At 46.3% G+C, this 118,261-nt stretch overlaps 1 protein-coding gene and 2 long non-coding RNA genes across 7 annotated transcripts; 1 reads left to right on the top strand and 2 right to left on the bottom strand.

Moving 5' to 3' along the window:
* Positions 1–7,708: 7,708 nt before the first annotated feature.
* Positions 7,709–14,010, bottom strand: LOC114864851 (uncharacterized). 2 transcript variants are annotated; one of them, XR_005898259.2, is made up of 4 exons: positions 10,680–14,010; positions 9,745–10,385; positions 9,141–9,264; positions 7,709–8,940 (listed from the first exon to the last, which is right to left on the bottom strand). It is a non-coding gene; the product is annotated as an uncharacterized LOC114864851 (long non-coding RNA). The 2 variants fall into 2 exon arrangements; XR_008695953.1 differs by having other exon boundaries at positions 9,745–14,010.
* Positions 14,011–44,171: 30,161 nt separating this feature from the next.
* Positions 44,172–80,841, bottom strand: LOC129604753 (uncharacterized). The gene is made up of 3 exons (XR_008695935.1): positions 80,554–80,841; positions 80,358–80,443; positions 44,172–44,646 (listed from the first exon to the last, which is right to left on the bottom strand). It is a non-coding gene; the product is annotated as an uncharacterized LOC129604753 (long non-coding RNA).
* pitx2 (paired-like homeodomain 2) lies at positions 76,217–117,185 on the top strand. 4 transcript variants are annotated; one of them, XM_055512509.1, is made up of 4 exons: positions 76,217–76,522; positions 110,685–110,748; positions 114,625–114,824; positions 115,627–117,185. In XM_055512509.1, the coding sequence occupies exons 2-4, from the start codon at positions 110,703–110,705 to the stop codon at positions 116,182–116,184; spliced, it is 804 nt and encodes a 267-aa protein (XP_055368484.1). In that variant the 5' UTR covers positions 76,217–76,522; positions 110,685–110,702; the 3' UTR covers positions 116,185–117,185. The 4 variants fall into 4 exon arrangements, with proteins under 4 accessions (XP_055368484.1, XP_029021596.1, XP_029021597.1 ...); XM_029165763.3 differs by lacking the exon at positions 76,217–76,522 and adding an exon at positions 102,973–103,693; XM_029165764.3 differs by lacking the exon at positions 76,217–76,522 and adding an exon at positions 108,072–108,501.
* The last annotated feature ends 1,076 nt before the right edge of the window (positions 117,186–118,261 follow it).

The raw sequence follows: 118,261 nt of genomic DNA on the forward strand, positions 1-118,261 counted from the left end.
CAATACTTCAAGGACCTCAATGCTGTTTGCAGTCGACTTAGGTTTTCTGTGCCACATGGTTGATAACTGGGAGTTTTTTTTCCAGATTTATTTTCTTAATATGCACAAGAACTGAAATGTTTCATGACTGACTTGTTGGTTTTCCACAAATGGAACAAACAGCAGAGCGCCCGGGTCACTGGTCTTGGTTGTCCGGCCTTGAGCTTATTGTGCGTGCAGTGGCGCGTTTTCCCCGCTAGAGGGAGCAGTGGCGCACAAAATCGCGCGTCACTGTTTGAGTTTCACAGACAAAGAATCCGGGAAAAGCTGAAAAGTCAACATAGGAGCATTTTCACTACTGACGTTCAAAATAATGTGCAAAGACGGACTTCATATTGATATTTACAGCATTTTAATATTAACTATAAATCTTTTTTGCTACACATTATTTTTATAATATATAATTAACAATACTAAGATTAGACCATATTATGAATACAGTCATATCCAGGAGCTATAATGTTTAATAATAAAGCAGTCAGTTAAACAACGATGGATAATCATCAATCAATGATTGTTATTGAAAATTATGTCAAGCTTGTGAATTGTAAAAAATGTAAAAGTTATGTGCAACACCAACAAAGGTCATGTTGTGTCACAGCATTTTTAAAATTATTATTAATATAATAAAGAAAATACAAACAAATGGTCCTTTGTTGTTCCATGCGGGTGTGCAGTGAGCAGAATAGAACATGACTGCTTACGTACAGTAGACTGGCAGGATGCTGTTCCATTAGTCTTCCTCTTATCTGTAACCACATTAATCATGTGGCTGCTTCAGGCTTTTATATTTTATCATGTTCACGTTTTCTTTTGCGCCCAGATAAGAAACCAAAATTTAAATAGCATAAAAAGGCGCCTGTTCAATTTGCAGTAGACACTATTTGTCTCGATCAGCCCACGGAGATGGTTGGCTCCTCTGTAATGTTATATCTGTGTGTGTGTGTGTGTGTGTGTGTGTGTGTGTGTGTGTGTGTTTCCAGGACTCACTGCATGCGCATAAACACTGTCGATGAATTATTTCAGCTGCCTGCGTGTGAACTTTGTTTTGTTCTTACCATGTGTGAAATAGATTCCTCTCTTCCCTTTTACTTCATTTACACTTTGTTTGTTTTGATTGGAATCCCTAAATCCCCCTTCACTCTGCTTAGAGTAAAACAACTTATTAACTTAAAAACAATAATTTCCCATGAGCCTCTCTTGCTGGTGCTTTTTGCCAAGATTCTCTCTTCTGTGCAATATTTCCTTAATTAACAGAAAGAGGATTTAGTGTCCTCCAATCGGCTCAGTCAGAGGGCAACTTTCAGTCCTTACAGTTCTGCAGATCCAAATGACAACGAGTGACTTTAAACTGGGAGCCAAAACCTATTAGCTTAACTAGAGCAGCATCGCTGCCAACACGCTTTGTAACATTTCTGCACACTGCTTGTGTGTGGGAGTGCTCTTCTTTTCTAGGGTTTCATTCTGATGTTATAATAAAGATTACTGCATGATGTTATGCTGCAGTTTGTCCAGTACTTGTAGTGAACCTGATCATGAGAGAACGCTTTACCAGTGACAATGAAATTGTGTCCTTCAGATATTTTGCCAGATTGGAATTTATTAGAATTTATAAGAACTCTCTATTGAAGCTGGAGAACTTTAGCCATGATGGTTTAACGCTGAGATATCTCAAGGTCACGTCTTATTATATGCAAAAAGGCAGAAGGATAAAAATCAGAAAGTAAAGTAAAATCTGTAGTTTTTCGTGTTTTAAAAAACAAAAAGAAAACACGTTTAAATTAAATTGGCCTTGTTTATTTGAATGGCCACAAACCAAATCCAAATCCCCAGAAAGGTAATTTTCCCTTTCATAGTAATTAAACCAATAGAAACTCGTCTGCACCGCATAAACAGTTTGCTCTGTAGAGTCATTATAATTACATTTTTCCTGATAAACTGAATAACAGTATTTTCTCATTTTATTGGCATTAAATTCTGCCGAAGCCAAAAGAAGAGCAGTCGAGTCCAGCTCTAGTCTCAGCTGGAAGCAGGTTGACGTCTGCTGTCAGGTGAAGATGTGCTTAAAGTACTTGTGGAAAACACATAGTAACATTTTACAACATCGAGCTACGAGGGCAACGCACGCGCCGTAAATCACGGAAGTTCCACCGTGAGTGGAAACACTTAAAAACGGGGTTTTGTTTGTGTTAAACAGTAAATTTACCGATTGTGCTGCGCGTTGTTCTCCGTCGACCTCCCACTGCAGCTTAATGTGTTTTGGAAGAACGTCATAAAAATCGGAAAAATAAAAATAACTGTTTTGTTTTATTGCTGCTTCAGCGATGAAGAAGCAGATGGTTTTAAGAGAGTGTGTTTCAACTTTATTTCCGCTAAACCCCGGGAGATTAGCTCGTCGTCTCTCTCGTGCGCGTGAGGCCCAAGTGAAAATCACTTAAGCGCAGAGCTGAAAGTCCTGAACAGACGCAAGTGAACGGAGTGGACCTGGTTAATACGGCGATGAATTGAGGCCAGTGCGTGGAAAGTGCAGACGCTCCCTCGGTTCCAGGGAGTTTCCAGTCGCTCCTCCCGCCGTTCTGCTGCGTGTGTCTGCAGGTAAGCGAGGAGGAACCTTCAAAGCGGCCGCCCATTGTTGAGCCTCATTAAGCTAATGTGTGGCTTTACCGCCACAAACGAGCCCTTTGAGCGTTGTGTTGTCATATGGAGGTGGCGTCTTGAGTCAACACGCGGCTCCACGTCCAGCTAATGCTGCAGTAATGAAAGTCTGGAACTTTATTTGGCCCATAATTCACCGAAACCAGTCGCAGGTCTGAGCGTTAGCGATGCTAATAGCAGAGACATGCGGCGCGTATTTACTGCGGTGGGCGCTTTGCTTTGGGACATTCCGCCTCATATTCAGCGTTACTGACTCGGCCTCTCGCACTTAACAGCCTCTTAGCGGCTCCAGTTGGCCGTTCGGCGACTTGTGACATTGTTAAAGCGCCTCCCGTGTGTCCGCGAAGGCCTCGCCGCTGCCTCAACGCGGCGGCTCCCTGATTAACTCAACACTCACTCGCTCACTTGGTCGCTGCTATTTTGGCACGCGGGCGCGCGCGACGGCAGCGGCCGCTCAGCTGTTGATTGAGGGGTTCGCTAGAGAAACGGGGACGGTGCCAGTGCCGAAAGGGGCCGAGGCGGAGACGAGTAGCCGCCAATACGCATGCGTGCCACCTAGCGAGGAGCCTTCGATTACCGGCGCGTGACCGCGAAAGACCCGCTCGGCGGAGGGGCGAGGGGCAACGGGCACAGCTGACACGAGCCGTCAGACAACTCCCAGGGTGCACCGCGGCAGCACCGAAATCCCTGCTATGCTGAGAAGCAAAACATGCGTGGCTATAATTAAGTCACGTCGGGAAAATATTAATGACTATCGCTATGTTCATCAGACTGTAAGCAATGGCAGTCAGGACGGTTGGGAAGCGCTCTGTCATCACGTGAGTCCAACCCAGAAAGTGTCCAGTCATAAAGAGAGTAAGACTTTGGTTTCATTTACATTCTGTGGAATTAGTCTCAAATTCACCACACAGCTTCTATTGTTACGCTTTGCTCTGATGAGGAGAAAAACTCTGCCTTTGTAAGAAAAGAATGTAGGTTAATTATATACAACTTTTTAGTAGGAAATCACACCAAGACGCGTCACGATAGGAGAAGTAGCCAGAACCTAATAAAGCACCATAAACCGCTTGGCATTTCATTCACAGACTGTTCAGTCTGGCTCCTCATCTTCCTCCTGAGCTCAGATCCTGAACGGCGGCTCCTTTAATTGTTACAGCTCTCACATTCACCGCGGCTACAGTTGGACCATGCAGGCTCTGCTGGTACCGGGCTCTGCTGGTTCCAGTCTGTGCTGGTTCTGGGCTCTGCCGGTTCCTCTGCAGGTACAAAGACCCGTGAATGTTCCGTCTGAAATGGCTGATGTAATGATGTGCACAGCGGATAATGAGCTCTGGCACTGGACCAAGCAGCGTTGTTCTGGACATTTTAGTATTTGTTTGGCAACTGTTCCACTCTCTCAACAGGGCACTTAATCAAGCGCAGATCCCTCTGAGGAACAATAGCATTGTTGAGCTAACTCTCTCTTTCCGCTGGGACCGGCGTCGGCATTCGTTTTGGACTTCAGTGACCCTGACGGCACGATGACAGAATATATGACATGTCTTTCACAGCCACTTGTTAGAAACATTTGTCACGTGTTTCATTGTAACTGATCTGTTACATAAACACTATTTCTGCATAATACAAATTAAAATAAAAAGTGCAACATTTTTCATTTCATTTAGTTTTAAAACATGTCACTATTGTATCTGGACAATTTCCACAGACAGTTCAGAGGTCGGAGGTCGGGTACATCCAGGCCCCAGTGGATCCACGAGGGAGTCAGTGTCTGGGAACCCTTCAGGTGAGAAACAATAGTCTGTATGCGTATATTCTGATGTACCATGTACCTTAATGCTGCAGGAGAGCTTCTATTTGTGGCAGGTCTGTCAAACGAAAACATTGCTTTGCTAAATCAAATGTTTATCTTCAACGTGTTACACAGAAATGTGTCTCGCATTATTCTCTCAGTTTTTCCAGAGCGGTTGGAAGAATTTGCAAAGGGATTTAATAAAAGTCTGCTGTCTATAAACTCAAAGAGAAAAACGTGTGTGTGTGTGTGTGTGTGTGTGTGTGTGTGTGTGTGTGTGTGTGTGTGTGCGTGCATCCACCTATGCACTCGTCATACATGGCATCATGTGCATTTACTAACATAGGACACATACGTATGTAGGTGCATTGTACATGTAACGTGACTTTGACCCGACCAGTTCATATTTTATTTCCTGTGCCCTCATTTCATCTCTTCTCTTCAGCTGGAACCGAATCAGTTGGTGAGATAACATTGTTAAACCGCATCGTGGCTCCCTTCATAACAGTCATAAGAGGCTAAGTGTCAATCCAGTGTAAACATGGTAGGCAGGTGTACCAAGAGCCAAAGATCCATCATCATATATGCAGTGACTGTGTGCTGCTGCTGAAACCTCCAACCACCGTAAATAACACCACAATAAAAGCACAGGGAAGAACTGTCTTTGGTGCAAGTCTGTTACATTCAAATGTAGTTATGTAAATGTTATTCATTTGTTTTGAAAATGTCCCTGAAATGTCCTTGAGTCACAGTTGTTGTGTAAAATAATATATTACGAATATTATCATTATTCTTCTTATTTTAATAATAGAATGCCAGATTTGTGCTACAGACGTAAAACTGGAGGTGCAGTAATAAACGGTGAAGCGTTTGCGACGTATTTGTCAGTTTAAGTGAACCAATCACTTTGCCAGTGCCAAACACACAACTATGGAAATATTTGGCTCCTGCTTTGTGAAACAAAATGGCTTCTCCTTTTCCTCACAGTAAATACAGAAAAGAAACCTCAAAACAAAACAGTCGAGAGGATAACCATTGATCCCCATCTAAGCCACGCTCAATCACACTTAAACGGGGCGGCTCTTCCTACCAGAGGAACCAGCACAAACCTTTAAGTCGACAGCTAATGCCCGGTTTAGTCCTCTCTGTCTCTCTTTCTCTCCTCAAAACTGCCGTACATACTACAACTTAATACCAGACGAGCTCACGCCGGGAGGCTGGGAGACGCCACCGAGGCCCGGCTCCACACATTCACATTCAGCCTTTTGCTGCTGCTTTCCATTTCCTTGGCGACTCTCCCCTTTGTCTCGCGCCCTCCAATTTCTATTTTGCGGGTCACCAAACCCTGGGACAAAGTGTGTCTGCTCCACCTCCTGATCCCCGGTCGCCAGCGCCGGGACCACCGCACCTCACACAACTCTGGAGGATGACATTTCCGCGCCCCGGGCCCCCCCGCCCCTCACCTCCACTAATCCAATCAGCAAGGCCCGAGTTTTTCTAATATACTGGTGGTCTCATACTCTGACTTTATCCCTGCAGCTGTGCTGGACCGCTCATTGGCAAGATTAGGGCCTCTGCAGCGCCTCTGATCATGTATTTCAATATGAATGGGACCAATAAGGGGTGGATTATGGCTTAGTTACTTTGGAAATCCAAGGCCCCCCTTTGATGCCCCCGGGTTTGAACGGCAGTGGCAGAACCCCGCCTGGTCGGCATGGCGTGGCGGCACCGCCACCTGGCAGTCGAATGTTTGCTCATATGCGCTCATTAAACAGCACCACTCTGGCACTGTGGGTACTGACTCCGGGCCCGATGGCGAGCCTGTGCCGCGACCAGATGGCGCCGGCGCCAGGATGCCAGGTGGGGTTCGTCGCTGCCACTCGTGAGATGCCTCGTGGACGGAGGATGGGGGGGGTGGAGGGGAGCGCGGACGGGGGACAAATAAAGGCACATTTCACTGGCTTCGCTGTTGCAGACGGCTGTTTTCTCTCTCTCTCCGGTCACGCGTCCTTCTGTACGTCTAATATGTGCAACTGAATTTCCCTCCATTCTGGGAGCTCCACCACTAAATGGCCTGTGTGGGGGCTTTTCATTAGTTGCTGAGGCCTGTGTCTTCCTCTGTGCCAGCCCTCCTGCCCTGCATCCAGGGACCCTTTGTGTGTGAAGTGCGAGAGGTGATTAATATTTGTTTTGCCTCCTCTGTGGGAGATGAAGACCCAGCTGATCCACTGTGACCCCTCCTTAATCCCCAGCGGGTCGACCCCGTCTCCACATTTCCTTCCCTCCTCTTTTTTTTTAACCTCAGATACCGACAGACGCACAAAATTACACTTGTAAGCTTTGTTGTTGGGGCAGTTGATCTTTAGTCCAACGGTACATTTTATATAAACCGCAAATGAAGACGGCTAAAATAGTTCTGCATCAAAACGCTCCAAAAAGCTTGATACAGCAGGGCTTTTATTTTGAAAGTATAAATGAATAAATGTGTGGTCAGGTTTGAGTTGGTGTGGAGGTGAAGGAAGCGTCCTCCCTGCTGATCACAGGAGCACATCCTGGATGAACTGGGCCGAGGTGTCCAGGTTGAGGGGTTTGGGGGCTTTGTTGAGGCTGATGGAGGGGGTGTCTTGAAGGATTGAGTGGCTCACGGGGTCTATTGAGGACTTGATCCTGTTGACGGATCCGCTGCTCCCTTTGTGGCCACATGGCTGTGATGGAAATGGCAGGTGCTGTGCGCGGAGCCGCTGGAGAAAAAAACCCCTTTCTAGCGTTGTGTTTCAGCGGTTGTAAAAACACAGCTGTCTTCAGCTTTCTGAACGGGCCGTGCGCTCCGTTTCCAATTCTCTCCAGCTCCTTGTTGCCTTGTTGGCGTCGTCACTGAACTCGCAAACACAGTCTTATGGTCTTAGCTCTTTATAAGAGCTTTAGTTAGGAAAAATGGACAGATCAGTATTAACGATGGACGCTGCCGGACCAGAACTCCTGGCAACCGGCTCAAAACCTGTTTGGGGGTAACTTATAGTAATGGGAAACTGCTTGAGTCAAACACACACACACACACACACACACACACACACACACACACACACACACACACACACACACACACACACACAATGGAAAAGCAAAGATGGCAAAATAATGACACAATGATCATAAAAAATGTACAAAGTAGCACTTGTTTTTTTATTTATTACAATATAAACATAAACTTAAAAGTTGCATGAATATTTTATACATACATACATACATAAAAAATATAAATGATCAATAAAACAAAGTTCAAGGTAAGAGGGATTCTAACAGGAAAATAATCAGATTCTAGAAAACAGTCTTTGAATTTAATAATTGTAATTATGAGAAAACTGACAACATAAATGCCCTATTTTATTTATTTATATTATATTATTATTACTGATATTCTCACAGCAAGTAGCATCATGTCACTTCATAATGAAACTGAGGTAAGACCTTGTGCCTCAGGTTGTTTGTCTGGGAAGTTGCAGGATTTCATTCTCTTCAGTCCATTATTGTTTTTACAGTGTGATTTCACGGATGCGTTTGAACACTGTGTCGCCGGCCGCCTGATCTTTATTTCACCACGCGCTGCCTGGTCCAGTGCTCTCTGTGTGGGAGTGCGTTCAGTGGAGAAGCTAATAAGCGGCGCCGGGTGTCACAACTCCTCCACAGAAGACTCCTCTTTACTGAAAGGCTTTTTTTTACCACTCGGACAAGTGGCCGCACGACACTGGACGGCTCATGAACACGTCTGACAATAAATAAACGTATTTAAATAGAGCGTCTTCCTGCACAGAACCAACGTCCACCGTCGCGTTCCACCTCCTGCGTCGTACCTGCTCCGGGGTTTCACTGATGAATGAGGCTGTAGCGTGGTGCGCCTCACCACGTGGCCATTTGTGGGGAGATAAGAGAGACTTCCTGGATTAAGGAGGTAGTCGAGGTACATCTCCAGAGAGCCTGTTTGTTTGGGTAAGACAGCTCCTTCATTACTGCAAAACTGTGGGAGGCTGGGAAGCCAACCTGTCTGCGAGATAGCACGGGAGTGCTGCCAAAGACTAAAAACACAACCTACCCACGCTAATATATTACCATAAATAAGCATCGGGCCAAAGACATGCTATAAGACATTAATATTTACCAGATGCTCAACTACTGATGGAAATATGTATCTCATCTCTCAGGGTGTGAAACAACACGCTCTCCTATAAGTAGTTTTGCTTTGTGGGTGGCCCAGCATGACCCGGCAAGTAAATGAGCCTCGGCATTAAAATGAATGAGCTTCTGATGCCGGTGTCACTTTGAAAAACACAAGCTGACCATCATGTTCTTATCCAGGCGTGCAGGATTAGAGCGGGAGAACAGGAGGAAAATACAAGCGCCAGCAGAGGCCGGAGCGCGGAGCTCTGACGCCTTCAGCCTCGATTCTTAGCAGACGCGCGCTGTTGAGACACAATTAGTCACATTTTATCATTCAATTTGTGGGCTACATTTTAGCATCCATAGAACAGATATTTTTCAAATTGGTTCACATATTAAATGCTGTCATGAATTAAGCATCTATATGTTAATGTGCAAACTGTTGGGACACAAACAGGTTAAAAGTGAATATCTACTTTATGTCTGAGCCTAATTCAAATACTTCGGTGCTGCAGTGCTGCGTGGGGCCTCTTGTTGCCCCAGTGGCAGTGAAGGGGGAATTAGATGTAGTGTCGTCTGAGTCCCTGTTAATCCTCAGCTGATTAGTGGAATTCTCATCAGGGCTCCTTGAGAGAAAGAGAGAGAGAGAGAAAGGGAAAAGAAAAATAAGAGAATGGGTAAAAGAAGAAGAAGAAAGCAGAACCGAGGAGACGCCCCCTCCCTCGCTCCCCCCCCTCGGCCGCCCGCTGCCGTGGACGGCAGGCCCGCGCCTCCTTCGGCCAATCAGAGCGCGGGCCCTCGGGTCACCTGGCTCACCACACTAATCCTGAATCTGCCTTGTAGATTAGCACTTCCTCACTCGCAGCCACTCCAGCCCAAGCCTCGGCAAATCCCGAGGTAAATGTCGGAGCTTCCGGTAAGTGGATGAGCATAGTGTTGTGCAGTGGATTAAGGAGAATAGGATAATATTTACAAGCCCATTGCCAGTAGTTATAAGGCTGAGGATAAACACTATTGGTCTGCTTTCAGCCTTTCCTCTTCTTTTCCTATCTTAAAATGCTTACATTTCGCTGAGCAACGTCTGCCGTAAACGAGCTCTGACTTACTTGATTCCATTCTCCTTCTGGAATCTGCTTTTGGGAATTCTCCTCTGGGCCTGAGCGTGCGGCCCGACCTCAGTGAGAGGTGCTGTCCGGCTCCTTGGACTGGAACTCTCCAGCCCATCCAAGCGCATGGCGGAGTATTCCTCTCTACTGTAGATGGCACTGTTAACCTTGACTAGCGCTCAGGGGGCTGAAACAGCTGATTGTTCTGAGCACCGAGGAGAATTTAATGAAAGCATAGAATAATAATAAAACTAATAATAATAATAAAGGTTATCTTGGTAATCACATCCAGACTAACAGGAGTAAAGGAGGCCGACATAAATATTCTCCAGCTTTTATCTCACTAGGGCTGCCTCACGTTCCCCGTGTTGGTGTTAGCGTGGTGGAGGGAGGAGGGCTCTGGGACGGGGGAGGCTTGAGGTTTGCACCAGAATGAAAGGCAAGCGTGTTATTGTAGCAGAGCCTGTGAGGGAGTCAGCAGAAGGGCAGTGTGCCGATCGCGCGATAGGCCGCGCGATGAACCCGCCGGACTCCGGCTGCTGGAATCCCCATCGTCACCTGGCTTTATGGGCCTAACGTCTCCTCACGTCACACCTCACGCGGGCCGTTTTCATCCATCTGGCCTCAATTGGCCCCGTAACCTGTGGACGTCAGACATGAGCTTGGTAATAACTGTTGCTTTTTTACTCCGAGGGAAGACAAAACATTGGTGTAACCACTGAACCCGACAACAGCTGGAAAAGAGAACTTTCCCCCCACGCTCTCCTGAAAGGTGTCAGCGCATGTGACATTATGTAATGAAGTCTCAGGTTCTGTCTGTGGCCATCTCACCCTGTTACCTTATCTGAACTGATGAACCCCGAGACAAAATGACCCAGCCTTGTCTCGTGACCTTCCCTCGAACCCCTGTTGCCTGTAAAAAGCAGACGACTGACCTCACGCTCTGCTGGCTCTTCACCAGGACGCAGCCTCCGTTGCATTGCCTCCGCTGCATTGCCGGTCACCAAAGGCTAATGAACGACAGGTGGTGAAAGACAGAAAGACCCGCTGCGGAATTAAAAAGACTCGAAAGATGGTCAGAAATCACATGCGATTCCTTTAAGCTTCCTCCAACATCTGAAATCAGAAAAATCCATTGACTATTAGAGGCTGGAAGATTGAAATGATATTGGTTTCTGCTGCTCATCAATAGTTAATCCAATCGAATAGTAATGCAAGCTGGCAAATTTGCCCAGGATATGAATTCCTGATAATTGTAAAAGATAAATGTTCTTTGTCCTCTTCACTTCCTCACAATCCAATTAGGATCCAATGCCTAGAAAATCAGATGACTGTATGCTCTGGAGCAAGATAACGTTAGCTTAGCTGCTCATTAGCCATTTCCTTGAGCCCTCTTGTAATATTGTCTTACCAAAGTTAGCTTTGGTCTGAATTACTAATCAAGCGCACACATCCGGTGTTTGATGAAATTTCTACCTATTCCCAAAGCATTTCCTCTCCCCACAAAAATTCATTAGTTTCAGCTAGAAAAGAAAAACGAGGGAGTCATGCACATATTGAACCGAGTTATTCTGTTGCTCATTCCTCCAATTTGATAACATCTGTTGTTTTTTTGGTGCTTCGCGTGCTCTCCTCTCCCCTGTGATCTGTGGGCATCCTCTGGTTTCTGGACCTCCCCTGTGAGAACAGGAAGGTGGGAGGAAGCAGACATGTACCTACGTCAATTGACCCAGTGTTGAAGCTTCAGTTCGTAATGTTTCCAATAATGTTTTCAGCAGAAATAGGCTCCAACAATTATCATACTGTGTAGATGTCTGGTTCACGATGCGAAGGGCAAAAATATTTGCCTCTAAGGCTTTTTGATTGTGTGCTGTTATTACTTTTATCCTACAAAGCTGGATGTGTTTGGCAGAAGGCAATGTTGAGAGCAGTCCTATATTTGAGTATTTAACTGAATCCATTCAAAGGGGTCACAGCCCCGGAGGTTGAAGTTTGCCCATTAAAACCTAATATGACGATGGAGTTTATTTAGAGAGACATTCAAGCGTCCAACGCTACCGTTCAGCCTCTCGCCCCCAGACAGATAGCAGATAACGCCGTCTGGGAATCAAAGAGAAAGTAGAAACTCCACGTTTCCTGCGAGTGAAGTCACCGCGGGTCAACAGTTGTGTGCGAGGAGCTGATTTATTTGTTTGCAGTGGGGACTCGAGACCAGCGAGGAGTACGTCGAGCCTTCAAAATGCTTTATGAGATTCTGGAAACTCTTCTCGTTTCGGGGTTTTAAACTCGCGCATGGGTTGTTGCTGTTCTCTTTGGAATGAAGCCATTAAGTGCCTGTCGCTTCCTTTAATGACGTTTATCGCAGCTCCGGTCATGATGACTGCGCCTTTGCCCAGATAAACCCGTCAACATGAACACTCCCATGATGCCCGGCCGGGTGAGACGCCTGCGGACCCGCTATCTGGAGTATTTAGACCCGATAGCAGATTTGCTCTGTCTAATTGTCCTGTCAGTAAATCAGAAGCTTTGGTTCCTCCCTGCATTCACTCTTTATGCCTGTTCTTGAGGGGAGCGAGCTGTTTGTGAGCTAACAGTGACAGAACCGTCTGAGAGGATCCTGAGAAGCGATTTTGCCCTGATTGTGTTTGATTTTGTTGCATTTTCTAGGCCACAGCCTTCATTACCTCATGTTGACCTAACTGTTATACACACGCCCTCCCCCACTCAGCATCAATCAGGTGAGTGGGAGACGTTGTGGTAATTTGTTAACCTTTATCCAGTGACCCCTGCTGACCTGTGGCTCGCCCTCAGTGCGACTGGAAACACTGCAGTAGATCTGTTCTGGGAAGGAGCCAGAAATTAAATAAATGTGACAAATATATTTGCTCACCAGTTTAATTTGCTTTTATTAACATACCAGTACATGTATTTTCTTTCTAAGACATAGTGATATTACACTTACATACAGTCTAAGTGTAAGTAGATTAAAATATGTAAATATGCAAACATAAAATTTCTTTTTATCATATAAGCAAACATCGCCGCATACACTTCCCTCAGTCAGAGCAGATTTTAACATTCAGAATTAGTTTTGCTCGTGAATTGTAAAAAAAAAAAAAAAAAAGTGCCGTTATTATCTTTTTCAATTACAAGTCGAAGGCAAAGAAAAATCTGTTCGTTTCTCCGGCGGATTATTATTCAAGGCACAGCGCTGGCTCGCTGCTAACTCTGAGAGCAAATGCTCTATGGCGATGCATATTCATATGTTTAACATACAGACATGCATTCCTAATGATGAAGGACAGGACAGAATGCAGTAAAGCTCATTAATACATTTTACCATGCCAGTCAGTCCTCGACAGCAGAGCTGCTGCACGGACACAGATTGGGCCAATTCACTCCTGAAATAAAAGAAACCTGTTCCTCCAAACCTTTGGCCTTTACTCATCAAAAAGACACTCTAATAATTAAAAATGTAATTATTTATATTTATTTTACTTATTGTTATATTTTTTAAATAATAAAAAAAATTAATTTATATTAACGCATCCTTAACACAGTTCTGCATCCTTAAGGACATCAGTAAAGTACCAGCGTCTAGTTGCAGCATCTCACTTCAGCCTGGATTTATAAAAGCTGTGATCTAAAAGCATGAAATAAAAACACGGATGCAGAATCACCTCCAAGCTTTTTTGCCATGAATGCATCACTATGGGTGGGTTGGACTGGGCTTTGTTCACTGGCCTCTCTGGCTCTAATCAAACTACCCAAGTCATTTCCATGGCTTCAGTGAAGGCTCATTCTAAAGTGGCACGCGACCAAAATGAGTTGCTTCTTCAGGAAAACCAGTCAAAATGCACATGTGGAGGTTGGTGCCTGCTCCTTTCTCAGGCTCTTATCAGACAAAGGGACGCCAGCTTCTGCCCATTTTCTGAGCTCTCTGGTAAAACCTCCCTCATCTCTGTACGCGCTCTGCCACTCTTGGTTCCAAGTTTTACCACGAAGCGGCGCGTGACGTTAGGGGTCAGACGAGCAGACGCGTCGACCAGCCCGCGCGGGCAGATGTCGCTAATGGCCGTGGACTTTGTTTATAAATTATTAATGATTTTCTCCTCTCGCTGTCATCTTGGACAGGCTGCGAGGCGAGCCGATGCCTCTCCTGTTTGCGTGGCAGTGGGCTCCTCAAACAGATTGCAATTTATTCCTCTGCAGTTTGTCCGTCAAGGCTAACTCTGACAACATAATCCCGAGCTAATCCGCCGTGTTCAGTTTTTCTTGTTGGCTCTCATGCAAAGTGCTCTGCCAAATCCCGCTACCTGTCAGCCTGGCCTTGCACTGGGGAGCCCAGACAGGCTGCCAGCCCTGCTGCAGATGGGGGGGTGAGACAGTAGGGTTGGGGGGGGGACACGGTGCCTGGGTAGACTTAACCCCTGCCTCCCTCCCTGTAATCCACTGTAAACAGCCAGAGCCTTAGAAGGGCTAACTGCACTAATCAAGCCCCAAGCTCACCCAGTCGCTATCATACACAGTACCCTAAGAACTAGAGATTTGAGCAGCTTTTGCAGTGTGTGTGCAGGGTATGAGTGTGAGTGTGTGGAGCAGAGGGGCCCACTGACAGCTCCTAATCCCCAGGGGAAGAGAAAAAGTGCCAAAACCGGGAAGAGATGGGTCATTTAGAGCCGCGGGATGAGTTTTCCATACACACAAACCACAACACTGCACCACAGAAAACATGTCTAATGCTGGAATATGAAATAGATATAAATCAAGATAAAGATGAGAAAGAACAGATTTACATGAATCATGAAATAAATGTGCATATGCACATCGATACTCACATAAAGCATCAAAGGCTGCATTGAAGTCCAATAATTAGGGCACAAACTCAGCATTGCCCCTAAAGAAACCCAGCTACTCAAGATTCTCTCCCAGCTTTTGGGGAGCTGCATTTACATTTCCCTCACACACTCCCAGTCTCTCTGACAGTGACCCAAAATCCACAAGAACAACATAAAAGGCCTCACAGTCGTCAAAGTGAAAGGGAGGCGAACTAAGCCCACTCCCCCCATCAACACAAAGTGAAGTTTCAGGCACCTGGGAGGGAGCATGACAACACCAGCAATAAAACTTCACCCGGTTGGTTTTTCCTCTCTTTCATTGTCCCCAGTAATGAGCAGAATCAGTGGGGTGCCTGTGGTGGGTGTGGGCTTCAAGCCGTCACTGTCAGCAGAGAAAAAAGTCAACGTCTATCAAGCCTGTGTCGGTGGATTTTAAATGATTCCTTGGGTTCCTAGTTTCAGTTCATTCACTTTACATTTTCACTTTGATGGATGAATGTTTATTATTAGAGAATCTAAATAACTCTAGGAAGCTGACCTCAACACTGGCTTCGTTTGCTCTCCATCTCCAGAGACTGTGGGAAAACTCTGGACAAATATGTTGGTCACTTTACTGCTGCAGATAAACGCAGCCGTCGAGGGTGCAGCTGAAGCGGGCGTGGAGATGAGCGTGCGAGAGGCTGGAGGAACTGAGGGGGGAGAATGCGAACATGACATGCAGCTGATAAGAGTCGTCCAGCGGGTTAACACCGCGGCTCGTAGCGGGGATTGCCCTGAGAAGCGCTCTTAGTGCAGGAAGCCGCGGCATCTCGTGCACACGGCAGGTCTGGAGCCAGAACAAAGCACTGGCTATTATCTTAAGTGCAGCAGATAATACACATTAGCATAGCAGCTCCTGCAGAGGTGATGTGGACATGCTAGCTTGTTTCAGTTTCTTGAACTATCCCGGCTACATGTTTACAGACATTAGCCGTGTTACAGTGTGAGGCCACTCTCATCCCTGACATGCACGTACCTGTGGACTTGCTGTGGTGATGTCCCATGTCCAGGCGCTGCCCCCAATACATCACCGACAAATGCCACAAGGCCACCAGGGGTAAGAAAAAGCAATAAAGAGTGAGTGATGGCCATTGATATTTCAGGCTGAAGAAATCCGACGTCAGGAGACACCGCTTGGCTTTACATAAACAGGGCAATAAATAGATCGATCACACATAGCAAGGGGGATTCGTGTCACGTTAAGTGACAGGACGTTGAACATGGGCCCAGATGTATGTCTCATTACTCAGAGGACGTTTCCAGGGGGCGGCTCGTGAGCGTGTACTTAGAGGGATGTCAGCTCACATGAGGCGAACGCTGGAAACCACATCTGGGTTTCACTTTCTTTAAAAAAGGAGTTGGTGACAGCGGTGAAAGACATTTTAAAGCTCAAGTCACTGGGATCACCACGTCCTACACAACTCTCCATTTGAGGATCACCCATCCAAACCGAAAGGTCGTGGGGTGCTGGAACCAGTCCCAGCAGTCATTGGACGAGAGGCAGGGATCTCTGTGGCCAAGGACGTCTAAAAATATTTTTAAAATGCTTTGACATAGATTTTGAAAGCCAGCATTAATTATTAAACCCAGTATTAAACCAAACCACCAATTGGTTGATTTCCTCAAATTTATTATCAAACCTCTTTTTGCCCAAGGGTTCTTCCACACCATGTAACAAGCACCCAGTTTACCCACTGCCTATGACCTTTATGGCCTTCTTGGACCTCCAGTGGTCTATTGCGGCAGTGGGGATTTCCCCTGTGTCACTGTCCAGCGCTGTAAGGTAGATAGCGATTTGATTTCCAGTCAAGTGTGGAAAGGCTGGTGTCGCTGGTGGGATTCTGCCATAAGCCATCAATAGACGTGCCCCGAGGTGCGCCAGATAGAGTTTACAAGTTCTGAGAAGGGCTCCAGGGCATAAAAGGTTGCGCATGCAGGTGACATTTCCAGCCCGCTCTCATTTAGTCCCGCTCCGCTGGTCTCTTGAGAGCAGTGGTGGCAATCCAAGCATCCTGGTGGGCATTATCGGCTCGTCAGCCGCGGCCACGCCTGCCTCATAAATCACAATCTCCAATGATCTAAGAGGTGTTGCATAGTTGTCTTGCGGGAGATCCTTATCAATGCAGGCGATGCTTTCTGAGACAGGGTTAAGGACGCTTATTTTTAGCTGTAGCTTGATACAACGCCGTCACTCAGTGGCGTGCGCTATTTTTTCCATCCCGCCTCAATCAGAAACCTCTGCATCGATAGTTGGTCAGTTATATAAAGCAGGCGATGCGGGGTTAAAATTAATTTTATGGCGAGTTGTCCAACAAGTTAAAAATGAAAGTGACCATCGAGCACAATTGGTGGAGGGCTTTCGCATCCACATTTAGACCCCGGGTAACTTCTCACTAACAGCTGCTGTAAAACACAAATTCATCAGGTAATCCCTCCAAAGCCCGGCGGTCAAGCCGAGGCATTCGGGGTCTCAAGCGCTCTCATAAATGAAATACCACCTGCGGCAGCAATTTCAAACCTGCAAAAGAGTAAAGTTATATTTAGGGAGGAACATGAAGGACCTTGATCCCTTAACAAAATAAAAGCTTGACAGCTAATCTCCTCAACAGAAGTCAATATTGTTGAAGTGCAATGATGTAGAGCGCAGGGGGCAGGGGGCTATGGCTAAGACAAGCCACTGACAGTTGTACTTTTCAAAGACCTGACGGAGGAGGGATCAGTCCGTCACCACGCGTGATGCGGCTTTGACAGCGCTGCCGTAACACTTGTCTGTTGGGTGTGATTTAGTCGCATTCGAAGCACATTCAGGCTGCAGGCCTCGCATCACGCCGCTGAATTATTACACAGAACAAGCTTTTATTGATTGCGCCGCGTGCGCTCTTCAAGCATCGCCTCGAAGTGGTCCTCGCCGCGGCCTTTGCATCGACTCAAGTGAGGAACGGCTCGGCCAGAGCCCGTGCAGACGAGCTACCGGAGAGACGCTCCTCCGTCCTCATAGAGAGATTACGGTCAAGTACAGTCAAGCCACTTAGCACTTCATCTTCCTCCGCCCTCCGTTCACGCTGCACCGCCTCCTCCTCGCGCCGCCAGCACTCACTCCCCTCGGGCTCTGCACTTCCTCAAGCCGTGACCTCCGGCAGACTCTGACCAGACTCCCCTGTACTTTAAACAAGCCTCCCATTACAGCCCGCGAGTACAGTAACAGGTTTCCACAGTTTGCCCCGGGGCACACGTGCGTTTCAACGCGCCCGCAGAGGAGAAGGCCGCGTGTACGCTCGCCTTCGCCCCCGTGAATAAATCACTTGACCCAGACTCGCTGCTGACCGTGGATTTATGCCGGCGCGAGAGGCTCCCAGTGACAATGTATCTGCCTCAGCCATAATAGATGGTACACAGAGCACACTGTCATCCGGCAAATATGCTCTCCGAATGGATCTCAAGTGGGGCGGCGCTCGGCGGAGGGGCGGCGGGCGACAGGAAGGGGGAAGAGATGGATGGTGCTCAGCCCAGGGTGGAGCCATCAGCCGCAGACGCTCCCCCACAGCTTTGTGGAAACTCAAACTATGGCTTGAATTAGACCAGCCGTCAGCGCCGCGGCCGGGCCGGCCGGTGCCCACCGCACGCTAAGCCCAGCGGCAGCTTTGTGAAGAAACCAGAGGGAAACTCAATGCCCCGTGTTATTATATGTGAAAATGATAAATGTGCTCACATGTGGCGAGGACAAAGAGATGCCAGCGAGCGGAGCGGCCGAGGTGCCAGAATGTGAGGCTAAATCCAACCGGCGGCCGCGCTCTCGGTCGGACACCGCTGCTTTCGCCCGGTGCTGCTTTGACCGCGTGTAGAATAATAGCATTAGCAGAAATCAGCGCGAGGGACGCGTCGAAACCGCATGTGGCTGAAGCTACATGCGCTGCAAAGGAGCCGGGCTGAACACATAAGCTCTTCCAGACCATCTGAAGCTGCCAGCAGGGGGTGGGTGTGTGTGTGTGTGTGTGTGGGGGGGGGTCTTCCTCAAACCACCGCGGTGACGTCTCCCATCGCCAGGTCGTCTCCAGAAACCTACGACCCGCTCCACTTCCACACAGCCGTGAACCAGGCCAGGCCTCAGTGCGTTGGGCTTTTATCATGGCTGAATGTGATCGAGCAGCAGACGAGGACACACACTTGGTTCCTGGCTGAGCAGAGCTGCTTGTTGCCATCTTTAAGTCTTCAGACCACCTGAGAATCATGGAGCTGAGTCTGTGGAGAAATAACTCAAGAACAGTAGATTATGTCAGGTTTCTGTGCAGCTTCTTTAAAAGCTTTGCTGGCGCACAAACAACGGCTGCGATGGAATATATCTGCAAATCATCACAAGTTAGTTACGCAGACTTGTCATCTGCTTGTCACACGATTTGCATGCGTCGCCGGGTCCAGACGGCGCGTAGCGCAGGGCGCGGCCTCTCGGACGTCGTGGTCGTCGGGCACGAGGCCAGACTTGTAAATCCTCAGCCGAGAATTCGTTTCATGTGCACGTGGATAAACTGTGATGAAAACGAAATGACAGAAGTGACTCAGGTCACGCTGCTTTAGGTCCGACTGACCCGACCGCGCAAACAGGGAAGGGCCCTCATCATTCTGTCACAATATATGGTCTGTAAAGTAGGTGAGGATCCCAACACACACACACACACACACACACACACACACACACACACACACACACACACACACACACACACACACACACACACACACACACACACACACACACACACACTGTAATCCCCCCGCTGGCGACATCGCTCGTGAAGCACGGACGCTCGTAAATTCCCCGCCTTGATTTTGTTAACCTTTGCTGTGACCCAGCACTTCTCTGCCTGGTGTTCTAGCACCCACTCAGTCACAGACGAGGCGCTGCTCGACTCGGCCGAGTCCGGACGAGGCGCTTCTGCAGCTCATCGCTCAGGCTCCCGCTGCAGCGGGACGGTGCCAACCCGCCCCGAAGACAAACACAGGGGCCGTTTAGACCCAATGATCCGCTTCATGTAGGAATTCATGCCTGTTTCTTTACGGTTCAGGGAAAGACAACACAAGGTGCTGCTGCTGCTAAACAGAAGCATCAGTGCTTCATTCGCTTTAATAGGTCTCAGCCAAAACAATGTGCTTTGTTGCAGCTACTCTGCAGAGACGTGGGCTTTTTGGCTGCGTGGTGACTGGGACATGGAGAGCGCCCACCCGAGCATTCTTTGCTCTAATTTATCTCTGTAATGGCCATTAGAGTGAAGGAGAATGTGTGTCTGCATGTGTAACATACACATCTCTCCACGTGTTTGGATGTTCTGTCTCCTGAGGTCAGCTAGGTGGCAATTTGTTTAGAGTCCCTGTGACGGGTCTGTTGTCTGCCGTAATTTGTTGTCTGTGTGAAAACAACACGGCATGAAATGTGAGCTGTTTACACAGAGACTCACATAAAGTGCTATTTATGTGTATACAGTTTGATTTCAGTCCTGTCTGCTTTAACATCTGTTATGTTTCTGTCCGAGACTCAGACAATGCACATAAAACTCACAGATATTCGTATAAAAAATACATAGGAATGAGAGTAAACGATCTGATTAAATAGTTTTGAGAAAACCTGGAAACGAAAAAACAAATGTCACAAAGGTTGTAAATTCAAAATACTGAATTAAGCTAAAAAGGAAAAGCAGACGCGTTAACACACACCCACAGCACTACAGGTTTTATAAGTGAAATGCTGGTGTTGAATCTGATGGATCCAAGCATGAATCTGACACATTGAGTCGTGTGTGAAACGATGAAAGGATGAAATGATGAAGTCTTGGCGAACGACCCGCGCCGGTCGTCCTGTGACCTTACAGGCTCCACATCCTGCGTCCGGCTCCTATTTGCGGCATGAAGACGTTTGTTATGGATTTCATCAAGTGATCACACACACTGCTTTATTCCACTGACTTTATATACGGTCTATATATACGCCTGCTCTCTGTGAGCCGGGGGATTTACTTTTGATTTGTCAGCCCCTCACCGCCACAGAGACGGGGTCATGACCCCCCGAGCCCATGCTCCCATGCAGCCCTGCTGGTCGGCTCTGTGTGCAGGGACCTCCTCCACCGCGGCCGGCCGTAATAAGCTTCCTATGGAGATGCGGCGCCCCCTCGCCCGGGTCAGAACCCAGCCGTGTTGGCCCTTGTGCCTATTTGCTGCAGCGCTAATCCCTTCAGCACTCGCTTCCCGTTGAGCAACAAGTCTGTGACTTAGTGACTCGGGTGTTTGTGGGAAGGGCCTCCGTCATCGCCGCGGTAATTGATTCATCCCTCCCCCATCACTCACACTTCGGAGGTGTTTGATTGGCTAATCTCGCCGAGGAGGAGAGCGGCACGCAGAGCGAGGGATTTTGGGATCAGGAGAGAACGGCAGTCTAAGTTTGGTAGCTCCACAGCTGAAGTTGTCGTCAAGAAATAAACTTTTTTTATAACCCCAAGCTCAGTGTCAATTGACTTTGTTTTGCCACCAAGTTTTTGTTTGTGCTTTATGGATTTCAAACTGTTCCAAGTTTCATCTGGCGTCTGCTCTGAATCACACAAAGAGAGACTGAAATTAAGATGAAGTTCCTTCATTTTAGTCTGGTTTTAACCAATTAATGTCACTCAGTTATAGCAAATAGCTGCTGCATCCAGTGATTATTATCATTTTTGATTCAGATGCTTCTTTGGGTGACGTTTGCCCGCTGATATTCCTGAAGTGAAATTCTAACAAAAGATTAATGCGACCAATGTTTCAGGTACAACTTTTTATACATACTATTCATACCGTCTAACTGACAGGTGCATCTGGGTTAATGACAGTTTATGAGGCACAAGCGAACAGCCACATATACTTCAGAAAACATCAAAATGTTTAATCAGTTATTGTGTTTTCAACATTTCTCTAAACTTGACGCAAAATCACATTAATCATAATTTATTATAGTTATGTTGCAGTGCATCAAGACCAGGTTATAATTTCTCAGTTGAAGGTGATGATTCTCCTATATATTTAATGCGGAGGTCACCAGTAGTCAACAGTGACCGCTCCAAGCAGCGTTTTGTTTGAAAACCAGCAGCGAAGCTCAGCTTACAGACCTCTACTGTTGACCTCATACAGTATCTCACGTTTAATGGGATCTGCAGCTACTGTCTGAGTAGAACAATTTCCATTATCAGCATGTGACATAAATCTATCAAAATATTAGTAGAAAGGAGGTGAAGGGATAAAAAAAGGAAACCTCCTAAATCACAGCGTGCGTGACAGCTGGAGTCACTTGGTATCTGCACCGTCGCTTTAAATCTGCCAGCCAGAGCAAAGGAAACTCTCCCACAGGACCCATCTGCGTCTTCCTACACAGACATTTGCTTTTCTTTCCGAGGGGCTTGAGCTCCTCTGCCGCTGATAAGACCCCTGCATTCCTGGCCCCGCGGCTGACCCCACCTGACAATGTCCAGTTGTGAGACGCGCCAGTGCCCGTGCACGACGCGACGCGCCCCCCGTGGGGCCCCCCCCCCCCACGAACACTCACCCAGGCTGAAGAGCGCCCAGATAAGGGGTGGCGGGCGAGGTGTTCTTTGACTCCGCTCTGATAACGGCGTTGTTGGATGCACCTTTGAGTAATGTTAAACACTTTGCGCGGATTAGTTGTGTGTCAATATGGAAAGCGCTGCAACAAACCACGCGTGGAACGGTCCCGCGTCCTGCCTGGAACCTTTGATAAGCGGACGTGTTTTGGAGTCTGAGCTCCGCGCTACTTTATGGAGGTCATCAGGCTCCAGTCACCCGCGTGTGCGATGCTGCCGTTCAGACGCCGCTTGCAGCAAACCTACGCGTACCCACCGCAGCAGCGGCTCCAACCTGATGCCTGTCACTTGTAGTTTTTGTAAGTGCAGCAACATGGATTCGAGCCCCTCGGTTTGTACTGTATTTGCGCATCTTATCCATCCTTTGAGCGACGCTAGGCAACAGGAGAGCGCGAGGCGAACATGAACACATTGTCTTGGGAACAGTAACAACAAAAAAAGCCTCCAGTCATGAGTCCAGTTGGCCATCGCAAGAAATTCAGGTTAACAGAGGATAGAAATCAAGTTACTTAGTCTCGTTGTAAACCCCAGATTAACATGGTCTTATTCAGCATGAATTGGCTTACACAAGCTGCGGCGGTGGAGCTAAGAGTGACTTAGAGAGGCTTACGCTAGCTCATTCAGTGTCTGGGGTGGGATGGGAAGTCTCCTGTGGGAAGAGAGAGAACAGCAGAACAATGTTTAAGCCGGCCATTTCAGGAAGCTCCGGCTCAAACACATTAAGAGTCTCAATTGGTTGACTGGTGCAGTCTAAAGAGCGCGTCACACTGTACCTCCCTGTAAAAGTGCGGAGTGAAGCCACGAATCAAAGGCCCCGTTCGCGTTTCTGTTTGCGTTCAACTCAAATGTGAGCAGATAACAGAAATGACGGCGACGTCAGGGGATTAAAATGTCAGCAGAATGCTGCGCAGCATAAACATGGCTGCCCTCCGTATGACCCACATTAAAGAGCCTCTTCACCAGGTCCCTGCTGCCTCTGAGACCATTCTGCTGCTACAGCGCTTTGGGAAAATAAAAACACATCGACAAACGCAAGATTCAACAAATGAGGTGGAGTCATCCTAGAAAAGATCTGCAGCACATGGAAAATGTTCATGTCAGGAGCCATGACCTGGTGGAATTCAAACCATTCCCCACCCACAACATGTTTAACTGCAAACATAACCAGGAGAAGACGTTGGTTATGTAAAAAAAACAGAAAACAAACAAACTGGTTCATTGTCTGCCAGCGTGAACGCACTGGTGGCTTACTGGTGGCTTACTGGTGGGTCGTGTGGGACCATTATTCATCCTCAGATGCGTTTTCCACCCAATACGTTTTGACCTGCACGTGTCCTAAGGCTGTTCCAGCGTTACAGTACTAGCTCAGCGTGTTGGTGAGTCTGCTGGTGAATGCGTTCTCTCATCTATGCTGTTCTGCTTTGCTGGCGATGCATGAGACTAGAGCTTGGCCTCAACAGGTAAACACACCATTGACTGACTCAACAACAAAGGGTCGATAGGTTGAAGCCTGCTCTGACATACGGAACCAGTAAAATAAAGGTGACTGTACAGTATGTGCCTTATTATGTTGAGGTAAGAAAAAACTTACTCAGCGAAAGTCATAGATTGTGAGTGGACAGTTCAAGCTAAAGCAGCTCTATGTGGTCTCCAGGTATCAGTGTGGAGAACACTCTGCTCTCATGTAATTGTGTGCATGGAGCAGCTAGCGCGTTTAGCGTGGGTGCTTCTCCTTTGGGTGAGAAAAAAAGCATCTTTTGTGGATGCAGCTCAGTCTCTAGTGGCACAGCAGACGCATCACAGCTTCGCTGTCCTAACCTGCAGACCTGTGCAGGAGAGCAGCACATCCAACAGGATCCCAAACTTTCACACATGAGTCATTTCCCCACAATTAAAAACATAATCAATGAGAATGTCTTTCTGCAAGTGCTTCTGTTCCTCTGCAGGGGGTTGTTTGCTGGCTGTAAAAAAAAAGGGCAACAACTTGTGTCATAAAAATCTTTTATGCATAAAGGACATATCATGTTGAAACTTTTACATAATGAACTTAGTTGAGAACTTTGTTGACTTCAGGAGCTGATCTTCTTTGTATCGTGACTGCCCTCTGCTGGTCGTGCAGTGAAACTACAACGAGTCACTAACTGACTTTGTTGTACTAAAGCGTTGGATCAACGCATGGTAACCTGATGAAACCCCCTCGTTCACCTCTGAACAGAGGTCGCGACCTCTGGAGGCCGCCTGAGCCTGCAGGTGCTGCTAAACCCTGCATCTGGTCCAGGCGGCGGTTTCGGTCCAAGCTGCTCTCCCCACAGCCAAGAACCTCTTTCTTCCACCCTTTGTGGCAGGCGGCCATTTTGAACATGGAACTTTGACTGTGTGCAGCCGGGGTCTGCCTGCACTGCCGTGGAAGCGGTGCAGAGGAGGCTGAGGCCACCAGTGAAGCCTGTGAACGCCGCTTCACAACAACTTGTTGAAGGACGGGATTTTTACCTCTGATTCAGCGAGACGCAGTCCGGCGCCACTTTCGGAGCTTGTCGGAGCACGGGGCCCTGAGGCAAAGCTTATTGTCCACAAATTGATCCAGCCCCCTTGGTTTTGTTTATTTAAATCAGACTCTTAGGCCCTGGGGTGTTTGTTGAGGAAAAGTCAGAAATGCCAGATATCTTTTTTCATCTCCTTCCTCTTTGGTCTTCTCTTTCTTCTTTTCTCTCACAGCCCTTCAGCTCGGTGAGCCAAAAATCCTTGGTAAACATCCCGGCTCGGCAGCTTTGTAGCAGTGAGCCCGAGCCGCTCTACCTCTGAGCGTCCCCTCCTCTGCACCGGGATCTCTGATTTCCAGCACAGTTTCAGTGACCTATCAATTGCCTTCAAATACATTCCAGAGTCTGACAATCTGTATATTCTACATGTATAAATAACAGGGTAAATTATTATACGTATAAAATAATGACAACATAATTGGTGCTGCTTTTACAAAAGACGTTTTTATGCTCCTGAAAATACCACAAGTGAATTTATTGAGCCGTCGCTTCCAAACAACAATTACTCAACCTCCATTTTCTTTCTGACTCTGTTTTTTGGAAGATCGCAGCCACGAGAACGCAGGTGCTCTGGGACCGCGTTTGGAGATTTATTGCTTGTGGATCGGTGTCGGCATTCCATGTGTGGACCAATAGAGAGGCACGCGTCGTACCTGCTGGGTCGTTGGTGTGACACAGAGCGAACACCACGACCCCAACGCTTAAATAATTAGTGTGTTTAGGTCTCTTTGACATCACGGTCCTGCTCGTTGCATTGAACACGCAGTTGGTAACTAGTGTGGAGCCTGTGTTGATGGTTCCTTATGGGAAAACGTGTGGGCATGAGAAAAATAGATCAAAACAGCCATAATATGCAAAAAAACAAATCCTTTGGTCTATTTGTTATTAAAGGAAAAACTTCAAATCCCCTTTATCCTGCCGGAGGCTGTGAAGTCAAGACACACAAGCAGAGGTTTTAATTTTTCATCATAAAATTCAACAGAAGATAAAACAGCCACAGCGGCTGTTCCAGAGTATTTCCTTATTCATTTGTCCTAAGCTGCAGGTCACATCTTGGGACCGAGTCTGCCGCGGTCCCGGACTGAGCAGAACCGCTGCCGACTCCAGCCCTCGGGTCACGGTGCATGTGAAGTGAATCAGCGCGGGGGGGGGGCCGAGCCCGCTCATAAATTACACCGGCCCGGTTCTGCTCTCGTCTGGGCTCTGCTCTCGGGTCCGGCCCGGCCCGTCGAGGCTCCGCCGCCTCACACCCCGTCACAGGTGCTCCAGCGCCGCCGCCGCCGCAGAGTGGTTTCACACATGGAGGAAGAGTCCATTCCTCCCTCCTGCCAGAATCCAATCCGGCCGGAGGTCACGTCCCCTCGCGTGTTCACACAGGGAGTATAATAACGAAAGCCCACTTCCCTCCTGTTATATCCATCCACTCCTCTCTCCTGTCACTGTTTGTACAAATGGTATCAACTAATAACGTGCGCGTACAGTGTCATTACTGTGAAAGCAGCAGGAAATGTGTCATGGGCCCCTTTTCCTGCCTCATCAACGCGACTCCCTCCGCCCCCCGTCCACCTTCTGCCCATTAATCGGAAGGTCTAAATTACAAGTAATCACTACCAGGTTCTGTTTTACTGCCCAGACAATCGGAATTTACTCATCCGTCTCCCTGTTTAAACTATCTGCTGGAGAACGGCAAAGCCCGCTGCTTATTTCCCAACGATTAGCTGTACATCAGCATTACCACCTCAAATCCAGCAGTTTCACATCCAGCATTAAATAGGATGAATATTGATCTGCTAAAGAGGATTTATTTTTTTCATGCTCTATCCAAAGATCAACTGCTACCAGCTTTGGACGGATCTGTGAAGGTCTTACTGAATAAAGCTACTGCATACATGACTTTGGACTTGACATTTTAGGCCTGGAAGAAGACCAAACAGTAAATTCACTGCAATAATCCCAGATAAATGAGATGATCACTACGAAAGCTCAGATAGTTAAGTGGCCTACACTTAAGTCCAGAAACGATAAAAACACGACTCGCAGGAGATCCTCCATGTCGGGGGCGTGGTGTGGGAGTCCAGCCACCTGAGGAGGCCGCAGGAGGCAGCGCCGGAGCCATTCAACAGGTACAGGACTCCATCTTAATGTAATCGAGCCCAGACGCTTGTTTTGTTCCTTATCTGTCAGACTTCCTGCACGTTTCAGCCCATTCAAACGCCCTTTAACCCTCCGCGTGCCGGACCGCGTGCTCGCCGTCGGAGGAGCGGCTCCTCGGCGGGGAGAGCGAGACGGGCAGGCAGACAGACAGGCAGACAGACAGGCAGACAGACAGGCAGCACCGCGGCCATCTGGGTAGACAGGCCGCCGGGTCACACGGTTAAGTCACCGACAGGATGGTGCTCAGCTGCTATGCGTCTGTACGTTCAGCCTCCAAATCTTATGAGCCTACACTGGAACAGCTGGGGATGGGAATTGATTGAGTCCTGAGCAGAATTGTTTAAACTGTATAGTTTTGAGTTGGACTTGTTTGAACAAAGGCCCTTTTTCTTGTTTAGGTAAGTTCAGTTTTAGCTTTTTAGCTTTGCTGTTTTCTATTAATTTACATAAAAGTGCTGGAATGAATTTACTTAAATCGTTCATCACGTCACTTTATTGCAGAAATTAGTGATTACGTTACATTGATAATTAAGTTGTTAGAAAAATCTCTCATTGCTACTGAAACGTCCCTTTTTATTCTTCTGGAGCTCCATAAAACCAGTGACATCGAGCCTGACTCACTAAGGCGTGCGTCGGATGCAGCAGCAGCGGCCACAGCAGCCAGTAGATGGCGTCTAGAACCTGCTGTAAACACGAGGACTCCAAAACCAGTCATTTTCCTGCAAATCCGCTTTCATGGACTCTGGATAAGAAACACGTCTATGAAAGACAAACAGAAGACGTTCCAGCCGTGATGACATAACACCAACACACCAACACGAAGCCACATTAAGACTGTTTCACATTCCTTCACTCGTCGGTCAAAACTCAACCCTTTGTTTTATTCTATCACAAACGGACAATAAATATCTTCATAACTTAGTTTTGTTTAATTTAAAAACTTTTAGTTTGCTTTTAAAATACACTGCAGCTTTTCATCAGGCCGAAGTTGGGATGCGTTTAAAACAAGCTGCTCCTGTTGCACGTCTTCAGATCCCAGCAGGTCTCACTGCGGGGGAAGCGCCGCTCTAATTGAGATGTATTTGATTGCAGCTTTTGCGAACGGCCCCGTTTCTCCTCCTTAAACGCGCGCCTCTGCTTCATAAATTCTCCCCGCTGCAGGACATTGTCTCGTTTTATGCCCCGTGGTCCATCCTTCATACTGTGCGTGCCAGAAAAGTGTCAGGCCCCGGTGGGAGCGGCGCAAAACGTGCCGTGGCGCTGGGCGTCCGCTGGAATTCCTCCTGCTCGTGTCGGTCGGCAGATCGGTCACATCAAAGGACGATGAAAGCTCATTGTGCTGTTTAAGCGCCGCACAAAGGGAGCTGTTGCTGCACGGTGTTTTATTGCGCTAAATGTCAGCGTGACCTGTTAATGCGCAAATGCAAAGTACTCCTTTAACGCTAAGTCAAAATCCACATTTTATCTGTGCGCATCTGCAGGAATATCGGCGTCACACACGAACACATCTGGGGGAATCTGGGAGAAAATGAAGACCACACAAGTAGACAGATGGCCGCAGCTACGCAATCAGCTTAACAACAGGACAACAAAAGAGCAGCCACGCCTTAGATAAAGGTGCTTAACCTCCGAGCACGCTAAGTGCCCCGCGCTCCATTACCACTTAATGGGCCTAATCAGTTTTGGCTCAGATTAGATGTGGAATCTATTGCCACCGATGCACAACGGCATATTAAATTAGGGAGTTCATTAGTCTGAGCAGGGTCACGTTGTGTAGTTGTCGTTTCTTGGAATAAATTTTATTGTGAGCAGTGGTTGAACACAGAGGGCAGATGGCTGCAAGGCTCACAAATGCTGCTTTTCCATTTATGTTTTATTTGATTTTGGATTTCAGGATGACACTAGAAATTAATGTAAAGGAAATATGTACATTTTTAATATGTAAATAAACTTCAGTTTAGGATTCAATAAAAATGTTCCAGTTCCCTAATTTCTTTTAGCTTTATCCTTTTCTGCTTCTCAGTAGTTCAACTGTCTTTTCTTCTGACCTAATAAGCACAAAGTCGCTGCAGTCCTCGCGTCAGATCTGCACCCGGCAAATAGAAGTTAGCGATGAACAGGCGTTTACGGAGCGCCGTGACTGTCGCGCTGGCGTTTTAGCAGAGATGAAGGTAACAGAGAGCAGCGCGCGGGTAATCAGGGCGACGGCCGCTAACGGGCACCGACGCTAACGAGCACGCACGCTAATGGCCACGCACGCTAACGGCCAAGCACGCTAACGGCCACGCACGCTAACGGCCACGCACGCTAACGGCCACGCACGCTAACGGGCACGGACGCTAACGGCCACGCACGCTAACGGCCACGCACGCTAACAGCCACGGCTGAGCGGCGCATGAATGTTTTCTCCACAAATAAAAACACTCCCGCAGTGGAATTCACTGCGAGGAGCAATTTCAGGCCTCTTGCACCGGTTTGAGGAATCAATATGAGGCAATGGAGCAGGTTGGGGCTCCGGTCGATATTTGATGATACAATCATATCTTACTTCTTGACACGGCCACACTTGGGAGCGTGAGCTGTGGGCGGGCGGGCGAAAACAAGCGGGAAAATACAGGTTCAGCAGCAGAAATGAAGTTTAGCTTCAGATTTAGGCCACACATTAACTTTTTTTAAGCTACATGACAATATTTCAATCAAACTGGTGAATTGGTGTTTGTGTCGCCAGCGATTGTGCTCTTGAGACGCTGCAGAGTAACTGTCAGTAAACGTCTGTTGCAGGTTTTGCCACCGGCAGATTGAAGCGGAGGGTTCGGTCAGCAGGAGGCAGCCGGTGACGTGAGGGCGCTTTATTACGGAGCGGCGGTCAAACCAACGCACAGACGCTTGTTGGAACGGGCCGCGTTGTGGAAACGTCAGCCGACCCCAAACAGAGTGTTTTAAACAGACCTCTTTGCCTCACACCTGCCCCGTCGGTGCCTCCTCACACTTTCTAATGAGCGTTTTTCAGGCTGGTTCCAGCGGCATTTAGAGGGTTAACACTGCTTATATGTGAAGCCTTGAAAACAATAAGCCTCCCATGTGACTTAACAGTATATCCTCGGATTTAAAACTTGGGCTCTTTAAAGTTGTATGTGAAAGCCTTTAAACCTCACCACACCCCAGAGAGGGAAGCTGCTTTCTTTATAGTCTTTACATTGACTTCCATGGACTCGCCATCACGAGTCACCCTGTGCGCCGTCACCCTCTACCCCCCCCCCGCCCTCGCTCACTCACCGGTGGCACGGCGTGGCCAATGCACACCGAAGAAATCAGCAGAAGGTAATAAAATCCCGGTGAGGCTGCTCATTCCGGGTCTGATTAACGAGTCGGTGAAAGGAGTCGTCCTCTACTTTGTGTCCACCGTGTTAATTTATCCCTTTTTAATGAAAACGATGCAGGTTACACTTATCATCGGTCAGGGGCCTCAGCGGCGGAGCCTCCCTCAGTGAAGTCAGAGGAGCGATGACATCACTGGAACCATCGCGTCCACGATTCAAATGGCTGCCTGTTCGTTTACATTGAGCAACAGTCAGTGAGTTTTGGCGGCGGCTGCGAATCTCAATCCAAATAATCCCGTTTGCTCTGGTGGTGTCAGATGTTCTGGGCGCCGGCCGTGCACCTCGTGGAGCGAGCGGCTCACGCGGCGGTTCTGTCAACTCGGGTTTTGATTATGGCGCTCGCTCCCAGCGCCGGCCTGACGCGCTTCCAGCTTGTCTGCACGCGGACGCCAGGACATCCTCAGAAACTAGCGTCCAACAATTAGCGCTGCTCAGGCCATTTAGGACAAACCTGCAGATTCTGCACATGGTGCTTTTGTAACTAGGACGCATGCGGCATCTGTCGTGGCTCATGCACTCAGATCAGCTGATTCTCATCGCGCCGGATGTCACCCGTGACGTGGTGGAGGTACGGCCCGGCTGCCGCGTGCGCCTGTGGGCCGTGACTCAGTCAGAAGTTAGTCTCTGAGGCTAATCGCAGCCAGCGCCTCAGAGCCCCGCACCACCTCGCCTCATTCCCACATCCCTGCAGCACCTCCTTCCTCGCCGCCGCCTTATCCACCCTCCGCCGCCCCATCCGAGCCCACCCTCACCTCCTCAATCCACTCTTGGATCATTTCAATTTGCATCCCAACTGGCCCCGGGATTCCCTAGCCCTGTTAAAAGGCAGGCTATTTGTTGTGCTCTGCGGTTAATGCCGCGCAGAGCTTTAAATACCCATATCAAATCTTTGAGGCTCAACAGATTCAGTTTTGCAAACCTGTATCGAACAGAGGTTCAATCCATCAGCTTAGAAGTGTACACTCCTTAAGTTGTGTGATAAGGTAAAACCAATCACTGGATTAGGCTCTCTGTCAGTGATGGTGTATTTTTAGTGCACGCCGTTGCTTTGCTGAAACAGGATAAGCAGATGGAGTAACATTATGATGGCTGAGATTTCTTTTTCAATAGGAATCTGCTATTAATGAATTCCAAAGCCAGTCTATGATGCCGCTCTTGCAGTTGTGGATAATGCATTAGCATTAGCTGTGAAAAGCAGCTGGTGCCGGATACCATGAGCAATCACATCTCCAAACCGCAAATTTGATTGTTTTCATCATGCAAATCCATCCTACTACCCAATAAGATTGATTGAGGTCTTAACGTGGGATTGCGCTGTTTATTCTCATAGAGCTTCTCACAAACAAACCTCGGCGTTCGGATTCACAAGTATGATTTTGCACAGCATATGGTGAATCCATAACTCTGGAGGAGAGTCCCCAGAGTCGGACGCTCTTTGCGGTTACTCTGCCGTGTTCCATTTGGTTCTGGGGGAGACGTGGGAGGTTTGGGTGCAGGTACGGTGCGGCTAAAGCACAGACAGGAGCTGTTGTTTCTGGTCAGTGAGCAGCGAGACGTTTGGGAGGAATGCGGAGCCCTCCGCAGCCTCCACAGTCCTCTCCCTTTCCCCTCACATGAAGCCGGGTTTCCACTTTGCTCTGCCAGCAGACGTTCTCTGGAAGCTCCGCGTCTCGTCTGGCATTTTACGCTTGGTCGAACTCGCACTTCAGGCTTAGAGGCGTCGCTTGTGGACAGCTATGATCCAACTGTCATATTCTCCTTCTCTGTTGGTTTTGCATGAATTCAAAGACATCTCCACAGCGACTGGTGATGAAAGCACTTGGGCGTCTTTGGAGTCTCCGAGTGTGAAAATTTGAGAGGCCACTTATTTGAGTTCTTCAGGAAATCGCAGCATCAGAAATCCACACGCAGCTATTTTAGCATTTCACTGTCGTGCTCACACTTATCTTCCTGTTTTTGAGCGACAAACAGATTTGCTGGTGAAAACCTCACCTCCCCAGCCAAGTTATGGTTGAGAGATCGAAGTAGCACATTTCACATAGTTCATGTGTTTCATATAAAAACAGTTTAGATTTATCAATAAATGATACAATAAAATGTAATAACACTTGGAATGAAATGAGACAATAAGCGATTGCAAGTCGACATGGAATGCCCATTAAAATCACAGACATTCAGTCTCGCCAGGCGACGCCATGACACAGCGCAATCCTTTTTAATCATTAGCTTTTTGGGAAGCTGGAGAATCCCAATCTCAACGGGTTATAAAGTGTCGACATGTACAGTTTCGTAATGAAGATTTTCAAATCGTTTAATTGTAGGCGACAGCCTGTGAAGTTAAAAGCTTTGGTCTCATTATGTTTTGCACAACGTTGAAGGAAACACCCAGATGAACGAACAAACTTGCTGTAATTTAGCTTGTATTTGTTGATTTTGACGCTGACAGTCCTGCAGCTTCTATGATGCAGATGTGAACGTTGGCTTAATTGGCTGGAGCAAAAGGGACGAGTCGCAGCTTGCCTGGAGTCTCAACCCTCCGCGGAGCATCTGCTGGTCTAAGTCCTCCATCTCTCTAACCAGGCCACGTTGCCTCAGGTGAAATGGACACAAAACCTAAGAGGACGGCATCCATTCTTGGCCATTAGCTGGTTGCTATGCTAATCCAGGGATTACATGAAATACATTTACCCCACTTAAGGTTTCCCAGAATTCACAGACTATTAACAACACACCGGCTCTCAGTCCCTCTATATCCCACAGGCATGCATGAAACTTTAATGTACTCAGAGTGAGAACAGGCCTGATGTCCAGGCATCGCATGAGGCAGGATGCTGGTTTATACACGCCGTACATGAACGTGTCTGGAGATCACATGCATGTATGTGTCAGGCAACATGTATAAAATATGCTCCTTATTAAATCCTCAAGTCCTTTAGCTCCTTTTCTTTTTTATTAAAAGTAGCTTTGATGACAGAGCTTTTGTCAACAGCATCTGGACACAACAGTGAATGGTCTGAGATACATTGTGACTGTGGAAAATACCCTCTAGCGTACCTTACATGTCCTGTATTGTTAGTATCGCTGCAATAAAACCCAGGTAATGACAAAGAGCAGTACATTAAAATGGCTTTTCAAAAAAAAGGACCAAACAAAAGCTGAGAAAACGAAAGCGATCACGCCTCATAAAGAGACGTGGAAGTAGAGATAATGACAGCCCTCGGCCCTGATGTGTGCGATGCCAAAGCAAACAGACCCTCACACTAAAATGAATACGTATAAAATGTTACTGCATTAGCATTAGCATTAGCAAAAAATACCAGTTTGTTGCCGCCTTAAACGTAAAATGCAAATTATTCACACTTTGTTCAGGAGATATTTTATGCAGCTGTTGGCAGTAAAATGTTGGACTGTGAACACACAGTGTGTCTAATTAGTGGTTTACAGCAGGAATCAGTATCAGTTTAGTTTACTTCAACAACCTGACGTTTCTAATTTGAAGCCGCAGCGTTTGGCACGTGAAAAATCATTACTAAACGCAATAAAGGGGAAACCACCAGCGTGATTGCTCCAGCCTGAGGCCTGTTATCTGCTGCTTACAAAGCAGTGTTTTCAACTAGCGAACAACAATGAAACAATGTACTGGAGAGACACACCCTTGAGCCGCTCACACACCTGGTGATGTCCGTCAAACGGGAGGAAGACGAGCTAATGCTAAGCCCAACAAGAGCGGCTCCGGGCTAAGGATGAGCCGCTGTGCAGAGATAAGGTGTTTGGTCGGACCTGACCAGACGAGGCTCTGGGCCGCATTTACTGGATAAGCTCGCAAAATGAGTCATTCCACATAATAAGTGCTAATTCTTACCATTTCAAACAACGTACATTATACAAGTGGGCTGGTCTTACTATTGATCCACTGACCTCACAGCTGCTCAGTCCAGCTAAGAGCTAATGTTGACCCAGCACTAAGATCTATATGGACAGTGCTTCTGTCAGTGTAGCGTAAAGGATGGGCGAGTTGAACGCAAACATTTGCTTTTGGGTTTGACCACAGCACGAGCCGAATGGACGGAGGCCGCGGGGTTCGGCGTGACGTCACCTGTCCAAGGTGGGTCTGGGCTTTGAGAGTCAGATCCTCCATAAACCCAGAGTCTCAAAGTCTTAACACTTTGCGCCATTCAACCTGCTGTTTTTTGCCATTTCTACTGTCGCCAGCAGTGGAAATAGTCGGTTTATATGCATCACATGTGGATACGGACGTCACAGAAATTCCTAACATCAATAATCATAAACATAAACAAGAGTAAAGCTGCATCAACCAGGCTGACATGTATTTAAAAATAGGCACGAGTGGATCAAAGCAGCAGTCAGTGCAGGTGAGACGGCTGTCGGCAGGATGAGGTCACCGTGCTCTTCAAATTAAAAGCCCCCATTTGGCTCAAAGCATGCGGGCGATATATTTTTAGGCGTGCGTCAGGCTGTGGGAAATGCAGCATGCGCGCGCTCACCAATTATGAACATACACGACCCCCTGGAGGACGACAATAACATCGGCATCGAACACCTCGGGATTCTGCTGCTTTTTAATATATCTTAAATTATGTCAGGAAAAACACTGGAACATCGCGCAGAAGCCACAGTCAGTGTATAATGCTGTCTCATAAAGCTACAGATCTCTTCAACAATATTGACATAGAGAGCAGGCAAACAAATGTCAGCCCCTATAACATATGAAATGCTTAACGTAACCAATTTCCTCCTGTCAATCAACCTGGGAATAATGACAGACGGCCGCGAATCAATACGGCACAATTGAATTTTGAATCTGCCAAACATGCCTCGCTCTGCACTCTAAAGGACTGTGAAATGTCACGGTGGGCCCAGAAGCTGGAGTCTCAATCCTCGTCTCATTTCTACCTCTGTAGTCTATTAGCAACAATGTTCCCACAACCGCAGGGGGCGGAGGAAGGTCCGGACTCCGTGTTCGCCCGCGTGGTATACTATATGAGTCCACGGGTCCACGGGCCAAAACACGGCAGCCTGTGTAAACATAAGCTTTAGCAAGCACAGTGCAAAAGACGGACATTTAAGATGAATGTTAACAATTTTTATGACGTCTCTCAGCTACCGACTGTTCCCATGACCTCGTCCTCAAACAGCACGTCTAGGTTTTCTTCACTGTAGCGGAAAATGAGTGAGGGCGAGGCTACGGAGCCCTGCGGTCTTTGTCTATCACCTCATTTACGATACGGTGCCCTCTGCCTCACATAATCAATTAAAAGGCGGCGCGGCTGAAGAGGCACCCTACCAGTCACAGAAGTTTACATCAAAAGGCAGAGATGCTTTTGAAGACTTGCTTTATCCTTGAGAGTCTTCCCTGAGAATGCAAGGACAGATTTAGTCACTGATAGATGTGGTTCTGGCCAACTTCAAGGTCTCGTCTGAAACGGATCAGGTTGCAGCGCTGCACTGTAGTACAGTATTTCACTGCTGGGACTGTGTGTGAGGAGGAAAACACTGCGCACGAAAATCCACTATTAGCTGAATTTAATGCACACAGCCCAAATTCAAATATTACTTTAATAATACTTAATATTACTTAGATTTTATAACTTTTTTGTGGACTCGAAGAGATGAAAGAGGAAACTGATCGTGTCACTCCTGTCTTTATCCAGATCTAGCAGCAGCCTGGAGCCCATTGACAGAAAGGAAAAGCCCGTCTCCACGTTATGGCCCATTTTATGGTCCGACAGCTGTGCCGGTAGTATTGATTACCAGGCGCTGTGTATCAGCCTCAACACGTTTTTGTTTTTTGTTATTTTTTGAACCATGTGAGGAATTCTGGGTCTGCTGGCTGCGCGGGAGAAATTGATGTGTCCTGTTCACATCCATGCCCCAACAGACGCCATTATTTGATATGCGCTCAGCAATAAAACGGTCCATTCTGACTGCAACTAGATATATTGTTAATGGCCGGCACCAGAAATGTCATCTCTATGTGTGCTGGGAGTTGTCACAGACGTTTGTTAGAGGTCTTTATGCAGAGAAATTGATAACTCAATAAAAATGAATGTGGCCTGAGATATTGATGCTGTAAATCAAACATCTGGGCAGCTGCAAGAGCGAAGCTGAAAAATGATGATTTAAGAGCGAGCACGCTGCAAGAAGTGTCCAAAGTCAGATCGCTGAGACAGAGTTCTTTCGCTATGCTGGCGTTAGCTTGAGCTAATGTCTGGACTAGTCTATTTAAAAAGAATATGATGGTTTCATGTGCGTGCTTCACTCTACAAAGGGGACGCTGACCTGCAACCTGCTGTTTAAAGCAACGTCTCAAAGCAAAATAGATATTATGAGATTTCAATTGGAGCAGCGCAAAACTTATTTTTGTAATTGCACGCCATTTTTTACAGCGCACACTATGGCTGTTCTTGTTTCCCAGAGAGCCTTATGGTTGGCAGAACAGGTGGCTAGAAGCTGATTTTGGAAAGAGGACAACCCAAACGGAGAGCTGGGAGCACAGGTGTAGGAGTAATCCAAGCCATTAAGAACAGTAGACAATCAGTGTTGCGTCGGCTCGTATGAGGGTGCAAACACAACGCGTATGAGAAACTATGCTTTAGCCACGATAAATCAACCCCATCCCGTGTGTGTGTGTGTGTGTGTGTGTGTGTGTGTGTGTGTGTGTGTGTGCTCACGCTGGGCGGACGTGTTTACCAGCGTCTCCGTGTGTGTGATGACACAATAGCGTGGCTGGCGTCTGGCTCAAGCAGAGTTATGCAGAAGTAGTTGGTTGTTTTGCTGATCCCTCTCTGTCAGTGTCACAAGAAGCATCATCAATCATCGGCGACTGGGGGACCGGACCACCCTCCCTCCTCTGGTCTCCCTGTCGGCAAGAAAACCCGTACCAGCCTTGTTATTACGGAGACACGCCAGACTGTAGAAGGTTCAGATGATGTCAGTGCTGCGTAGCATTAACCACAGATCGGCCGCGGTATCTCTTAATAGATCAGGGTCGCTGGGCTGTCAATGCTGACGCGGGTAATGGATGGCGGATGTGTTGAGTATTTTATACACAGTATGTGGCTGTGACGTGATGCACGTCAGCCCCACCAGCGGAGAGAGCAAACAGTCGCTGCCTCACCAGTTCACCCAGTTTGTGTCATACTGGGAATTTTTTTTTCCTTCATGTGAACGTGAAGGCAAATGCATTGAACCTACACAAAGTCCGCTCGATGTTTGTTTATATTGACAAATGCTCCAATGTTCAAACATCTGTTTTGTATTTTGACATGTTATAGGTGGTTCTTCGCTTCAAGTGATTCATTCGGTTCCTGAAAACCCAAGCACAATGGAGCCGTAACGCTGGCTGCTTGTCTGTACTGTACCAGGTGTGCTGTCTTCTATCGCCGCTGACATTTGTTATCTGTTAAAAACATCTGGTTCCAGTCTTCTGCTCTAAAGAGGAGAAGCAGCGAGTCTCATAGTTGGGGGGAGCGAGAGGTCGAGGGGCAGACTTCGGTTTACAACAGAAACCCTTCCTTTTTACTCCCTCTCTTTTCTGGAAGGCCGTGTGTCATGTTTCGTCGCCACCACAAGCGTCTGCGTCCAAAAACAGCCTTCGCCGTGTCCGCGTTCACAGAGAAACCGCACCAGTGCGTCGCCGTGAAATGAGTCGTCACGTCACGTCCCCCCCGCGCGGCACACGAGGAGCGCGACTCGCTTTGGTCTCTGCCACTGTAGTGGAGGCTGTTGACAGAAGCAGAGACAGGCAAACACATGTTCCCCCCGAAACGCAGGAGGGGAGGGCCTCCGCGCACCCGAGGAGGCCGTCGCGGCTGCAGCGCGTCGCCGAGCGGCCCTGCTGTTTGAGGAGGGCTCCGCTCATCGTCTCCTCCTCCCAGTCGCAGCTACAGTCATGGACGGACAATTAAAACCAGCTCGACGCATTCCCATGCCTGGAAGCCACACGTACAGATGCTGGGATATTTACAGAATTATACAGCCGTTAAGGTTAAACGGCTGAAAATCCAAGACAATTCAAATGAAACCGACATCCCCTGCGTCTATAAGAATAAGAAGGAGGATAAGAATGACTGCTTCATGAAGCAGGTATCTCCTAAAGTGATCTAATCTATAAAAGTAATCCTCAGATGCGCAGCAGGCCGTCCCAAGCTGCTCCGCACATACACACACAGAGCGGCTATTACCACAAAATGACAAACTAAATATTTGGGGATGGTGATATCATCCTGCTAGGCCTCATTACCATACTCTGAAGCACAAGTGTAGTTTCAAAGACTCCAAATCCCGTCTCATTTGATCTGCCAATATGCGGAGTCTGTCCTCCAACTGCCACCGCCATGCCAAAGCAATTTGTTCCTTATATTGCTTTTGGAAGCCAACGTGTTTTAATTAAGGCAATACATAAGCGAAAACAACGCCATAAATAATCGTCTCTCCCCACCCATCACAAAGGAATTTCCTCAGATCTCCCGTTCGGAGTCGTGGCTGCTTCAGCGAATCGGCCGATGTACATCTTGAAGTGAGATACGGTTCGTCGCTAAAGTTTTCGTGTCACGTGTGACGCCATCTTGGGCCGAGAGGGCGGCGGCGGCGGCTTCGCTCACAGACAGCGGCGACACAGCTGAGCGCGGACCAGGTGACGCCGCTTAAACGCCTCATTAATGATCTGATCTAATCTCGCGCGTGATCCCACAGATTAAGTGCGCGTGGAAGGTATTTGTCCACGGATCATGTGGTGCCATCGTTTCAAGGACAGTCTCGCATGTTGTGAAACTGTCGCCGTTCCACACGTACATGATGGAACCCTCAGAAAAGGCCCATTCTGAGATATTTCAGCTAGAATAAACTTAAGTTGAACTAAACGTTTGTAGATTCACACAGTTAAATGTGTTTCTATACGTACGACTTCTATTCCTTCTCACCAGCTGCTCTAAGTGTCGTAATCTACCGAGATAAATGGGCTGGAAACATGGAGCTGGTTCAGGTTTTTATCTCTGCTTTAGTTTCCCCCGCCGTTGGACCGGCCTCCGCATTTCCATACGTTCGGCCGCGTTTTCGTCACGGGTCCGTTTCGCAGCGAGAACGCGCTCCGTTCTCTGCTCATGACTCAGCTCAGTAAATGGATTTTCCATCTCACCCCTCGTCAGCGGGAGGGTCTCCTCCGCCGCTCCCTGTGATGTCAAGGCTCAGACAGTCACCGCTGGCACCCATCGGAGAGACAGTGTCGCTCGGGCCCAAACCCAAAGGGATTACATGTGTGTGTCCTCTTTGTTCACACACATCTAGCATCTGGCATTAGTCAGGCTCCGTGTGCCCCTCTGTAGAGACAACTGCGCTGTGTGATCAGCGTTTTCAAGCTTCATTTACTACATTAAGAAGTGTCATTTTCAGCTTGGAACACGTGAAAACATTTTTGATGATTTTTTTTTCGCCTAAAACGTGCAACGTTAACACTGAATAGATGAGACAAGCTTTATTAATATTTCATGTATGAAATCAAGCAGCACAAGTCTTCCTGCAGTGTGGCTGCACACAGGCTCTCGCTGTGACGCAGGGAGTGAGAGAAGCAGCAGCGAAGGGACGGGAGGAGGAAAGAGTGGAAGAGACAGGAAAAGGAGTTTTCTCTCGTCCTCCCTCAGAATCAGCTCAGAGGGAGTAAACAACCCTCCGCCAAGTCGTTTCTCATCATTTGTTCGATTTCTGCTGATCCCATGTTATTTTCATTAAAGAATAACTCGGAGGAGCTTCAGGTTCTGCACCAGCGGCGCTCCCTCCTCCCGCGGCGCAGCATCCACGTCTCCGTGGAGACGCGCAGACTTACAGTATCACATCCAAGTTCGGAGCTCCGAACGAAAGGCAGCTGACGACAAATACATGTTTTGTAAAGTGTGAGAATTTACTGCGCGTTTCAAAGGCTAATAATTCACAAAGTTATTTATTAACAGTTACGCCTCAACAGTCTCATGTTTACTCCCTGTTCAAAGTGTAAGATTGGAACTGATTTCCAGTAAATTCCAGTTTTCCTCTGAATATTTGAAATTTAATTCCGGGAGATTTGCCGCGTTCTTTAATCTTAGTCGTTTTAAACCCTTTTAAAAATAGAGTCAGATGCTGCACTAAAGGCACAGATTTCATGTAAACTGTATCTGGTTCCAGTCTTTCGTGTTGTTTGCATGGCGGCTTCGGCTGCTATTTTGAGATTACGGACGCAATTGCATGCATAAAGGATATTTGTTGTTCTTGGTGAATATTTGTTAAAAGCTTTATTGTGAAGAGGATGTAGGAAAGTCAGTCATAATGACGTGTGGAAGAGTAGGAACCATAGATGAATCAGGCTCATTATGTGTTCCTAAATATATATCTGCAGATGATTTCAGCTTCTACTGATGAATATCATATTATACAAGTCAAAAGAGTAGGAAAATCCACAAAAAAACTAAAGCAGTGAGGTCATCTCATAATGACAAATTAAATATGACTTGTTAAACATATGTGAGACATTTTATATGTGCACACACTAAACGTAGAGCTACTGTACAAATGTGATAAGTGAGAAGAACTTAATTGTAGAATCTCGTGATGATGTTTGCACATATAGAAATGTAAAGTAGGTCCCTCAGGGGAACGTCATTACTCACAAGGAGCCGTTGCTCATTTTTGCATGTCTGTGTGTATTAGTTCTATTAATCCGTCCAACAGTGCAGACACATGCGTGTGAATAAACCGCTGCAGCGGCGGCTGTGGAGCCTCCAGAGCATTTCCCATTCATTTGACTTTATTCTCATTCTCATCAGGTCTTTTGCCTGCGAATCAGTATGAGGAGCGGGCCAAGGGGTCACTGGTGACTAATTTTCTGAGCACTCACAGATTGTGTGAGTAATGGAGCACTTATTGCATTCGCTCCCCCATCAGTGCAAACAAGCCCCAAAAAATCCATACAAATTCCCACACGTAGGGAAGCGCTGCGGGAACGGAGAAGTGGCCTATCTTTAAGATATAGCAGGAGTGTGCAAAAGGCCTAATGTGCAATTTAAAATCAATATCTTAAAAAAGAAATACCCATCCTACCTATGACAGCATCATCTAAATATCAATAGGGCCTCCTGGTGCTTCACACAGAGCTGGGTGTGAGGGGAGACAGATCCGGGGTGCTTTGACCAAGGATTTCACTCTGTCTATCCAGAGGAATCGGGTTCTCGCTGCCTCTCTTTCAATTTTAATACGGTACCATCGTTGGCGCATGAGGTTTAATAAAGCAGCACAGTGTCTGTCAAGCCAGGTGTAGCTTCAATCCTTTCATATTCTAAGTAAATCCCAAAGAGAGGTGTTGAGGATACCAACAGGAGAAGAAGCAGGCAGCATGGAGGAGGGAACCGGAGGGGGTGGGCCTGTTTTTTTCCCACTTCATCCGCCCCATCTACTACTGTATCTTCTTCCCTTTGCAATACTCTGGGTTTCAGACTGGGTTTACTTCGAGCAATGCAGCTTCTGCGCATTTCGTCCCGGAATATAGTAGATTTTCTCAAAGATGACCTGTGACTGTGTTTCTTATACAAACCTATGCTTTGACAAGGAGACATCCCGTAACATCCCTCAAAGAATCCATTGGCAGCATCCTGGGCTTGTAACCGAATATCGATACAAACAACAGCTGAAAAGTTTATTATGTCACCGCGAATCCCACGCAACCTTTCTCCCCTTTTCTATCTGGGCACGTAGCATTTAGAGGCGAACGAGATGAAAGAGACCATCTATCACGCCGTGATAAGTTCAGAATCATTATCGCTTTCTGCCATTTAAAATTATCACATCTGGTCCAAAAGACCGAGATATTTTTATTTTCATTTCAAATTCATCCAGTCGGGCTTTGGAAAATGTGCTTTTTCAAAAAGGTAATTAATGTCTCTATCTTTGCCATGTCTTGTGTTTGCTCATCTCGTCCCATCTGGATTCCATTATGGACAGGATTCCTCCGATAAGGCCGTCAGGAGTGGAGAGAGAGAGATGGAGAGAGAGAGGGAGAGAGAGAGAGAGGAGGCAGTGGAGAATCTACTGTACCTCAGAGCCCACTGATGCATTAAGGGTAGAGAGGAAGGAAACGCCTTCATTGCTTGAAAGTAATTTCACAAAAGCTGAGGAGTTATTTCTGTGCAAAGCTATGTGTGTCTTCCTGCTGTTAGTCATAGTGTCATTACTGGCATGAGGTCATCTAATAAAATCCTACATACAGTACAGTAGAAAGCACCTCAGGGACAGGGAGCCTGAGTCTATTCACAGATTCAAGACTGTCGTCTTCAATACAATGTAATGAGTCCACTGTTCATTTGGACTAAACGATGCTGTTATTCATCATCATCTGCATCAAAAGAAGAGCAATTTAAACAAAGGTTCCTCCAGTTCCTCTACAAACTGTACTACGAGACCTGGTAACTTTGGCCTTGCTTTAAACATTTAGCTCATTTAGCTAGTTTGCTAAAAGCTAAATTTCCAGTTTGCTAGTGCTAAATGACACAAATCCTTTTATATGAATTTAAAGTCATTTAAAGGCTCTGCCAAGTGATGCAGTGAGGATCTAAATCTTTCCCTGATGACTTACTCAACCTTCTAATGTGCTGAACTCTCCACCACATCATTCTGCTGTGTCAGACTCGAGCCGGTCTCCTTAATTGCCTGCTGCGGTCAAGGTCAGAGGCTGTAGCGGTGACCCCGCGGTGACCCCGCGGTGACCCCATGGTGACCCCTGCACAGCACTGGCTGCACCAGCCCCGGGGCCCCTCCTCTGCTACGTAGATGTGCGATAATTGATTGGTCTAAACAGGACGTTTAAGTGTGGTATTGACACAGAGTTTCATGTCCACGGAGGCATTTAATTCATGTCTCTGAAGACCAGCAGCTAAATTACCAATAGCACCAATATCTATCCTTCTATCCAGCTGTAAATGTTTGCTATTAATACTTTATCAGCCTTTGTTCAAAATAATGATGAAAGTGGTCAAATACAAACACAGCGGAGTTTGACTGCATGCTCTGATCCTGTTAGCGTGACAATGTTTGGCCTCTGGCCACCGACATGTTTTATTTAATAATGTGGGAATTTTCGACTGTTTTGCTTTCATTACAGTCTAGGAGGCTAAAGCTGAAAACAGAAACAGAAAGCTAGCTGCTTCAATGTGAACTTCACCGTCCGGCAACTGTCAGATGCAATATGAGCATCTGGATTCAAACGCGAGGGTTTCTCGACAGGATGTCTGCTTAATTCGGCTGTATTTTGGCTCTCTCAGAACGCGCCCTCTGTTTTTTTGTGTTCCTCGGCATTCGGGGCGTCTGCAGCTTCGCTGGTGACCACCCATTGCATCCCGGGCTCATGCTTACTCTGGGGTCCAGAGATTTGGGCCGCAAAAGGGAACTAAAGCCAAAAGCCGCAGGGGAGTATTTCCGAGGCCGGGATGAAAAGTGCGGCTCAAGCTCGGGAGTCACAAGGACACGAGGGGAGGGAGGGGGGAGGGAGGGGGGAGGGAGGGGACAGGAAAGGAAAGGAAGGGAAGGGAAATTTATTTCTGTACTCTTGCTCCTGGGCCAGTTCGCAGGCCCATGTATCAAAAAGACCACCGGTGGTCTGGCGAGATGAGCCACTTGGTCAGTTCAGGGGGGAACGTTCAGCAGAGGAGACCTGGGTGATCTTCACTCACGCTAATTTGTTGCTTAGTAGGAAAATGCTTGTTCCAAGGACTTTAGTCTAAACGGAGCTAAACGGTAAAAAGGCATGAGCTTCAGTCAAGTATAAAACAAACCCACACCCTGAAAGGAAACAGTGGACTTCAGAATCATATTTAATGAGTTTAATTAATTTACTATGAAAACTGCCCTAATAAACACACTAATAATATACCTTATCCGTTCAGTCCCAATTTTTGTCTTTTTCTGAAGGCATGAACCAACACATCGCAGCCCAGCGTCAGTGCTCTGGGAGGGGCTCCGCGCAGCCACGCTGCCTCTTTGGCTTCAGTGACGAAGCATCAACATTTGTCTCACGGCAGTGGATCACTGAGAAAATGAGCGGATTTCACGTGGGAGTCAGATTTCGTGGTGTTTCTTCGGCGGATCCCGAAGCAGATGTGCCTCGGAGGCACGGGGCATCGGTCTGAAGGGTGCGCGCCAGGCTGAGACTCGGTGTTGGGGTTAAACTCAGAGGTTGGAGGTGGGATGAAGGTCAGGGTTACGGCCGGGGTGAGGTCACGGTGAGGTGAGGGATCCAGTGTCCTCAGGCCAGTCTCTAATTGGCCGCCGCCCATGTCCATCGGTCGTTGTTGTACATCAACTAACAAAAGAGAATGAAAAAGATTTTTTTTACTTAGATTTAAACTGTAGGTCAGACAAGAAAAAATAAAATATAGGATATTTTCATTCTTTACCTATTACAAAATCCGACTTATATATAACAGATACTATTCAGTTCAAATGCCAAGAGACAGGTTCTCGATGTTTCTATGTTCTTATCGGCCCGATGTCACTCTCGGCTTCCGCCGCCGCGTCTCCCGCTCCCCTATTCTCTGCGGCTGCGGCATTCTGGGAAACCTGACACCATGCGGAGCGGGGCGCACGGGCCGGGTGCACACGTGTCCCGCCGGGGGGCACAGACAGTGCGTCATATCAGCCCGCCGTGTCCCCCCACCACAGGACGGCGGCCGCTCCACAGACCCCAAATTATCCTTCCCCAAGACGAGGCAGAGACAGCGAACGCCCGTGCACCCGGGGCCGAGACACCGTCCAAAACACTGCTGGGCACGAGACCAGTCCAACGCGCTGACAGTAAGTGGTGTTTATAGCGTTTCATCCCCATCTGTGCCAGACAAATCCACTTAGCTCTTCCCCGAGTGGAGACCGTCAACGTTTCATGACAGATTGAACTTAGATATTCAGTGAATTTCAGCAAAATGGGATATAACATACACTCATGTTGTGTGAAGTGATGAGAGGAACAATAGGAAGCTGCTGTTTACAGAAATGTAAACTGGCTGGTAAAAGGTTATGGAGATGCCTCACGCGGCTGCATTCAAGGATGCAAAGCAACAGGATGAAAATACTCCACCATTCATTATCTCCTTTTCATACCATCTCTCTGTCGTATTAGGAAATCCAACCAGGGGCGTTCTTGGGCTTTGGGAGGCTTAAGATCTCATAAAATGAACTGTCACCTGCTTAGTTATTGGGTGCTTACAAATAACCAAGATGCATAACTTGACAAAGTACCAGTCCCTTAAACCCGTTCCAGCAGAAAAGAATAAGCTCTTTTCAATGCATTATTAATATTTTGCCTAAACTCAGTCTGGACCGACAGCAAACTGGATTAGCGGAAGGAATTTAATATAAAATTCATGCCTTGGTTCTTTGTCTCTGTCTCACAGATATATTCAGTCTGTTGTTAGTTAGAAAGCCGCGGCATTCCTCCGCACGCCGACAGACTCCACACATGAGACGGGGCGGGGGCAGAAAGTGTGTGGCCCCCTCACGGCAATGTGTTGTCATTTAAAATGACATTTTCTGAAGTTAATGACTTACACAGGCTTATAGGTGTAAATGGACAGTCGCTGGTGTTAACTTCATTGGCGGAGTGGGTCCCATAAAAAGGTCATTGCGCCTGGTTTGTGTTTAACTCGAGTTTAATACGGAGCATTGAATGGAGGAAAGCCGTATTGATTAAGCGACAGCTTAACGAGCTCCTTAATAAATAGTAGCAACGTATTGAACTGCAACACGGACGCAAACACAAAAAGACGACTCGGGGTAAACGCACGGACACGGGGAGAGACAAAATGGAAGCCGGGATGCTTCAGGCGGACGGGGACTAACCGCCAGCCCCTCCCCTCCCGCCCCCACATCACACCCCCACCCCCCGGACAAATTTATGTTAACAAGCAAATTAGCCACAGCGGGGCGGCCCGGCCCGATCAATAGCCACAATAAAAAAGTTGGTGCTGACCACGTAGTGTCTGCAATGTAAACTGCTGGGCTCTGGGTCCCCAAGGCCAGGCCAACAATAACCTACAACTGAGCGAGACACAAAAGGTATCGACACGGAGAGTGCTTCAATTTCCCCAGACGGCGGGGCCCTGTCACATCAAACTGGCTATTAGTCACAAATGCTGCCTGCCACCGATCCATCCCCCGTTCTCTGGGGGACCTTGTCAACTTGAAAGTTGTGCCGCTGGCAAAAGGACATCTGGTTCCACTGTAGTGTGTGTTGAATACAAGAGGCCAGGAGCTGTCGGCCTGATAAAGGAGAACAAACAGGACCACTTTAGACTTGTCAGGCCTTGTTAGAAGGAGCAAACGACAAAAGAAGAGACGGCTCAGGAACAAAAGACTGTTTTTATGGATCTATGTGATAAAGAAAACAAGAATTATTGTAGAATTAAGATATTTAGCTGCTGTACAAGAAATAAAATTGTCTTATCTGCCATAAAAAGGACGTTTAGACTAATTTGATATAATTCACTCTATAGAATCTTTTGTCATAGAACCGTGTAGCGCGCCTCGTGCTCGTCCTGTTACACGTATGGCTCTTCTCAGAGGCTCCAATCCAACATGGCTGCCGGCGGTGAGCGTGTAGCCTTGTAAATTTCAATCAGCGTCGCACAGCAGGGTGCCAAGGTTTGACGCTAACGTCCCTCCGCGCTGAACAGGTGGCAGCAGACCGCTCATCATTCAACTCGCCCGGCGTCACCGCTCTATTAATTGCCCCGGTGTTCGCAGCGCCCCAGTTAATGTTTAATGTGGCAACGCCTCAAATCAATGTGTGTTTAAGGAAGACGGGTCGTGCTGACAAAGGCGGGCGGACGGTTGGAGGGAGGAAGCTTCACATCACTTGGACACGGCAGGATGTATCATTGGGTTAATTGACTCCGACGGGGGAGTAAATTTGAAGCCATTCTGTGGAGCTATTCACACTTTCATTAATGTTAATTGCGGGAGACGAAGAAGAGCTTATGTTCCTGTTCATGTCACCTTTAAAATCCCTCGAAGGCAGTAAAGAAACACAATAAAACAAAATCAACTTGTTTACTTTATTGAGCATTTTTATAATCATCAGAACTAACCCTGTGCACAAACTGCTGAAGAGGCTTATTTAATTAGATCATACCATCCCATCAAAGATGCACATGTTCCAAAGCTGGATATATTAAAGGAGATTTATGATTCTATTGCATTTGCCTCTCGATCGAGCTGGTATCATCTGGGAATGGATCTGGAATACAGATGAGATCAGGGGAGAGATCAATTTTAGAGGCAAGGGTTTGGCACATTTAATGAATTCATGCTCCTTCACCCTCTCTCTATCTTTTCCTCTCCTTTCCTCTGTAAGGATGAAAAAAAGATAAAAAGAAAAATCCTCACACAGTGACCGTTAGGGAGCTGCTTTGCGGGCAATCAATCACCAATCAGTCATTGAAAGTGCTTGTCCTGCCAGTGGAGGATGTTCTTCATTACTTACAGACTTTCAATGTGGTAACGGATGTGAGGCTGAAGACGCGTGTGTGTGTGTGTGTGTGTGTGTGTGTGTGTGTGTGTGTGTTTTGGGTGTGTGTGTAATTATTCATGGCCTGTAGCTCTTACTTTTACTGCTCCTGCAGGAACAAGTTTAAACCTGTGATATGGTTGTTACTGCTCACAATAACATCAAATTTCTATGACTGTCACACACACACACACACACACACACACACACACACACACACACACACACACACACACACACACACACACACACACAGATGGGATCCTCATGAATTTGGAGTCCTCTGCCGACCCAGTGGGCTTTGGATGATCCCTAAGGTTGATATTAGCTCCCATGATGGGCATCAGACAATAACCCAGTTTAGAATGTGTTTAGATTTGACCAACATAAACTTCTTCAAGCACATCAGACCTGCACTAAAGGTAAAATGTGTGGTGTGAAACAAACACACACAAAACACATTTTGGAATTAAGCAATAGTTAAATAAAATTATCTTTAAATGAAATTATTGAACCTATAAATAAACTAAGAAATATATAAAATACAAATGCAACTGCCCACGTTGACAACATTAATTAGGAATAACACAAATTCCCGATTGCTATTTTGCACAAAGTAACATCCACCAAATGACAAATTCCCACTGCAACAACTGCAGATAGAGAGAAGATAAATATTCAGCTCTATCCCACAGCAGAGATCCCACAACTTATTAGATGTGTTGCTGGAATACCCTATTAGGAATGAAGAAGGACGGTAGAAGAGAAAGGGGGCTTTACTTTAAATTGAGGAAGTGCCAACGCACATTTATTGGCTCTAATGTGGTACAGGCGACCCCCGTCACAATATCGGAGCTCCGTGGGCCGGTGCTGCCACAGTGAGGGAACATAATAACCTTTTTAAGGGTGCAGCGTGCTGCCGACTCGCAGAATAAAGACTTCACCGTCAGCGCCTGGCGAGAAAACGGAGGGCCTCGCCCCAGATGAACATAATCTTTTGTTATTATGCTGTTAATACGTTTTCGTTCCCCACGCTGATCTCAAACAAACCCACCCACAGCTCCACACAGCTACGGCTTGAAAAAAGGATTTATTTCTATGTTCATCTAACCTTGTGAGCAGCGCTGCAAAGTCCCGTTATATTAGGGAGACGGCGTTATTAGAAAGGTACATGCTAACGCTACTTCTCAACACTTATTTACATATAAAATGAAACACACTTCATTATTGTGTGCGTTTATATCGCTAGTGCAAAAAACCTGTTGAACCGAATGTACTCAGTCAGCCACAGCCTGGAATCTCTGTCATCTCCCACAATCCCTTTCACCCAGGGTGCTGACACCAAGTGGTTTTTGTGTATAGCTGCTCTGCGTGGCAGCCAATCGACCAGGCCATTGATTAACAGATTGGAATTATTAACTGGGGGATCATCCATCCCACATCGCCCATGTCATTTCCATTACTGCATTTCCATTAAGCCTCATTTCAGAGACGAGGCACGGAGGAGGAGAGGGGGCCGGCCAGAAAACCTCCCCCTCATTAGCATTCTAATTAAGAGGCCATCAGATAATGATCAATCAAAGCAATCAGCGGGCAGACAAGCAGCAGCATGCAGATGGAGAACCGGTCCGCTTCTGTGGCTGCGTCCACTCACGCAGTCCACATGTGGACTAAAATATAAATGTTCAACCTGGATGAATATTTTGATGATTTAAAAAAAACATTTTTTTTAATTGTAATTTTACCTGTCACACAGCAGCAGCAGGACAAAGTAGGACGTCCTCACAAGTAGCTCCAGTAATAAATAAACACGTACGGCAGCGCGTCAGCGCTGCAGTGTTTTATGTCGCCGCATTTATACGGCCGTTCACATTAACTCCATAAAGTCGCGTGGCCGCTGCGTGCGACCCTTCACCGGGGCCACGGCTGCACAAATTATGCAGAATCCCACTGGCTTTGATTTAGGAAGCATCAGCCGGCCCAGCTGCGATGCTGAGAGTCGGGGCGGAGAGAAGAGGCGTCATTGATTGAATTTTATGTCGTTGTTGTGGGAGATCTTAACATGCCAGAATTTATAACCCGGAGAATAATAATGCCATATAAAAACTGACAGAGCCGAAGAGGGACCCTCACTTCATCTCTGCCCCAGCCCACTACCAGGGGCGTCCTGTCACCCCATGTCAAATATATTCTCTCTATCTTTTTTTTTTTTTGAAAATGAAACATTTACGTTTTGACATTGGAGAAAAAAAAATCAATAGGAATTTATAAAGCATACGTTCTGTGTACTTCATTATTTGGTGACAAATTTATATGTTTCCTATATTGATAGAGGAGAGCAGACGTCTACATTATAGTTTTTAATAAATTTGGGGAGACAAAATTGAGCAGTTACCAAAACCAGTGTCATTTAAATGACAACACAGTGACTTAGTGTTTTTTTAGCTTCACCATTATTATTAACATCATTTTTTATTACTGTTCAAATAACAAAAGTAGTGGATCTTAAAGTACTCATAATAATAATATAATATTTACCAGCTTATTCTTTAAAAGACAGCATTTTAGATTAAAACCTGAACCTGATGTTCGTCATTTATAATGAAACTGTCACACTGAGAGTATTTGACAGTCTGAAAATAAAACCTGCAGTGAGCATGATTTTACCTTTAACGTGTCTTACCACATTCAAGAGTCTGGTATCAGACGGACCAATGCATCCGGGGGTCACATCCACTGCTCCCACACAAACGTATGGTCCAAGTCAGCTCACATTGGAGTGGTGTACAATAATTAATCTCCCAATCTTCAAATAAATAAATAAATAAATGACACAACGTGACTTGACTGAGTCCAATTATTGAATTTTTATGGGCCGCCTTAGGCCATGTCCAGACGGTTCAGCTGTAGCCTGAGGAGCACACGCCATTAGGAGGCGAGTGCTCCTTATCGGCCCGAGAAGCCATTACTGCCCGAGAGCGGCGGTGTCGAGTGGACGCATCCCAACTTACACGCGTTCGCAGGCAGGCAGGCAAAAATTCACAAAGCATTCACACATACAACCAACAGCCCCCCCCCTCTCTCCCCCCGACGAAGGCATACGCAATTTACATGAGTTGAAGAGAGGTGACAGGTAGCAATCAGCCTGGGGAATAGGGTTAGAGGCCGACGCCTGCTCGCGTATTACCACCTGCCAACCAGCGCCTACAGATTGCTTATACCAGGCCACGACCTCCGACCTTGCCACATATCAACCAATTGCCCTTTAGTATAATTATGTGGAATAATCTTTTAGAGTTTGATTTGAAGAAGATGGGCAGGGAGGGCCACTTGTAATTTATTTTTTTAGGGAGGATGGGGGTCGCTTGTTAATAAAGACTTTTTTGCTACAGGGCCTGTCTGGCAGCTATAAGTGAAATACCCTCAGTAGTGGAGGTCAAATTTATCTATTTGCCTGTGTAGCTGTCAGTCACTGCAGCCAGACATGTTCTGTGGATTGGCCGCAGACGGCCGGACGGACGACTGTCAGGGATGTCATTATCCCGTGATGATGTTTTATTGATAGTATCATTGGAAGCCGCCCTCTTGGATCTGTCAAAATATCATTGAATTGTTTAGATCTCATTAAATTTTAATGAAGTGCAGTGGGAGCCACCGGCGTGCCGTTAAGTCCGGCCTCGAAGTGACATTTTCCATCCTGACGGCGATGCCTCACGCCGCCGCTGACCGCAGGATCGCAGATTAGTCGATGAATCAATTAGGATGAAAATTTTTTAAAAAGCAAGAATGACGAACAGGACGATTTGTCTGAACTGAGGACGTGTTGCTTTTTGTGGACTTTGAATCAAAACATAAAACAGTGGAAGGGACCTCGGGCCTCAGGGAAGTAAAGGGTTTGATCCCAGGTTGAGGCTTTTTATAGACAAATATATGAAGATTGATGTAAAAAGCTATTAATGATTAGTGAGTAATTTTGAATGTTGCATGGTTTGAATGTGCAGACACAGCCATTAAATCCATTGTTTGTTGTCATTTTGATCCTCTTTTTAAAGTAGACATTTGCATTATCATGAGAACCTACAAGGATCCACTTCTGTTTATCTGTAACAAACAAACAAACATTTGCACTGCTGCGTTTTCTGTCTGCCTGATCTTAACCTTGGTCCAGTGGAAAAAGAAAATCATGAACTTAACCCTTCAGCGTTTGCCGTCCATCTCCACCCCGCACACAGTGGCATTAGTAGCCCGCTCTGACCTTAATCATACAGTCCCATCAGAATCCCGCTGACCCTCTCCTCCCTGGAGAACTCCCCTCATTCACACACTCACCGGGACCCCTGGCTGCCCATTTAGTGCTTTAATGGTGGGAGGCGCCCGCTCAGCCACCCATTTCATTGTGTCCTCCCCTTCCCATACGCACGCACGCATACACACACGTGCGTCCACACAAATACAAATGTAGCAGCGGCCTTCTCTCCGCGGGGGGCCAACGTCAACATATGCTCCCGTCACACGCAGAAACTTGTTTGTTTGACCACACGCGTGACATCGTGAAGCATAAGATAAGATAAGATGTGTTCAATTTCATTTGATAAGCAGTTCACAGCGTTATCGCGCGACCTCGCGCCGGCGACACGGCTCCCGTTCAATCTGAAGTTTGAGCAGTCTGTAAAGGGCAGGAAAGAAATCAATTCCACCCTGACAAATGTAAATAAGGTCTTATCGGGGCAGCAGCGACCCATCGACAGCATCAAGCCAGCAAAAGTTCCACTCGCTCCTGTCATTTAACCACATCACCGCCTCCCTCCTCCGTATTTCGCCCTGAGTCAAAACCAATTCTGCAGCGCGTCTGCGTGCATATGAGTCGTGGCTCGTGTGTGGGTATGTGTGTGTATAATAATGTGTGTGGCCTTCGCTGATCGTGGACAGCATCACTTTGCATTTATTGAAATGAGCAGCCCTCCCTGGGGCGCCCGAGCAGAGCCGCGGCCTGCAGCCATTCCAGCTCCTATCGACTGCGCGGGATTAGGGCTCGGCCGAGGCGCCGTCTCCCCCGCGGCCCCGGCGAGGTGACCTGCACCGAGGCAAAGTTCAGCGGGGGCGAGGAGGGTGAGCTCTCGCGGGCGCAGATTAGGGGCCCCGGCGTCTCCCGGCGGAGACGGGGAAGTGTCAAACCCCATAGCGCGTCTTTGTATGTGCACGGGAACACACACAAACAGTCACATCAGACAAGCTCACGTTTGTTCAGGCAAAACTCCAATTAGGGAAACACGTCAAACCTGACAGATGGATACATTTCCTCCTGTCAATGCCAGGCATTTAAAGAAAAAAATCATTATTATTATTTTAAATAGTTAATAGTTATAAGGTGGAGAGAATAGTGCACTATTAGAGCAGTAGAGTTCATGTAGAGCACTTTCTAAGTTTCTTTGCTAATCTATTAGCATCTATTCTGACGTCTCCTCCAGATGAAAATATGTGTAATAAGCGCTTTGAAGCACAGATTCAAGTACTCCCTAAGTGAGACATTTCTCAAAAACAGCTACATTTGTTTAAGTCAGTTCTCTCATAGTAGCGTTCACTGATCCCCACCTAAGGCCACTAATTGCATGAAGAAATGCAAAAATCTCTGTTCAAACAAGGCCGTCTATTACACAGAGACAGGCAGCGATGTAGAGCCGTGTGTTTTTAGACGTAAAAGTAGTAATTAAGGTTTAGGGGGTTTTAATTGGTTCTTTTGTTTCATATAAGCCTCTTTGCTTTGAAGTTACAATTAACAGGGGTATCTTTCTGATTCACCTCAACAGTTTCCCACCAGAAACACAGGAGCCACGCTGAAACATATCATTTTCCTCCTGCTCCTCGAAGCAGCAACCATCACGTTTGCACTTCACCAAATGAAATATCACAGTTTCTCTTAAAAGGCAAGAGGTTACATATGGGAATTGGCTAATCCGTGGAGGGGAGGAGACGGGAAGGCAGGCAGCCGAGGTACAAAGAACGAACTGCTTAAGTGGTGAAGTGGCTATCCTGGCTCTGAGTGCTATCATCATCGTCGTCTTCATCATCATCACCACACAAGCCCCGTCTCCTTCTGCGGGAGTGGAGAGGCAAAATAATTGGATTCTTTCCCACAAATAACGTCTTCACCCCTGAGCTTAATTAACTAGACAGGCTGCGGGGCCAGGGTCCATTCTTCTATTGCCGGGCTCTTGGAGAGAACCAGTTGTTATTGCCCACCGGCCTTTATTACCATGGTTGGACAATAATATAGGTTATTAGGGCAAGGCGTTGTATAGAATGCTCTTTTTTTAGCAGCTCCGGCCGTGCTAAAGGAGGCCTCCTGTTTTTATGCAATCAAAGCGGGGATGAGTTAGAAAATAATGTGCTGTCTATTAGACCCATAGTTTCACCACGTCACTGAGGCCGGAATGACTGAATGACAGTAGTCAATAAACTAACAGCAGCAGATGAAGACAGAGCAATCTATCACAGGTCATTGGATGCCAGTCAGTGCATTATCAGAAAAAAAACAAACAAGTGGGAACTAAGACCAATTTAAAAGGATCCTGTAGTGGTGATTTAAGAGCTCCACCTTATTACCGTGGGTGTTGTTTTATGGCACAGCGTCCACACACCCACAAGGTCCTCCAAGATGCCACCATTCATATTATAACTCTTCCTGAGGTCCTTAGGGCCACTTTGTATGGAGGAGTTGCCATTTTGCTGTCACCCCCCCCCCCACACACACACACACACACACTCTCCTTCGTCTCTAAAGCTCCATGTTTGTTGTTCCATTCTCCTCTATTTCTCCCAAAGGAGCTCCCTCATTTTAATATAAATAGAACGCTTCATCATGCAGTGGCACAAACTTCCCCATGTTGCATTGCTCCAGTGGCATTAGCGGCGGCAGCCAAGGTAGGCGGACGCGCCGAGGGCGCGGCGCTGACAGCACACGGGCCAAAAGCAAATGCGCTTTGTTATACTTTCAGACGACTAGTCTGTTCTGCCTTTTTCTTTGGAGACGACACCGAAAAGTAGTGACGAGAAATATATTTTTGAATGGCAACAACGTGAAGCATCACGCACACAGCCAACAATTAGAGAGCAGGAATTGGGCTTCTCTTAAACATAAGACCCAGCAGCAATCAGCTCCCTCCTGTCGGTTTGCCAGCGGGCTAGCGCTCACATGAGGGATTTAATACTGACTGATGGGCAAACTGCAACTCTATTGAGAATTTTCCCCGTTTTATGTGTCAGATGAGAAAGCCGCCGAGATCTAAGAGCGAGCGCTCCTCAGCCAAAGCGGACCGCGCTCTAATCAGATGTGCACAGCTGTATCCCAAATGCCAGAGGGATCATTTGACGAGAGATATTTGCAGCCCCTCTCGGCTGCGGATCTCTGCTGCCTCCTCTGTAGTGGTAAGGAGGCCTGAAAAGGCCAGCGGGGCCAGGACGCAGCCCGGGGCGCTGCCGGCCCATCGCCCCGTCCCCCGAAAGGCGCTGCGCGCCTCGTGATGGCTGGACACCGTAAGCCGCCACCGGTGACTAATTGTGCTTCATGTGGGTGCCGGCTCCGTCCTGGCTAACAAGAAAGCACTAGAGGTCTTCATTTAGCTATCGAGCCCGCGCTCCCCGGGGACGGCTCCGAGTGCAGCTGCTGTCCTCGCTCCTCTCCCAATCAACACATCAAACGCCAGGCCCAATTCATTTTCCTCCTTGCTCTCCAGTCGCCCCCCGCCTCCCCTCCTTTACGCTATCTTGCTGCGGGAGAGGCAAAAAAAAAAAAAAAGAAAAAAAAAGAAAAAGAGGAAAGTTCCAGGACGGTGGAACCAAAGAGCACAGAGAGACGCAGTGGTGAATACTGAGCGGCAGCTTTAGCCCGGCACCGCGAGCACTCTGGGTTTAGCAGGATATTTATTCTTTTATGTCCAGACAAAAGAGATTGCACATGCCCTCCTGTGCTCACCAGAGTCACTCTGGTGTATCAGCAAGAGGTAGCCCCAATATAATCAGACTGCCATATGACGGTTCGTACGATAGCATGGCAATAATCTGGAATAACGTGGTAAACACAGGCCTAACCTGTGCGTCCAGTTATCCTCAAACTGATGGCAGATACATTTAATTTTCCAATAACTAGTTCATTGGAGTACATTTACAATTATGTTACATTTTATTTGGGCACTTTAGACGTAATTTCTTCCTGAAATAATTTCTCTTGGAAGCTGATGGCACTTCTCCTTCTCCCTTTTCTTGCCCCTTTCGTTTTATCACTTACAGGAATCTAATAACATGGATGTAACCCAACAGCTCTCAGTCCTCTGTCAGCAGGAGCTCATGCGTTTATTAAAAGCCCAATTTAGCATATGCTTTGATTAGATTCTTAATTACAGAAAATTACCATAGTGGCACGAAAACTATATCTATGTCCTCCAGGAAATAAGGAGATATTGAAGGACTTAATTCCTCCACTGCGATGACTTTGGAGAGGCTGCTTCCACCGGCTGGGTACGGTCTTAAAATGTATGTCTGCAGCCTGTGGTTCTGAGAAACGGTGGCATCGGGCCAGTTTATTATTAGATGTGATGCCACTTTCGCTCTTTTATAAAAGAGGGGTCACCATCACACAAGCCACAGAGAAGGTCACTGATGTAAAGCGGCCATAATCCTAATTAGGTTAAATGAAAGCTTCTTAATATTCTTTTTTAAGATCATGGCAACGTGCTGTGAGTGAAGCTTTCAGATTGCAATACATTTTGCAATGTTCCTACAGTAAATGCCTCCTCTAAGGCCAAAGTGTGTCCACTCAGGTCCATAGAGATCAGACTGAGCCCAGTTTCCAAACCAAGCTTTAATGCACAATGTGGAGGTCATCAGATACCTGGGGTTTAATTACTGCACCGTTCCCTCCACGCCATCACATACCATAATAGTAGCATCACTAATCATGTAAAGCAATAGAAGTTGTAAGAGGGTAATTAAAAAGTGTCATTTCAACGCTCACGTAGGAAAAACACACCAAATTAGATCGTGAAGCTCATTCAGGCCACAAGGTGTTGAGTTATTTCTGCGCCAATCAATAGACTGGAAAAGAAAAGTCAATAAACATATGCGTAAATTGATTCCATCTGCCTATTATCATATAAAACAGGCGGGTAAATATGCAACTAATTAATGGCGGCGCCCCGACATCCAATAACCCACAAATTGATGCTCGTGACTCAACATCCATTATGTTATTATTTCTGTATCAATAAAAGATATGGGAAATTAGTTTTAGTTTACTCAAGGCAAAAGGCTGTTTTATTTCCACACCCTGGGTTTTAATCACGCTTGGTTTAAGACTCTTTCTGTTTCCCATCATTTCTAAGATGTGTCTTTATACTCTTTGATTCATCTACAAAGGAAGACAGATTAAGCACTGGTCACCATCTTCTTAGAGTTTTTAAATTTGAATTCTTAATCTCACATCAATGACCCTGTTAATGGCTGTGTTTGTTCCTCTACATGTATTTTCCACCCAGTTAGTCTGTTCGAACGTCTCACTGTATCCACGTCGGTGCCCTCGTTGGCACGTGCGTCCACAGGCATCCACCCGATGCAGTCGGAACGTGCCAACCGCACAACATGCCGCCCCGCCGTCGTTTCCAACCCTAATTCACCGAGCCACGCAGATTTTCTCCCGTAATCCCCCCTTTGCCCGCGCTCCTATCCCCCCGGAGTTCAGTAATATGATCTGGAGTGATGAGTGAAATCACGTTCTGTCCAATATCGCCAGGTCGCCCGTCTCCCGCCTCCGCGGCTCTGACAAGATGAGTTGTTTTCCGTGTGGGCCCTTAATGCCACTCTGGGCTTCATTTGGCAGATCCCTGATGTGCCACAATGAAATCACAGCCCCGCATTCAAACCCGCTTGTTGATCTTGAGATTAGCGGGCGAGAGCAGGTTCCCCCCTGCGTGGGGAAACCCAGGTGTGGGATGATATTGAGATGTCTTCCTCTGTCTCTCTTTCCGCCTCCCAATTGCTCTTTAACCACGGGCGTCCACAAGTGCTCACAGCTGCTGGTGCCACCGTGCCGCTAAGCAGGTTTTAAGATGGGTCCCAGTCGAGCCTTCGCTCGCCCAACCAGGAGACAGAGCCCTGGATCCAGACCTTTTTAAGTGATCATCCTTGTATCATAACAGATTAAGGGCTGCTGCTGCTCTGGATTAGACCTAATCTAACCTTTATCCGCTCCCATCTCCACCTGAAACTTGCAGCGACCAGGAAGTCAATCGCCCGGGCCCCGTGATATACAGTGACACTGATCTTCCTTTTCGCGCTCTAATTATCAGGATTAAGAAAAACACTTTTGAGTAATTATTTTCACATCGGATAAACATTAGGCTTGCACGGATTTAGCTGAGCTTTCCCCCAACAAGAAGTGGAGATCTGAGGAGGCTTACGAGCTCCAGCAAGGCAGATGGAGATCCCTTCTAATCAGGAATAACCAACAAACAGCGAAAAGGCAAAGAGCAGAGAAATGATTTCCTTGCTTCATTTAAACAATTAGCGACTCTACAAACTATCCTTGTATTTACACTGTGTATGTTTATGTTGCAGATAAATGAGTGTAGGGTGAATTTGGATGTGGCAGATGCTCTTATACTTTTCCTTCTTTTGTAATTGATTTGCCAGACAAGCTGAATGCTTGAAGAATTCTTCTCAGGAGAAAAAAGAAGTGGAACCATGGGAAAAAGATGACCTTCAGAACTTGTTTGATATTATATATTATTTCAATCATAGACAATTACAAACTGAAATCACATCACAGCATTGAACTGAGGCCCAGATAACCTTTTAAAGGGATAATTCCCTCAGAGGGGCGACCCCTGACCCCAGGCCTGCCGGCAATCTCCTGCAGGATGACTCGGCCGAGGCAGCAGAGGTTACACGCACCGACAGACGCGCGGTCTCTCAAAGCGGAATTCCTGAATTCTTTTGCCCTTTTTGTCTCTCACTTCCTGTTTACCCTGCAAACATTAGTGCTATTAGTTTATCCAAACCATGTGTGACGGGTGGTCAGCTATGAACGAAGGGCACTTGTACACGACTACCATCAGTCGTGGTGCAAAGTGCTGGTACCTGCTTGTAGCTGGGTTTAAGCCAGGACAGGACAACTCGGTGTGATTTATAGTCCAGCTAATTTTGCAGGAAATGACAATCCAAAGTCCAAAGTCTGATTAATCTCCCTGAAGTGTGCGGTGAACGTTTCTGCGTTGCCCCTCGCCCCTCGCTGCCCCCCGACACCCCCCCAGCGCTGCGATGAAGACCTCTTGCGTCCACCTGCCCTCTGCCGCTGCTCAGAACCAGATGTGTCAGAGCTTTGATGTGGACCAAACTTTGCGGGTCAGAGAAGGACAGAAACCCAGAAATAGTTTCACGTGAAGCCACAACACAGGCTGCACTTTCATCTTTCAGCGCTGCTCCACTCACAATTGTGATGAACGTGCATTTTTTAGGAAGCAGAACACCCTGAAGGTCTGAGTTATGGCGGAACATTCATTTTTTATTGCACATCCCATTATGAGACACGTTGTGTGAGCAGGCAGCGCTGACCCTGGTTGGTTCATACATATTGCATGCTTTATGTTGTCCTGTCTGACAAACCTCAGACTGTAGCTAAAGGGAAGGCAGCATGAGAAGCCACGTTTCTGCGTTTCCCAAAGCTCTGTTGGAGGTAACAGGAATCACCCAGACGAGACATGCCACTGGGCAACACAGAGGGAACTCCTACTCAAGGGATTACTCATCCAGGAAACAGGAATGTCTTTGCTACTTTGTTGGGATTAGTGAATATGTCTGTGAAGATGGGGCTTGAAAGGGGCCGCGTCGCACTAACCGCTTGTTTAGAGCTGCTTGAGACTTTCGTCCCGTCATGACCTGATGTTTAGACAAAGGATGGGCAGGTTTGTTGAGGTGCGGACTTCCTGCACAAACAGTAGGAATCGAGCCAATCCCCCGTTTACGGATGAGAGCAATGTCAAAACCCGGAATTAACCAAATTGTTGTTGTTATTTAAGTAACAACCTGAACATTTTGTCTTAGTCAGATTGTTTTAGGCAACAGGTTTTAAAAATGATGCACCCTTTACAGTTCTGAGTAATTCCTGAGAGATCATTTGGATGTTGAGGTGATTTATTATTGATGATTTTAGGTCACAGAAACCTAGTCATGATATAAAAAGGCTGCAAAAAAGAAAATGGAGTTCAGGGTGAGGGAACAAATTACAAACAGACTGTGTTGTTTAGTCACTGGCCTGTTTGCTGGAATGTGTCCTCCTTGGTGAACTACAGAGGTAACCTCTCACGAGGCACAAGTCACGAGCCGAAATTAAAGGCAGCTTGTTTTCTCGGGCTGGGCCTCGTTAGCAAAGGAAACACTCGGCACACATGCAAAATGTATAAACTCTCTTAAGAGCATAAGTGCAGTTTACTTAGTCTCTTGTCACAGAGGCAAAAGGTCAGCGAGAGGATGCTGCTTGAAGAACAGTGGACTCTTCAGAGTCGTCATGAAGCGCAGCTGGCAGACGCCAGTCATGACTAATAATGCAGGGCTGGCAAATTATCAGTGACTTGGACAGTGACAGGACGGAGAAAATGGCCTGTCAGCGTCTAATGAAAGACAGGAAAACAGAAGTGGGCCGCCAAAAAATCAGTCTCTCACATAATCCTCTGGTGTTTACTTTATTTCCGTTTGAACATCTTCATAAAAAAGACATATAACTTTCCTGATCATCTGTGCTCCATGTTTGAATGAGGAAATCAGAGGCAGGTCTGCATAAAGGAACATAAACTCACATCTGTCCGTCACGCCTCCCATGGCACGGCCCACTCATCATCACCAGTAATTTGATTTTGTCGTTGACGATGACAATGATGGAGATGGAGATAATCCCCACTATGCATTCACAATGGAATATTTCCCAGTAGCCTCTATTGATCGGGACTGTTATTTGCCAAGAGGATCAGTGTGATAATTAAAAACTAAACACATTTAGCATCTGACTTCCACGCTGTTATTACCTCTGGTAGTTCAGCGGGAAAAGGAAAAGGTCACAGTGAAGAATGGCACGGCGACAGCCAATAGGTTTGACAGGTCCGGGTTTGTTTTGGATATGACTGATTTATTGTTTAAAACCAGATTAGCTGCTGACGACCACTTTGCGATGGACATTTTTGGACATAAGCAAAGGTTACGTATGATCAGTGAAGCTCGGCCCAGGACGCGCGTTCATGCTGTCACCATAGCAACTCTGGGCAATCAGCTCCACAGTCGACACTGTCACCGATCATTGTTCATCACCCGTTCTCACCCAAACACAACGGCCTCTGAGCTGCCACATGAAAAACAACTTGGGGTTTCGTGTGTTGCTCAATTCAGCATCTGAATACGATCAAACCACCAAATCTGTGCTTCCTGGAAACCAGCCACACAAAATAGAAGTGACTGGGATTTATTTGCACATATTTAAACTATTATATAAACTATTAGTGCAGCGCGTGCCCATTAACTGTTTACTCTGCTGCGTCTGAGCTGTGTGAAGGACGGCCGACATGAATGGCTGCGTCTGCAGAACCAGTGGCTGGTTCACTGGGCTTCGCTGGAACCAGACGAAACCAGCAGCGCGTTGACATAAACACAGCGTACACAGCCAGTCAATCACGTCTGTCAGCCGGCACTAATAAGATCACAGCCCACGACAAACCGAGGCTCTAATAAGTGATAACGCGGCCCATATGGCGGATCCTGAGCAGTTTCCTGCACGTACTACAAAGTTGTGCACCAGGTTTTGATTGAATCTTTGAATTTGTGAACGATCTGGGCTCATGAACGTCAGCTGACGAACCCGCCCTCTTCAAGGCTTTCTCCTTGTTATTTATTTGTTTGCCCAGTGCTTTTCCCCTCGCGGCTGCTCAGCCAACGATGCGCGTGCAGAGACAAACAGCTTCTTTGGCCGCTCTTTGGCAGCTGCGCTCCTCGATGGCTCCCCGAAGACACAACACTTAAGGAGCGCATTAAGATTGCAGGGGGCTCTCCTCAGTCCAGTGGCGCTGGATGCGATAGGAAAGGCTGCGATTTCAAATCGCAGCTGTCCAGGACTCGTTACTAGGGACACGACGAGGGCCCGACGGCTCCCAGAGGTCACGGCGCGATGCCGGAGACATCAGTGAGTTTCATGGGAACACTTTATCACTTTGGCCTTCCAGACAAAAGCGGCCAGCCGTCAATAAAAGTGCAGACACCGAAGGAGTTGTTGAACAGGGTGATCTGACAGACGTTTATGACGATCTCGCCTAATAAAAAGTGCTTTGAATAGTGTTATCTATATGTGCTCGAATGGAAGCGCAGACCTCGCGCCAGGAAAAGTTCTGCAATAACTTGTCTCTGCTCTCAGTCCTCGTGGCCTGTTTGTGAGGTCACACATAAATAAATCCAGGCGCGTTTATGGCGACGGAGGCATCAGTGAATAGAGAAGTGAGAATAAAACTGACAGAGCGTTATAGGCAGCTGTCTGTGGCACAGCTCCCTCTGTTCTTTGATGCAAAACCAGCATGTGGACGTTTCAACATATGCTTTTACAAGTTCTACTTTCATTATTGCACCAAAAACAAGCGTCTGAACACGGACTGTGTGCAGGATGCTGCAGTCCAGCACAATGCAGGAAAGCATTTCATCTGTCCTATAAATTAAGAGCGTGGCCACGGGCCCTCAACAGGAGCAAACACAAGCTCTCCCCTGGGGGAGGCAATTTAAAGGGGGAGAGGAGGGAGACAGTGCATCAGGCCGCTGCTCGGACAGATCACGTCAACCTTAAAGATGATCCAGCGCCGCATTCAGAAGAATTGATGGTCATGTGGCAACGAGATGAAGACAATGAGGACAAAACGTGCGCATGAAGCTCACACTGGTCCTTTTCTTATGCATCTCTGTAAATCATGAATATCCTGTGACTCTGTAAATCACAATTTATACGTGGAAGTGGACGTATGGCATCTGAAATCGCTACTGAAATGGAGTCGCTCATGCGCGACTGAATCAGATGATTGATGCGGCTTCACTAATCAAATTCATTGTAGGAGCCGCTTGGGAAAAAGGAACACAAGCTCTGATTGTTTATGAAATATTAGCCAATGGACGTTATCTGAACTGTGTTGCTGCATATGAAGCTTAATAATTAAAAGGTGAACTGTTCAAAACAGAAGGTATGAGCAGGTATGATTATATGCAGTATATACAGTGAAGCACAACAACATGGACATGACTCCACTCAGACACTCTGAGATGAGTCTTCAACTGATGCTGTAATTAGATTTTACTACAGATTTGTATTTTTCAGGCAAAAACACGAGGATCCCAGGTTTTCCTCCTCCGTCCACACAAAGGAAGAAAAGCACCCCCTCCCATTTCTTCCTGTAACCTCGGAGACTGTACGGAAATGAGAACGCATTAGAGGAGACTGTGATTGAACAGAACGACTTTAAACGACTTCGTGGGATAGCCACGGGGCGGGCGCAGCATGTTTAAGTTGACATTTCAGTTGTACCAGTAATTTGCATTCTAGTTGACTCTAAATGACATTGCCATATTAAGGATTCCTACGGCAGGGTTTGATTTCCTCAGTTCAAAGATGAGCCTGAGATACGGGGTTTAATCAGGGAATGTGGAACGCTTGTCAATCTGAGCAAAAAAAAAAAAAAACTCTAACAAGGTCTTAACTTCAATCAAATTTTTAATGTGTCCACTCATGACACAGAGCAAATCTCCAGCTGCTGCACCGTGTCCTGTTAAATAAGGAGCACTAACTAAACACGTGTTTCGATATTATGGCAGTCTTGTGGAAAATTAAAAAAGACACCATGATTACTTTGAGGTTATCACATAAAGCCGCAAACATTGGGGTTGAAATCCGGAGTCTCGTTGCTAAGACACTTGCAGAAACGTAACCGTGATGTTTCCACAGGGCGAAGCGTCTGCGTCTGCTAATATACTGAACGCTGTCTACACCTCCATCAAAATAATGGGAACTTCTTGCATTATTGTGTTTTGGAAGCAGGTGGGAAGCCGCTTAAATATCCACATTATTTGAAGTTGTCCTATTGCAAATCCATTTGGTTCAAAGATATTTATAAATCTGTACCAGAGTGAAATCACTTCATTTGTCTTTTCATTTAGGGAAAATAACATTTTAAGACAAAGTACTTGTTAGTACTGAGCAATCTAAGCACTTTTATTATTACCACGGATGAGTGATAAGGAGAAAAATCCTCCTTAATGCACAATGACTGAACATGACTTCCTACAACATTAAATCAGCAGAACATGCTGTTACTGGGTGTGTTTCAGGTGAGCGCTGCTTTACTTATCTTGTCTTCCACTAAAATAAAATAACTTAAGAACGACAGGAAGATATTTCCAGATGGGTTTGCAACGTTCGCACTTCACAATAAAAGTTAATATTTGCAAGTGCAAAGGTTTTTATACATTACAAGATATTCACAAACTCATATGAAGGGATCTGTGTCTTTACAGATTTGGCTTCGTATCACGATGTACGGTGGCTTTATTCACGCATTCAGGTATTCGTCCTGCGTTGAGGAGCGATACAGTAGCAGAGACTGTCCCCTGTGATGTACCCTGTTACTTACTATTTAAGGACTGCAGTGAATCTGGCCAACAACTGGTTCTGTCATCAGACCGTGCCGACATCAAACTTTAAAGCTGTTTGATAGTCGGTCATTTCAGGCTTCAGTCATGAGCTGTATGGATTCTTTATTCCACCCAAATAGTCCAAGTATGGACCTAATGTCATGTCTCTTTCTCTGCTTTATAGCACAGGGTACTTAGTCGTCACCTCTCTATTCTATCTATTTCCTCAAGGTCAAACCATGATGGCTGCGTGGCCAGACGCGAGTCACAAGTAATGAGTTTGAAATGGCATTTAGAGCATAAGAGGCTGTGGACCCGCGTCTCCTTCACTGCCAGAGAACAGTGTTAATGAAAGTACACGGCTCAATCCTCACACTGAAGAAAGACTGGACGGCAGCGAACGCACTCCAATGTCCTTCCACCTTGGAATTTAGATGTGGCCCAATTTCTTCAACTAAAACTACTTCCTGTTTCATCCTAAAGGGAGTTTTTTATTCTCCGCTCTTGCTTTATACGAACAACAATGGATCATATCAGCGAAACCGTTTTTCTGCCCTTTTATATATTCTGAGCCTGCGTGTGCTCGTGTAAATGTCCCCTCATACGCCGGGGACATATTTCTTCTCATAGACCTGAGCAAGCAGAAAAACAATCATGTTTAGGTCGTCCATGAATGACAGATACGTTTCAATTGTCCTGTCAGCAGCACGGGGCCAGAGATAGAGCTGTTTTTCCAAGCCTCTTACTGCTCTCAATCTCTGCACCTCGCTGCCACGACAGGAGAAAATGCTTGTTTACCCAGAAACCAATGGGCCTCCCTGATTGCCATCCCAGAGGTAATAGCCGAGGCTGAGGCAGATCAATAGCCATCTGCACCCATTCCTAAAGCAATAATATTCAATGGGAAAACCCATTTACTTTTACTTACCTTTGCTTTAGTTTGTTTTACCATAAGGACTGCCAGCTGTGATGAAGATGGAACTTGAACTGACGCTGCTCGTACTGTAGTTGTTTTGCTTCACATATAATGTAGACATAAAAGGCTCGAGGGGATGAAACGACGACCAAATGCTCCTGAACGCTGCCGCCACGTTTGACCTTGAAGTGAGGACAGTGGTCCAGAATAGCAGCTTCACTGGTGTGGCTGAGTGGACGCATACTGGCACACACTTACGCTCACTGGTACAAACAGGAAGTGTAATAAGAGTCTGTGTGTTCTGCTGAACTTGAACTCGCCCGTTCACAAATCCTCCTGCTCTCAGAGCAGCCAGATCTCCCAGGTGAACCACTCGCACATCAAATTATCTCCACTTCTCGTGGGATGGAGAAAAAAAAGTTGCTTTATTTGTGGAAAAACGCTTTTCATCACCTTGTCATCAATAGTCGCTGCAGGATTGTGCTGCACGACGCTACCAGGCCGCTCTGTTTTGTCTCGCCAGTGTTTTTCTTGATGTGGCGTGAGTTACGCGCCTGTATCTTTTCCATTCCCTCGATCTACCAAACCAAACAGCCATTCTGGCTGCCCTCCGTATAACCTTGTATCTCACTCCAAAGACTTCCTTGAATCCTCAGCAAAGCTTCTGGGAATGATATTTCTTTACTTTGGCACACTACTGACCTGCTGTAGATATTTACTGTCTTTCTCTTTTATTCTGTCTTTTTTTTGCTGACATTACCACAGTTGACGTGTAGGACACATTCTGTCTCTCTGAAGATTTTACATTCTAACATAAACATAAATAATAGAATCGTATTTTAAACTTTCTATGTCTATAGACTCTTATTTAAGACAAATATTTTAATCGTTCTTATTTATTCCTGAAGTAAACGCTCAGCTCACTTGGGAATAGAAGTCTCCACCTCAGTTAATATTTAAATGTAAGCAAATTAGTGACACTGAGTTTAAGCCGAGATCTTGTTCATCAGCTGTGTGAGCTGCGGGACAGCAGTCGACCAAATGTCGTGTCAAGTAGCCAACAGACAACAGAGGTGACCATTTTGATGGGGCGACCGCAGCTGTACAGGAATCCGGCGCCTCCCTGGGCTTTGCCCTAGAAGGTTAGGAACACTTGCAATTAATCATCTGCAACCAGTATTGTTTCCAAATTTATCACGATGCCAGGCCGTTGCAGGCATCCGCGCCTCACATCATGCCATCCAAGTGCCCACAGTAGGAGACACGGGATGTCAGCTGTAAATTAGGCGGCACACAGTGACCCCGCGCTGTTCCAGCTTCGCTTAATCCGAGGCAAGGCCCATAAAGGACAGAGCAGAGCACAGTAATCCCTGTGATTTACATACTCAGACCCCATTCAGGTAGTGGGTCCTGGATTTTGATTTGTGGCTGCCACCAGAATGAGCATTTGCGCGGGTGAATCGGCTGCAAATTTGGAAATCCGGGAGACTGAACTTCTGATTACGGCAACAGCCGACTAGTGTCTCTCTGGATAAAGAACAGACAACATATTAGCTGTCATCCATCAACAAGCACATGCTCTAGAAGACACAGCATAAGTTGGTTATGACGAGCTAACGTCAGCTACTTGGCCTGTGTGTTATGTGCGCTCATGCCTCTGTGTGTATTCTTTGTTCCACTGTGTCTATGCACTTTCCTCAGTGTCCTACTGCCTTTATAAGCATGAAGCTGCACAGACAGCTGCGACCTTCCACCAGGAACCCTGGGACAGCTGTCGGGCCACACAAACACACACCCTGCTTCGTTTTAGGTCACACCAGCGCACACATCACTGCGTTTCCTCTCCGCAGCCCCGTTGTATCTATCCCAGGTGGAATTGGGCTGAACAATGTGAAGGGTGTTGATGGGGTGGATGGAGGAATCCTTCCCAAGGTGACCTCCGGGGGCGGGAGGGGGGAGAGTCGAGGGCTTTGACGGTGTAATGGACTGGTGTCAGTCTGACCAGAGATGCTTAGCACAGTAATGATATCATCTTGGTCATGGAAGGAGCAATTTAGTGTCACTCCTGCTCTCGTTACCATTGAAAGGTGATTCAGTTCTCCCATGACGCTTCTTAGTTGGTCAGACTACTTTAAATATTCATTGGGAATTTGGGATTTAGGTAAAAAAAATTGTTTCATTCCACAGATTTTGTTGATGAATGATGTTCAGACGATTTTAAGTTAATTCTGACCATTGTCATTCATATAATAATGAATAAATAAATGTGTAAATCAGACATTCTTCATCATTGTATGTGTCTCTGTGTTGACTAACTCTGCTTAGAAAACAAAGATATTTTGACAGTTACCAAATTCTGACTCACCCTTGATGAGCCGCTGAGGGTTGAGGCCTTAAACGTAAGGTTAGAATTAGCCTACGCTTTGCAATTAAGTCGTAGTGTTTAAGGTTGTGTGTGCGTGTGCGTGTGTGTGTGTGTGTGTTCACTCTAATAATCACTCCAAACACAAAGTTAGACAAGGCACAAATACACCGAAGAGTAATTAGCAGATGAAGCAATGCAGCTCGTAAATCTGCCAAGTGTTACAGTGTGTCAATGAGGCTACGCCGATTCGCATGAGATCCAGATCACGATTTAATTACCTTGAAATGAACTAACTTTGAAAAAAAAAGTATCTTGAACTTTCATATATATTGATCTTAATTATTTCAGCCCCAGAGGGTTCAAAACACACACGTAAAGTGAAAACAGAGGAGCATTTCTGCCTCCCCTCCCATCCTGCTTCTGACAGAGACTTTGCTCTCTTCGTGTGGAGGTGTTCAGAAAAAAAAAAAAGGTGGAGGGGGGTGGAAAAATAGCCCGAGGCACCTGGCAGAGGATTTGACCTGTTCCCTTGCAGTCAGAAGCAGAGAGAACGAAAGCGCACTTTCCCACACTAGCCACATTCAGCTTTAAAGATTGGAAAGTAAAGCGGCGCCCTATAGGTGGAAGCCTTCATCTCTCAGTGTGTAGGTGCGTGCAGTGTGGAACAATCCAGACATTGTGCTGACCCGCCCCGTCTGCTCTCAGCTTACACACCTAAAATAAGATAAATAATAATAAAGTTTTCCACGTTTATCAGGGTGCTGGTCTGCAGCGCCGCGTTCATTTACTCTCAGTCTTACGGCATCACAGTTAGTCACGCGATGGTGTGTTCGCCTCCTTGATGAAGCATTAAGTTGGATATATAATACGCCGTAATAGATGAAAGTTCGCCCATATGAAAACTTTCGCTGAGCCCCTGTGTTTAGTCCACTCAGCTCCGTTTAATGAGGAGCATCCAGTTCTCAAGCGTGGAAGAAAACGCAGCGATGTTGACTTTACAAAACAATCCCATCAACATGGCCGCATGAAAATGCTTTATTCCACTCATGTTTTGAACAAGACGACCCAGGCGCTGGGTGGGGGTTATAATTATTCAACTACTCATTACTTTTATAGTGCAGTATAATTAAAATCACAATTTATTTCTTCTGTTTGGACCAAATGTGGTTTAATAAACCACAAAAATACAATAAAGTCACTAGTACAAAAGAAAGGTTTTTATGTCAATCACACAGCTATTTGACAATAACTCATGTTTTCCACATCGGCTCTGGTACCATGGGATAATTCTACCACATAGCTCTGCACAATAACCATATTTCATATTTCTCAGAAAGGGGCAGATGGAAATCGCTGACGGCGTTTTTCCTGCTCTGTATTTTCATGGTGGAGTTGTGCCCGATGATGGTTATGATAATTTGATCTGAGAAGACACAGAGATTTGAACTAGCAGAGAGGAGGATGCAAATCCCTCAGTAAATCCCGACACTATATAGCCCACAGCCTGCCGGGAGAGTTTAATATCTACTGGAATGATTAAACTGAAAAGGTGAAACCAGCAATGTAGTAATAAGAAGTGGGGCTGTGCAACAGGGGCTGGGGAGCGGGCTAATAGTCTGCGCCGCAACTCTGACCTCCAATGTACACACATGATCCAGAATGCAAATTCCTCCTTCTTATTTGCATTTTTCGCTTCTCGGATTCACCTTTGGAAATCCCACATAAATGGAACAAAGTCGGAAGCTGAGCTTTATTGTTATTATTTTATTTAGTTGGTCATGTTCACGGGACAAATCGATAAATAAAAATGAGTCTGAGTAATAAATCACACACTTGTGGATTTGTAGTGGTTTATCTTATTGTATATTTTTTGCTTTTTTTATATAACAGAAAAATACTGTCTGGTTTTATTGTAGGATATATTGGTACTGGCTGCAACACCAGAGTGTAAAATTACTATATTTTCATTAGACATTAGTCATGAATTGGAAAGAACAATTTGTTCCTCACATTAATCTCTGTAATTAAACATTATATGCTGTGAAAAACATCCCTCAAACGCCAAAGCTCCGCATGACTTTTGCCAAACTGACGTTTGTTTTTGCCAGTTATGAAAATTCTGCAGTAACAAAAGTCACAAATGTTAAACTGAATTAAGCAACAGACAATTAATGGAGTTGATTCTTAATAGTTGTTAATAGTGTTTAACTTTAAAAGTAGGTCCTGGAGAGTCTGTTTCTGCGAAGTTCAGTGAATGCACCATCCTGTATGCCTTGAGGTAAAGCATCAAGGGGCCTTTTCTCAGCTTCTTATGCTACGTCATATTTTAATTATAGATTGTAGACTTTTTTTTTCTTTCACACCTTAGTCAACACAGATGCTTATTAGTACTCGAGACAAGATCTTATTATCTGTATTTCCACTTTTAGTTTTGAATATGGACTTTTTCATATCTGGAAGGTTTTGGTACAATCAAGTTTGAAAAGGTCATAGGTGACTTCCTGTTTAAATCTTGCAGTGTATAACTTATAATTCATGATCCCTGGCCTGTTCTGCTGCTATTCTCCACAGTCACTGCAGCCACACCCCCTTACCTCTAACCACTCCCGCTTCCTGTTGTCTTCATCACCACTCATTGGACTCACCTGTGCTTTACCCGCTGCCTTCAGTGTTTATTCTCCACCTCAATCACTCTTCCTGTGCCAGCTTGTTTGCTGTGTTACATCTAGAGGCATCAAGCCATTTCATCGTATACTTAGTAAGTACATGTTTGATGTAACCGAGCCTAGACTCCATGTATTTATTCTGGTATTTTTTAGAAACCAGACCAAGCTTTAAACTACCAAAGCAAATTAGGCTTCTTTGCGTCTATGTAACTTAGTTAAAGCATTTCATTTATTCAATCTGAGAATTAGATAAAGTTTGTTCCCTTGTTTATGTGAGAAATAACATTTTTAGAAGTTATATTTATTATGTTTAAATGTTTTTACATTAATTAAACACAATCTTGAATAATATTTGTTCTTTTTCTACCAAAGTATAAATAGCAACTCAACAGATGTTATTTTTTATTAACATTTTAAATATTTGTTCCCATCATAACCTTTTAATTTGTAGCTTTTCCTGAATAGTTGTTGTTAAGTTGTGTGTGTGTGTGTGTGTTTAGATAATGTAGTGGACTCCATTTTGGGTCTCCTGGCCTCATTGTTATTCCTCACACAGTTTAAAACTTGATGGACTAGAAACAAACTCTCTAAATACAAATTTACAGTTATGATTTCAGTCAGATTAACTATAACTATACATGTACTGTAGGACACCACTGCGTGTAACACTGTTTCCAGTTCCATGTTCACATGTAGACGCGGTCTCCATGCAGACCCGCCTGTGAACCTGTAATAAAAGGCCCGCATTATCCTGCTAAACAGTGTCCAGGCACACAAGCAGCGAACTCGCAGGGTAAATGCAACGACTCATTCAGGCTTCATACACAGTAATTCTGATCTAGCCCCTTTAGTCTCTGCTGGCTAAATCCTCTGTTAGAGATAGAGGCTGGGTTTGATCCCCTGTAGAATCTCAGTTTATCTCTCTTGCAAATCTGCTGCCAGATGACAGGGTTAGCTTTGTGGACTGTGGCTGCCCACGCTCTCTAAAAGATCGACACCGCGCTCGGCGCCACGGTCTTCCTGCTGTTTCACTATTCCGGACCCACGGAGCAGTCTTTGTCTTAGGGATATGTGGAAAATATATTTTCCTTTCTTTTTTTTCAGTAGAAATTACATCTATTTTATTGTTGCAATGACAATAAACCTAATTAAAATTACAAACGTAGCAAATGTTTTATTGCACAGATTCCACATTCGCTGTAATCAAATGAGGAGAATAATTTCCCGGCGTGTTTGACTACGCGGCCGTGGCCCGCGCCGCTCTGTGTGCTGCTCTGCACAGGAACGTGTGCCTTGTGTCATCATTTCATCAGCGCCGTGCAACCAGCTGCTGTTGCTGCTTGCTCATTAAACATTTGTAGAGTCAATACAAATTCCACCAAGGCTTCCTTCCTCGGGGCAAACACTGGAAAATACAGTATGTAAACGGTGGCACGCTCATCATTTACCCCTGCAGAAAATAGAGCTATCTTCACGCCCTACTGTATCAATAACGGGGGGGGGGGGGTCCGGGAGTAAACCTGAGCGAGTCATTACCAACCTGTGTCGCGTCTGGCGGATGAGGAGGTCGAAGGCTCATCTCTCTGCCGATCAGTGGTAAATGCTGAAATATGAAGTCGTGGTGATTTTTGGCAGCATGTTGAACCACGGTTCAGGTCAAATGTACATTATACAGTGAGCAGATTGTGTATAGTTATAGTCTCTAATGACTCCACTCTCCTGCACCCGTCCTGTCATTTGGAACCTGAGCTTTTGGATCACATGTCATAAGCTTCTACTAGACTGGAGGCAGGCTGCAGACACTGTATTGAGTGCTGCCGGCAGTAATCTGGCTACTGGCATGACGCCCCCGCACTTCCAATGTGAGAATATCCTGCTGAGACCCAAAGCTCTCTGGGGCCTGCTTATCAAACATCTCCGTGTGATCCCGGCTAGCTGGGCCCTCGCGGGTTTCTCTGACGCTGGGACCCCGGTGCCGCGGGAAACCCGGGAATCTTGTAAAGCTGTGTCAAATAGCAGAACTTGTGAAATGCAAGAAACGTTACTACTTTTCGAATATCCATGGGAAATATAATGATAAAAATGCCTGTAGAAAATGCTGTAAAGCACTGTGACGCTCTGCGGGAAACAGTGACAGGCATGGAAATGGCAGAAAACATGGCTGGTGTTCAGGAGCTGCACAACGCGAGCGGCGTTTATCAGCTGAACTGAATCCTCTTCCACCAAGTTGAGGTGGGGATGTTTGCAGTCTGGTGACTTCAGCTGCTGAATTTCCATCTTTTTATTTATTAGTGCATCTGTCCGATGTCTTTTAGACCTTTTTGTTGGTTGGAGCACACCAAGCTCACACAATGATTTTCTTTGGTGCAGGTTTTCTCCAAGGGGATGATGCATCTGTGATAAAATATGTGTCTGCTAATGTGAAAGAATTCTCTAAATGTAAAACATGAAATTGTCTAGAATTTGAATAAATTGAAGTTGACTGATTTTCATTATACATACACTCAACTTAAAATTCAAGTAAAAATGCTCTTGGATATTAGTTGATAGAAGCATCCTCTGAAGAAAAAAAATTAACCTTTTATTATTTAAGCATAAAAGGAAAAAAAATTGTAAATTTGCATTTTATGAAATCTTTGTCACAGCTTTCCCAGCCTTTAATTTGTTTCAGTGACACTTTTCCCCACATCTGCTGTAGTAAATGTAGCGACCGAGTTCATGAGGGTGACATCTAATCCCTTTCAACAAACCCACAGTTTATTTCTTAGACCTTCAGACGGTTTGAGGCATTATTTCTACAAACATGCCAGAGTCATGACAACACATGAAAATAAAGTGTGTTTGATGAAAAGTTTGTGTTTACATGTTACGGGAATTTCTTCTTGTAAAAGTATTGTCCCATATTTAACATTACTCATCGGCTGAACCAAGATTTGAGAGATAAGGCAAATATGTAACCTTATAATGAACTTTGCGTGAACGCGTGACCTCGAGGGGGACGATTCTCTCCTAGTGTAAGACTAAATAAGTCCAACGTGGGCCAAGCCATTCAAAGCATCGGTGTTTATGGAGCTTATCTGCCTGGAATCGCAGTTTTCTTTTGATAGTATCTGAAATTTCATTAGTGAAACTTCACAACAGAGGAAGCGTGTAGTGTCCGGGGTAAACGCGAAGAAATTCACAAAGTCCCTGTCAAAATGTTGTTTTGCTTTCCTCTTTAGCACCTAAGGAGGTGAAGTTTACAGTAGAAGGAACCCGACGGTCAACGCTCACTCAACCACAGGCTGCAAAGGCCAAAGACAGTCTGATGGCTGTCAATCAAAGCCATCCTCATTTCCCGGTTGCCTTCGGCCGTCACGCTTTTCTCATGGTCGGGGCTGAGGATCCCTGCTCGTGTTTTTAGACAAACAGATCGGATTCCTCCTCAAACAGGCCGCTGCCCTCGCTTTTGATAACAATGTAATAATTCAAAACAAATGATTCAGCCCTTTGATGGAAGCACTTTTGTGGGTCACGGAGACTCGCCCACGCACTGACATCTGTTTGATTTTATCTGTTTGAACTTTATCCTCGGCTGGAAAATTTACTGGTTCTGACCAGAGCAGTGTGTTAGAGCCAGACTAATAGAGGAGCAAAGATAACTGAGACACTGGGCAGGAGAGTGGATCTCAGCCTTCAAAGCCCCCAGCCTCTGTGCCGATCGCATTAGCAGCGCGCTGTCCAGACATTCTGTAAAATGGCCACTTTGTAAAGTCTAAATTATATCACCTGTTTTGGTTTTTCTGGTCAAGAGCGGTTTTATTTAAAAGCTTATTTTATCACCAAACAATGTAAAACTGGCCTTTGCTGTTCTTGATGTGTCCTTAAAGGTCTGTAGACGGTTTTCACATTCCTTCACTCACATTTGTTTGGGCTAAATCTTAGTTCATGGCAAAGTCCAATATTCCCGTTAAACAAGCATGATATGTAAATGGAGGCAAACACTAAGAACGTATTTTAACCCTTTTTGTGTCTAAATGACTGAAAGTTTAACCACTTCCCGACTGTACGGTTGATTGTGGACTCTGCTTCACTGTAAACACCATGAAACTAAAACCCGGCCTTCTTAATTCTCAACATCAGCAGTAGCTTCTCATGCTTCTTCTATATTTCTTCCTTTGACGAGGGCCGGGGGGGGGGGGGGGGGGGGGGGGGGGGGGGGGGGGGGGGGGGTATGGGTTTTTTTTTTTTTTTTTTTTTTTGTTTTTTTTTGTTTTTTGTTTTTTTATTTTGTTTTTTTTTTTTTTGTTTTATTTTTTTTTTTTTTTTGTTTTTTTTTTTTTTTTTTTTTTTTTTTTTTTTTTTTTTTTTTTCTTATTGTTTTCTTTTTTTTTTTTTTTTTTTTTTTTTTTCCTTTTTTTTTTTGTCTGCCTCTGCTCTAGGCCCTGTCCGTGGTTGGAGCTGTGCGCTAAAGCCATGGTCAGGCCCCAGAGATTTCCAGCCTCTTAGATGCCTATAACTCATCCCCAGCCCGGCTTCTGAAGGGAGATTTTCCCCCCTCAATCCCAGGCCCGAAATATCCTTTCAAAGGCCACAGACTGGAGACAGATATGTAGGTGTTTTAGATAAGGTAGAAATTGCCTTAAAGGATTTTTCCGTTTTAAAGCTGTTGCCGTCTTTTTTCGCCCTTTCCCATAGACTTGAGAAGAGGAGTTGCGAACGGATGGGAAGAAGGGTAAGGGATGTACTTTGGGATGGACTAGTCTGTACATTTGTGGTCAGTTCACAGCTCATAAAGGACTAGCGCTAACCTCAGTAAAAATTGAATAATGTAGAGTGGCGAGAGGCAGCGCAGAGCCCTCTCCCAGAATACTGAAGTTATTGACCCCAGTTTGGAGCAAAAGCCTCCCAGCACATTGATCTCCTCACCAGCCTAATTACAGGGCAGCAGGCAAGAAAATAGAAAATTCAGAGTGATGAATTTTCAGAGTGACGGGGATTCTTGCCAAATGCAACCGTCAAATTAAAAGCTCTTACCCCAAACCTCAGAAAGGGATAATTTTGTTTTGCAAAGCAGCGTGTGGCCAAAGAGAGTCGACGGCGTCCCAGCGAGGCTGCGGCGTGCGACAGTGAGAATCGGGCTCGAACGGCCGATGTCGGCGCGTGTGCAGGTGTGTGCACGCGTGTGCGTTCCAATTACGCGGCCTAGCGTGCACGCGGCCCACGTGCTGTTCTGCAGCAGCGCTTGTTGGACCGGGCTGCACACAGACAAGTCGCCTCGGTCCCTCCGGTGCCTCAGCCTCATCTCCCCTCTTGAGCCCGGTTACTTTTCCTTGCAGTGTTTTTGGAAAATCACTAAATATGCACATATTAACCCGTTACACTTTATTCTTAATTGCCTGCAAAGGACATTTTTATTTAACTATTGAAATAGATGTGAATAGTTTTTGCTTCCTTATGTTGCTTTACTTTAATTTTCAATTGCATTTTTTAGGTTTCTGTATTTCCCAGCATGCTATAGAGAATATCACAGTTTCAGTTTTGTATCTGCCCAGGTCTCTTGGTGCAGCACTTCAAAACAAAGTCATCCTTAATGTTAATAAACTCCAAATATGCCAGTGGCCATGATATAAAAAAACATCCAGTCATAAATCAGAGATTTTGAAATGCTGCTCAACCAAGCCTAGATACAGTATTCGCTGAAATAATATATCATATATCTCATATTGAGAAAATTACAGAGAAGCTACGCGAGTCTAGGGACGGGCGCTAGACTAGACAGGGACTAGGACCCACATGGTCAAAACCCCACACGAGTGGAGGAGAAGCAAAGGAGTCGGGGAAAGTCGCTGAAAACATGCTTGTGGCGGCGACTGCAATCGAGGAATGAAAGACTGAAATATGCATAAACCAAAGCTGAGCAGATTAGCTGGTAAATGGTTTTGATTATAGTTTTTGCTCTGTTTTTGTTTTTTTTTTGTTTTTTTTTACGTTTCTCTTCGTTAAGCGTTCACTTTCGAGCTGCGGACCCGGACGGCTCGGCTGCAGACCTCTAAGGTAGGACCGGCTCGCGTTCCTCTCTGTCCGTCCGTCACGTCGGGGCTCCGGCCTCGCGTGCTGTTTGGTGGTGTACATTTTACTTATTGAGCAGCGGAGTTTTGTACAGCCTAGGCAGAGATTAAGACAAATTCTGATAAGGACTGGAAGTTGACTCTGAGCATTAAAGAGGATTAATGCTTAGCTCTGTGTGGCAGGGGCCTTCTCAGTGGCCGTGTTTACGCAGTGTTGCAGACCCCGCATTAATCCGAAATTAGTATAAAAGATCAGCTGTGGCCACTGAGGCGAACCTCCACAGGGCTTAGGCCAGTAATCAAGTCTCACTTTGGGACAATGAGTGGCTGGAAGGTCAATGAGAGGCCTGGGTTAAAGGGACGTGGGGGCTGAGCTGGGGGCGGGAGACACATGAAGGACTTTTGGTGACCACATGGTTTAATTTAGGTAAGATCCACACACATGTGGTCTGCTCCTCAGTGCCTTCGCCTCCTAATGTTGAGCATTCATAACTATAATTTGGTTTCTTTATACAAGCACCGAGCACGTGAGCGTTATAATTTAACACTTAAAAGACGTTTCTTCCCCGTCCGGCGGCCCAGCTGAAATCTCATGCGCGTGTCTGACGTCACGTGCGTTTACATTTGGGGAACGGCGAGTATTAGCTCTGTCACATAATTAGAATGTGTGCGGAGGGATTATAACAATAAATAGCGCGAGGCTGCGTAGCGGCTCGCAGCGTGGAACAACATCTCCCGTTCCAACGCAAACCAGCGCGAGGGACCATCACAGGAGATGTCTTGGCTCCGGGACGTCTTCCTTCTTATTTTTTTTTTCTTATTTAAAAGTCAGTGTTTCAAATTGAAAACGAGTGAGATGAAGACCAGCGGTGGGTTTTCCACTGCCAGAGAAGAAGAAGTGCTGGCGGGCACTGAAGCGGTGGCACTCGGCGCGGCCGTAAAGGAAACATAGCTCCACATCGACCGCAGCTCTTGGATGACGAGCGCTCACAAAGTTGTCGATATGCGCATTATTTTTCTGAAGCGCTCGCAGTCTAATTGGCCAAATTCAAACCTGCTTCCAGAAGGGCACGTTTTACTGATATTTGAAAAAAGCGGGCTCACCGCACATATAGTAGCTGTGCAGTCATAATGTTACAGTAATGGGGCTGAGTGAATGTCCCCTCTGCATCCACACGCAGCCAACGACTCTGCGCTTTAAATACTTTCCAACCTACATCTGTAAAGTTCTTCAATTATTTATTTTGTAGGGATTTTACAGCGCCTGGGCAAATTATAGTGCCCTTGAAAAAGAGGCCGAAAATCATCTCCTCGATCAAGCTCTTGGCGCGTGCCGCGCTGCGTTCAGCGCCGGCTTTTCCACAGCAGTTGCAGCGCCTGCGCGTCACCAGCAGACGAACTACAGATGAGAAGGGAGCAGCGCAAAAAGGACAACGGCAACGGAGCCAAGCGGTAATTTAGGGCATTTGCACCACATTGTGGTGGAAGCAGCTCTCTTCAAGTGCCAGCAGGGTACCGGGCACCCCCCACCCCCACCCCCACCCCAGCCACCCACCGCTCCTGCTAAGATTAGTCAAATTAAACACTATTATTCACGTCACTCCCGCAGCTGGCCTTTAAAGTGGCTCCACGTTAACTATCATAATGGTTTGCTTTGAGCCACGGTCTTCTCCTTAATTTACAATATGAAAAAGCTCCATTGGCCGTGGCTCGATGGGATTTTCTTTCTCTTTGGTTTCATGTTGCAAAGAAAACTTTGCTTTTCTTTACTCTTTTTTTTTTTTCATTACAGTCCGGGAATTTATGTTGTTAAACATTTATACATGCACACGTTCATGTGGTATCGATTTAGGAACATCACCTCACATTTACTTTGCATTTATTTTGAACTGTTTCTAAATGGTAGAAAAAACAGCTTGAACGTCATCCATGTTCACTACTTTATCATTTACGGAGAGCGTAGAAGCCCGGTCGCCTCGCACGTCTGTCCATACGTTTTTAATGTAGACTCCTGTTGAGAAAAAGCCCTTTCATTTTCCCTGTTGTATCCCCACAAGCTGATAATGGATGTGGTCTTGGCCGGGGGCCCGTGGGCCGAGGACGGCCGGTGATGGATAACCTAGTTTCAGAGCCATCATCACCGTGTAGCATGTGCGTTATATCTGTAGTGAGATACCTCCCACACGCACTGAGCCGGCCCTGGATACAGATTTAGGGAGGTGACAGTACAGTAAGTGGCTTCCACTTAGTGGCATTAACTTCCATCAGTGTGTGCTGAACAGTAAAGAGCCCATTGATGCACCTTTTTGTTTCTTGGTGTCATAAAAACATCACGACTTTAAGTTTCACATCCAAACTGCCTGTTTTTTTTAAGTTAGACAGAAGGCAACAGAAGCTCTTTGGGTAAAAACAGTGGTTTTAGCTCATTACTTAGTCTTATACTTATTCAACTGGACCACAGACTCTTCCTAACCTTAACCATGTGCATCACATGACGGACAGTAGTTACTACGTTCGTCATGTGATGAAACAAATAAATGACAAAATGGCTGCTGACTATTAATAACAGCAACCTATACCACCACAACAACTGTAATTATACAAGGTTAAATGTCTAGATTCTTACAGGATCAAGAGTTGACTAAAATGTATTTATAAGAATTTACTGAAACAAATTTCAAATTAATAGTCACACTTTAGATTTCCTGATGTTGCAGATTATTTGAATACACATTTCATTTGGAAACTGCTCAGAGAATGATTTACAACATAAAAAGCGCCACATAAGATGCATGGAGCATTTAGGCTGAAGCTCAGACGACTCGAGCTGAAAGCGGCGGTAGATAAATGGAGCCGTCGCTCTTCCTCAACTGGATTCTGTAGCAGTTGGAGGTTCATAATCTTCTTCTACGCTTTAATGGCACCTCGCTGCGTCGCGAAATGTTCTCAACCGCCACAGAAGATTTACAGCCAAATTATCCCTCTAAACAAAATGGAGACGATCCAGCAAACGGCTGCAGACACACAACCTGGGCGTCGATGTACACGTTAATAAAGCAATCAGCGCATTGTTTTGCAGCGGCTAAAAGGGAGAAAAGCCCAAATGAAAACACTAAATTACAGTAATAACAGATTCCTCTGCATATATTTGAGCTGCATCAACAAGTCCATAAAACACAGATGTTTGTTATATGATCGCGCTGTCATGGCTGAGTCTGTGTGTTCTCCCCAAAACCAACGTTTGGAGACAAAAAAGCTGGAGCCAGTTTCTGGTGTGATGATCAACATCGTGGCTGCAGGAGGAGCAGACAAACAGCATGACTACCTTCCACTGCACATCCACTACTAACCCAGCACCAGGGAGCAGCACATAACTTTATGGCAGTAAAAAGTTCTCAAGCAGGTCGAGATTGGATGTCTGCGAAAATAGCGTCAGAATAACTCCGGCCTCAGCGAAACCCAATCATTTTGTGCTCCGGCCCACTGAAACACTCTGAGCTGGAGTTTCAGATCCATTAGTGGAGTATCGGTCCAAGCGGACGTCCGCGTGCTGAGCTGGTGACCCCGCGTTTCGCCTCCTCCCACCGATAAAATAATCAGTTCATGTTAATACTAATTAATAAGTGTTTAGACGGATAAACCTTTAACACTTTGGAGTTTTTATAATAAACATGGTTCACATTAATCATTTCCAAATCCTGAAATCATCATGTGAACCGTCTTTCTCTTTTTTTTTTGGGAGCCACGGTGCCGCAGGAGGTAATTAGTCCAAGCAGGGTTAAAGCTGTGACACACTATGTGAAAACAGCTGGCCCACTCACCATACAGCCTGCTGGTCCCCGAGTGACTCGAGGAGCTGCAGGCGGCTGGTTCTCATCCTCCGTGCGATGATTTATGCCTGACACATCTTAGAACAGAAAAAAATGTCAGCGTAGAAAAAAAAAAAAGCGATGCTCTTCACATTCACATGTTTTGCATTTCTGCCTGCATGGGCGAGGATGACATTTCATTTCTTACCCGAAAGGGCTAATTCAATTTGCACTCCAAGCTGGTTTTAATCCTTTCTCCCTTCTCAATTTTTCACTCCGTCGTCTGAACATGCGCACGTTTGTGTGCGCGATTGTCTGTTAATGGCAAAGCGTGGGGCGTTGTGACGCAGCTGCTGGTGAGGAGTGGGAAGTGGCCGTGAACCCCCTGTACCCGTCATGCGCTGTTACCCAACGGGCTTCAACTGGGCCACTTCAGCGGCCCAGCGCTGATGGATTCTTAGGAAGCCGGTTGTCTTCGGACAGGGCAGTGTCTGCTGCAGGAGAGGACTCAGTGAGTCAGTGCTCGGTGTGATATGTGGTCTGCTATTGCACCGCTCGGTGGGTGGTGTATGACTAAAGCCGCCTGAAGTGGATGCCATATTTATTATGCTCTATTGATTCATGGAGAGAACATTGCAGAGGAACCACAACACTAGTATTAACTTTTGTTAAATGTAGCATGTAGCATACTGTTAAGTGAAACCAGCTGTACACAAGCCAACAAACTGAAATGGAATATGTTCTGGGAAGAGGGACGAGTCCCCCGTCCTGTGAGCGAGGTTTGCTAGAAAGCTACGAAGTCGGCGTCAGACGGATGAGCGTTGTTTAGCAAAGTAGTTGGACGTTTCTATGAATCCACGCAAGCAAAGAAGCAGCGTCATCCAGGTTCCAGACACTTTAATCACCTCATGTCCCAATATTTACTATAAAATAAACTAGTGGGACTTAAAGTAGGTGATAATATTTACATTTTGTCCCCAGTCATGTGATTTGAAGTTGTTTGCTCGTGAAATTTCATTCATATGATATAATATACAAATGAAGGTTTTCAGTTTGTGTAATGGAAGTTTTTATTGGCAGCCTGTAGAATCTAACAGTTCAGACACTCCTTTCAACGTACTCCGTTTGGAAACTAAGCTCTTTTAGTGATGGTGCGCACATGGGAAGTTATTAATGCTCCTAACAAAGCGCTCGTGATCACAGCGTTTGCTGTGAGGGCCATCGTCACCTACTGGGAGCATCGGCGCAGATCTTCTGTCTGCACGTCTATATTTGAGCGGTGCAGTCATGCGTCGTCTATTGTGGGCTCGGCAAGGCGCTCCCAATGCCGGGCTACAGTGTCCAGCAACTGGTGCTGTTGCCATGAGACCCTGCACACATGGAAACCCTCACCCGCTACAGTACGTGTGACGCTAATGCTCTCATGAGCTCCTCAGGTTATTCACAATGGGACTTCTTAGTTAAATTACTGTATTCTTTTTTTTTTTTTTTTTTTTTTTTTTTTTTTACAATATACAATTTGTGTGTTTTTCTGGCGAAAAGCGGCCCGACAGTGTGAATTTGACCTTTTATTAGCTGTCGCAGGACGTTCGAGGGTTGCGCCGATCCTCGTCTCGTCGAATGCCTGCTCTGTAATGCTGCGAAGGTTCTGCTCATGCCGGACAGCAGCTGGCTTGTGGCTTTGGTATCTACCGGAGTAAACATTAGCATCTGGTGTGTAATTCTAGGTCACATCAGGAGGCCACAAACGTCCAAGCGGGGAAACGCTGCACATTTCTGAAGCTCCTAAGTTGTCTCTGAGGAAAGTGCCCACATGCATGAGTAAATAAATAACAGAGGGATGTGCGTTTCAACCTTCTGCCAAGTAGCCGAACACCAGCCATTCAATAATAGCAGAGATGAAAGAAAGTGGAATCTGCTGCGAACCAGGCTGCAGGAGCACGCCGTGTCCCCGCGCCGCATTTCTGTCCATTAACACATCCACTGTGGACGCACTCAATTTGGGAGTGTAATAAGAGGCAGATGAGTCCTGCAGCCGCTCCCCTCCCAGCGAGCGAGACCCTGTAGGACGGGAAATTTGTCCGACTAAAATCGCCCCAACAGGGGGCAGCTCTTAGGTCAAAAGCCCTTAAGTTGAAGCGAGCAGACGCTCCTATGAGTTTGTGATGAAAACCGTGTGATCCATCATCACCGGCATGTTCATCTGTTAAGGGACTGTAAGCGTGCTGGGAGCCCCCACAGGCCTCCGCCTGATCACAGTTAAGCTGAGCTACACGGGGCACCGAAGCTATCAGTCATTATGAAAATGGAGGGAAACAGATAAGCTTCCACATTAAATAATTAAAGACGAATCTGAAGGGGGTGTTTGCTCCCAATGGGTTCAAGGCGTTTTTTAGATTAATGCAAACTAAAAATGATGAAATAGAGCTCACCATCAATAAGCTGTGATAAGATGAATAGGATTAGAACTACCTGACTGATTAGAGGCTGTAATGTCATTAGTTTTATTCTACTGTATTTATTTATGTCCCATACATTAGCATTTGAAGTAACTATGCATTCACTGCAACTCAAACTGACTAGAAAGTCACACAAGATAATCAGACAAGAACTCAAAATTGCAAATGTTTTCTGAATACTTCAATAAGATGTTGCGGCTCCTTCCACAATCACAGCTTGCATCACAGGAGCCCTCCAGGCTCATTCTATGGAGGCGTTCCTCCTCTAAACCCAGGCTTTTGCCACACAGCAGCGCTGCCTGGCCTCCGCGGGCGCTAATGTGACCTCTCGCTGGTCCTGCTAGGTAGCAGCATCCCCGCGCAGGTCCTGGAGCCCTGGAGCCCTGGAGCCGGGGCCGGTCTGGCTCTGATTAGCATGGGAGCTACCGCCTGCGCCTGAGAAAAAATGCCGCTGCTTTAAAATAAATGTTATTGTTTGTCACGGGAAACCAATCTGATTACTGTTTCTCCTCTCATGCGCACACTTCACTTGCAGCACTGGGGTGTATTTACGCATGTGGTTCTCATTCTCCCCAGCCTCCCCTCCCCAGCGAGGGGAGAAATGGACACCTCATGTTTTCATCTTTATTAAGTCACACTTGGTGGAAGGTTAAAATGGGGCTTGTTTACACAACGCATTTGGCATCTTTGGAAGATAATCTGCCTGCGCACATCAAACAATAGATTGGGTTTCTGCGTCGCGGCAGCGGCGGCACCTCGACGGCAGGGAGGGAGAAGTACGACTCCTCTGATAGTCGTGACGTCTGTGTTTGCTCAACTTGACAGCGAAAGTGAGGCGCTGTTAAATTGCGGTGTGCAGCGGCTCCAGGTTGAGCAGGAATTGGGCATTTCGAGCGGATCGAATGTGCGTCATTAGCGGCGGCACCGTGCGCGTACTGCGTCTCACACGACCTGCAGCTCATTGGAAATAGTAGCCGAGGAGCCGTTGGCCCCGTTTCACACTGCGCTTCGCTCCTTTTCTGTCTGTTCCCCAGTTCCTCCCTTTGGGGTTTAATGCAACACGCCCCAAAAGCAGAGGAGGAAAAAAAAGCGACTAAAAGGCTTAAAAGGCCTCTTGGAGGAAAGCTGAGAAAGCGAGGGAGCCGTCAGCAGGCTGCCAAGGCTTAGAAGTCGGCCTGTTTGTTTTGCTTCGTACGTCAACGCCGCCGCGATTCTCCACCGGGCTTCACCTCCGCGGGACACCTCCATCTGACACCCAGCGACCAGCAGCACCAACATCCCAGAGACGAAGCCGAAAAAAAGAGAACCAATAAGTAAATGTTGTGAAAAGAGCCAATTAGGAAATTTATCTTGTTTGGAGGGCTTGTAATAGTTTAATTCCAAAAACATGTCTTCAGCCTGCTCGGTAATGTGTCACATGTGAGGCTGTGGCTTTGCAGAGCGGGGGTGGGCGGGCGGCGGTGGGACGGGGGGGGGGGGCGGATTTGAACGTGCTTGGTGGCAAACATTTGTTTATGTTTTCCTCCTGGTGCATCGTTGCGAGGCTTCACATCTCCCGCCAACTGGAAACACATTGCGGCGCGTTGGAACGCCGAGCCCGAAGCCGCGTTAGGTGCCGAAGATGGCGCGCGGAACGGAGGGGGGGCGGTGGTAGGGGGTGGGGGCTCTTTTTAAGGAAACAATAGCATACGCGTTTAATCAAGGAGACACCCGCTCATTTGGTTTCACTTAAATCCACAAGTCCCCCCCGACGTGCAGAAATAAATTGTTTTCCGGGACCCCCCACTCCCAGCGAGATGGAATAAACTGCGTGTGGCTGCATGTGCTTTCAAAGAGTTGAAAAAATGTTGCGTTAACTGTCAGGAGATTATTGATATTTCTACTACTATCTTAGGTAGGAAGACACATTGCAAAGGGCTGGAAGTGAATGAAGGCTGCTGCGAAGCCTCTGTGCTCCTTGTGCCTATTTATGTGCTGAGCCTGAGCACACGGTAAACAAGACTTTGCCTTTAATTGCTCCCACATTACCCGCCGCGCGATGAGCGGTGTCCTTGAACGCAGCGCCGACCGTAAAATCAGCAGGAATCTTCTTCTTTCTGTTCATTACGCTGCTAACTAACCCCTGCAACCAATTTTCTATTCCATTTAACGGCACACGTCCCCGCTTTGATTGAACAGTGAGACAATCTTCTGACATTTCATCTGCTAATGTTCCCGTCCGTCCTCCTGATGGAATTCTGTCAGCGCGAATTTGAAATTACACTAGGATTTCTGCAGATGTCACGTTCACAGGAAACGGGGTTCATCCGGATGCTAAAAATGACTTTAATTTGCTGCTGGGTGAAACGTACTGTAGGAACGGATGACGAGAGCAGCGCAGGTAGACAGCGGACGCCATCTTACGCCACATCCAACTAAATCATAACACTGAGCATATTGTGTCTGGCATCTTTCAGTTTGTGTGTGAGGCGCACAGGTGTCGTGAGTGAGCCAGCGAGGGGTGAGCACCGCTCTGGGCCGGGTGAGGCCTCATCGCCGCTTTAATTTTTCTCCCCAAGGTGAGCTGGGAAGAGATCAGTGCCACTAAACCCTGGGAATTACCCTAGATATTGGCCCCCTGTGCTCTGCAAATGAAATCCTGCCGTTGGCAGGAAGAACATGGTGGTTAACACTCTGAAAATCAGTTTTTGTGCAGACCACAGCTGGCGCAAAGAGGCTGAGGAGAAAGGAGAAAGACGGGGGCAGAAGGAGGGGGGCAGTTAAAAGAAATCAACAGTACTGAAAAAGGGGAAGAGCCAGAGGAGGAGGACTTCAGTCCTGGACTTTCTGATCTCTGGTATATTTGCTTTTATAGTCTTCATATTGTTGTGGAATTTGTATTAATATAATATTTGCCCACTGTGAGAAAAGAAAAGGCGCCTACGCGCTTAAAGACGGACAACAGACAAGCAAACGCTCAGAAGGCTGTGGTGGCACTGATGGAAGTGACGGTGAAACCGGAACCGAGGTCCAGCTGTCTGCAGGTCTGAGCGGGGGTCTCGGGGCCAAGTCGACTGGGCGAGCGGTGGGATGGAGGGCGTTTTGATCGCAACCTCCTCGGGCCTGAAGCGGAGCAGCTGTCAGGTCTGTGCTGGTAACAGAACCGCTCACGTCGCCCCGTCACATGTGTGTGTGTGTGGGGGGGGGGGGTACAGGTAACTGCTTGGTTCTGGGCCAGAGCTTTACTGGTTCTCTACTGGACCCAGACAGCGACGTCACATCAAAGCTGCATCTGACAGCTGAGGCAACAAAAACTGCTTAGAAGCATGTCATCGTTTCTTTTATACATTGTTATGATTCCAACGTACATAATGACCTGGGAAATTAATCATCAACAACTGTTCCCACCACCAAAGGGATGCCACACGTGAGGACACTATATATGTTGTCATATTTCAACACTCACTTGTAGCAGTCTCGGTTCCTCTGATATACACAAATACACACCCATATGTTTAGCACGTACATACACGCACCAAATACACTCACATCATCACCCACATAAACATAACTCTTGACACCCCTCCACAACACACACACACACACACACACACACACACACACACACACACACACACACACACACACACACACACACACACACACACACACACACACACGATGGGATCGGCGTGTGACACAAGCCTGTCTCTCTTTAGAATAGCGCTCACCGTAGCCTCACAGAAATAGCAGGTGCCCGTCCAATTAGCCGCGGTGGGAGGATTCAGAGCTTCAAAAATAAATGGAAGGATGTTTACTCAGTGCCAGAATGAAAACAGTGCTAATCTCCAATCAAGTCCAAAGGCAGATAGTTAGCAAGGAGAACCTAAAAATAGCCCAGAGGGTAACACATTCCAGCGACGGTCCAGCTTAACTTTGATCTCGCTCCACGCTGGCCCTCGTGTGCTAAAAACGATTAGCACTTATGTACAGTGCTTTAGGACGGACTGTATATAGATTAATTTAAAGGACATAATATGATGAGCCCAAAGTATTAGTGCATAGTTCACAGTCCAGTGGGATGGAAAGAACAGCGCGGCGGGGGCGCCCGACCCATGGAAAGTGTGGTTGGGAAAGACTACAGCGTCTGATGACCTTCGCTCTAATCATATGTTACTCAGGAGGCCGGCTGGGTATAATTGTGTGAGAAACGACTCGCCCAATGCGGTAGTTGTGGTAATTAATAAGTTTAAACTCTGCAAAGTAACTCAATGAACACTCGCTCAGGCTGTCGCATCGTTGGTATCAAACTTACAGTCTTTTTAATGACAGCTGTGAGTGTTTCTCCCACGGACCAGTATTTGTAGGTTCCTCCCATTTGCATCAGCGCTGTAGAGATTCCCTCCACTCGGCCACGGCGCTGAATAAAGAACACGTTTGGTCCCCCCCCCCCCCCCCACATAATCTCCATTTCAAATTTCCTGCTGATTCCACGCGTCGGTGAGACCGTGCCGCCCCGATGACACTGAAGAAGGAGCAGATTCAAGGCGTAAGTTCTGAGCGCTGAGCAACATGGATCCGTTTCCTGTGACACCAAAACCGCCACGGTAGGCGGAGGTCTGACATTACAAGTAGTGCAAATAAGTCCTTGATATTCTGCAGATTAGCAGTCGCTTCAGGCCTAATGACTGAGGAAGCGCGCGCGTGTGCGGATACGTGCACTGGGATGTTCCCAGTGAGTGTGGAGTGGAAATTTGGTGCTGTTTTCCAAGTGGTTTCGGGCGTTAGCTGCACTTCGGCTGCTCAGCGAAGCCATTCGCTGACTATGAACAGTGTGTGTTCGTGGCAAACGGCCAGAGCGGCCGGCGGGTGCAGCAAACAGCGTCTCGATGAACCAACTGCTTAAAAAACAGGATTTTTATCAGAACGTCTGAAGAAATGAATGGAAAACAAGTCGGAGAGTCACAACCAGGACGAGCAGCGAGGCCTTTTTCATGCGCATTAATGTTAAGTAATATCTTAATCCATCGGGTCTTCGTTCGCTGGTTCTGCTACATATCAGAACCAGGAGCAACACCAGCAAATGGGCCGGGCCTTTATAAAAAACTTAAATCACACTGATATGAACACATGAACAACAGCAGGTATACTGTTCTGTCTGTCTTCGTTTCTAGCAGGAAATTCTGGGGGCTCATGTTGCTCGCCTTGAACAGTACACATGCAGAGGTCAGACGTCATAAAAAACGTCTATCCACCTGTTGTTTGGCGCTGGGGGGAGTGCTTGAAGCCCACCTGCAATTCCTTTGTCTGGACGTGTGTGTGTGTGTGTGTGTGTGTGTGTGTGTGTGTGTGTGTGTGTGTGTGTGTGTGTGTGTGTGTGTGTGTGTGTGTGTGTGTCCATAAACAGGTGGGGTTCCCCACCACACATATCCAGTTCCCCTCTTTGATAACCCATTACAGACTTCATTAATTCACTCGACGAGCCCGCTGAGGAATTTTTGTATGAGCACAGCTCCTTGAGATTGTGTAAGTTTTACAAGCAGAGATTAGCATGTGTGAAAACAAATGTAATTTAACCCTTTATTGTTTTAGGGCGGAGTGGACGTGCCCGCTCTTAAAAGATCTGTCTGCAGCGCAGCCTTTGGTGTCGACCCTGGCGGCTTCACATTTATATTTAGAAATGAATGAAAAACGTTTTATTAAACGCTATTGTTCATAGTGAATCATTCTTCATATTTAAAGTAAAGCTAAGTATTTTCAGGTGTGCAAATCATCCATTACAGTTGTACAGTAATAATAGATCTCAAGGGCCTTGGCACATTTCTCCACTAAGCTCGTTTAAGCCAGAAAACACAACTCTACACATACACAGCTCATGTGTCCAGTCGCACTGAGCTAAATAGCGCTTCACTTTGTTTTCTTGACATTGATTGGTTATTCTTGAGCACATGAGACACCCGACACTGCGGCCCCCCTTGATTCCAGTTGTACAGTGAGTCATGGCTGTGTCTGGCGGATGACACGCGGGGGTGAACTTGGACTGGGCCGGACCCGGTCCACACGGGGCCCGAGCGCTATGGAGCTATGGAGCATGTGTAGCATTGCTCCCAACTAACGGAACAATGCCAGGGATTAGGGAGCGGGGCTAAATTTAAAGTTGCAGAAGAATGCAAAGAAACAACACAAGGATCATTTGGAGCGATAGTTTTTTATTTGATCCTGCTACAATTGGGTTCTTCTGATTCTCTGGGTCAGGTCATTTAGGGGCGAGCTCTAAATGAATGCAAGCAAATAACTTGTTGATTTATTACGTTATCTTTACCTTTTTTATTCATAAGACGTCATTATCACAGACAAGGACTACGACATTTAATTACGTCCTGAGGTTATTTGAGTCTATGTCATAGTTTTGTTTTATGAATGATGGAAGAAGGAACCGTGATCTGCAGCACACGTGTGTGACTTTGTTTAAAGGATATCATGTCATTTATTTTTAGAAAGCTATACAAACTATGCACAAAGGTCCTCATAATGTTGATACAGGTCGTGCCGCTGTCATTTCTTGCTCCAAAGCGGCGCAGCATCTGTCGGGACCTTCGGCGCTCCGTATTGTTGTGGCGACCGCGGCTTTGAACTCCGTTCTGATCCGACAAGCGTCTTGATTTAACGCTGGAGAACAGAGTTTCCTGGAAAAACTTAGGTATTTTTGGCCGTAGCGGTAGATCATGCGGACGCTTGATTTCATGATGATTTACAGCGCTGAGGCTTCTATAAATCTATAGTGTTGAAAAGATACAAACATACCACAGGGGCCACTGAACAGTGGGAGTGGGAAGTTGTGGAGAGGAAACCAAATAAAAGCATTTCATCAGGCAATATGTGCTCTTCCGCTCAGCGCCAGCGCTGCCTTTTTGTGGTTCACACTGTAACTTTGTGCGTTCACGTTTAATAAACAAGGTCGAGCCTTGGACCTCGCGCTGAAGCCTTTACTCCATATGGCTCCTTGTTCAGGAGCCGATGCTAAAGACAGAGGCAAAATGAGAACAGACATAAAAAAAGAACCTCCCCCACACGAGTTCAGTGTTGAGTTTGCTGCAGACAGCAGGAATTACTATTATGTTGTTTGATTCAAAATCATATTGATCTCTTGATTCGCATTTTCCCCACTCACAGCCAAATCCTCCCACACAGGCTCCGCTTGTGAAGGATCGCTTTCAGGCACCGAAGGCGGCCGAAGGAACGATTCCCCGGGAATATTAACTCTAAAACACGTATTGATTCCGCGCGCAGAAATGAGGCATTATGCGGGTGCTGAGATACGGCGGTGAAAAACGACACTGCGTCGTGAGCTATCAGTTTCAGTGGCTCAAAGAGAAACATCTGGGCGGACTTGGCTCCAAAGAACACAAACCCAGAGAAGGAGACTGCATAAGTAGGGAGGAGACAGCCTTCAAAACAAACGCCACCAGCTCTGTTGGCTTCTGGCACTGTTTGCTCTTGGTCTTATTCAGTTTCAGAGCCGTGAGTCTTACAATGACCTCCATGTGCAGAAGAAACCTCCTGCCAACACGCAGGAACAGTTGAGGAAAGGTGCTGTTGCTGTGTCTCCCATGAATAAGCTTCTCTTTGGACCCGGCGCGGTAATAAATCAAAGGAGGGTGAGAAGCAATGTTCTATTTTTGGCCTCTATATATTTAGTTTGTTCTCTCAGTGGGTACAGGGGCAGCTGAGGAGACAACCCTCTCCATCAGTCATAACTGCTGGCCCCCGGCCCAGAGATCCTGTCATTAAGCGGCTTAAAGCAAAGAATTGTCCCCCTCATTCGAACAAAAGCCAAGCAGGTCAAAAGCTTGTGAAATGTTTTCGATAGCCAATGAGGTATTGACTTTCCCCAGTCCTAACCCCTGCACTGTTTGGACTGTGAGTTATAAAACTCAGTGGAGCAACCGGATTCTTACTCTGCTAATAGAGCATGTTGGAGGATTTATCATCATCATCATCACCTCAAGAGTGGGAAGATTAAAACTAACGCGCGGCACTTAGACTCCTAAACAACTTGAGTCTAGTAGTTTCTTCGACATTAGCCCAAGTTAAGGCATTAAACGCCACCACGAGCCACAGAATATGAGCCTCGTAAAACGCAAGTGTAAGAGCGGCGATAGGAAAACATTCGGGCGAAAGGAGCCGAAACTGGGAACTGCTTCTATAAAGCTGCTGGGCAGCCACAAGAATCTGCCTGTGAACCACGTCAGGGCTGTGATCATTATTTCGCTCTTTTCTCCAGCTTTGCGTCTGTGTTCGTTTACCACCACATCAGCACTTTTGCTCCAAATTAAATCTGAAGGCATTCCTTCGCCTTTCCGCACCCTTCTCGAGCCCTCGTCAAAGCCGGCGCAGCCTCGCTACAGGACGCGTACGTCAGCGCTGCTGCTCCTGCGCTGGCAGTTTTTAACCAAGTGACATGTCTTTAATTCGTCCTGAGTCGATGGCCGGCCCCAGTCCAAGCTAAGCAATCCACATGTTTAGTTAAATATGGTTAAATTCAGATTAGAGGCTACCAGGCAGCATTAGAGGCCATGTACATGCCAGTCTGTAACGTTCCACCTTCATGTATTTGCAATTAAAGCTTTGAAATGAGCCAAACACCACTCTGACCTGATGTGTTCCTGATGATGAACATCCACTGAGTTTCTGGTTATTCTGTTTTTATCATTGTAAGGGCACAAGGGCCAACCTGATGTCCTTGAACGCCTCATATGTGCTGAACACAGTGATGCCGTTTCTAAATCGGAACGTACATGCACACGGGCCGATATCATGTGGTCACAGACGTTCTCCCACAAACTGCTCATGGCTGAAATGATTGACATATTAAGTTTGAATAATGCCGTAACCCGCTCAGTCTGTCTTCAAAGTGCAACTCGTCCAATTTTGGAAATGTTCGGGAGAATTAAAAGCTCACACTCTTGTACAAGTCCTGTGAGTGACTTAATGCTGCAGCCTCAAACCTTAGTGGTGCAGTAACTGTAAACAGGCACACATTATTTAAGACCTTCTGTGAGTTCATACTTCATAAAACGAGGGCTATAAACAATGCGCTAGGAGTGCTAGCGAGTTGCATCCTCCTGTGTTTTGGTTCCTTCAAAGGTCAGCGGAGTCATTACAGTTTGCTGTTGGTCCCTGGAGCCAGTTCTCATGTCAAAGTTCACCAAAGTTGAACTTGACAGGGATTAGCGTCGCCGCCGTGAACGACCCAGTGAAAGAAAACCACACGCCAGCAACTGCAAGTAGTTCTGCAACTCCAGGAAACTCTGGAAGCTTGACAATCGTATGATTGATAGATAATAGAATTATTGTTCTTCTTCTTTGGTCGTTAAAAGGTTTACGTTATACATGATTCAATCAGAAGTAGAGTACTTTCTAATAAGCCCATGACATCACTGCTCTTCTGCATCATCTACATCTCCCCATCGTCAAGTGAAAAAAACAGGCCATACATTCAAAAATACTAGATGTCTGATAATATTTTCCGACTCTTGCGTCTCCTGCTGCTACTCGCAGCAGACAGCACTTGCGACTCTCAAGAGTCCTCATTCTCCGCTCGAGTTGACCGCCACCCCAGCCAAGAGAGGCGGTATGAAGTCATCACTAAAGTCAAGAGCTACTGTGCCACAGAGAGGGAAGAAAAGTTGGCAGAAAACCAACGTTGTGTCACTGGAAAGGATTTGCAAGTGGGAGGAGGAGGAACGAGGGGAAGCGGGGGGGGGGGACCCCGGCTGAAGCAGAGGGAACCTGGGCGAGCTGCGAATATTATGGAGGTAATGCAAAGTAAAGAGGTTCCAACTGCCTTTTGAGCAGAAAGGCGACGCGGAGCGGTGCGACGGCGAAGGAGGCCTCACGGCGGCGTTGATGGAGGAGGTGAAAGACGTTTTCTCTGGCTCCGCGCCCGGCTGGTGTCTGCGCCGGGCCGCTGCGGGTGTCGGCGCTTTCTTCCAGCCCCGGAGACAGCTGGAGATGTCAACACTGTGTCTGCCTCGGTTATACCTCCCCACAAAAGCCGCTCATGTGTTGGAGCATGCGGCCGCCCCACGGTCACAGCCAGCACATATCATGTTGACACAGGGTCTGTGCTCAGGGCCGCGCGTCCGGCCTTCCTGAGTCATGGCTCCCGCTTGTTGCTCCAAGGGAAAAAGGGGCAGAAGCATTTGGTTTTATTGTGAAGCTGTGTTATAGCCAGGTACCCTGCAGTCGCTTGTGGGATTCCTAATTGAGCATGACAACAAAGTTATATAGTGGCTTTCATGGCCCATTTCCATTGAAACAATCACTCACTGCTGAGGTTTCAGCCTCGTAGCAACGTTTAAGGGGTTGCCCTCCAACTACAAATCAAACTGGTAGCGAGGCATTTGATTCGGCTCGTAATGGCTTCCAGAAGACGACGGTGGCCCTCAACTATCGGAAAGAGAGCGCGAATGCAGGAGGCCGACGGAGGTGGGAGGGATCTGCGCCCGTAGCTCCCGAGATGCTTTCATTTGTCTGCGTTTGATCGGGGTCCAGAGAGGTAGCGCCTCCTGACACTGGGTTATACTGTACAGCACGGAGAGCGAGAGGCCGCGGAGTGCATGAGCAAGGCACATTCCCCAGTAATGAGGTTAGTTCTGGTCCGATAGGTGAACGGGGATGATCTGACAGTCGCTGCCAGAATCTGGCAACAGCAGCATCAGCTGTACTCCAAAACAAGAGCCGGCTTATCAGCATTTTGACAGAGTGAATTACTTCCCTAAATGATTTACGATTTTTAAAAGATACTATTGAAGGAAAGGATGTAACATCTGTCCTTTGTTAGGCTGGAAGCGTTCCAGCTGAGAGTTGACATATCACTCTGCAGTCAACTGCAGTTTCCTTCAAAATAATGACCCACTTTCAAGGGGAATAATAATTTGTATGAAGCAGAGAGGCTGTGAACACTCTCACCACATTGCAAGAATAGCTTTACTTCACTTTTTGTAATTTATTGGCTGAAATAAACTACATATTTTACAATAACTGTCTATGGTAAAGGCCATTATTTGCGTTCATGAGATGAAGAATTGGCTAAACAGTAGCTAGAGCACATTCAGCCCATTTCCATCAGTGCATCCCTGAAGCAACCAGCTCACAAACACTTTACATATAACAGCCTGGCCTGCATCACACTGAGCAGGCAGATGTGTTTATGGGAAATTGGATGCCTAATAAATCTGTGGCATAATGTTATTGAATTAGTAGGGACTTAGAAGCAGATACCATATTAAATCCTGTCTTTTCCAGTTCACTGCGTTTGATAGCGATATATTAGAGTCTCACATGATGTACTTGCGTCTCCTCCACCCGTTTCTCATCACCTCTAGCGGGGCACCGGCGCGGGGCCGACGATGAATAATAAATGAGCCTGAATTTTCTGACGGAATTTCCATTTGCGCTGTGAACAATTTTCAGGAAAGAGGATTTACACCTAATACCTCGCGGTGCCCCCTCCAACAGTTGCTGTTTGTAGCACAGATTAACGGCGAGATCTCCAGCTCCTCCGTGGCGTGATGTGATATTTGTTGCCATTTAAAAGGCACTTATTAGTCTGAGGACTCAAATCATGGAAGTTCAAGTTGAAGTAAAGTGTCTATCTGAGATATAAATATTATTAAAGCATAGAATCTACAAATGCACCAGTTTAATGCACAGCAGATAAACTTGTTAAACCCTAATCTGCAAATCTGAATTCTATGATGTTTTATGGTCAGTTTGAGGATCAATATCAGTATATGAAAAGCGCGACTTATGTTTACAGTAGCATTAACATAAAGTCTGTGCCCTTAAGAAGCAAATCAAATGTCAGCGCAGTGTGTTCTGACTGACAGGTCTTCACAACATAAAACACACAACCATGAGCGTTTATAACCACACGTGTCAACAATAATCCCAGTGTCTTCCCTGCAGACACTTCCTTAATGGATCATCTTGTTGCTGTGACCTTTCCTCTCCTTCGCAGCGTTCGAATGCTTCAGATGTAAATGTAAACACGCTCACACACCCTGGCCACACATCTTTCCTTTCTTCCCAACATGGCTGGTAACCGGACGCCTGGATGCCCCCTTGCCATCCCTCATTACCCAGCATTCCTGGGGGCTGCATGCCGAGGGCGCGGCAGAGAGACTGGCGTGAGGCTGGCGCGCGGCCAGGTGACAGTGATTGATCGGAGTTATGATTGATGGCTGCAGCTGATGCACCAGCTCTGTTTTCAATTGTTGTTGGATCCGGCACTTCTCACCTTGTAAAAGCGATTGAAGGGGAGCTTTGGGGCGAACGAGGAAGAGGATGGCAACTGTGAAAACCGGGCCAGTTGTAAAACTTCAAGGGACGTTTCCCTGCAATGACATCATCATATTGAGCAGAACGGGCTGCTACAGAATTCCCGCTGCCTTTCTTTACATGGCACATTTGAGCAACTGTTGCTGGAACAAATGATGCAAATAAATAACTCCATGAAAAGAATACAGCTCTTCTTCCGCACCTAACTGATCCACCATCTCCTTAACAAGACGAGCTCTAGTCGATAATCAAATTAATTACAATAAATCACTTAACACATTTGCCACAAACACACAATCATAGCTGCTGTGCAGGAATGTTACTGTTCGACTACAGTGTTGCTGGTAAATATCTGTTAATCCCCAGCCTTCGCTGTGGCTGCTTGGACCCACAGGGCCCGTTGAAATCAGCAGGAATGCCTATTCTCTCCTTTCAAGTGTCCCGGGTCAGATGTTGAGCTGAGGTGAACAGGTGGCACCCTCATTCCTCCACCCCGCCGCTCCATTCCACTCCCGCACTGTTCGTGCTGGGAGCCGCATAGCTGGTGACTTCACTTTCCGAGATGCCGCTTTGCGGCCAGGACGGCGTTGCTTTGTGTCCCAGCAGGGCAGCAGGGAGGCAATGTACCAGGAGAGCAGAGCGCTGCATGGCATGCCAGCGGGGGGGGGGGCATTAAAGCCTCCACCGTGACCTTCGCCGACACCAATAGCGGTCTGCCCTTTATTGCACCGCTGTCGTTCTATATTGCTATTTGACTCTTAGTGCTTTAATATGATGTAACCAACATTATTAAAAAGGTGGATATAGAATTGTGTTGTTTTGGGGTAAAATATTAGCAGGTGAATGCAAAGAGTGCTACACAAAGGACAACTGGGCAGCACATAAAGAGCAAAGGGTCAGTAGGAGGCAGATGGAATATTGCAGATATATGTTATGAAAGCTGTTATCGATGACCAGTGGTGATGGTGGGCTCCTGCTCAGCCTCAGCCTCCAACTTGACATTTTTTCTGAAGCCAATAATATTACAGTTACTATAAAAATGACTGTGTCTAGATAATATTGAAGGAGAAATAGAGTATCTTCAAAGGCTGTATCTATAATTGGACTTATCTAATGTGGCGTCAGGGGGAGAAGGTGCAGGTGGACACAATCCACACTTCTGTCAGTGCAAGGTGAAAAGGAGACATTTATTGTTCAACTTGAAGTCTGAGGGTTACGATCCATCTATTAATCTCAGAAGAGAACTGTTGTTTCCATCCCCTTTGCTAATTCGATCCTGATTCGTTTCCAGGCAGATATTCATACTCTCCACTTTGTTTTTGGTTACAGCTCCGCCTCAGTGCTGGAGACAGACGGAAAACAATGCCCTCGCTGTGTTTTCTTTCCACTGTGGCCAAAGAGCAGTTATGGAGTCAGGAGTTGATCGATTTGTTTCCCTTAAAGATCCTCCAAGTTGGTGGGATTGGTGACAAAGCCTCGGTTCTGTTAATATGGGCCTCAGATGACCTGATGGTATTTGAACTGCCCTCCAGGTCCAGTGATCAGAATGCTCCGTGTTATAACCATGAGCACCGCAGGAGGGGTTAAGACTCAGCTGGTCTGCAGGGGCCAAGCCGTCAACACACTGGAGGATCTGCAGTTCTCTTCAGGAGGATCACACACCTCCAACCTGTCAACCTCTGCTGAACTCATGTCTCACTGACCAATGGGAAATATCAATCAATCATTATCTGAAGCTCAACATTCAATGGCAGCAAATCCACTCAGTAAACATTTTATCTTCTTGGCAAACATGGACTGCTCTTTGAACAGAACAGCCCTGTTGTGACTTTTCTCTCAGTACTTTTTGCAAACATGGTACAGTGTTTATATGATAAAGTGGAAGCTGGATCATTCAAAGCTCAATCTTCCAGTTTCTGCAGTTCAATTTGAGTTTAAGGTCATTTGATTTTAAGGTGGTTTACAGCTACAGCTACTGTATGTCAGGAAACAATGTTAAACTATTACCAGCATTTGTACCACTGAAGTTGAGTAGGTTCCCAATCGCAGGGGTCACGACACCTGTGAGGCGTCAGCAATGAATTTCAAGGGCCACAAGACGAGAGGAAGAGGAATAATTCTGCAACAAAAACACAGGATTACCTGGGGATTGCTTTGATCTTTGCTTTTCATTCGTTTTATCTCCTCAGATGCCTTAAAGTGTTAATACGAAACAATCTGAGGTTTGTTTTTGCTGCTCATTGCCCTCAGAAATGTGTAAATGTTGGTGAAATCTGTACATACGGTTTAAGTTGTAATCAGAGAATCACATTCAGGCAGCAAAAGGAATCTACATATCAGGTGTGTCGTGACCAAAGCTTGAAAGCAGCACCGATGTCTTTAACTTAACAGTCATCGCACTGCTTCAGGTGCAAAGCTAAAAAAAGAGGGTGCCTTTTTCAATTTGTCTGAATTTGTCTGGCTACAGGAGCGGTTCAACAGGTCCTCGATGGCTGACTCACAAAAGAACGCCGAGATCCAACAACACGGCGGATCATTTCCATAATCAAATTTTACTTGTCCCATATTTATTAAAGAAACATATGAGAATATGAAGCGAAAGCGCACAGACGGCTGTGAAATTGCTTGGAGTGGATGTTTGCCCCTGTAGACATGCAAAATGAAGTCATGCCCCACCAGGGAGCCCAGCCGTTGCGTGATCCTTCACATCAGGCATTATCAGTCATATAATGAAGGCTTTGGGTCCACTCCCACTCAGATGTTTTTTTCCATATAATAAACTATCTCATCCCTTTGTAATTACATGCGTATTCCAACACTGAGTGGCCTGAAGGTTAGAGAGGATTCCTTGAGTCTGGATCGGCCAGAATGACAGTGTCACAACCTCTTTAAACTCTTGTTTCTTTAACGAAAACTCTTCTGAATCGTTCCTTCACGTTTGCACCGACGCTCGAGATGAAACCTGCTCAGCGCAGCGCGGGCGGTGACGCATCGTGGACCAAGGTTTAACACTTTCAATTAGATCCGTCAACGATAGAGGATTCCGTGTCAAATCCAATGTTGCTTCCTGTGAGCCGAGCGCCGTTCGTGACAGCCTGGCAATTAATTAAAACATTAGAGAGGAGGGGGTGGGCGGTGGGGGGGGGGGGGGGGGGGGGGGGGGGCCTCCAGGGCTTCTGTGGCCTTGGCCGACGCGTCGCATGCACCGTGGCCCCCAAACGACATGCAAAGCGCCAGCTATCCAGCCTCAGCTCAGCTCCAGTGTCAGCGGGCCTGCTTCCCTCGCAGTCAGAGGCAACCAGATGGAACTTTGTTCTCAGCATTAGCACTCGTATCATGTAGAGGCGGCCGCCGCGGAAACGTCCCCTTCGTGACGAGGCTGTCGCTCTGATGTGATTTATTTTGGAAAGGCGCTCCTCACAGCGACTTAGACATGAAAGACACCGGACGGAGGCATCCAGTTTCGGCCGCTCGCGTTGACTCATTGTATGCCGCTGTGTAGGAGAATGGGTGCAATATGGGAAGTGGGAACAAAGTGGGGAGTGGACGGAGGAGAGAGACACCTTCCTGCAGCTGCAGGATTAGAGGTCTGATCTGAGCCGCGGCTTATGTGTCCTTCAGCAAGGAGCGAACGGCGAAGCGTATATTCAACAGATAACATAATATTTAAATTTAAAGTCAAAGGTTCATATGACCACTACTAGTACAAAAATATCATCATATTTGTCCAGTTGCTGTCAGTTTCAGCCCTGATCACGTCCTTAAGGGAGACTCAGTTATGTCAGATTTCCTATTTTTGGCTGAACACTTTGTCCCTATTCATATTTCCTATTTATCACAGTCTGTGGTCAGTTGTTTTCAGTTTTAATGTCAGACTAATAGTAATTCACAAAAGTATTATCATATCAGTGCAAGTCCCTCCATGTGTGAGGGTTTAGGCCACGCTGGAATTTCTCTCATTACTCTAACGCCAGTTTTTGTGTCTGCGTGTGTGAAGTGAGTCTGTGTTGGAATAAAATTTGATTCCTCTTGATTTACAACTCAGCATCTTTACAAACCTATAAAAGTGTTGAACAATGACAAATTGCTACCCATCTAATTCTGTGCTAACATTTGTACGAGTGTTTATTTATGTTGGGAAACTCATTTGCTGATGAAAGTCCTCTCTTACGCCGCGTGGAAACTGTTGTGCGACATTCGCAGCATGCCAGGGCTCGACCGTGGCCGTCTGAAGCAAACTGAAATGTCACTCACAAGATGTACTTGGAAACAATCTTAAGCATTATTTACGAGGCTGGCAACTGGCGCTACAATGAACTATGACATCACCTAAGCTCAGCCCATTAGGCATTTATTTGCAGCAATGTTGCACCTCGCACATCAAAGCCGCGCCCGCTCCTCCCTGCGCCTCTGACAGCCTGCGGCTAATTACATGATCTGATGGTTACACAAGGACGATGGTGACTGGACGCTCGCTGCCGGGACGGTAAACGTGCCCGCCGCTGTCCCAACAACAGCTGCTGCTGTGCCCTTGAGCAACATGCTAAACCCACAACCAGCCCGGTAGCCGCTCATTGGCCAGCAGACCGATAACATAGAAACAGAGAAAAGAGTGAACCAGGTGGCTGGTGTTTAGGCCTGTTGCAGTGACACGATGCTGATCTTTGGCTATAATGACAATTACCTTATAATGACTGATATATAATGGGAGCAGGACATTTGTGCTGCTTTTAATAGAAGTCTGAGTCGTTAAATGTTCTTTATTCTTGCCAGAAGCCTGTTTCTGGGTCTGTTTGACCATCACTGTTTACCAAGATGTTGTAAAGCCACTTACTCTGCAAATCTTTCACTTTGACACATCCCTCAACAAACCTTCCCCCTAAAAACCTAAATATGCACTTACGAGCCCCGAATGAGGGCGAGCGTGACCAGAGAAGATGACGCGTTTGCTCCGCGGCGACAGCTCAGCTGGGCCCACGACCGACTTGTTGTCTGCATCTCTGCAAGGTTTGTTCCCACTGACAGCCAAGTGTTGCAGGCTTCTTCAGACTGATAAGCGCAACACGCTGTCACCGGTTGGACAATAAATAGAGTCACGTGCACAGATACAAACGCCAACAAATCCAAAACAACATGCGACTATTCAAACTACACAGTGACTGTTGTAGGAGCCTAAATAGAATATGACCAAGTAGAGCCAGTGACTTTAATAGTAGATTTTATTACTCTTATCCTGGATATAACGGTACGTCACAGACGTTTATCGTGCCGTTAAATAATAACTACATGTACGAGTCAGTAATTTCCCTGTAGCAGCATCCAAACATCATAACATATCACACATTCATTCAAAACCCATATTTGCCCTCAGGGATCAATAAAGTTAACCTTTCCAAATTACAGTGTGACTTTGATCTTAGAATAATAGCAGCCAGAAGCTTTGATTAGTTGTCTTGTTTCAAAAACCCCTGCGAGGTGATTTCACTTTCAAGTGGCACAGGAAGTGCTCCCGAGGCGATGCGGCGCCATTCACGCCGGCGAGCACAAACACGATTTGCGTTCAGCTGGAACAGGAAGTCCACAAACAGGTGGCTCTGACAGATTCTCCAGGTTATTATTCACGCTGGCGCGCCAGCTGTGCCGCGTGAGAGGCTCGAGCTGCCGGTGTGCTTTTCATTACCACATTAGACGGCAGCAGGTCGGCCTTTTGGGGGCCACCGAGCACACAGTGAAATGCAACTCTTAACTGAGCGGCTTCGCTGCGATGCGGCAGGTGTTTAAATGGAGTGACCCGATTTCATCCACTCCTTTCCAGTAAAGTTGCAACAGTGCAACATTAAGCAGCAGATAGAACTGGACTGACTGATTTGTGAGGTTACATCATGGGGTTACAGGTTTTGTATAGGAGACATGCTTTTAACGGTTTGTTTGACTTTATTCAGCTTCCACCTCTATAAAAACATCAGCAAACGAGTCGCACTGGTTCTAAACCAGCTTCAGTTCAGACACTTTATAGTCTCGTACCAAAAAACGTAACGTTAGGCTCCAGTCTGTGATTTTCTTACTGTAATACTGTTTCTTGCAACCCAACCCATTATGTCAGACCATTGAACGCCTCTTATCTTTGCTCACCTATGCACACGGTCCAGAATCCAGCCTAAGGAGTGTACGCTGCATTGTTTCATTGTTGCTACTTTGTAACCGCTCAGAAAGTCTGCAGGTAAAAGTTAGATTAAGGGAGAGTCGGGTTTTATAGTTGGGGGTTCCATCAGAACAGAAGAGAATGAACTAAGGCACCGCCAGCATCATCCCCACATCATTACGGCGGCATTCATGGGCCATCTGCCTGTGAAAGAGGAGCAACACAGATCAAAGTCTCCGTCTCTCCCCCACTTTTATTCTTCGTTCCTTTTATCTTTCTTTGACTCGAATAATTCCACCGTAGCTGAATGTCACATAATTTGCCAAAGCAGTCGTAGTAACAGATCCACAAGGATTACACTCCTCTCTCTAATAACCAGAGGTCGACTGGTTAATGGTCTCCGCGCGAATAGTAGGAACAAAGGAGCAGCGTGATGGGCTGGATCTGTCTTTGCTTCTCTATTATTACAGATTTACTAATTAGACTAATTAGAAAATAGACACTTATTCACAACAGTAAATTAGATTAAATGACCCACAACTGCTCAACTGTGTCACATATTCATTTGTATTCTAAGCTGTCCGTCATATCTTTGCAACAGGTGTTTTACTCTTAGTCTCACTTCACGCCTCTGGCTCTTATTCTGCTCGGGACCTATCGCCATTGTGTTTACAGAAATCAAAGCTGGCAGTGGAGGGAGAAATAGTGAATATGTATGCCTTTAATCTTCCTTATCCTGCTGCTAGGCCAGGGTGTGTCCCCTGGTCTTCCATAATAGTCTGCAATGAGAAGCTTGAGTAAACACAATCAATGGAAGATACTAGCACATGCACCGCTGAGACTTCCAAGCCCCCCTCCCTCTTTTATTCCCCCCCCCCCCATGTATTCGATTACACACCCTTTGTGGCTTCCAGTCAATTTACAACCGTGAGACAAAAGGTGCTGATGCAATATTGCGTATGTGTTTGTAGCAATAAGAGGTAACGTTATCCCCATTACTGGATTGCCTTGTAAGAAAATAAACTAAGGGAACAGAAGCTGTGCTGCATCCTCTGCCGGCCTGCCCCTCTCGGTGTGTATGAGGCTCTTGCATGCTCTCTTACTCCTGGATTACAATCTCTTCATCCATTATTAATGAAGTTAAACTACTAGTCGCATGCTGAATGTGCTGCATGGGAGATTTGTAGCTAATCCAGCGCAAAACAGCCCCAGTCACATAATGAAGGGAAAAAAAGCACAAATGTCAACAGTTTCACAGTGGGACTGGATTAGACACCCCCACGCCTCACCCCCCCCTCACACACACACACACACACACACACACACACACACACACACACACACACACACACACACACCTCCACGCCACTTCCACAGAACCCCCGCACACACACGGGCTCCGTCACACAGCAAATCTCGCATCCAGCGTGGAGGGTTGTGAGTTTACACACCCGCCTCCCTCCATCACCTTCTCTGTGACGCTTCCCCTCCGATGGATTAGCGAATTTGCAGAAAAAGGCCAAAGGCCTGTGAAACCGCTCAGCACAGCTTTAACGCTGTTCCTTAAAACTCGGCCGCAGCTCGTTTCACCAGGGACACGACTCAGGCTCGCACGCCGACAGACGAGCGCAGTGAGTGGATGTTGACCCGGCGCCGTGTTTAAGGTTCTCATGTGTCGCTCGTAGTTTCCTGCTGGCGTTGGGTTCATCGTCGCTTCGTGGAGAAACAGTGCAGCTCGTGCGGTGCAGCCGCCCAGCTCCATGAAAAGCTGAGAGAGCATGAAGCACTGGAACTAATCAGAACACATGACATGGGACTAGCATCCTGATTTCAGATTAGACGTGTCGGATTCTCCGCCCTCCCTTCCGACATTTTTTTTTCTTTGTCTTGTTCTGTATTTTTGTCATGCCTTAACCACCATTTGAAATATGTTGCATTTCATCCACATCTTAGGTTTATTTGTCTATTATTATGTAGATAATTGTCATTATAACAAAACATCATCATCATCATATCAGCACTATAACAAGCTGTATTATCTTCCTGAAGCTCATTTATTTAAACTATCTGAAAAATTGTATAATTATTTTTTTTTTATTTATTCATTTATTTTTTTTATTTTTTTATTTATTTGTCCTATATATCCTTCTCTACAAGGACAAATACTTTTAATAGTCACGTCAAGATCTCAGTCTGTGTTTTTCTTCACTTCCTGTTTTTTTCTGCGCATTCACCTTGGCCACGCCCCCACGTTCACGTCTACTTCCTGATTTCGTTCACCCACTTCCTGGTTTCTTCTACATGTCCTTATGTGTCTCATTTAAAGCTCACTCCGTAATTTACCTCATTGTCAGGTCATCTGTCTTCATCTGCATGTTGCCACAAACAATGCTCCTACGGACTTTCTCATCATGTATTTCCAGGTACTTTATTTCTTAAACTTTTGTTATGAGCTTTGTCTTGCTGCTCCTTTCCTCAGCTTCGGCCTTCGGTTAACTTTCATTATATGTTTACTTCAGTTGGTCTTGATGAAGTTCAGCATCTTAAGTAACTTCCTGTTTTTATGAATTGATGTTGGTCATTGTTCTGGTGTTTAGGTTTTTGTGTTTAGTTACATGTTTTTTAGCTTCTCATTTTATCAGGTGTTTTTAGTTACTGAAACTTCCCTTTGCTCTTTTGATATCACCTCATTTTTTTAGGTCAGTTTATCAAATAGTCGCGTGTCCCGTGTTTTACTTCTAAATGTACTTTACCATTTCCTGATACTGGATGAATCTGGATTTACATTAAATAAATTAAGAGTTGTGCCATTTTGGCCTGAATATAAAAAGATGAGTTTCCGAGGTTAATCTGCAACAAGCCTTAATTTTATCTTTTTTGTATTTTTCTGGCTCAGGTGAGCTTCCTTGAATTAACCCTAAACAACGTTTTCGGTGCAGCACCTTTTAGGCCGTACATTTTTAAATCCTTGCACTGTACAGTGTGAATTGAGCCTTTATAGTGTCTCTCCAGCCTCATCCCTTTCCTCTCCTCGTGCCCTCGCTCTGCCACAGTAGACCAATTAGCACTAAGCTGATTCCAGTTGTGACCTTTGGGTCTACTCCGGGGCTGCTGACAGGAGGGTTAGCATGTAGCTGAACTGTTTTACATGTTATTGACGGGCTTGGAGGCATCATAGTCATTTTATCACACCAATTTCATTCTTGGCCGATTTCCCCTCAGGCAGGTTAGTGGCAGCTCCCCATCGATTTTTCATGTAATTGATCAGAGACCTGCTTGAGCAATTTATTGGCCAGCTCGCACCTGTGATTAAGGCTGAGGCCGCATGTGTTTATGCATGCGCCGGCTATTACTTTCTGTGAGATCAACCACATGCCATAAAAGCGCTGCTGTGCTGCCCGTCTGCAGTTGTCAATGAAATGAATGCTGTCCCAGGCTGCGGGACTCTTTTAATCAAGCCTGACCAAAGCCTTGTCATGTCCAAAGTCAAGACAAATGGAGACAGGCTTGTTTGACTGACCAGCAATGACAAGAATTAATGTGCGCACATAAAAACACGGAGCAGAGTTTAATTCAAAGTAATCCTCATTCATTTGAAGCTGCCTGCATGCATGGGATTAATATTAGAGCAGTTGGGGGGCCAAAACCACAATGACATCAGCTAAGCATTTTCTTTGGAAGCTGAGGAGAGGATAATTACAGAAGAAGACAAAGACGAAGAGCTGAGTGCTTTTTAAATATACACCATGTTAGACGGGGATGTCGGGAGAAGTGAGGGCAGCCTAACATGCGAGCCGTTTACTGGCCTCGCGCATTGCGCTGTAAACCACAAGCCGTGTTGCTGAGTTGGAGTGCTTAGCAGTGGTGTAGCTCATCTCCCCTTGGTACTGTGACAGAGCTGGAATAGTAAGGATCAGGCACAAAGCCGCTCAACAAGCTCAAGAGCTATCAAAGAGCCACCCTTTTAATTTGGTTAATTTACAGGCAGCTTTTTCACTAATAACGTTCTTGGAGTGATACTTGACAAATGGTAATACACACAGGATATTTCTGTCTTGAGGAGAAAGACTCGTCTAATGCTTCTGTCTTTTCTTTTTCATCCTCTCCCTCTTCTTTTGTCTTTTCCCTTTTCTCTCCCCGTTCATCCTCCTTTCAGTCGCAAAGAAGTCACACCCCAAAATAAAACTGATTTCCCAGCCGTTGCTTTATTTATATTAGCAGTACATAAAGTGATTTGTTCAAAGATTTGTGGCTTTGGAAACACCAGTTTGACTCCAAATTTTATTACATGGCCACAGAGTGTTTGGCCAGACAGAACACTAGGCGACAATCACATGTGGTTTGAGGCTAAAACTGAAAGAAGGGAAAAAAACAACCCTGGTTTCTCCAGCAGAGAACACACTTGTCACATCTGTATCACGCAAGCAACAGAAAGATGACACAAGGTAAGGTCCAGTCTGCATGGAATCAATTCAAAAGCTGTTGTGAGGTGAGAAATCGGAAACGAGACTCACATTTGGGTGTCATTTCATTGATTCCCTGTGCAATGAGCAGAATGCGAAGGCCAAATAGATGGGGAAACATTTCAGAAAACAATTCCGTCTTCACGGCTCTTAAAATTACTGGGCTTTAATTTTCAATTAAGGCCTATATGTTAAAGTCACAGTGCATTTTGGCCTAGAACAGATCCCACATGGCATTTAAATTAAAACAAAACATGATCAGGCCTAATAGATCTAAATTTCAGCTCTGAGGTATATTTTGTGCACCATGCATCATTATAGGTGCACACGCAGTTCTGGAGCTGTTGAGGAAACATGAGCAGAAAAGCAAATGATGCGTTAAAAAATAAAACCCCTTGTGCTTTTTTTTTTTAAATGGAAACAGTTGCTTCATTTAAATTTATGGTTTGGGCCGTGGCTGCCTTGCTGGCAGGCAGCCTTCCCCCTCTCCTGCTTAAATGCGTGCTAATAGAACCTATATGCACGTGGCAGTGAGGAGAAGAGCGAGGTTTCAAGTCGGCATGCGGGATGAGGAGAACTTGAACCGTCCGACTGATGCTGGCGGGGCTGATGTGCTCGTTAAGAATCAGGAGAGCGCGTCGGCGGAGCAGGTCACCCCGTTTCTCACATCACAGCCCCATCAGAAATTCTTTCAAGTGTCCTTCTGCGTCGCCAAAGATGACAACGGCGAATCGATAAGCGCTTGAAATGAAAAGAAGCCGCCGGTTTGCCCCCGAGGCGAAAGATTTCATAGCCGCCAGCCTCCTCTGAACTTCAGGCATTCCTCCGCACCTTTCTGCGTGAGAAAGAGGAGGCTCTTGACTGTTCCCCCCCTCTTTGTATAAGAAGGTAAGAGGAGAATATAGCCGAGCCGTCGGGCTTCTCCAGCTGCCGCTCACTCGTGCTCTCTCGCGCAGGCGGGGCTGATCTGAAGATGTGCGTGATGCGGGGCGCTTTTTCCCCCCGCGCGGGTTTTGGGGTCATTTGCTTGCGTTTTATGTCCGCGCACATGTTTGTGCGTTTACGCGCGCCTGTGCCATATCACAGCATCTAATATTAAAGTGCACGGGGTCACACTTTGAAGCAATAAACGGGCTGTGTTGGTAAATATGCTGATTTTATTTATTTGCTCATATCGGTTTGCGTTTGACTCGAGGCACTCGGTTTGCGCGATAAACATCATTCATAAAAAGGACCTTCATTTGACAAAGATGTGTTTGTCGGTGTTAAAATAAGGACGTCGCAGTGTATGTCGAATTTAAATAAACCAGGTCTGGGCGGCGGTTAAAATGTACATTCACTCTCATAATTAGTCATATTATAAGCTAAATAAATCCACATTGAGCGTTTGTGGAACCACGTGTTTTGGCAAAGCAGCCTCAGCTTCACCGTTGTATTTTGGGGGGGGGGCTGAACGATGCTCACGCTTTGCTTCAGTGCCCCCCCCCCCCCTTGCCGAGAAATTCCCGTGTGTATGTGCGCATTAATTACCGATTTAATGGGAGTATGACTAAAAATGTAAAAGAAGGATTAGTTGCGGGGAACACAGGCCTACGTCCGGTCTGCTCGCATCACTTAAGATGCGAATGGGAAAGCGGGCTGTATCTAACGACGAGGATCTATAAAGAACATTTGCATCCGAGCCAGCTGTTCACTTCATCTGCACATAAATCTGCAACACGATAAGTCTGTCTGGCCCTGAAGGAGCCTAATGCATCCATTTAAATACTTTTTCTGTTTTCCCCGTCTGCCTTTAAACTATTCAAAATATGCTGTTGTGCAAATATGTAAAAAAAAAAAGCAGAACTAGAACGATGGTCACTGTGCGCAACGGCCCCTATTAATTGGACCCTGGCGTTACCAGTTACATAATGGGCTGAAATACGAATCTGTAACTGTGACTTGTTTTATTTAAATGACCTGCCAGTTAGTGGATTCAGTCATGCGCTCGTGGTTGGGATTATTGTTTATTTTGAGCGTGGAGAGTTTGGATAATAAGCAGTTAAGTTGCTTGTTCTAAATTGCAGGTTGGGTTTAGACAAATTGAACCATTATATATTTTGCATGGCTGCACATCAAATGGCGCAGCCACGGAAGGCGCGGGGGCGGGCAAACAGCAATATCCCCGTTTTATTTTTTAACGTGCGTGCGCTTTTTGGAGATACCGCTCTGATTTTTTTTACCCCCCCCCCCCCCCGATTGTTGTTGGGGGGTTGAGAGGCTCTAAGTTTACCCTCGGCTGGAGTACACAGGCGCATGCACGCACAAACACACCCCCTTTAAAAGCACACGCGCGCGCGGGGTCCCTCTCCGAGCTCAAAAGAAGGAGGAAAAAATGCGCCACTCTCGGAGCGTCTTTCAAGGGGGAAAAAGTTGAGGGAGACAGAAGAGGACGAACCAAGGGGAGACTCAGATGAAAGCACCTCCTTCGCCGCTTCTCCGCACGCTGTAAACAGATGGTTATTTATGCGCATAAATGAAACAAACCTAAAGGTAACGCTGCGTCCTTTTTGGATATCATTGCGGGGGAGCCTCGTTCACGCGGCGCTCACACACCCGGACCGAACCTAAGCGTAACGGGACCCGTTAAAGTTGCCTGAATTGTCGCTGTAAACATAACTACTGGCGTCTGGCTGCGGGTGTACGGTGGATTTTTATCTCCTCGCTCTAGAGCAAAACGCTGACGTCTGGGAAAAAAATCCAACCCCACCGGTGTCTCCAGCTGACTGGTAAGTGCGGAGCCGGGAGTAAAGGTACTTTATTGAAAAACTGAGATGTGAGTTAATACAAGTGAAGGAATTGGTTCCGCTTCGGGATTTCGCCTGTTCTGTGCGCTTCGGGTGTGAATTTCCACACCGCGGCTGTGACGCGAAGGAGCGTGAAGTGATGTGAGGGCAGAGTTCGCCTCACAGGTCGGCGGATGATAATGATGTATCGTTAGCGTTGATGGAGTGTAGTGAAGCTAAAATAACGGTGGTAAACAGACTGCACGTCAGCCTCAGGTTGGTGGGAACGGGAAGGAAAGTATAAAAAGCGGTGAACTTATCAACAGAAATGCGGATTTAGGATCATTTAAGAATGTCAGACTGGTGCTTCGTGCGTGAGGGAAAACGCAGCTTCCAACAAAACGTAGGATAAAATTAAAATCCAACCAAGAAAGTTTAAGTGACCTAAATTACGACGAGTTACAGTAACACCGTGAGAAGAACGTGGGCTGAGATGCTTTTCAGCCTCCTTTGCATCTTTGTGCGATATGAGGGTGAAGCAGGCGACGTTCACGGTCTCACGTCTTTAATTAATACTGGACCATATGGTGGAGGTTAGTCGATTCATCTCCCGGTAAAGGCTGCAGTCTCATGCTCTACTGTGTTAATTTCACAAGTGAAGCCAGCGCGAGGCAATGCCAGCTTTCTGTCTGCACTGGGCCCGGTGCCATGCGAGTCACCCGTTCGTGTCAACTGTTGGTGCTGACAATACAGAGAGAGAGAGGAGTGCGAATGAATGGATGACTGAGATTAACGCAAGTAATATTGGGACAATTGTATTTAAAAAACCGTGCTCAACTAAAACTGGGGGTTTGATTAAAAAACGATTTCTATTTAATTACTTAATGGGGAAAATTAATTATTGGCAATAATTACATAATGTAAACTCAAAACTAATTTTTAGCAAAGCTAGCCTTTATAATATTTTAATTTAATTTAATATTGTGTAGAATTTCGTTTAATTATGTCTGAAGTAAATTAAATATATTAGAAAATAATAGATAATTTATAGCTGTATGGTGGTCATATTTTTGTACACGAAAATAAAAGTACAGTAAATATAAATAAGGTCGGTGGGATCTCAGAGGCCGCGGAGCGACAGGCACGCTGAAATATTAGATGCAGCCCTCATTAAATCTCGCTGATTAGATAACATGGAGCCGCGCGCCATAACCTTCCACCCTGGGGCCTGACCCCGCTATTTCATCCATGCCGTGGGGAGCGCGCGTGTGCAGGTACACACCGTGTAAAACTTAACCTCCAATATCTGCATCTTTTGAATGAAATCTGAAAAAAGCCTCACATGTGATGTAGATCAGGTGAAGAGAAGAACTGAGGAAAATGGTTAACAGCGTGACTGCATGCAAATTCCCCCCGACTTGAATTATCATAAGCAAACAGTGTGAGCCTGGGCTAATAAAACCCCATCTGTGTAACTTCATATCGAGGTAGTATGAGGGCTGCGATAATGAATTTTGTAATATCCCACCGACAGACATCTCAATCAGACTCTAATCCCGTGATTTTACTACGGAATCACTGCACTTCCAACTGCTGCAGCCTGCACCAAAACACAAGATCCGGCTCATGCAAAACACGACGGCTTTATGGAGCAGCCTATATCAGACTGTACAATAAATATATCTGACACTGGAGGAGAGTAAAACAGCGCATGTCGAACGGTAAATTACAGGTTTGGACGCTGATTTGACTTGAAAAGTTTGGTAATTGTCGATCGTTATCTACAGCAAATCATTTATTTCGTTTCAATCAAATGAGATTTTCTTGGAATGCAGATGAATCTTCCCTCACAGCTCAGTTGTTCCGTGACACAAGTGAAACGCACAAATGGAACAAACGAGGCTCATTAAAATTGAAATACACCATGTTGAAGCTAGTGTGTTCTGCACGGCTGCTGATGGCGGATGTTTTATTCACTTATAATATCATCATTGCCCGACTGAAATTAAAATTTCAATATTAACTAAATATTTTCCCAAGACGACCAAGATTTTATTCATAATCTAAGAATTTCTAATCTCTTGAACTCACCACAGTCAGATCTTCTGCAGAATTGTAATGAAACACACTTGTATGTTGTTTGGTCACGTTTAAGGCTGATGATGTTTCTATTTCTGCTTTTACAGTTTTCTCCACTTGCTATAATGGACTCCCACTGTCGCAAACTGGCCACCACCTGCGCGCAAATCGGTGAGTACGTGATCAATGTGATTAATATGAAACGTACAGGGAAAAAACAAGGACGTGTTTAAAACGACACACACTAAACCTATTTTCACAAAAATAGATTTGTTTTAAAACACAGATACATTGACATTTTCATTACAGATGCGTGTTTTATTCTAAGGATAATGTTTATTTATATTAAAAATATTTAGAATTTATATTTAATAATGTTATTGCTGCACAAACTGAAAAATTGTGAAGCTGCCCTAATGTTTAGGACACCCCAAAACAAGCAAAAAAAAAATATATATATATATATATATGTTAGTTATGAGTTTTGCAAGAAAATCATTAACATTAAATGTTGTTTGAAAGGCTTTAATACACAATACTGGTGCTTGGTTTTATTGTACTGTATTTTGTGACGTTTTAGAAAACGAGAATTATTTTGTACCTTTAATTTAAAATGATTCGAAATATCTCTGCACAAATTAAAAACACACCAATCGTTTGTAATGTATTATCACAAAAAGGCTCGATTTCGCTCTCTTAATTTCAAGCAGCACTGCTCGAGTCATCATCAGGAAACCTTGTATTTCCAGTTAAATTATTCGGGGCTCACAGATTTCGGCCTCGCAGCCGCTGGGTCCGCGTTGTTCGCTGTCTTAGAGAGACACCTGGTGGACGGACGCGGCCCTGCAGCGTCAGTGCCACACGGGGACTCTGACACGCACAGTGGTGGATCCGCACAGAGCTCTTCGTGGATGTGGTGAAAAATGTGCACGTGTAAAAATTATTTTTGGCCCTTTAAATTTGCTGACGCTTGGTGCGGTTAAGATCTAATAACTAAACATATTTTAGAGAAGTGTCTATTATATAGTGCCATTTTAAATTCATTTTAACTAATAGAATAGACTATTTGAACTGATGAAATTATCCCATAGGACAGTAAATGAATTATTTTCCGCAGCGCCGGGAAAAAACATGAGGTCTCGTTAGGTCTTAAATGAATCACCGATAACTCTCCGGGCTGTGACGCCAGTTCCTTGTAGCTTCACGGCCTCAAATTGGGATCGATTATTTAATATGGATAATAAAAGTAAAATAAAAGCAGACCGAGTCCGAGTGGCGCATTCAAATCCAGCCGCACCAACTGTTTAGCTGTAATACATGCAGCGCTTGTTGGATTGACTCCGGGGAAAACGTGGACGTATAATGAAAGCGCATTCGTGAGGAGGAATATACTAATGGAGGAATCTGATGTCTCCTTAATCCTATGTAAAAAGCCTTGTCGTCTCCCCCTGTATTGACTGAATTGCTAATTAATGGCCCTCTATGGCGGAGGCCTATTGCGTGTAGTAATCCGCAGAAGAGAGATAAAGCATTCACAAGGTAGAAATGAAGAGGAAACCGATAATCCACTTCAAGTTTAGTCTTACAATGCGGCTGGGAGAAAAAGGAGCAACACTCTGTTTGGTCCCTGGCATCAAAAAGACTAACACAATTTGAATAAAGCTGCTGTTTAATCATATAAATGAATATTATTGCACTTTTTATGTCTGTAACCTGCAAACGTGCATCGTTTTAAGTGGATTACCGCGGAGCGTCCAAACAAGGTTTCATTGCTCTGTATGAGAGGGGATTGGCTCCCCAGTTTTGATAAAGTATCTTCCCCGTGCGTGCGTGTGTGCGTGTGCGGCCCATGGTCTGCTGGTATTTATATATCAGGGGCTTTCACGGGATTAGCCCAGTAACTTCTTAACTGCGCCGAGTCCAAATGTGTTGGCTGAATGGGCGTCCGGCGGGCCACGTGGAGAGGGGAAGTACGTTATTTGATGATGATGATGGTGATGATGAGGGCGAAGTTGTTCTGCTGAACGCGGAAAAGGACCAAACAACCGAGGGCGTCCAACTTTCCATACACGTTTCCCAGATAATAATTCTCTATTCGCAGTCTCTCACCGTAGAAAGAGAAGAGGCGCTTTTTCATTGCCAGTTTCCCTGCGTCACAATATTTGAGAGAATAGCAGGTGAAGTCCTCAGAAATTCTACAGAAGCGACCGCCGAGCGCGCGACATGAGGCTCAGAGAGAGAAATATCTGTGCGCATTAGGCTCTGTTGATTTGATGGACAATCAAACTTCAGCTCTGCTCGTCGGGGTGTTTCGCCGTCAGGTTCTAATGTGACCAGACTTCGCCCGGCCTCATTTCTCCGCCGCATTAGAAAGGTCTCTCCCCAGGTCTGGACCCAAACGTGCCTGTGGTCGTTTATTCCCACGTGCCCTGAAATCCTCACGCCTAAAATGCTGCGTTCCCCTGCGCCGTGCACGCGCGAGCTGCGTTACCTGCGCGTGGAGCGCGCTCCACGTCAGGTAGTCGCTCCCAGCTGACGTGTGCGCGCAGGCGGCTTTGGAACAGGCTGGCACACGCTGAACTGGTCCTATTCTCCTTCTGCAGCGCGTGTTTTCACAGGACCGTTGGGCCGCGGCGCTTTTGCTGCGCTTGATATTCAGTGCGCATTTGTGCCTTTGTACTTTCAATACAATCCTCTCAGTGACTCGCTTTATCCACACCGAGTCACTGAGTAAACTGCAGTGACAGGGCCTGCGAGCACACGGCTCAGCCTGGGTATCAATAGAACTGCATCGTTTTACTGGGCCACTGGACCCGTCTCATAAAATGAGGCCAAACTTGCTATTTTCATTTTTATTTGGTCTTGGGCTGCTGCGCGTCCGCGCCTCGGAGCGCCGCGGGTTCGCCGTGCATCCCATCGCTCTTTACATGCTTTTATTTGGAGAAGGAGGAAAAAAACACACAAGCGCCGGCCTCGGCATAATTGGCAGACACGTCTCGTCTTTGAAAGCTCCGGTTGGTTGGACGAGCCGTCACATCCACACGGCTGTGCCTGTCAGGGCGCGCGTGGGCGGGCGCAACGCGGTGACGTGGTGGACTGGAGAGAGGCGCAGTTGGACACGCAGTGCGCAGGCAACAGCTGAAATGAACACAGAGAGGTGTAGTGTGTGTACGCCTCTGGATCTAATATCAGCTACCTGTCCTTGTCACTCTGATAGTCTGCCGAGGTAGCTGCCGTCCACCGCCGAAGCTATGGCCAATTCCAATGGCCTGTTTTGAAGCGTTCTTCAGTTCACGTAGAAAGCGGGTTTCATCTCAAACGCAAGAGGAGCCGCGCAGCTGTGCGTTTTTTTGGAGCGCTGAACACATTCCGCCCCGGACTTTGCGCGTAACCTTGCTGTACTAAAAGGGACTTGATCCGCTTCTGACAGCCAGTTGTGCGATCTTTTACCGATGAACTATATGAGGGATCCTTTAAACATAGAGCACCACCACGCAGCAGGGAATAAACTTGCCTCCACGCATCACACGCCCGTGGCGATGGCCTCTAGTTTGCAGCCGCTGCAGCGGTCTGTGGACTCTAAGCATCGGCTGGAAGTGCACACGGTGTCGGACACGTCCAGCCCGGAGTCTGTCGGTAAGCGCCGAAGCGTTGCTCGTGGGGGCAGATGTGCCTTAATAGGGCGATGCAGATGTCAGCTTGGTACCAAACAAAAGATGGCTCCCGCTAGAGGGTTTTATGCAAATAGTCGATTACAGCCGACATTATGCGCCGAGATAATTAGTTTAGACACTTTCCAGTGCGCGGTGTTGTGATGAAAAGTATTAGTGTCATTTAGGTGAAAGATGTCTTGGGTGAAATAAATGCGTCGTTTTAGAAAATTAGGCGTTTTGTTTAGAACTTAAAACTAAAATTAAAAAAAAATCACAAACTTGAGGGAAAATTAAACAAGTAGCTGAATGCAATTATTTGCCATAAGGATTCATTACATTACGCGGGCCTTTATACGACGACCCTCACTGATGTAAGGCGTTTTTCTCTCAACAGAAAAAGAGAAGATTCAAAATAAAAACGACGACTCCTCAGACGATCCCTCAAAAAAGAAGCGGCAGCGGCGGCAGAGGACTCACTTCACCAGCCAGCAGCTGCAGGAACTTGAGGCCACGTTCCAGCGGAATCGTTATCCGGACATGAGCACAAGGGAGGAGATAGCAGTGTGGACCAACCTCACAGAGGCCCGGGTCAGGGTGAGTGCTTTCCCCGGGGTGTATCCCAAAACATTCGCTGTGTAATTTGGGGTAATTTGTGCCAATTGTCCGATGAACCTAATCATATTTTAAACCTGTTATTACGCACAGGCACCAAACTTTACGCACGACAGAAACGCCCCTTGTGATAACGCGGCACACAGTTTTTGACTAAAAAAACAAACAACCAGTCTTATTTAAATAAACTGCTGGTTCAAGCCCAATTTAATTATTGCCACTAGTCTGTATTTGTTTGTGTATTAGACTAAAGATGAAGACAACTCATGCAAAATGATCCATTTTAACGCGTTAATTTGAACATTTTAAATGGATCTTCATACAGAGATAATAATAAAATGGGGCATAATCTAATCATGGCCGTTATTTGCACGTTGTAACTGCACATAACTCGGCTCGTTAACCGTTCAGGCTTTTGACATCACTCGGTGACAGATACCAGTCGTGTTCGCCTGTTCGTGTGAAAGAGGTGCAAAGTGTGTATTTTGCGATTGTCACCCTGGAGTTGTGTGATTAAAGCCGGGGCGTTTGTGGAAGCCTGCAGAGGAATACACATCCTCTGCTGCAGCGTCAGCCGAGTGTGGATTGCGCTCAGATAAGCAGGCTCTGCACAGAACTGTGGGTCTTAGAAACGCATTTGATTTATAAGGTTGGAAGAAATAAACTTAAAATGAAATATTACGGCTAATTGGACGAAGTTTGATTTAAATGCAAAGACGCCGCTGCAGAATTAAATGACGAATTAAATATAGCCTCTAACGCTCTCCCCCTTTCTTTCCCTAAGGTCTGGTTCAAGAACCGTCGAGCCAAGTGGAGGAAACGGGAGAGGAACCAACAAGCCGAACTCTGCAAAAACGGCTTCGGCCCGCAGTTCAACGGACTCATGCAGCCTTACGACGACATGTATCCCAGCTACACGTACAACAACTGGGCCGCGAAGGGCCTCACGTCGGCCTCCCTGTCCACCAAAAGCTTCCCCTTCTTCAACTCCATGAACGTCAACCCGCTGTCCTCGCAGACCATGTTCTCGCCGCCCAACTCCATATCTTCCATGACTTCCAGCATGGTGCCGTCCGCGGTCACCGGCGTGCCGGGCTCCAGCCTCAACAGCCTCAATAACTTGAACAACCTCAGCAACCCGTCCCTCAACTCCGGGGTGCCCACGCCCGCGTGTCCCTACGCGCCGCCGACGCCTCCGTACGTGTACAGGGACACATGCAACTCCAGCCTCGCCAGCCTGAGACTCAAAGCCAAGCAGCACTCGAGCTTTGGATACGCGAGCGTGCAGAATCCGGCCACTAATCTGAGCGCATGCCAATACGCCGTGGACAGGCCCGTCTAATGCCGACCTGCACTGCAAAAACACCCACCACAGCGAGCCATTAGCGGCTGCCAGTGGCGCTCACGGGCTCCTTTCTCTAAAGGAACGGGGGAAGTCTGGCGGTGAGATCATTTTACGGTTTTCACGTGTTTCTGGATTTTTAATTTCAGCCAGCTGGCATTTTCTTGATAGTAGCTGGATTGTGGTTTAGATTATTCTGCGTTTTACTGCCACATGCTAAGAATAAACACGCGCGATTGTCCCACGACGACCTACTCGGTTCCATTGATTTTTAGGGAAATGTGATTTGAACGAGCGAATGGCTTGTGGTGGTGGTCACTTTTTGCAGTGTGTGGTTCATCGCGAGCAGCCGGCCACAGGAACAAGAGACTACTACAACTACTTTTTATTTTTCTCATTTTTCAAAAAGGGCACTAAGAAGACTGAACCACTGAAACAAGCTCAACTCCAGCTTGGAGTGAGACTGAAACGGAAGTTTTTAGGTCTATTCCCCTCTGAGTCCGGGTCCGCTTCACACTGCGACGCAGTCCAAAAAAGGCACGGGCCTGGATCATTTAACAGCTCTTCACGGGATTTTGGACGTTAATTGTTGACTGAAAAGGTTGTATATATATATTTGAATGATCATCTCCTGTTTGTCGAGGCGAATGTGCTATAACCCCCCCTCCAGTCCTCCCCAGGTTCAATTTATCAACGCATGTGGAAAAAAAAAACTCAAAGGAATCATGTTTTGCTTGCAAACAAAAGGGAATGTACATACTAAAACGCACCAGTTGTGTGTTTCTAACATATTATAAATTTATTATTAATGTCTGTGTGAATATCGATTTAGAATAGCAATTCTGGATTAAAAAAAAAAAGAATCATCAAAAATGTTCCTGCGACAAATGATTTGGTTTTTGCTCTGTGTAAACTATTTGGTACGGAATTCTGTTTTTTTCCAACATCCAAAAAACTATTGTGTTTTATTTAATGGAAGTAAATATATTGTTCAAAAACAATCTGCTGGGGGACTTTTATTGAATCTTCGTGTTAGTAGCCCGTTAGTGGAGTGTGGAGCAATGACAGTCTGTCTATAGCCTTTCGATTATGTGAGGTGCTTGTGCGTCTAATCTATAGAGGAAAACAACGGGCCGCTCCAATACACATAGAGGCGAGATGCTCCGTCAGATTAAGTGCTGAATACATGTCTGCCTGCCCAGCCAAGGGCCCGGCTGGTCACTGGTGCTTGAAATAACACTGGAATCAACAAACAGGAGTTGGACCACACAACAGTGACACAACAGTCCATTAGGATTTGTTTTTTTTTCTGCCCGTGTTTGAACTCCGAGATTGTCTGAAGTGGATTATCAGAAAACCTACCACTGCGCAGTGTTAACGTCACTAAACTCCATTCAATTAAATCTAAAGGGTTTCCCCCAAAACGCAAATTGGTTTTAATAATTGTTTTAATGGCTATAATTATCTTTTATTAGGAGATTTTGTGCATATTTCCAAAGTGGCCCCGCTGATGTTTTGTTCCCTAAGCCTTCGTGGTCTTTATGGGTCCTACCTGGCTGACACGCGTGGATCTGCCGTTCTAGCTGTCTTTTGTAACTCGGAGTTTTGCAATAGCAAAACAAAACGAGAGCCTCGGTCTGCATGGCGAAACTACGATTCACGGGCTTGAGCAAACAACACACGCACGCACGCACGCACGCACGCACCGAGCTACGCGGGCCCACGACGCCGGCGGAGGCGGGGGACGAGCCCGGCTCCGTGGCCCCGTGGCCCCGAGGCGGAGCCGAGAGAGCGGCAGGAAGCGCCGCACGGCTCCCCGCAGAAAGAGCCGCATAAACAGGCCGAGTCCGCTCCTGCGGCCTGAGCTGCGCTGCGTGCACGTCGATCGCGCGAGCTGTTTGTGTTCAGACCACGTAAAGCAAACACGGTCTTTTAGTCCAATTAAACGTCCGCCATAATTAAAATGACCAACGATGTACAGTTTTGAAAAGAGGAAACAATGTGGCCACTCGGTGAAGGAGCTGATTTAGGATTTGATGTCGTGTTGAAGGCCGTGGGTCAGCTCTCGAGGGGGACT

Source organism: Betta splendens, chromosome 10, assembly GCF_900634795.4.
Source record: "Betta splendens chromosome 10, fBetSpl5.4, whole genome shotgun sequence".
Lineage (NCBI taxonomy): Eukaryota > Metazoa > Chordata > Actinopteri > Anabantiformes > Osphronemidae > Betta > Betta splendens.

Excerpts from the sequence above, each read along its gene's own strand:
- pitx2 (XM_029165762.3), top strand. The coding sequence starts at position 114,030 with ATGAACTATATGAGGGATCCTTTAAACATAGAGCACCACCACGCAGCA. Across the intron at positions 114,214-114,624 it reads GTCCAGCCCGGAGTCTGTCG|AAAAAGAGAAGATTCAAAAT; the intron begins GTAAGCGCCGAA and ends TTCTCTCAACAG. Across the intron at positions 114,825-115,626 it reads TCACAGAGGCCCGGGTCAGG|GTCTGGTTCAAGAACCGTCG; the intron begins GTGAGTGCTTTC and ends TCTTTCCCTAAG.